This window comes from Prionailurus bengalensis, chromosome A1 (assembly GCF_016509475.1).
Source record: "Prionailurus bengalensis isolate Pbe53 chromosome A1, Fcat_Pben_1.1_paternal_pri, whole genome shotgun sequence".
Lineage (NCBI taxonomy): Eukaryota > Metazoa > Chordata > Mammalia > Carnivora > Felidae > Prionailurus > Prionailurus bengalensis.
The window spans coordinates 111,225,428-111,369,606 of NC_057343.1; positions in this window are offsets into that span (position 1 = coordinate 111,225,428).

Sequence of the window (144,179 nt, forward strand, 5' to 3'; positions counted from 1 at the left end):
GAGCAGATTCAGTAACTGTTCAGAGAGGTGGAATTAAATGGGAAGGAAGGAAACGTAGGAGGTACCACTCAGGCTAGGTCCTGAGAACCACTGGCTGTACTCCAGCCTCCAATAACGGCTTGCTGGAGGACTTGGGCAAGTCACAAATGCCCCTTTGCTTCAGTTTCCTTAGCTAGAAAACAGGGAGCAGACACATTGCTTCAAATGCCCCATGGCTTAGTGCCAGAATTATGAGATCACCATGATTTTTTAAAAATTTTTTTACTGTTTATTTATTTTTGAGAGAGAAAGAGACAGAGCGTGAGTAGGGAGGAGCAGAGAGAGGGAGATAAAGAATCCGAAGCAGGCTTCAGGCTCTGAGCTGTCAGCACAGAGCCTGACGCGGGGCTCAAACCTGTGAACAGTGAGATCACAATCTGAGCAAAAGTCGGACGCTCAACGAACTGAACCACTCATGCGCCCGAGATCACCGTGACTTTAGCATCTCCCATCATGCAAGGCACGCAGGAGGTCTGGAAGCTTGGTGGGTTCAAGGTGCTGGTCCTTGGCAAGTTTCTCTCCCACTGGCCGACTCTCGAGTCCAGGCTTGCCATGGCCCCTGACAGTGATAAACTCCCCTCATGAGCCTAGCCACGAGCCCTGCTCACAGCCAACACTTCTCCAAGTCCAGCCTCTGAGCAGAGGCCAAATAAAGATGGATATTCTCTCTCCCACCGTAAACACAGCCCTCTGTCAATCTCTTGGCACATGAACCGCATCCACTGTTCTAGCACAGAATTCCACAGATGCTTATAAACACTTCCATTACTTCTGAAGTTTTATTTATGGTTTTTGTGAAACCTTTACTCTGAAATTTGCCATTTTAAACACTCCCTGACTAAGATTTATACAGGTTCTTCACACAGAAGCTACCTGTAATGGACAGAGCCAAAATCAATTTATAGGGCCTCAAGAGCAGTTGACAACTCATTTTTTTTAAGAAAGGGTTTTCTCAGGAAAAGGAGAGAAAACATTAAGATCCCAGAAATATCCACTTCCCAAGATGCTGACCACACTGAGGTGCACCCACCTCTCTGCACCTTCTTTAAAAGTAGCTCAATCAAACAGCATGAGACCAGAGTACCCTTCAGACCAGGGATGGAAGCAACCACCCCAGCCTTCCCAGAAGGGGTTCCTGCCCCTCAGTGACCTTGGAATGCTCAGGGACGCACAAGCCATAACTGAACATGCAGATTCAGTGGAAGCCAAGAGCGAGAACGTGGCAAGGGTAGTGGGGAGTCAGCCATCTTGCAAATTTATTCAATGTTCTAAATTCCCATCTAAAGCATTAGGAAATTTCCCAGTTGCAGGATATAAGGAACCAACACACCATTTGTTGGCACTGGGGTGACTTTATAGGAAATTGGGCCCTGGATTGTGGTTACCCTGTGGTTATTAGCCAAAATGCCTACTCAACCAATCTAGTCTATTGGGAAAAGAAATCAAAACTGACCTCCTATACTACAGGAGTTCCAGAAAAGTGAAGTATGTTTGCCTTGTGGTGGGAACTTCTTGATAGCTTTCTTCTCCCATCTATAGTAAAATCTGTCAAAGCTTTTCTTACTCCTAAAATAGTTTCCCCAAACAGTATGTCACTTTGACTTTTTTTTTTTTAACCCAATATTCTGGAAGGTAAAAGGAAGCAGATGTGGTACCTCTAGGGTTCTGGCTCAGGGACACACCTTCCCCCCTACGCACACACAATATTTCTACAGGGCGAGGTTTTGGATCCCCTGATGTTTCCACCCTTCTGCTTAGACTATGTGCCCAGAAACCTGGGCTGATCTTTCTGTAATCCTGAACTCCTGGGCCACTGAAGAGTAACATGGCTTCTCTGGACACAGAGATGGAATCCATAAGCAGGGTCTTTTATAGCCTTTAAGAGAAGAAAATGAAATTATTTCATCTTTGGACTTTTCAATTCTAGTGGAATGACTTTTTTCTTTTCTCAACAGTGAAAATGTTATAAAAGTATCTTTTTTGTTTTTTGTTTGCATCTCTCCCCCACATGCTGGTATTTTCAAATGGAAAAAAAACTACACCAATTTTTATACCAAAAAAATGCTTAAAAGATTTTTAAAAAATTAAATAAAATCCCCATCTGAAAGGAGCATCACCCATATTTTTTCAGGCCTTGTCAAATAAATTAGGCAATCTCTTCCTTTGAAGATCAGTGGTGTAGAGATGACTTTGAACTCTTAATATCAGGCATTAGCAAGATAATGTTAGGTTTTATTAAGAATGAAAAGAATTTACCAATTTTCTTCCAACAATTCTCTCTAGACTCCACAAGGAAGCTAATCAGCAGATAATTGTTCAATAAGTCTTCCGGCCCATTCAAATCCACTGAATTGTTTAGTGGGGGTGGGAGGAAGAAGTCCTTTAAGAAACCAGTTACCACACTGCTAGGCCCTGCAGCCTGGTAAGAAGCACACAGCTCTGGAAAAAGCCAGACTACCAAAGGGTCTGGGTGTATTTGCCTGTTCAGGCCATAACACAGCACCACGGACTGGGAGGCAGCAGACACTTACTTCTCACGGTTCTGGAGGCTGGGAAGCCCAAAATCAAGCTTCTAGCCAACTGAGTCTCTGGTGAGAGGTCTCCTCCAGGCTTACAGATGGCCTCCTCCTCATGAGGTCCTTTTCTCAGTGCGTGAACACAGAGAAAGAGCACGAACCTGAGCTTTCTGGCATCGCTTTGTGTAAGGACACTAACCATATCAGACAGGGACCCATCCTAATTACCTCATCTAACCTTAGTTATTTTCTTGGTTTGCCATAGTGGACGTTAGGGCTTCAACATATGAATTTCAGGGGTACACATTCAGTTCATAATACTGGGTTTGCCACAACTTGGCTCTCCCCTCCAGGAAATCCATCCTCCAGGCCCCTTTTTAAACTCCCACCATGTGGTCTAAACCTTCTCTATACTCATTTCCTGGTCTCCACCTCTCCACCTCCTCTCCCCAGTACATTGTTCAGGAGCCCCCCAGGTTCCAGATGCATCTTCCTAGCTAGCCCACAGCTTTGAGTCCCTTCTCTGTTCAAAAACCACAGTGGGGGAAAAAAATACCTCAGTAGATTGCCCACCAAGCACAGAATTAGGTCTATAATTTAGAGGGCCAATAAGTACAATGATTAAAAAAATAACTTGGAATCAGACAGATCTACATGTAAATTCTAGCTCTGACTTTTTAAAAAAAAAATTTTATGTTTATTTTTGAGAGAAAAACAGAGTGCGGGTGGGAGAAAGGGAGAGAGAGAGAGGGAGACACAGAATCTGAAGTGGGATCCAGACTCTGAGCTGTCAACACAGAGCCCGATGTAGGGCTTGAACTCACAGACCGTGAGATCATGACCTGAGCCAAAGTCAGACACTCAACTGACTGAGCCACCCAGGTACCCGTAGCTCTGACCTTTAGGAGCTGTGTGATCTTGAGTCATTTACTTAACCCTTCTGATCCTCAGGTTCCTCTTCACTAAATGGGGAAAATAATAGCTGCTATTTCATCAGGTTGTGGTGGAGACAAAGACAGGGATGCTGGGAAGTGCTTAACTGAATGTGTGGCTCTTAAAACTAAATAACATGGTAGCCTCTCTCCATAATCCCATCTCATCTCATGGTCTCATCCCATCTCATGGCTTTAACACCATCTAAAAGCCAACAGCCTCTAAATTCATGTCTCTAGCCCCACCCTCTTTCCAGAACTCTAGATGAGGAAAGCCAGCTACCCCACACACACATATCCCCATGCAGATGCAAGACAGGCATCTCCAGCCCATCAAATCAGCTCTGATCCAACTCCAGTGTGCTCCACCCAAAGCCTGGCCAGGCCCAGCTGCTGAGGCTGAAGCCCGGGCAGATCTTAGACTCCCCCATCTCACACACTCACATTCAGTCTGTTAAGAAATCTATGTCCCAAATGGAACCACTTCTCACCACTTCCACGACACCACTGTAGCCCAGGCCGCCATCACCTCTCACCTAGAGGCCACAGCAGCCTCCCAGCTGGCCTCTCTGCCTCCACCCTTGCACCCCAAAAGGTCAGGTTTTCACACATCACACAGAATAATGCCTTTAAAACAGAAGCTACAGTGGTGCCCGGGTGGCTCAGCTGGTTGAGCGTCCAACTTTGGCTCAGGTCATGATTTCAGGGTGTGAGCTCGAGCCCCACATCAGGCTGTGTGCTGACAGCTCAGAGCCTGGAGCCTGCTTCGGATTCTGTGTCTCCCTCTCTCTCTCTGCTCCTCCCTGGATCTCTCTCTCTCTCTCTCTCTCTCTCTCTCTCTCTCTCTCAAAAATAAACATTAAAAAAAAAAAGAAGGTACATCATCTCTCTCTTCCAGTCAAAATCCCCCAGAGGCTCCCCACATCCCTGAGGGTGAAGTCCAAACCCTATGCTGACCTTCAAGGCCCCCAGGGGCTCTCTGGCCTTCCCTGCTACCACTGCCTCCTTGTTCACCCTGCTACAGCCACACCGGCCTCTGCTGCTCCTTGAGTACACCAGGCACACTCCTGTATCAGACTCTCACACACTTGCTATTCCCTCTGCCTGAAAGGCTCTTCGCCCAAATATGCATCTAGATCATTCCTTGCATCCTTCTCCAGCTGCTAAAATGTCACCCTGTCAAAGAGGCCTACCCTGCTATCCTGGTCAAAACTGCAGTCTCTGCCCAAACATACATGTATACCCCTGATGCTCCCATCCCCCTACCTGGTGCTGCTCATTCTTTTCCCCTTATACTTACTTAGGTCTTCCTAACATGCTGCGTATATTATTTATGTGTTATGTTTACTTGTGTGCTATATTCTCCTGCTACAATATAAACTCACAAGAGAGTGATATTTACCTGTTTATAGCTGCATACCCAGCCCCTAGCAAAGTGTTCAGCACATAGTAGTCATTCAGTAAATATGTGTCAGAGAAGTGAAGGCTCATCCATTGATTCACATACCTCTTCAACAAATACCCTCTTGAGCATCTGCAAATGCTCAGGGTGTCACCTCTTCCAGCCACTTTCCCAGGACCCCCCTCCACAAAACCTCTTAACAAATAGCCCTTGTCTCTCTGTATACACACCTGTTTTGGGCAGACCATTCCCTGAAGACTTGACCATCCCCTCTTCTCCTATGGAAATGAAGTGTGCCCTCTAAAGGCCAGCCCACCTGCCAGGCCCCCATGGAGACTATGCATCCTACGTAGGAGTGCCTACCCTTGACTTTCCGCATACCTTTCTTCCACCCATTTTCCCATCCTCCTGAGTACTGTCACAGGTGTGGTCTGTCCCATATTCCTGCTAATCTGGGAGATCTTCAGGGTTCAGAGCCATGTTTGTTCCCCTCAGTCTTGCCCACTGTGCCAGGCACACCTCAGCTGTTCCAGAAAAAATTTAAGAGTGAACTAGTATCCATCTGCATCAGACTGTAAATTAAAAAGTCAAAAGTAAACCCTAGTTTTGGAGAGTCAGCTAATTTGGCCCCTTGAGACAAGAGTGACATGAAATGATATAATTACCTTCCTCCTGCCTGGCTCACAGCCCCGTCAACGGCCCCAGAAGGAATATGCTGCCCGTCCTCGAGATGCAACTCTATGATGCAGCCAAGTGCAGCCTCTCACCTGAGGCAGCTGTTGTGCGCCCCTCCCCTCCCTCAGCCCCCCTTTGCGGGGGCACACAAAGACTGCTCCTCCAAAGTCCTGGAAAGAAGCCCAAACAGGACTCTGTGCACTTAGGAAAATAAAAATGATACACACGGCACAAACATGAGGGTATACATGGTCCCACACACCAGTCTGACTAGATTTTATCCTTGAAGTAATGACTTATGTTGTTCAGTTTTTTGCTCCAGGGAAGGAATGGGGCAACCTCATGCCTATGATCAAACATATCCACCAGCCCTGCTCGTTCTGTGGGAAACCAACTGACACACCACTCATGACACCCCAGAGCTCATGAGTCTCCAAAGGTCCTCATCCCTGCATGTCTGTGTTCATGTGGGAATCCACATACAACAAAATCTGTGTTTCCAACACTCCGTCTGACTCTTGTCCCACCTCACCCCCACCCAGCAACAGACTGACAGCACCAAGGAGAGGAGAGGAAGGCAAGGCCTATGCTTTAACCACATTTCCACTCCTTTTGCTCATCTTCCCAGAGGAGAATACAGTGGAAGTCATGGAAAGTCGAAGGAGCAGGATTATGTTAAATTAGATGTCCCTCCCCAAGTCAGCAGTGATCCCATGGCCCAAAGCAGCAATCCAAGTTTTATTTGCTCATAAACATTAATGGGACCAAATCTCAGGGAAAGGAACAAGAGAAAGCAAATGCCAGAGAGCAAGCAGCACACCATAAAACATGGGTGCAGGGCAGGATGGGGAAGGTCAGGGCTTGGGGGAAAGGGACCCCAAATTCTCCTGCCACAGAGAGACTGCCTTTGCCCACCTAGGGGAATGGATCCAGTAGCTATTCTAATGCCTGAGAATTCTATCAACACTTTTCTTGAGGAGGAAGAAAACACTTAAAGTAAGAAATGTGTTCTTAGTGGCCCAATCTCTGCCAAAAAGCAGGGACAACAGAGCACACCCCCCACCTTGACCAGTGTCTTCTTCATCCGAGACCACCTGACACCTGGGCAGGGACCCCCATCTAGACATCTGTCCTACTGCAAAACTGAAAGACCCCAATCCCAGCTCTGTTTTATCAGTAACAGCCCACATGATTTTAGGAAAACTCATCCAACCTCGGGCTCCGTTCTGTCATTGCTAACACAGAGCACATCTCCTCTGACTATTGGGGTCCTGGGGGTCATGTGATTGATGAGAGTGTGCTATAATCCAAGCCAGGCCCTGTGCTAAACATGTCATATGCATGCACTCATTTGATCCTTTCAATAGCCCTGTGAGACAGATATTACAAGCCCATTTTACAGACTGAGAACCTGGAGCTCAGACAGCCTAAGCTCCTGGATCAAGGTCTCGCAGCTGGAACAGACAGAGCCAGAACTAGAACCTAGATCTGTGCCAAGAGTCTGTGCTTTTTAAGCCATACATGATGGGACCTGATCCCATGCTAGGTCAAGCTCAGGCCCAGTGCACAGCAGTTGCTTAAGCAAAGCCTGTTCAATTGAATTGGGGCTACCTTCCTCAGACTCACATCTCCCTGCAGTAGCCCTTTGGAGGCCTCTTTGCCAGAGTGAGTTAGAAGCAGCCCCAGGTCTGTTCTTCTTCCTCTGATAGGGAGGGGAGCCATGGGAGAGTGGAAGCTATTTCTGATCCCTCCAGCTCTGCATTCAGATTTTAACTGAGAGAGGGGAAGAGCATATTTTCTTTTCCAATTTCTTCTCTCATTTGAATATTGGATTTCCACATGTGGATTTGTAGAAGCCTGGTTCCCCAGAGGAATTCCTAGAGAAGCCATCTGCCTGTGTGCTTCTGAGACTCCTTGGCAAAGGGAAATGTAGGATGTTAATCAATCATCCGAGGGGGAGCTGCTCACCCCTTCCCTGGGAGATGGGCATGCACGTGCCCTTGAATATGGAGAGGCTGCATCACCAGAGAGGCACAGATTCGGGCTCTGCAGACGCTCTGGCCATTCCAGGGTCACCTCTGACTTGGGTCAGGTCAGGTCTGCCCAGGCCAGGAGCCAGGGCAGTGGAGAAGCAGGACAGAGGGCCAAGCAAAGTCTTGAAGAGGCTGGCACTTTGTATTACAAATGCTATGTCCTGCCAGGAGCAGACCCCATCCCTGACACAGTCAGGGTTGCAGACATAACACTGTGAGGACACCCAAAATAAGTCAAGTCATAGAGCTATCCCCAGAAGGTCAGCACACAAATGTAGCACCACAATGACCCTTACATGTAGCTGCCCCATCCCTGTGGGCAGGAAAGCCAGGTCTGTGTGAGCCACTGCAGGTGACAATTGGGTGAGCCTTCTAGGTACAGCCCTCCCTTCCAGGATAGCCACTGGATTCAATTCATCTCATTGGGAATAGAGGCAGCATTGGTAACAAACCAATGTAAACAGACAAACCAGCTTCCAAATGGAATGCTGGAGCCCCAGAGAGCATCTGGACTAACATGTGGTCTTATCAGTGGAGAAACCCAATCTCTGAGAGAGACAACTACTTCTCAGGGACACACTATAAGCCTCCCAGGCCAGGACTCCATCCCAGCACTCAGGAGAACCATGTCCACTCAGGCTCCAGGTCAGTGGCACCCATGTTGCATGGCCATCAGGGGGAAGATGGGAGAAGACGGCCACCCCTGAACCATTCCTGACCCCTCTGGTGGAAGCCCCAACCTCTGAAGTGGTTCCTTCTTCCTCTATGTCCCTCTGCTCCTCTCTCCAAGCTTCAGGGATTTCTGTCACATGTTCAGGCTGCCCCTGGTGCCTTGACTAAAAGGTTTTCAAAATGAGAAGAATTTCCTTAAATATTTCATTGCTATATGCAAAACAAGGCAGTCAGAACAGCCTGGGGCCTGGGCTGCTGCAGTAGGGAGAGGAGATTGGACAGATGGAGTGTTTCTGCTCACGTCCTGTTCTCTGCGGAGCTTTCTGGGCTGAGGTGAGCCTCATCTGGCCATGAAGGTGAACATACACACTGGCCATTGGGCCAGCTGCTCTGGATGAACCAGGAAGCAACTGGCCTGCAAGCTGCAGCTGAGTTGTGCTGCCTGAACAGATGCGTCTGTGCCCTGGCTCTCGCAGGACCGTCACAAGCTCAGGGGAAGCCACTGCAGGCCCGATGATAAATGCCCTGCCTAACTTCCACCATGGGAGAGGAAATTCAGAGCTTGGGAGTTCAAAGTGTAGTTAGCAGGAGAGGAGGGAGTAATCAAGCCCTCCAAGATGCATATGTTGGGGGAGGAGACTGGCATAGGGTTTTCATAGGCTTTCTGTAACAAAAGGGATCTGTGGTCAAATATGTTTGGGAAACACTAGGTGGAAGAAAGTTTAACAGGGGCACATGGGTGGCTCAGTTGCATAAGCACCTGACTCTTGATTTTGGTTCAGGCCACGATCTCATGGGATTGTGAGTTCAAGCCCTGCATCAGGCTCTGTGCTGACAGTGCAGAGCCTGCTTGAGATTCTCTCTCCCTCTCTCTCTGCCTCTCCCCACTTGTGCATGTGCTCTCTTTCTCTCTCTCAAAATCAATAAATAAACATTTTTTTTAAAAAGTGGGGCGCACCCGGGTGGCTCAGTCGGTTGAGCGTCCGACTTCGGCTCAGGTCATGATCTTGCAATCTGTGAACTCAAGCCCCGTGTTGGGCTCTGTGTTGACAGCTCAGAGCCTGGAGTCTGCTTTGGATTCTGTGTCTCCCTCTCTCTCTGCCCCTCCCCTGCTCATGCTCTCTCTCTCTCTCTCTCTCTCTCTCTCTGTCAAAAATAAATAAACATTAAAAAATTTTTAAAAGAAAGAAAGGTTAACAGATTTCTTTTACAGAAGGACTTCCCAGATCCCGTGATACACTGATGGTCACTAAGAATGTCCAAGACGGGAGCAGAGAATATGTCATTTCCCAGTATCATTCAGATGGCCACAGGCAGCTTTGAAAGAGCATCTCCCAAGACTTACACCCAACAGGACCCTCTGAATGGAGTGAAATGGTATCTAGAGGAAGTTCAGGAGAGAGATACAAACATTCACAGGAGCCAAGTCTCTGTGAGGTCTTGGGAAACAGGCCCCCTTTTCTATGAGGCTTAAATTCCCTACCCAGAATGACCACCAGTGAGTAAGGAAAATGCAGTACCCAAGCTAGTATTCACATGGACAGGTGGTTTGGGAATGTAGATATGTCATGGCGGGAGGGGAGTCTCCTGGAGTACTCTGGGAATCACGGCGGCTCCCAAGCACTTAAGACGCTGACACCCCCTGAGACCCTCCAGACCCTGCCCCATGCACCCCCTTTTCTCCCTGCTCTCCTCCACCCCTGCTTACCAGTGATTCTCCACCCCAACCACTTTCCAAATTGTCCCTGACACAGCTGTCTCTCAGATAAGCACAAAAGTGTGTTTTGTAACCACAGAGAAACAAATCCGTGCTATCAGATTAACAAACAAAACCAAGAAGCTTCAAAATGAACAGTGCCCATCCCTAACTCTACTGAAGACCAGACCGTGTTGAGTCCAGGACTTCTCATCCTCCTCATGGCCCCTCTTCCTCTTAGTCCTTCTTAGGGGTCACTCTCAACCATGTCTGTCCCCAGGGTGGCAGCAGCTCATGTCCATCTCCCCTGGCTATATCTGAGCTCCTTCTCTCTGATCCAGAGGTCCACCTCAGGGCGGCATTTCCTCCCCCAGATATACCCTCAGGTCAAACAGTCCACAAACACCCAGCAAAGCTCTGGAACCCAGCATACAGAAGCCCAAACATTCCACACTTTTCCCTATCCCTTGCTCCTCACCCAAGGACCACATGGCCCAAAAGCACTTCCTTCATGTGGAGACCCCACAACACCTATAGCCAAATCAACACAGCCCCCCATCTAACCTAACCAGGCCCCACTCACCCTCAGATGCAGGCTTGCTCCCACACAGCTGCTCGGCCTGGTTTCTCCCTGTGGGCTGCTGTGCCCCTTCACAGGCTTCCCCTCAACAGGCTGAAAAGAAGTAAAAATAACATTTTGATTCATGCGCTTTGAGAATCCAAAAAAGTGTTTTCTAGAGGTTCAGAATGTCATCATCTTTGAAATTCAGCTAACCCAGCTGCCTCATTTCCCAGGGGAGCTGGGAGAGAGAGCTGAGGGAAGCCAGTTCTGAGAGGACGTGTCTGCCCAGGAAAGTGTCTAAAAATACCAGATTTCATTATTGTGAACACATGAACCCTTCTCGTGTATGTGGTTCCTGGACATGGCTTTAGGTCAGCTCAACAATGAGACATTGAGAGAGAGAAAACTTACAAACCTGCATTTACAAGAGGACCACAAAACAAAAACTATAAACACAGGGGCACATATCAGGTCTCCCCTCCATTCCTGGTCAACCACCCTCACTAAAGCCTGTGATGGCTGTACCCAGTCCTACCAGGGAAGGTCCCGGGATGATTGAGATCCCAGGAAGCCTCTTGTCCCTCCAGATCAATGGGCTCCTACAGCCCCATGCTCTGCAAAAGTGGCACCCTTCACACAGACCACGTAACTGTCTGGTTCCTGTCTGTCTCCCCCCACTCAAGGGCATGGACCTTAGCCATTGTATCCTCAGCCTAGAGGCCTAGAGTGGATGGTTGGACAGATGGACAGGCAGAAAGGAGAGGGAGAAAGGAAGAAAGGGAGAGAGGGAGGAAGAGGATGTAGGTGGCTGTGGCCTCACCTGACCCACTGGTCCCCCTTCCCCTCAGAACGGAGCTAGGACTAAATGACCACAAGTCTTGTGACACTGTGACTTACACAGACCACTGTGGGCACCAGCCTCACAGTTCCAACACCTAGGAGCCAACACTGGGTCCTTTGGCGTCTTCACAAAGTCTGGGTTTGAGCTGTCTCTGAGGATCTCTCTAGTCTGAAACTCTAGAAATTGGCTGCAGTATCCAATGCCACTCAAGCTATCTTCAGCAGAGAAGAACTCATGAGGTCTCTAAAGCACTCCACTGTGCTCCATGGTGGGGGCTCAAGGAGATTCCAGGCCTGAAAGCCAGTGTCCATAGGCACCGCTTCTCTGTACCTCTCTAGAGCTCCTAGCAGGGGAGCAGCTCTGTCTTCCCAGAAGCCTGCCCAGGTGGCTGCAATGCCACCCTGAGCACAAGGCTCTGAGGCAGGTCCTGGGATCCCACTGGGACCCGGAGACACCTGGTCCCCTGCTGGAGGTAGTTGTGTGCTTATAGGCAAACTCTGAATGATCTCTCAATCCCATGGGGTTCTGCTGGGCAGTCCTCTCCTGGCCAGCTTGTCTAGCTTTCCTGATGTTGACAACCATAGAAAAGCCAAGCACGTGCACGAACACACATACACACACACACACACACACACACACACACACACACAAACACATCCTGCCTGTGTTTGCTGGTGCAGCCCCATGTGGGAGTAACAAGGCCCCGGACAGAGACAAGATGCATGCCAAGTACCAGCAACCTCACAGCATCTTGACCCCTTGGCAAGGAGAAAAGCATCCAGTGAGGTTCTGTGGAGTTCACCCACACCCCTATGGCCTTCTCTCTCAGCACATACCACAGCCTGCTAGTGGAAAACCAGAGGTACGCACTGGAGAGCAGCAGTAGGGTGACTGACATGTGGCAGTCATACAGAGGTCATGGGCCCCCAGATGTCAGCGAAGGCTATTAGGAGCCAGGAAGATTGGGGAAAAGGAGTCCGCAAAATGGGTTCACTTTGGAGAGGATGGTGTTGAGAAGTGGTCATTCCAAATGGGGTAACAGTGGCAGCAAGGGTGGGGCAGGAGTATGCACAGGGAGTGCAGAGAGCTGGAGGAGCCACCCTGTGGGCCTGGCACCCTGGTGTGAGCGACTTGGGGCCTCCCGCTTCCTCCTCCCACTGCCCATTGCACCTGCACGCTCCACAGCGGACATTTCCTCCTCCCTCCCCCCACCACACACACAAAATATTTCCCTTTCTCAAAATGACTACTTTGCAGCACTTTCTTGAGGGGCTTTTAGTGGCTTTTGAAATATAAGCCTGGAGCTGCAAACGCCACCTCGCCAATTTGCCAGAACACTCCACCTCCCCAGAAATTTCTTCGAAAATGACTTCTTCCACCACAAACAGAGCAATGGGCCTTTTAATCCACAATTATAACAAGTTTTAAAAGTCACTTTTAAAAGGCTGTCACGATGAGCCTACTCAGCTATTTTCTCTCTTCCCGAGGGACTACCTGGTGGTGGCAGGAAGTAGGCGCCGGAGGGAGGTGGGTGGGTGGGAGCAGCCTTCATCCATCACCCAGCGACAGGCCCCTGGTGCCTGGGGGGTCCTCAGAGTGCACATCTGCAGCCTGGGCAGCGCTGGCATGATTTATCACAGGCAGGTTGTCGCCTTTGCCCAGTCGGGTTTACCCGTTTGCTGACTGCTTCTCCTCTCACTGACCTCCAAACGCTTCACCTCCTGGGGACCCAGTCCTGGTCTCCCCCAACTCCACACACAGGTGCCGATGGCTTCCCTCACCATCTCTGGGCCAAGAGCTCCCATGCTTGTGTCTCTAGGCCCAGATCCATTTACCCAGCTGCTTCCCTGGCATCTCTTCAAACACGAAATGTCCAAGATACAACACGTGCACCTGTGGGTATTTCCTCCAGAGAAGCTTCCTCCCAGCCTTATGCACCTCAGTGAATGGCACCGCCATCACCGGGCTGCAGCCTTGTAATCACCCTTGTTCTCCTTCTCCTTACCACCACACCCCTCCAACTCCATCCATGAGGCCAGCAGCTTTACCTCCAAACCACATCCTGCCTACTCACCCAGCCCCTTCCAGGCAGCAGCTCCTATTTCCCTACACAGACCCCTGGCATCAAACACACTCTCCCCGTCCCCACCCCTTTCCCCTCATCAAGATCCAAAACTCAGCCACCCTTCAGCTCTCAGCTCAAGTCTCCTTCTCAAAGAAGCCCCCCTGCCCCATGAGCAAGTCAGTCCTGAATGGTCTGAACACCCCATGCTGCCCCTTTGGAGCACATATCCAAGAGCCACTGAGTGATGCACTCACCAATGGGGTGATGGTGTTGTTTTCATTGACTATCTGACCTCTCTGCTGGTCTTTGAGGCCAGGACTGGTTTGTTTGCTTTGAGGCTGATCCCAGGGCCTTTCTTACAATAGGTTCTCAGTAAATATTGATAAAGTAAATGCATAATTTTGCAAATCTTAAGTAGGAAGTTGCCAGGAGCCAAGGAATCAGGAAGAAAGGAAAAAGGAGACAGAAAATTTGGATCCTTCCTGAACAGGGTACATTTCACCATAAAACCCATGCAGCTGAGAAGTCTAGTTCTCCTCAAACACAAGATCCTGGGAGAGGCCAAATATGGCATTTAAAAATAAGTTTATGGCAAATGCAACATAACTGGGGGCAGCAAGAAGCTTTGTAATGCTCCAGGGAAATGTCTAGCTGCTCCCATCTCAGTTACAACTGCTGGACACTGGTCAGCCTTCACAGAGCTGAGGGAGGACATGGCTGGATGCCTGGGTACATATGAGATGAAGCTGACCAAGATGAGGGCTCTCACATGTCATTTCTTCTCAGCCTTGGGTCACCATGATCCTAGCCCAAGCCTCTTCCTGTTCTTTTGGGCTCCGGAAATAGGCTGCTCTTGCTGCAACTTCGATTCCTTTGGGGAACCATCCATCCTGCTCTCCATACAGTTCTGTGGGGCTATCCATCGTAGTGCCCCAGTCTCAGCCTCTGGCCACAGCGGTGTGCCAAGCTGAAAAAATTACAGTACCTCATCTCCTCAAACATAGTGATTGGTCCATGTGGACACTTGACCCAGCAAGGGCAATCATTTCCATGCTTAGATACTCATATATGGAGAGGAGGCTTGCTTTCCACTGATTGGCCAAGCTAGGATTGTGTGAGCCTGGAGCTGCTAGCAGCCATCTTCCCCAACTGTGTCAAAGAAGCCCACCTGCACTAAGAGAAAATGAGATCCAGACTCGAATGAACATCAGAGTGAGCAGGGGCAAGAGAAGGAGAAACTGAGAGAAAGGGCATTATTTACATTGCTAGATCCAGCTTTGCCTGAAGGCAGCCACTCCTGAATTTCTCAGCTACATGAATTAGTATACATCCTTTTTGGCTCCAGTGGGTTTGCCTGTTATTTATAATTGGGAGCCCAGATAAATATACCCCTTATGGTCAGGAGCTTCCAAGAATGACCCCTGTGTCTGTGCATAAACTTCTTCTTCCAACTCTATGCCGAGTGTCTAAGATTACAGTCTGAGTGTGAGACCTGGCCATGCCACAGTAATACAGAAGAAGAAAAATCTCAGTTGTGTCCAGTGCCTACACCTCAACACAATCTCCAGAGATACACTTCCCCCATAGGCCTTGTGTTTGTACGCTCAGGACTCAGGAAGGTCTGAACACAAGAGCTACAGTGTCCATCTCCCAGGTTCGGGAGCACTTTCTGGAGTTCAAGCTGCCCTCTCCTTCTAAATGGGGATAAATTCATTGGAAGTACACTACTCACTCCTTCTCAGAGATGGGCAGAAACATGTTTTCCCTGGGTAGAATAGAAATGTCCCTCTCAGGAGCATCTGGGTAGCTCAGTGGGTCAAGCATTTGACTCTTGTTTTCAGCTCAGGTCATGAGCTCACGGTTTGTGGGATCAAGCTCCACATTGAGCTCTGCACTGACAGAGCGGAGCCTGTTTGGGATTCTCTGTCTCTCCACCCCCCGCGCCCCTCCCCCACTTGCTCTTATTCTCAAAATAAATAAATAAATAAACACTTAAGAAAAATAAATACCCCTCTGAGAGGTGCCCCCACCCATTCCATCCTCCACAAGTTATACAGCCTAATGGAATTTGCTGGGATCCCCCAAACAATATTGATAACTCCTCTTTTATCTTGTTCTAAAAAGCTGTCAAACTCATCATGTCTGCCCCACAAAAATAATTTATTTTTTGAGTCATGTAAGAAAAAACTGAAGTTGAAATGCTGTGAGGGTAGAGGCTTTTGTATTGGTGTCAGGCGTCTGTGAAATCTAATGGAGTCATTCTTTGACAACATTATCTATGTTTGGCTAATTTGGTGAAGCAGACAATGTCCTCTATTGAGCAGGAAAAATAGAATGCACAGTCCTAGAAAAGCAGAGAGTTGTCCCATCATGGATAATTTCCTTCCACTATTCATCTGGCAGATAGGCACTCAATTATAGAGACGTTCACAGGTAAATTTCCATTCATTCTTTTATCACCTCCACACATTCATTTTATCAATGAAATAGTCATTTTTAAAATAGCTTGAAGCAGAGATGCATGTCAGTCAACAAAAGGACAGCCTTCCTTATCACAGTATATTTTACCCTGATTGTTTAGTCTTCTACCCCTCAGAAAGCTCTGTGACTAATTCACCCTCTTGGTCCCTTCTTGCTAACTTTTTTCCTATTAATGCAGCCTGGGCTGGCTCTCTGATGAGCCACAGCAGTAAACCTTTCATGAGCTGCACGTTCAGGGGTCCGGTCCCAGGGCTGAGGCTAGCCGGAAGGGATAGAATGTGCCCCTCACCCTTAGGAAAATAATCAGATCAGAGGCAGGCAGCCCAAGCAACAGGAGCGCAAAACCCACAGATGGTCTTCCAAGGGTGGCCATGCAGGACAGGGACTGGTGGCCTGATGGCAGCAGGCAGACATGGCTCACTGCCTAGAGGCATGGGCACCTCAAAGTCCCACAACCATAAAGAGAACTTCTCACAGAGCTGCTCCTGCCAGAGTCATCCCAGAGTATTTACTAAGCTCTTCCTTGGTACAAACTCTGGTACTAGGTACTGAAGGTGCAAGCATGCATCAGCCAAGACCCTAGCCTCCAAGAAGGTGTCATACAGGAAGAAAACAAGGTGAGGGAACATCACCTCTGCTACGAACTCAGGGTAAAACTGAAAGCTCCAACCACGGAAGGTGTTTCTTCCAGGATGAAATACAACTGAAAAGATCTATGCCAAGAAGCTGGTTCTGGAAACACCTGTCAAGCTCAGTTACCAGCAGCACATAGTAACACCCCAGGGTCAGAACAAGTCTCGGACATCAAGTGTCAGGGAAGACAAGTGTGATGGTTAAATTGATGTGACTTGACTAGGCCACAGTACCCAGATATTTGGTCAAACACTATTCTAGATGTTTCTGTGACTGTACCTTTCAGAGGACACTAACATTTAAATCAGGGGGCCATAGGGGGCACCTGGCTGGCTCAAAAGGTAGAGCATGTGACTCTTGATCTGGGGGTCAAGCTCCACACTGGGTGCAGAGATTACTTAAAAGTAAAATCTTTAGGAGCACCTGAGTGGCTCAGTTGATTGAGTATCCAACTTTGGCTCAGATTATGATCTCACAGTTCATGATTTCAAGCCCCACAAGGGGCTCTCTGCTGTCAACAGAGGGATCCTCTGTTCCCCCCCCCTCTCTCTGCACCTCCCCCACTTGCACTCTCTTCTCAAAAATAAAAATAAATAAAAAATAAATAAATAAAATCTTTTTTAAAAAATCAATCACTCAGGGGACTTTGAGTAAAACAGATTACTCTCCATGATGTGGTGGGCCTTATCCAATCAGCTGAAGACCTGACAGAAAAAGACTGAGCTCCCCTGAGAAGAGGCAATTCTGTCAGCAGTAGCTGGTGGACTCGACTGTACTGTCTACTCTTCCCTGGGTCTCCAGCCTGCCAGCCCACCCTGCAGATTTTGGACTTGCTATCCCCCACCATCATGTGAACCAATTCCTTAAAATAAACATCTAGAGAGTTGAGCTCTCTCCTTGAATACAAAATTTCATTGAAAGAGCTCCTTGAATAAATAAAATCTGTCTTATCATCCATAAATACATAAGAATAAATATATATACTTTTTATATATAATATATTATAATTTTTATTTTTCATTGCAAAACTGGTTTATTTCCATGTACAACAAGGAGGATTAGAGTACCAGATGAAAAGGAAGGCAGCCTTCCGGCAAACGGAGAAGATCAAGATTCTTAAGTCACTGGCTTTGGGACCTACTACAATCGAAGACTGCTGTGTTGCTTAGAGATGTTAAGCCTCTTTACCTGATGCTGTAGCAGGCTTTTTGAACAAGCCTTCCTGCTGGGCCAACTTATCTAATTCCTTCTGATAGCCAGGCTGATATTCCAGATAGCCTAAATTCCTCTTGTATTTATCCAGTAACTTTCTCAGGAAGAACATATTCTGTGTTATTCTGTGTGCGTGTATACATATACATGTATATATATGCATATATATGCATATATATACATATATATACATATATATGCATATATGCACATATATATGTGTGTGTATATATATATGTGTGTGTATATATATATATACACATATATATACATATATATGTGTGTGTGTGTGTGTATATATATATATATATATATATATATATATATTTCTGTTTCTCTGGAGAACCCTGACCAATATATCAAGTGGCAGAACTCCACACATTCTGTGGCATGTGTGGAACCGCCTACCCTACCCACTTTAGGACATGCAGGAGATTCAGAGCTCACTCAGAAAGTGCTGAGGTTTTGGGTCACCTAGGTGTCTCAGTCAGTTCAGTGTCCAACTCTTGATTTCAGCTCAGGTCATGATCTCACAGTTGTGTGCTTCAGGCTCTGTGCTGGGAATGGAGTCTGCTTGAGATTCTCTCTCTCTCTCCCTCTGCCCTTCTCCCCTGCTTGCAGTCTCTCTCTCTCTCTCTCTCTCCCTCCCTCCCTCCCTCCCTCCCTCTCTAAAATAAAACTTAAAGAAAGTGCTGAGGTTTCAAACATGAGGGAACAGAGAGTGGAAGCTGCCCGTGAAACCAACACTCAAGAAGAACAGGTGCTCCATGGTTTCAGAGGCCTCCACAACAGCTACATCCTCCTGTCACCTCCAACTAGGGACTATGGGCAGGATCTGGACCACTGAGTAGCTTCATTCTCAGGCCTCAGAGCTGCTTGGAGAAAAAGGAAATGGAATTATCTTGAGCCGAAAGCTTGGGTACCTGGAAGGCATATAGCTTGCCTTCGACCCCAAATTAGAAGAAATACCTAGTGAGGAAAGCACAGGTGCCCACCTGCAGAGCACCAGCCTTCTCACCTCCTCCTCTCTTGTGACCTAGAGAGAAACTGGCCCCTGGGTGCTGCTAGGCTGGCCACACCAGTTATGCCATCACCAGTTATGCCACCATCACCAGTTATGCCACCCACAGCTGGGGAGGCACGGGGGGAAATGTTTATTTTCCCTAGGCAGGACTCAGAACAACCTGGATGAAGGAAGGCATCTACTGGGCATAAATGGAAAGACAAGTACCCCAGGTGGTCCTCCAGGCAGCTGTAACCTGAAGGAGCCCAGTCCTTATAGAAGCCATCTGGGTGGGGGCAGACACCCACGCTCAAGGCTGAGAGGCCTTTTGAAGGTTCTCCAGGAAACATTTCAGGTGTAAGCTGTCAATCACACTCTCACTTCATGAATATGTATAAGTTCCATGGATATTCATGAGCATTCCATCAACCTAGCATCAAAAACAGGATTCCTTTTGTTGTTAAACAGCCTCTTAACATCAAGCAGCGTGGTGGGTCAGGAGAGGAGGCTGGCAAGAATGTGCACAACTCCTCTCTCTGTTCCTTGGTCTCCCAACAAGAAGATGGGGGCTAATATTTATTATTACAGCTAAAATGCACCATGCCTTCTGGGGGAGGCTGCTGTGTTCCAAATGCAAGCATGACCCACGAGTGCCACTCACCTCCCCACTTGCCTCCCCCTCCTGTATAGATGGAGACTGTGTTCAAATTGCACTTCTGTAAATAGAATTCTACTTCAGAGAGTTGTTCTTAAAACATTCTTTTATGACTGGCTTGTATGGGGTCAAGAGGGCTCCTCACACTTTAAATGGAGGACAATCGCAATAATCAAAGAGGATGTTCTGCAAACAGAAGCTTAACCGAACAAGGCAATGTTCAAAATTTACAGAAGCTGGTCATGCTGCTTCTCTCCCTTGGAAGTGTGTTCCCTCTCTTTCCACTGGCTGACTGTCACCTCTGAAAGCCAGTGAGAATGCTCTGTAGCCAGGAAAGAGCTATAGATCCCTGGTCAGTTGAAGCAACACAGTGGAAACCAGAGGCCTTCAGTAAATAGGTGAAGAGGGAAAGAGGACCACAGGGCTGCCTCTTGATGCTTCCAGGGACACAGTGTCATGTCCTCTCATGGCAAAATCCAGACAAAACTAAGGGAGGCATACTCATACAGTGAGACAGCATCTGCTCACGTATAAGCCCATCTTGTCCCTCGATGGTAAGATGGTGTCTTTTTGTCATGCTCCAGATGGCACCTTCTGGGAGAAATGTTGCAGTCTCCACCCTGAATTCTGCTCACCCCCAGCTCCACCCACAGACTTCCTGCACTCAGCTTCTTCAAATACTGCATTCACACCTCTGATTTCCCCACCCCCGCTTCTCCACCCACCAGACATTATGAACTCCTTGAAAGTAGGGGTTTCCCCACCACACAGCCTCAAATATATCCTTGCCAGTTACACATTGAACTTCATTTTTAAGACATAAAATATGAAATCCTCAACTGAGATTTTATTTTTTAACACAATCAAATATTTAACTCTTGTGTCAGATTTTAAACTTCTATAAATCTTTCCACTCCAAACTGGAACACAAGATTCTGCCATCTTTAAGGCTTAGCACATTTCCTGTAACACACCATGCAGCTTTCCTAAATAGCCAGGGTGCTGAGGGCACATGGGACCCACAGGACGAAATTCAGGGAAGATGGACAGAAGGAAGGAGCACCTCCAGGACAGAACAGGCTCAAGTGGACTGAAGTCACATCGCTTGGTCTGGGATACACGTGGTGAAGTACAGTCTCCAGTCCTGATAATCCAAGCCAGTTAACTGCTACCAGACATGACTCTTATCATCTTGGCCTCAAAGCCATCCAGGCTTGAGGGCCAGTGTGGGGCTGGGAACCAAGGAGAACACCTGCAGCTGGAAGACCAGATGTTAAGAGACCTCAGTGTAAACTTTGCAGTATTAAAAAAAATAAAATAAAAAACTAAAGAGAAAAGTTAAGCATGCTATGTTGGCTGGTATCCTTCAGAGTGACTTTGAAAGCCTGATGGTGAAACAGAGCCTTCTGGAATTTTTTTCCCTTATGCCTCCTCCAAAATCATTGAAAGAAGATGTCAAGGAAAAAGCTGGATTGGACTCAGCTGTCCTCTCTGTGCTTGTGCACTGGGGGGAAAAGACAGAGAGCCCGGAGCCTCAGGACAACTCAAACTTCACCAAAGGCAAGTCTGCCCTTCACTCCTTAGCCTCCCCCCATCCCATGCACATGAAACCTAACAGAACCTGGAAAATGGAATGGAAAAAGTGAATTCAGTGAAACCACCAGAATTATTTGGTCTGCAGGAGGCATAGTAACTTGGCTCTCAGTCTGCTGGTCAAGAGCATTCGTTTAGAATGGGTGGCATCAGTGCAAGTACAAAGATCGGAGGCAAGAAAGACCATTTCTTAGCAGAATGTAAAGCAGCCTGGGAGGGTAATGTGGGCGCTGCTGTCAGTGTTGGGGGATGAGGGGAGGGAGGGCAGGAGTGTTTCTTGCTAACCACAGGTGCTGTTTGGTGGGTTCTAACAACCCCTCCTGGGTCTGCATTCTGCTTTCAGTAGAATTTGTCTGAACAAGATCTGGGGTTTCACAAGCTCAGAGTAGCAATGCCCACCCCTAAGTCAGGGTGACCCCAAAACACTTTTATTTTTAAAAATACTATAAAAAATAAATCCCAAACTACCGTATAGCCAGATGAGACCCAATTGTAGCCCAGGAAAAGATGGGAGAAGGAGCCTGAGAACTCTACTCCCCGTGGACATTCTGTGACAGTTAAGAGCTAAGCACGGAAAGCATTACCCTCTTCTCTCCCTTCCTTCCCATATGGAGCTGCCTGCAACATGGAAGGTAGGGCTCACTGCTATGTATAAGGGTCTTCCCAGGCCTGACAGTCCAGACCTAGAGGGCACCACTGGTTTCCACTCATAGACATTAATTGAGCACCTGTTACTTGCCAAACCCAGTGCTAGGGTCTGGGCATACCATGATGCACACAGGCTGGGGTGCCCCCATGGCAGTCTGGCTGGAATGGTGATAGAGACATTCTATAAATAATTACACGAAAAATCTCAATACACTCACAGTTGTGACAGGTGCTATAAAGGGTGCCATGTGTGGTCACTTTCCCTCCACAGAGCCAATTCTTGAGAGCAAAGAGAGCATGGGAATCACACCTCAGGACTTCGTCTATACAGAGCTGACCGTGCAGGGCTTCTGGTTTCCAAGGATCTGAATCCTGGAACCACCTGACACCTGAAGCCATCATTCTCTCCCACAGAGGACACCTGGCGGTTGGTCCAGAACTTCAAGGCTAATCAGATCCTGTGGCCAACCTGGAACAACCTGTTTGATGCCTTGTCTCCAGCCCTACAGATCTCTCCTAGACACGATGGCTACAATACTTGCATTTCAAAAATTCTCTTACCTTTCCCCTTGCCCCATGCCAGATTAATCAGCCTCAAATACCACCTTTATGTCATCATTCCACTCCTCAAAAGTGCTACAGTATTTCTACACAGGTACCAACCTATCCAGCCATATTTCCCTTACACACCCACATAAAACCACTACTTTTGGAAAAAAAGATGTTAATGAGCTCTGATATAGGCACTTACCAACTTGTCTCATTTACCTAAATTAGACCTCTTCATAAGTCCCTTTTCTCCTCATCCCTCCTACCCACACATCCACACACCCACCCACACACACCCACACACACACACCCACACACACACGCCATGTTGACTCCTGCCTCTAATTTTGGTTTCCTACCTACGAGGCCCTCTCCAATTTTTTTTTTAATTTTTTGAATGTTTATTTATTTTTGAGAGAGAGAACATGGGCAGGGGAGAGGCAGAGAGAGAGAGGGAGACACAGAATGCAGATCAGGCTCCAGACTCTGAGCTGTCAGCACAGAGCCTGACATAGGGCTTGAACTCACAAACCATGAGATCATGACATGAGCTGAAGTTGGATGCTTAACGGACTAAGCCACCCAGGTGCCCCGAGGCCCTTTCCAATCTTAAACCTCCCTGCCCTTCAAGGCTTATTCAGGGCTTGCCTCTTCCATGAAGCTTTCCTATACTGGTCTCAAAAAGGGAGACCTGGCTGAAATCCTATCCTGAACAAAAGCTGTTTCCACAGCATCTGAAGAGCACCCTGGGATGCAGAGACCGTAAGAGAGCTGCCTGTGGCATCCCCACAGCCATGGCCTCTTCTCCGCCCAAGAATAAGGCCTCCCTAGGAACTCCTCAAACACACAAAATAAAGGGCCAGAACCTGAGAGCTCATACCTGGAGACAACATGACAGAGGCTTTGGCTTCTGCACCTTTAATCAAATTTGCCTTCCTTTGTGCTTGTACCTCTTCCCCTGCTCCACCTCTATGTGCTCCACCAGACCCTGGGGATCCTGGCCAGATCTGTGCCTTTAAATGCAGGTACCCATGGCACCGTGTTCCACATCACAGGCCCAGAACTTCCCCTGAGCTCTACCCAGGGTCACAGACCCAAGATCCTCCTCAGCATGTCCACAAAGAACATCTAAAACAATCTTTATCTTGACATGTCTGAAAGTGCATTCCTGATCCTCTCAATTCCCACCTTTTGCAAAACTCATCCCTTCTGAGGCTCCTCTACTTCAGTAGAGATAGAGAAGGATGCCACCATCCATCTAAACAGTGGCTCAGGAAAAAAATCTAAGCATCAGCCATGATGTCTCTCTTTCCCTCACCTTCCATAGCCAAACAATTGGCTGCTCCGGGCAGCTCTACGTCCAAAATAACTCTTGAATCCAACCCACCTCCTTCCACCTCCACCGCATCATTTGGTTCACTCACTAGCATGTCTTGCCTGGAAACACCTCCTCCACTGTTCTTCGTTCTTCCAAGCATGTCTATCGTCCATCCTCAAAAAAGGAGCAAGAGTGATGGTCTCAACACCCTACCTGAAATCCTCCAGAGGCTCCCAGAGTCTCTTACACTAAACCCCGAATGACTTCATGTGGCCACAGGCCCTATGCAATCTGTCCCTGATACTTCTTCAGCCTCAGTTTCTATCACACCGCTCCTGGTTAGTCTCCCAGTCCTGAAACACACCAAGCTAGGTCAAGTCTTGGGGTCTTTTCACTAGCTGATTCTTCTGCCAAGAGCATTCAGCCTTCACATCTCCATGTGATGGGCTCCTTCTTGTCATTCAGATCTCAACTTGGAAGACACACTCTCAGATCACCCAACTTAAAATAGCTCTCCACATCCCCCTCCATAATTTTTTACTCAATGTCCATGTTTTATCCTACCTCCAGGCAGCTATAACTCCCTAAAGGCATCTTATTCATTTACTTAGGTACTTGGCTTATTATCTGGTCTCACCACTGGAGTATAAGTTCCAAGAGGGCTGAAGCTTATCCACTATGTTCACCGCTGCATCCCAGCGCCCAACACAGTAACTTGCACTTAGCAGGAGCTTAATAGAGGTCTTTTGGTATTTTCTGGACTCTGTGGCATGATCACAAGGCTGGGTCCTGCAAGGTAATACCTCTGGTCTGAACAAAGGGAAAGCACAAGCTGGGCTGGGGCTTCCAGAAAAAAATTGATGGGCGATGCTTCCCCATGGGCCATCTCATCAACCTTCTGGGCACTGGCCTTCCAGGAAGAGCAGACTCTTCATGAGCAAAGGAGAGGCCAAATCATCTAGGGAGAATCTCAACCACAGAGCCATCCCCACCTCTGGGAGAAGTCATCAGCCTCCTGTCCGACAGGTAGACAGCTCACTTCCACACTATCCAAGAGGAACATAATACAAGCCCAAATGGAGCCAAAGAGGTAAGTGAATTGTCCAGTGGCCATATTTTAAAAAGGAAAAAAGAAAAATGTGAAATTTTAATAATGTAGCTTATGTAACCTAATCTATCAAATTATTATCATTTGAATCAATATGAAAAATTAATCGGCTATTTCACATATTTTCTTTCTATCAAGTCTTCAAACTCAAGTATATATTTTACACTTACAGAACATCTCAATTTGGACTAGCCAAATCTCAAGTGCCATTGTATTGGACAGTGTAGGTCTAGAATAACCTAGCTTCACCTGCAGTAGACTGAGAAAAGCATTATGTCAAATCTGGAATGCATTTTGTTCTCATGTGTCGAATCTTTTAACATGATGGTTTTCCTGCATTAGATTAAAACATAGAGTCTGCATTGATTTTTCTTTTCCCTCAATTTCTGTGACAGACCCTTTGCAGCGCCTTGACTTTTCTGCATGTATAGGAGTCACCCCATGTCTGCCAAAAAACAGAAGCAGCATTTCCCCTATGACATTGTTGTTATCAGGCTCCTGTATTCCCGGCTCCAGGCCCACCAAGAGACTATCACAGTTTATTAACTGACTTTAATAGGGATCTGTTTCTAATAGCAGAATTAATGAGTCCTATAAACCAGTTGCAAAGGGAGAGAACAATTCCAAAGAGAGAAGAGGCTTATTTGGAAATCTCAGGGTATTCCAGAATCGCACACCTTCACATTAACAGTTCCTATCCCTGGATCATCAAAATCTCCTACAACAAGCTTTTTGTCCTGGGGTAAACACCCAACAACAGAGAGTGTGAAACTAGGGGGTGTCACCAGCAAGGACAGAGACAGCCTGCTGAAGTGAGGACATACAACCTGGACACTAATATTCCTCATGTCTGTCTCTTAGAGTGAGCCCAGTGGGAGAAGAGAAAGAAATTCAACTGGATTTAATACAGTAAGTGTTTCGTGAGGCCGGCTGGGTCTTAGTACAAGGCTCAGGGACAGAAAGGAGCAAGTGGGAGCACAGACAAGATGTGCATTCTCCCCTTGGAGATCGTAAGGAAGCCACACTTGATTTTAACATTTTTTTAAATACAATTTACTGTCAGGTTAGCTAACATACAGTATATATGATGTGCTCGTGGCTTCAGGAGTAGATTTAGGAGTAGATTCATTGCTTATATACAACACCCAGGGCTCATCCCAACAAGTGCCCTCTCCAATGCCCATCACCCATTTTCCCCTCTCCACTGCCCCCCAACATCAACCCTCAGTTTGTTCTCTGTATTTAAAAGTCTCTTATGGTTTGCCTCCCTCTCTGTTTGAAAATATTTTTCCCCTTCCCTTCCCCCATGGTCTTCTGTTAAGTTTCTCAAATTCCACATATGAGTGAAAACATATTGTATCTATCTTTCTCTGACTGACTTATTTCACTTAGCATAATACTCTCCAGTTCCATCCATGTTGTTGCAAATGGAAAGACTTCATTCCTTCTCATTGCCAAGTAGTATTCCATTGTATATGTAAACCACATATTCTTTATCCATTCATCAGATGATGGACATTTAGGCTCTTTCCATAATTTGACTATTGTTGAGAGCACTGCTATAAACATTGGGGTACATGTGCCCCTATGAATCAGCATTCTTATATCCTTCAGATAAATTCCTAGTAGTGCTACTGCTGAGTCATAGGGTAATTCTATTATTAATTTTTTGAGGACTTCTACACTGTTTTCTAGAGCAGCTATGCCAGTTTGCATTCCCACCAACAGTGCAGGAGGGCTCCCCTTTCTCCACATCCTCACCAATATCTGTTTTTGCCTGAGTTATTCATTTTAGCCACTCTGAACAGTGTGAGGTGATATTTCAATGTAGTTTTGATTTGTATTTCCCTGATGATGAGCGATGTTGAGCATCTTTTCATGTGTCTATTGGCCATGTGATGTTTTCTTTAGGGAACTGTATATTCATATCTTCTGCCCATTTCTTCACTGGATTATTTGTTTTTTGGGTGTGGAGTTTGGTAACTTTTTATAAATTTTGGATACTAACCCTTTATCCAATACGTCATTTGCAAATATCTTCTACTAGTCCGTCGGTTGCCTTTAAGTTTTGTTGATTGTTTCTTTTGCTGTGCAGAAGATTTTATCTTGATGAGGTCCCAATAGTTTATTTTTCCTTTTGTTTCCCTTGCCTCCGGAGACATGGTGAGTAAAAAGTTGCTGCAGCTGAGGTCAAAGAGGTTGTTGCCTCTTTTCTCATCTAGGGTTTTCATGGTTTCCTGTCTCACATTTAGGTCTTTCATCCATTTTGAATTTATTTTTGTGTATGATGTGAGAAAGTGGTCCAGTTTCATTCTTCTGCATGTTGCTGTCCAGTTCTCCCAGCACCATTTGCTAAAGAGACTCTCTTTCTTCCATTGGATATTCTTACCTGCTTTGTCAGAGATTAGTTGGCCATACATTTTGTGGGTCCAATTCTGAGTTCTCTATTCTATTCCATTGGTCCATGTGTCTGTTTTTGTGCCAATACCATACTGTCTTGATGATTACAGCTTTGTAATAGAGGCTAAAGTCCATAACTGTGATGTCTCCCACTTAGGTTTTCTTTTTCAATATTATATTAGCTATTCAAGGTCTTTTGTGGTTCCATACAAATTTTAGGATTGTTTGTTCTAGCTCTGAGAAGAATGCCAGTGCAATTTTGATTGGGATTGCATTGAATGTATAGATTGCTGTGTGTAGTATTGACATTTTAACAGCATTTGTTCTTCCAATCCATGAGCATGGAATGTTTTTCCATGTCTTTGTGTCTTCTTCAATATCATTCCTAAGTTTTCTATAGTTTTCAGCATACAAATCTTTTACATCTTTGATTAGATTTATTCCTAGGTATATATTCTTATGGTTCTTGGTGCAATTGTAAATGGGATCAATTTCTCGATTTCTCTTTCTGTTGCTTCATTATTGGTGTATAGAAATGCAACTGATTTTTGTACATTGATTTTATATCCTGCATCTTTGCTGAATTCATGTATCAGTTCTAGAAGCTTTTTGGTGGAGGCTTTTGGGTTTTCCATGTAAAGTATCATGCCATCTGCAAAAAGTGAAAGTTTCACTTCTTCTTTGCCAATTTGGATGCATTTTATTTCATTCTGTTGTCTGACTGCTGAGGCCAAGACTTCCAACACTATGTTAAACAACAGTGGTAAGAATGGACATCCCTGTCACGTTCCTGATCTCAGGGGGAAAGCTCTCAGTTTTCCCCTATTGAGGATGATATTAGCTGTGGGTATGTTCCTTCTATCACAACTTTCTTAAAAGTTTGTATTAAGAAAGGATGCTGTATTTTGTCAAATGCTTTTTCTGCATTGAGTGACAGGATCATATGGTTCTTATCCTTTCTTCTATTAATGTGATGTATCACATTGATTGATTTGTCAATATTGAATCATCCCTGCAGCCCGGGAATGAATCTCATTTGATCATGGTGAATAATTCTTTTTATATACTTGTTGAGAATTTTTGTATCCATGTTCATCAGGGATATTGGTCTGTAATTCTCCTTTTTAGTGGGGTCTTTGGTTTGGGAATCAAGGTAATGCTCACTTCATAGAATGAGTCCAGAAGGTTTCCTTCCGTTTCTATGTTTTGGAACAGTTTGAGAGGAATAGGTATTAACTCTGCTTTAGATGTCTGGTAGAATTCCCCTGGGAAGCCATCTGGCCCAGGACTCTTATATGTTGGGAGACTTTTGATAACTGATTCAACTTCTTCACTGGTTACAGGTCTGTTCAAATTTTCTATTTCTTCCCATTTGAGTTTTGGTAGTGTGTGGATGTCTAGCAATTTGTCCATTTCTTTCAGGTTGTCCAGTTTGTTGGCATATAATTTTTCACAGTATTCTCTAATAATTGCTTATATTTCTGTGGTGTTGGTTGTGATCTCTCCTCTTTCATTCATGATTTTATCTATTTGCATTCTCTCTACTTTCTTTTTAAGTCTGGCTATGAATTTTGTTCATTCTTTCAAAATCCCAGCTCCTAGATTCATTGATCTGGGGTTTTTTTTTAATTCTCTGTTGTTTATTTCTGCTCTAATCTTTATTATTTCTCTTTTTCTTCTTTGGGCTTTCTTTGCTGTTCTGCTTCTAGTTCCTTTAGGTATGAGGTTAGGTTTTGTATTTTAGATTTTTCTTATTTCTTGAGATAGGCCTGAATTGCAATGCATTTTCCTGTTAGAACTGCCTTTGCCACATCCAAAAGGGTTTGGACTGTCGTGTTTTCATTTTCATTTGCTTCCATATATTTTTTAATTTCTTCTCTAAGTGCCTGGTTGACCCATTCATTCTTTAGTAGGATGTTCTTTAACATCCCTGCATTTAGAGGCTTTCTAAATTTTTTCTTGTGGTTGATTTCAAGTTTCATAGCATTGTGATCTGAAAATATGCATGGTATGATCTCAATTCTTTTATATTTATTGAGGGCTGTTTTGTGATCCAGTATGTGATCTATCTTGGAGAATGGTCCATGTGCACTCGAGAAGAACGTGTATTCTACTGCTTTTGAATGAAAAGTTCTGAATATATCTGTCAAATCCATCTGGTCCAGTGTATCAATGGCCATTCAAGGTCATTGTTTCTTTACTGATTTTCTGTCTAGATAATCTGTCCATTTCTGTAAGTGGAGTATTAAAGTCCCCTGCAATTACCATATTCTTATCAATATGATTGCTTATATTTGTGATTAAGTGATTTATATATTTAGGTGTTTCAAGTTGGGGGCATAAACATTTACAATTGTTAACTTTTTCTTGATGGATAGACCCCATTGATTATGATATAATGCCCTTCTTAATCTCTTGATACAGCCTTTAGTTTAAAATCTAGTTTGTCTGATATGTATGGCTACTTCAGCTTTCATTTGACTTCCAATAGAATGACAGATGGTTCTCCAACCCCTCACTTTCAATCTGAAGGTGTCCTTAAGTCTAAAATGAGTCTCTTGTAGATAGCATATAGATGGATCTTTTTTATCCATTCTGATACTCTATGTCTTTTGATTGGAGCATTTAGTCCATTTACATTCAGAGTGATTACTGAAAGATAATAGATTTAGTGTCATTGTGTTATTTGTAGGTTTCATGCTTGTGTTAATGTCTCTGGTTCTTTGTAGTCTTTGCAGCATTCCACTCACAGAGTCCCCCTTAGGATCTCTTGCAGGGCTGGTTTAGTGGTCATGAACTTCTTCAGTTTTTGTCTGGAAAAGCCCTTATCTCTCCTTCTATTCTGAATGACAGCCTTGCTGAACAAAGGATTTTTGGATGCATATTTTTTCCTATTCAGCACATTGAATATTTCCTGCAACTCCCTTCTGGGCTGCCAAATTTCAGTGGACAAGTCTTCTACTACCCTTATGTGTCTACCCTTGTAGGTTAAGGCCCCTGTGTCCCTAGCTGCTTTCATAATTCTCTCTTTATCTTAGTATTTTGCCAGTTTCACTACAATATGCCGCTATGAAGACCTATTCTGACTGAATCTGAAGGGACTTCTCTGTGCCTCCTGGATTTTTATTCCTGCTTCCTTCCCCAGATTAGGGAAATTCCCAGCTATAATTTGTTCTAGTAAACCTTTTGTCCCTTTCTCTCTCTTCTTCTTCTTCTTCTTCTTCTGGAACTCCTATAATATGGGTATTATTATGTTTCATTGAATCACTTAGTTCTCTAATTCTCCCCCTCGTAGTCTAGTATTTTCTTATCTCTCTTTTTCTTGTCTTCATCATTTTCCATAATTTTATCTTCTATTTCACCTATTCTCCCCTCTGCTTCCTCCTTCCTTCCTGTCACTGCATCTAGTTTACTTTGCACCCCATTTACAACATTTCTTAATTTGTCGTGACTATTTCTTAGTTCTTTGATCTCTAGCAATAGATTCTCTGCTGTCTTCTATGCTTTTTTCAAGCCCAGCTATTAATCTTATGACTATTATTCTAAATTCTTGATCAGATATATTGTTTATATCTATTTTGAGCAGTTCTCTATCTGTCATTTCTTCCTGGAATTTCTTTTGAGGAAAATCTTCTGTTTCATCATTTTGGCTAGTTTTCTGTCCTTTACATGTTTTAATAGCTTGTTATGTGTCCTGCACCTGTGAGCACTACTATATTAAAAAGGGTCATATCTTGTCCAGGGCCTAGTCCTTCAGGAGGTATTTTTGGAGTGTGTTGCATGCTCTCTGTTGTTGCAACTCTGGTTGTTTTATCTCCCCATTTGTAGTGGTGGTTTGGACCTTCCACCAGGTATGCTTTGATTTGTTCATTGAAATAACCATGGAAAAAATTTAAAAAGGGGGTTGTGGTGGTGGTGGAAGGAGATTCATCCCATACAAAAAGAGAAATTACAGGGGCAGGGGAAAAGAAAAGAAAAAGAAAAAGAAATTGACCAGGCAGAGAATCAAAGAAACTATATGGCTTAATCCAGAGACAGAGAGTAAAATAAAGAGAAGGACATACAGAAGAGGTACAAAAAGAACAGACTTAAATGTCTGCTAAACAAACCAACAAACAGAATAGAGAAGGGAAGAAATAAGAGGAAGAAAAGAAAGAAAAAAATTATATATATATATGTACATATATACACATATATACATATATATATATGTACATATATACATATATATATGGACCGATATCTGACAGTGCCTTGGAACTGGTGGCTATGCTGGTCTGGAGGTGGGGTTGTCTGGTCTGTTCAGTGTCAATCTTGCTCCAGGAGGTAGCAGTTACCAGGCATGGAGAGGCGTGGTTTGGTGTAGGGGGGACCCGCCTCCACTACGGCCTGTTTTCCATTCCCTGAAGCTCCAACTTGTTGGTGATGGGGTGAAAAATGGCGACATCCCAGTCTCTTCTCCCCAGACTGAATGTCCCAGACCACTCTGTTCAGGCCATCCTCACAGTGCCGTGGGGGCGTGAGCAGGCCATTTTGTCCCACTCCACAGTCTCCCGTGCCTTCCAGGTGCTTGGCTGGGATTCAAACCCTGATGTCTTAAAGGATCCTCTCCACATGCCCCACCACGGTAGTGCCACTCTGCCCAGCTGACAAAGGGCCTCTGGCTGGCAGGCACCCGCAAGGACTTTTGTCCTTGGAGGGACTATATACCTTCTTCCCACAACACTCAAGGTAGGAGACTGCTCTCTTTTACTACACCTCTGAGCTCACTACCAAGCCCAGGGCCAGCTCCTCCTCCCCTCACCCCCAGGCATGTGTACAGGATGGCAGGCCCCAGTCCAGAAAAAGCCCCACAACCTTGGATCTTGTTAGAGATTGGTTCTTTCTCCGTTTTTTCAGTTCCCTGGTCCATGGTCTGGAGAGGTTTTTCTCTTGTCCAAATACAGTCCTACATTTCCATAGCCTCTCTTTCTCTTCCTTTTGTCTCTCCAAAGAAGGGGATCCCTCCCCTCAATGCCTATGCCACCCATTTTCTCTCTCTCAATTCACAATCATGCACCTATGGCCTGCCAAGCTGTTGCCGTGGGCCCCTGGAGATGTCTCTGTCACTCTGTAGCCCGGATTCCCAGAATTTCAGTCTTCTGGCCTCAATACTGCTGTGTTTGAGGGAAAAGGGAACTTCAGGCCCCTCTACTTCTCCACCATGTTGACTCCTCCCTCCAAGCCACACCTGATTAAGAAAGCAAAATCTTCCAAAGTTTGGCATAAAGAACATGTCCCTCTTTTGGAAGCCAAATTGCACAGGAGTTGGGAGTGGAGGAAATAATGGATTAACAGATCTTTATTCCATGCCAGGGACCCTCTCACACTGAGGATGATACCAGCCAGCTCAGGGATATATCAGTTTAGAAAGGGGATAGTGAAACTAAACAAAGTATGGCCACAGACTTGCCTCTTTCTTACTTTTCTTTGTGATGTTCTGGCGAGAGGACACTCAGATAACTTGGAGGACCAGAAAATTAAACTTTCCATCATAAAAAAATTAGGGCCAGAAGGAGCTCAGACAGGGAAAAGTAGAGGTAGGGGAAAGCAGTAGCCAAAGTAAGAAGGTCAACAGCAGAGGTCAGGGAGGTCAGCAAGCAGGAGGGAGGGGGGCACGTTCACCATCAGTGTCATTTTGAAACATAAAATGCTAAGAGAAAGTTTCAAATTACCTGGAAAACTGTATACAGTACCTCAGTGATGAGGAATAATGAGAGTTTAGTAAAGCAAGTTCTGAACCGTACCTAAGGGCTCACTTTTTCTTAAATTTCACTCCTATTTATCTCCCATTGTACTTCACAGATGCATGTGAGAACATGGCTAGTTCCAGGTGCTCTCAATTCCAGGTTCCCATCAGAACCAAGACCAGGGCCTCACCCAGACCGCCTGAATCAGAATCTCAAGGCAAAAGGCCTGGATATCCATATGTAGCTCCAACGTGCAGCCAGGGTTGAAAACCACTGCTCACAGAGACTAACATAAGATTGGTGGCTGAAGGGGACGGACAGAAAAGGGTCTAGCAAGTCAGGCACAGTATAACCGTGGGCTCCTCCTGACTGAATCATGTAGAGGAGATTCTTGAACTACTCTTTGCTAAATCCTACATTCCAAGAGAATTAGCAATCAAAAGCTTCATGATTAAATCGTTTCAATGGGAAGGTGCCCATTTCCCATTTCCTAACTCAGGACTTGAAGCCTGGAGGACATCTGCTACCTTATTCATGTTTGAGAAGCAGCCCAAGACATTCACTTTGGCTAACAAAATCTGGAGGGTTCTGGACTATTTCAGTGGCTTATGGGAGAAATGGAACAGAATACTTGAAAAAAGACTATTCCCCAAAATGCAGATTGCAGCATAGTTGTAAGGCTGATTGGCCAACTCATGTGGACATCAGAATTAGCTGGCAATCTGACTTGAAAACATACACTCACAGGCCCTGCCTCCAGGTTTACTAAAACAGAATGTTTAGGGGTGAAGTCTAGAAATTGTATTTTTAAACGTTTTCCCAGGCATTTCTGGCACAAAGCCAGATTAGGAAATCGTTGGTCTGTGCTGCTTCCTACCCACAAGCAGAGAAAGACTAGCGATTATCTCACAGAGCAATATCCTGAAAACCCCTTCTTTCTGGAAAGAGTACCCAGAATTGTATCCTAGGCACCAAGGGGAAACCCACACCCCTATAAGAGCCAGTCATGCAATCCCAAGCATCACAGAAGCCAACAGAGACTCCAGCCTGACATTTGCAAAGACCTGGAAAATCATGTCAGGCAAAACCTAATGAAGTATTTGTTACACAATATAGAAGAAGCAGCAAGGAGGGAAGTCAATAGGTGTCTGAACACCCAGGAAAAGTTCCCAAGAGCCTTAAAGAATATTAGGATATGCATTCATGGGGAGTGCATAGCCAGCAAGGTGGATGGTGTGGCGAAGGCTGGGGGCACAGATGTACCCCAAGAACTGGCCTGTCCAAGGGAGAGGTGTTTTCCAGGCAGGTGCGTCCCCATGGGGACAGCAGGTAGTAGGGGAGGACCTTGCACTCTGGGCCTCCAGAGCTCTTCTGAACACACGGTCCCTGCTCCAGCTCTCCAGGACCACCCTGGAGAAAGACAGAGCCTAACAGGGTGTAGTCAGGTGGGGCCACATTACTGCTTAGGATGCAAATCGTCTCAACTCTGCTGATTCAGATTCTTGCAAGGTTTGCCAAGTCTCTGACTGTTCATCATGACCCCCCTCCCTGAGATAAAAAGCCCAGGAAAAGCCATTTACAAAGGGGATGCTGACCCAGCACTCCAGGGAGGCTGAGGGATGGCCCATTGATTGGCTCCCTGGCCCTGCAATTCTCAGATAACCCCAGGGTGGGGCCAGTTCCCCCCCAGGGTCGGGGGGGGGGGTGCAGGGGGAGGGGGGTTCCTGAGCAAGCAAGTGCTAGGAAATCTGGCCATTGAGCAGCAGATAAAATATTCCAGCCCTCCAAACCCCATGGGTGTCATTCTGAGCAGAAAATAACATTATAGGCTGATGTTAGGTCATTGGATAATTAGGTAAAATGAATGACTAAGTAGACTTTAAAAGCCAGCTACCAGCGATGCCCTAGGCTGAGTCACTGACCCATCCTCACTTATCCGAGCCCTGGAGATTTAGAGAAGAGGCCATAGCACTTATGGTGACCTCCTCCTAGAGTGGCCCCTGGGAGGGCCTGGCCCTTGGTGCTTAGCTGTAGTTCTAAGCTAAACTTGGAGAGGACATTAAGACTGCTCCAGCAGGGGCGCCTGGGTGGTTCAGTTGGTTGCACATCAGACTCTTGATTTCAGTTCAGGTCATTATCTCGTGGTTCGTGAGATAGAATTCCACACTGGGCTCTGCACTGACAGTGCAGAGCCAGCGTGGGAATCTCTCTCTGCCCCTACCCCACCCGTGTGCTCACTCTCTCTCTCTCTCAAAAAAAGTAAACTTTAAAAAAATAAAAATAAAAAGATTGCTCCAGTCTCTTTCCACAAGGCCCTCCAGGCCCCACACAGCTCCCTGCTGCCCACGAATACCCGGGCCCAAGCCTACGCCTCACATGCCTTTTCCAGCAGCACACTCCCTGGGCCAACCTGGGGAAGTAACAAACACTTCTAGAAACATACCCTCTTGTGTGACTGTCCACTCCCACAACATGTGGTGCTTTTACTTCTATTGTTCTCTCATTAAATGTTCCCAGTGGGGTCTGTTATCATCTCCATTCTACACAGGCACATGTGGAGGCTCAAGTCACACCGTGAGGAAGGGGTGGAGCCTCGATATTTGAACCTTGCCCTGTCTGATTCCAAGACCATGCTCTTGTCATAATTAATGGGGGTTCCACTGTATCCATCAGAGTCCAGTTAGGGATGGAGAAACCATGGCAGGTCCTTCACACAGAGATTTAACACAGCAAATCACTCACACGGGTGCTGGGACAGCAAGAAGGAGAAGGTAAGGTGACCCGGAGATCAGGAAATGCAAGGAGCCAATACCTTCCCAGGGGCTGGGGTCACAAAGAGAGGAGATGATGTTACCCGGAGCAGAGAGGAGGGGCTTCAGCCCTGAAAGCTGGGAGCAGGGAGGAAGACCACCAGCACAGGAGCTGCCCAACCCCAGAGACACCACTGGAAGAAGAAGGGAGTGAGGAAACCCTGGGCTTCCCTAGCCTTCCTGCCTCCTGGGCCTCCTATACACAGAATCCAACAAGAAGTCACCAGCACAGAAGCCTGGGAAACACAGTCCATGGACTCAGGGTCCAGAAATACATACAGATGGAGGGCCGAGCTGAGAGACAAAAGTGGAGAAGCAGCAGAGTTCTATGGCACCCAGCATCGTACCGAGTGTTTTCTATACCGGCCATCATATTCGTTCCAGCAACCCTGTGCTGGTGGCATCATTACTGTCCTATTTGAGAGATATGGAAAATGAAACTTGAGGGGCCACATAACATGCTCAAGGTCATCCAGGAGAATTCATATTCCAACCCACATCTGCCATGCTCCTAACCCCGGGTACACCCAGAACCAGGTGTAGACATGGCAACCTTGCCCTAGGAGCTGCGACCCAAGGACCTCACGACGTGTGGCCTACTGGAACGGGTCACCATCCCCACGGTGCCACCCACTCACTCCTTCAGGGACAGTGAGTGCGGGGCTGACTCACACCTCACCATCCACAGCAGCAGCCAGAGCCAACCAGGGGCAATGGCATTAGTAGCACTCACCCTGCCAGAACCCGCAGCAAGTCCGTATGGGGCTGCTGGCCAGGGAAGCAGCTTTGCAGCAGAGCCCAGCCCCAGGCCAGTGTCTGAAGGCCCAGGGCTCTTCCACTCTGGGTCCGTCCCAATTTCATTGATTGGCTCCCAGGCCCTGCAATTCTCAGATAACCCCAGCGTGGGGCCAGTAACCCAGTAGCTCTGCATACAGCAGATCCGGCTCCAGAAGAGGGGAGCCAGCTATGTCCCTGGGGAATGCAACATGGCTAATTCCTCTGAAACCTCCATTAACTTTACTACGTCTCTGTAAGTGCTTCATTGTAAATAATGATTCCGCACCTCTGAAACACACTGCTGGAATCTCCCAGCGAACATAAAATTAAATTCCGCTCCCATGGCCCACTAGTGAAGCGTACTGTGCGAGCTACATCATCATCGTCCAGGACACAGAGGCCCGCAAATGTGTTCTATCAATTCCAGGGCAGGCTTGAGCGTCATCTGCCTTACAAAACAGGTCAGTGCACCCTGCCCCTTCTTGGTGCCCCACACCAAACTCCCTCTCTCTCCACACTCCTTTTCTGGAAGGAGGAATTAGACCTCATTTGTTGGTACAAAGAGTTCCCCACTCATCTCCGAGGCGGAGTCGGCTTAGAGCCCCCTACCCAGCCCTCCCCTTGCAAAAAATTCCAAGAAAAAGATGTTTCTGAAAACAAAACACACACACACACACACACACACACACACACACACACACACACAATTTCCAGGAAGATCAACAGGACTTCTTGAAGTAAGCAGGTGTGTCCAGCCCTCCACCCACATGCCCACCCCTCACACACAGCTTCCTAGATCCTGTCCCAATGTTTCATTCCCTACCTGCAGCTTCCCTGTCTCACGTACTCAGTGAACACCTCCCTTAACTTTGAGGAGAGACACCATAGTTCAGCTAAAATAAGAACTGCCTGGAACAAGAGACTGAAGTCAACTTCTCTTTGAAAAGAAACACGCACGCACAGTCTCCCACCAGCTGGGAAGGCACAAAAATGGCTTGTGGGTGCAAGGCCGCTGGGGAGACACCTTTGCCCTGGACCGTTTATAGGCAACAGGTTCTAGTGATGCCCAGAGCTCTCTGCTGGAACCCTCCTTCTTCACTCTGCTCGGCAGGGGCTGAGAAGCACAAGGTATCACTGCTGAGCTGGCAGGACCCTCTGTTTGGCCTTCTGGAATGCCCTCTTCCCCTCTCCACAGGCTGAAGAGCAGCCTTGAGAGGCCCCTGGATCCGCAGACTTTAATGGACATGTCTGTGTCTTTGGGCTCCTTACTTGCGAAACTCATGGCAGTGCTCAAATTGCAGACAGGTTTAGGTGATCCAAGAAATTCATGGCACATCCAAAGATCAAGATGAAACTAGGCTGCCCACACACATTATTCTAGATGAGACGCCCTGTTTCCAACATCAAGTTGCCACCTCAGATTGAGGGGGGAAAAAAGGGTCTGTTTTTCAAAAACTAAAAGCCTAAATAAAGCCTTGAGCAGGAAGTATATTCAGGCTGGGGGACCCAATATTAACTTCCCCTGGCCAGCACCTTCTTGATCATCAACTGACAGTGTGACAGCCACACTTCCTGCACTTGGAGCGGGGACTGCATTTAATCCCCAGAGCAGCCTGAGCAGGCATTCAGCTCCACTTTCAGATGAGGTAAAGTCGACTGGTGTGCATGGTGACTCACACATGGTCACACAACTATCGGAAATGGCAGAAGTAAGACTCAAACTCCATTCTTCTTGCTCCAAAACCTCTGCCCAGCCCGCAGGAGCTCCTATTCTGCAGGAGCCTGAGGTCAGCATGCTGGCAGTTGCTAAGTCATATCTACTCCAGGGTGGCTTCCCACTGAGCATCCCCTCCCCCACAGAGCCGCCCCAGGGAGAACCCAGCTGTCACACCGCATTGCTCTGCTTTCATTTCCACTTCCCTTGTGACCTCAGCCTCACCAAGATGTTCCCTCAAATTAGATCCCAGAAGGAACTTCAAGGCAAATTCTTTCTTTTGTGATGTTTATGGAACTTGTCATTGTTTATGCTATTATAGTGCCATCAGATGCTGCTGAACATTCCTCCTGGTTATGCTGGAAGCTGGTTTTCTTCCCCCTCAGGCAGGAAGCACCCTCAGGACACTATCTTGGTTGTCTGCTGCTGGTGTTACCTCCTCACCTCCTACCCTACTTAATGGCTATTTGTTTCCTGTGGAACACAACCGACTGGTCTTTCAGCATCAACCATTCCCAGGGTCGGATGTTTACGTTACAGAGTCTGTCAGCCTCCGTGCAACAGAGAAGACAGAGAGTGACTTTGCAGGGACAACCATATGCCAGAGGTCCCCAACTCCACAACACTCCACCAAACCAAAAAGCACACACAGCTCGAGCTTTTATGAGTTGAGTATTCAGGCTTCACAGTTGACTTTTCCAGGCAACTGAAAAGCAAGCATTTCACCAATCTTGGGGTCATCCCTGAGCTGGGGATGAAGGAGAAACCGAGTCACATAATATCTCCTTGCTCACCAGGGACTTCTCAACTTGTTAGAGAGAAAAACACATATAAACTATTACAGAACAAGGCAAGGTGTATTACAAATAAATAGCATATCCTAACAAAAAAGTTCTATGTTCCGAGAAGGCATTAATTGGTAAAGTTTCAGATCTGCAAGGAAGTTGGAAGAGAAGCCACTCTTCTATTTGAAAGCTATCTGTTCCGAAAACTTGTTTTAAGGCTTTCCTCTAAAACTTGAATACCAACTATGTTACAGGCTGTTGTCAAACTTTGGAGAATCCACGAGGAAGGGGGCAAAGAAAGAAAAAAGGTGTGAAAATACTAATTAAAGGGAAAAAGCCTCTCTTAAAAGAACTTTCTTCTGTGGGGCGCCTGGGTAGCTCAGTCAGTTAAGCGTCCAACTTCCGCTCAGGTCATGATCTTGCGGTTCATGAGTCCGAGCCCTGCATCAGGCTCTGGGCTGACAGCTCAGAGCCTGGAGCCTGTTTCAGATTCTGTGTCTCCCCTTCTCTCTCTCTACCCTCCCCCGCTTGCACTCTGTCTGTCTCTCCCAAAAATAAATTAAAACAAAATCTTTTTAAGGAACTTTCTTCTGAGTAGGAACAGAATTTCCTGAGGGATGCCTGATGACATTCTGACTTTTCACAAAAAGGTTATAATCTCTTTTTCATCTGGTCCTTGCCAAGCCTCAGCTGGAAAGAGACCCTGCCTAGGACACAGGGACACCAAGGGACAGAATGAGAGCTTCACTCTCCAAGGCTGTGACAAAGGACAGTGGACAGGGATATTAGCACCGTGAGTTTCCATATGTGATAGCATATATGAAAGCCAGGCTCTAAAGAAGGAAAAGCAAACCAACTGTCCATGCAAATGTGAGCTCCCTCTGCCATGAGGCAGAAGGGTCCCTGGGAAGTGGCCACCCAGCAAGGGAATCCATTCCCAGCCCTGTCTGCATCCAGAACTGGCCATGTGACTAATTCTCAAAAACAGACTAAGAAAACATGAGCATTCTTCCCTTGTAGGTAAGAAGGAGGTGTGCATTCTCCACTCTCTCTTCTTGCCAGCTAGACACCAAAAACAACATGGCCCTCAGGAACAGAGGAGTCCAGATGAGCAGAATCTGGGGCCTTGAACACCATGGGGAAAAGCTACCTGCTAACGAAGAACATCAACAACAACAAAGCTTCTATTGAAGTAAAACCACTGAGATCTGGAAGTTGATTTTTCACAGCAGCTAGTGTTGCCACAACAAATACAAGACTACAGTGAGTTGTTCTACCAAGTCCAATATAACCAAGCAGAGATTTATAATAGCTGAAGATGTGCAAGGAGGTACTGAAGCATTTCTATTTCTACAAAATTTTGCCCAGATTGTATAGCATACTTTTATGTAAAACAGCCAGCACTTGTTATAATTTTTTCAACAACAACAAATATTTAATTACTATTATTTTCTTAATGTAATTTATTTTTGAGAGGGGGGAGAAACAGAGTGTGAGTGGGGGAGGGGCAGAGAGACAGAGACAGAATCTGAAGCAGGCTCCAGGCTCTGAGCTGTTAGCACAGAGCCCGACACGAGACTCAAATTCACGAACCGTGAGATCATGACCTGAGCTGAAGTCAGAGGCTTAACCAACTGAGCCACCCAGGCACCGCACTGTTTATTTATTATTTGTAAGCAAATCATTCTAGTAGATTTAAGCAGAAAAGAAATGTCTCTAAAGAACACTGACTAGACAATGATGATCAATGGATGCTAAAATATTCAAAAAATTAGAGAACTGGATAGTCAGAGGGTGCAAAATTAGTGTCCAAAGATTACCTGCTGTTGTAAGGAGTAAAGTCCAATTTTGTGATGAAGGATTCAGGCTGCCACAACTGAATCCACCAATCATACCAGTAGCCATAAAAGTAGGGACACAAACACCGTGACACAGCATCACTACCAAATATTCTTACCAAAACAGTTAAACCTGAATCTAACCTAGTCTCTTCATCAATTTTTTTTCCTTTATAGGAGGGGCCAGGGACAGTGGAACAAGCAGAGACACCACCACCAGGAAATAATCAGATGAATCTAGAACGTGAGACCTTCTACAGGACAGCCGAGCTGGTTTCTTCAGGAAAACAAGTCGGTGACATGACATGATTCTACTGTGAAAGAGACCTCTGAAACAGAAAACTATATGCACAGTGTGGACCCTGGGTGGATCCAGACTTAAACTCAACTATAAAAAGGCATCTTGAGACAATCAGGGGAATATAGACTGGATACTAAGTGAGATTGAAGAATTACTGTTAATCATGCTAAGTAAGATGAAAACTGTGAGGTTATGTAAAAAAAAAAAAGTCTTTACTTTTTATAAATTCATGCTGAAGTATTAGGAATGAGATATTCTTAAAATTCTTTAGGCAGAAAGAGATAAAAAAGCGGGGGGGGGGGTGATAGAAAAAAAGGGGGAGTGGTGGACAAAGTTTAAATAATTGTTGAATCTGCAGTGCCGAGGTGGCTCAGTCGGTTAAGCATCTGACTTCGGCTTAGGTCATGATCTCGTGGTTCGAGGGTTTGAGCTCCGCATCAGGCTCTGTGCTAACAGCTCAGAGCCTGGAGCCTGCTCTTTCTTCTGTGTCTCCCTCTCTCTCTGCCTCTCTTTCTCTCTCAAAAATAAATAAACATTTAAAAATTAGTATTGCTTAAAAAAAAAAATAATTGTTGAATCTGCCCAGTGAGTATGTAGGGGCTCAGGTTTATTATGTGATTTTCTTTTCTCTAACATTTGTTATGGTTAACATTTAAAAAAAATTTTTTTTCAGTTTATTTATTTATTTTAAGAGAGAAACAAAGAGAGCAAGTGTGGAAGGGGCAGAGAGAAAGGGAGAGAGAGAATCCCAAGCAGCCTCCCCACTGTCAGTGAAGAGCCCAACGCAGGGCTCAAACTCACAAACTGTGAGATCATGACCTAAGCCAAACCAAGAGTCGGGCTCATAATGGACTGAGCCACCCAGGCGCCCCCGGTTAACATTTTTTATAATAAAGAATGCTAAATCGCTCCCACAGTCCCGGAGAAGGCCAGAGAACCAGCCTGGGAGGCACACTACCAGGAACAGATCTTCACATCTGCTCCAGAACTAGGCCCCAAAATTCATCACTGGTGCCCCAGGGCCAGGCTCAAACACCTGGCTGGAGCCCAATACAAGGCATTGCCACAATTAGGACCACTGCCCATGGTCATGGCTGGTGCTGTCACCAGGATAGAGTCCAGATGGTCTCTTCCTGCACCCTGGTCGCCGGGGAAGCCAGAAAGTAAGTACCGGGCATCTTCAACTGTATAGAGTAAGAGAGGCTCTGCCTTAAAATGTGGAAATGCCCCTAAGAATAAGGAGGCGCACAAACTGGAAAGCCAAAAAGAATAACAAATGACCATAATACAGATGTGAATGAAAACACCTGAGTGACCTTCTGTGCCCGTACCTGTGGCTCCATTCTTGGTACTAACAGGAAGGGACTCTCCCTGCTGCAAAATCCATGCTCCTATTCTGCGTACCACCACTCACATCCCAGGAGGCGCTCAGACAGTAAGCACAGTGCTAAGGCGAACAAAGCGTCTCTGCCATGGAGGCTTATATTTACAACTTAGAAACACCAACGACGGAAAGAAGCTTCCTAGAAGTGAGCCATCAAGGCCAGGGAAGATCTGAGCTGAACTTAGTTGGGGCATGGAGGCCGGGGCGGGGGTGGGGGGGGTGGGTGTGGAAAGGAGATGAAAAGTGAAGAGAATAAGGAGAAGACATAGCTCAGGTGACGCTTGTCCTAGTTTCCTGGGACCACCCAACTTATACCCATTGTCCCAGCATAATTATTAACAATGTCCCCTTTCATTATCAAAACAGCCCTGGTTTGAACAATAAATACTATGGGCCACCATGAAATAGTGGGAGCAAAATTTTGGGGGCAGGAACTAGCAGAAGGGTGAGGGCATGGTGGGAGCACTATGAAGAGCCAGCCCAGCAGGCAACTGAGCGCATCCGGGGAAAGAGGAGAGGGAGCTGTGAAGGAAGTGCAGGACTGCATCAAAGGGGGCCTGGAAGCCATGGAGGAGATCCTGCTTCTTCCCCGGGGGCAGTGAGGAGCCACTGATGATTCTGGAGTGAGACAACTACAGGCCACGTAGTCACACAGGATGGGGAGTGAGACAATGGCAGCAAGGAGACCAGCCAGAAATCCAGGTACAGGAGCATGTGTGCAGGGGGAGGAGTACAAAAGGCAGGGTGTCAGCTGCCAAGGACCTTACAGGAGTCTGAAGGGTACGTTGAGAAGGGATGAGTGAAGGCCAGTGACCGTGAGGGCCACCCATGCAGATTTCTGAATCAAACCTGCCGCCCTGCTTGAGTGATGGGGATGACTTTCCTCCCAGACTTTGCGCTAACACAAAGAAAGAGAAAAGCTGATGTGACAAAACACGAAGAATTATGTCTTTGATGTATGAACACTCCTTGCCCCTTCAGACCCTTATAAACAAGAGTTCACTCCACACTCCCCGGATGTGTCCAAGGTGCACCTCTTCAATAACAAGAGGTCTCTGAAGGTAGATTTCCTCTCACAATTGAGGGACTATTTCCATTTTGCGGGGCTGAGAGATGCTTCCGATTAATTGTTAATTTAGCCTTTTGAGACCTCAATTTATATGCAGCATTGACCAGTGTCTGCAAACAATCTGAGCAAAGGAAGGAAGAGGTCCTTAGGAAATTAATGTAATAGTTTCAGCTCATTACTAGAAGAGCTTATTCTTAGAGCCCAGGAATTTCATTCATTCGTTCAAAACCGCTCTAAAATCCAATTAAAATCGGAGGTCACAAACAGCAGCGGTGTTTATTTCCTCATTACTGAGAGGTGAGAGCGGACTTCAAAACTGCAGAAGCCTAAGGAGGTGAGAGGGAAGATGCATGAAATAACACAGGTCCGCCATGAAGCAGGGGAGCTGCTCCGAGGACCACCACGAAAACACAGATCTGTCTGGGGAAGGCATTGTTTCAAAAAGAATATGGATCCCATCTTTAAGAAACAGTTTTCTATTCCTTCAGCTTATATTAATACCCTTTCTTGGGACCTACAAACTTTAACTCCATCTAAAAGGAAGCAAAAAAAAGAAAAGAAAAAGCAAATAATTAACCTCACAGAGAAAGGCCAAATGGTCTGCGCCATTGGGAGAATTACTGGGGACCAGGTCCTTAGGCATCAGACCTGCATCCCAGCAGGGCTGAGAACGGCATGCAGAGAGGCAGTGTGGTGTCACAAACAGAATACCCACCCCTGCACTCCCCTCTGCCAAGCTGGAAGCCAAGAGGGTCCTGCTTGGCAAGGAGCCCATGGGACACTCAGGCCAATCCACTCCCCTCTCTGAGTCTCGAGTCTGTCTGCTTTAACATCAGGAGGCTGATCTTATCACTGGGTGGTTTTCTGAAAGGTGAGCATTCCCCTCTGGGACTGGGGTGGGGACTGAAATCCTCCCGTTCCCTCAGAGGGCAGTCTGCCCCTGGGGAGGGGAAACTGTAGGCCCACTGCCAAGCAGCACCCCCCACCCTTTTATTTTTTGTCTTATTTACTGAATTTCCTCGCAAGGCTTCATTTTTTAATGGTTGTGCTGCTAGACAGATGTTTGAAAGCCACTTCTAGAGTTTGGTGGTGAATATTTAAATACATTTTCTCAGCATTAAACAAGAAGTGATCCATGGCTCAGCTCCATCAGGGAAGTCAAAGAGTCAAGGCATAGAAGACCCTGTGCCTTTCTCTGACAAGCAGGAGGTAACGGCTTGCACACCAGCCCCTCACCAAGATGCTCACTGCCAAACTAGCCAAGCCCAGCTTCTCATGTCCAACGCATGCAGACACTGGAGGCCAGGGAGAGGCAGACCTGGGCACCTGCAAGGGATAAACCAGGACACTTCCTGCCAGACTACAGAGTGCTTTCACCTGTCACGGTTACAGCAGTAGGTGAGTCCAGGAGTACCACCAAAGACAAAACCCCAACTTCAAGGGGGCACTGAGTATCTGACAACAGAGGATCAGCCCTCCCGTCATCCCCAGAATCACTCATCACAACTACAGGGTCGGAGTGTGGGGTGGCAGACACGGAGCAGCCTGGCACACTGATCCCATCTCCTCGTTTCACGGACAGAGAGGATGAGGGCACACAAGGACTCAGGGGCTCTCAAACCAGACCTCAGCCCTCCCGCCTCTCCGGCTCTTCTGCTGCTTTGGAGGACACATGCTCCAGAAGCCACCAGCTCGCTCGCTGTTCAAGGCTACATAGTGAAGAAACAAGCCCAGATCATCCTTTGCTTAAAACATCCCAAGGCTGAGATGAAGGTCTCACAGGTGGTACCACCCTTTGGTCTAGAATCACGAATTCATCTCAAAGCCCTTCTCAAGATGGTCCTTGCATAAATTTCACCTTAGCACAAAATGGATTCTCATTTTAATTCTTCCTGCCACCACAGCCATTTACGACTGCATTGACCTTTGCTTCTAGGTTAATTATAAATAGTTTTGTCTATTGGAGAAATTGAACTGAATTAGCTTAGTTTTAATCTCTCATCAATAATTCAAATGACCATTTCTCACAAATGAAAAAGAAAACTGTCCAGGATGGATGGGGCAGACCCCCCCACACACACACACTCCCAGAGAGGCTTCACCAGGCAGCAGAAGGGGCAGATTCTCTGCAAGCATGTCCGCAGTCTCACTCAGAGGCCCCATGCTTGATTTCCCTTGGTCTGGACTGGACCAGGGCCAAGGAGCACGGAGGATGTCCCAGGCCGGTCCGGCCCTGTCTGACAGCCCATTAGCCCCAGCTGTCGGAGACATCTGCCTGCTCTGATTACCATCAGAGATGAGGAGAGGCGACAGCCCCCAGCATCCCGCTGTCTCCCCCTGCACTGAACTGTCATCAAGTGATTGTGCTTCCACTTCGAGGCACTCAGAAGCCATCCCTAGCTGCTATTTATAACCTCCCTGTGAGGTCACCTGCCAGTGAAGCTTGAGGGGGAGTGGGCCACTCTGGGGCAAAAGGCCCAAAACAGCACCAACTTCCTGCTGCTGCCTCCAGGCAAGAAATAAGCAACCTCGGAGCTGAGCAAAATCCACTCATAAAACATAGATGCAACATCAGGTCAGCTTTCGCTGTGTTCTGGGGCTGGGGACTCCAGGGGACAGGAGAAGGACACTGAAACTATGGAAGTTTGTGACATCATGGATGTCCTCAGAGGCCTGGAGGCATGTCTCCACACCCAGGCCACACCGTGGACAGGACTGCCCCGAAATCCAAAAAAGATGCCTCTTGGATTGCAAAGGAGGAGTTGAAAATCCCTAGCTTCTAAGACGAACCGAGCCATTCTGCACCAGTGTCCTGGGACTGCCATAAGAAATCAGCACAAACTGAGTGGGTTCCAACCACAGAAATGTAGCCTCTCTCAGTGCTGGGCCCCAGCAGTCTGCAATCTGGCAGGGCCATACTCCTCCAGGGGGCTCTAAGGGACAATCTGTTCCTTGCCCCTTCCAGCTTCTGGTGGTTCCATGTTCCTTGACTTGGGGCCACATCACTCCTGTCTCTGCCTCAGTGGTCACACTGCCTCATCCTGTCCTGTCTGTGTCTTCTCTTCTTTGTCCCAACTCTCCCTCTGCCTTTCTCTTAGAAGGACACTTGTCATTGGCATTAGGGCTCACCAGGATAACACAGGATACTCACCCCATCTCAGGATCTTTAACTTAACTACATCTGTGGGGTGCCTGGGTGGCTCGGTCGGTTGAGCGTCCAACCTTGGCTCAGGTCATGATCTCACGGTTTGTGAGTTAAAGCCCCATGTCGGGCTCTGTGCTGACAGCTCAGAGCCTGGAGCCTCTTCAGATTCTGTGTCTCCCTCTCTCTCTGCCCCTCCCCTGCTCATGCTCTGTCTCTGTCTCAAAAATAAATAAAACATTAAAAAAATTTTTTTAACTTAACTACATCTGCAAAGACACTTTTTCCAAATAAGATCACATTGATAGGCTCCAGGTATGTGGACATAACTTTTGGAGGACGACCCACACAATACATTACACACCAACAAGAGAATGCCATTGGGATCACAATGCTCTGGGTTTGAATCCCACCTCTGCTACTAACTGAATAACTAAAATTCAATCCTTTCTTAGGATATCACCAACACCCAGTTTGATTCCAATAAAGGGCCCAGCAGGGCTGTGATCTGAGAACAGACCTGATCCTCCTTCTCTCTCACCACAGAAGGTCCAACTACAGGCTCAGTGACAGTCCCACCCCAGGCCCAGATGGGGATGAGAGCTTCATGTGCCTTGCAAGATGGCCTGCACTGGACCCATTTGCTTCCCCCATTCTGAGGTCCCAGCATTCTATCTGTCACCTCTCATGACACCTCGTCTTCCTGGGCTTCAGAAACTGGCTGCCTGCCCACATGTTTCTGCCTCAGTGCCCCCAGCAACACCAATAGGTCTCCATCCCAGCTTTGTTTGCTTTTAATTACTAAGCCAACTAAACAAGCCCCCAGTGCAGCCATGTGCACACACACCTGGCTGCCTCTGACAGGTAATGAATCGCTCAGCCACGTTCAAGGGCAGGCCTTCCTGACGGCAGGGGGACAATCGACTGAACAAAGTCAGGGTGAGCTTGGAGGTCAAAGAATATTGAACAGGGAGTGTGGTGCCCCACCCGGCAAGCGCCTGTCTCCCTCACGCTGTCCCTGAGCTCAGCTGATATTGACATATGTATAGTCTCGGAACTATGTGTTTCTGACAAGGAGGATTGATTTCTCTAGGAAAATGGAAGGTGGACACTGAGCAAATACTCTCTTATATATCAGCAGAAAGACAGAGATTCTTTAACATCACTTGTGAGTGGATTGTAAAAGAAAAGGCAAGTTTTTCCTAAAGCCAGGAGGAAGATATATGAGTCTATAGACTCCTCTAGCATCATTTTCTACCCTGAGATGAAAAGGCCCACAGAACCATGGGTTTCTTCCACACCACACCACCCCAGATTCTGAACCCTGCATGCAAGGCTGGTCACACACCTCCCTGGGGTCATCCTCAAGCAGGAGAAGGTCATCTTCAATGATCCAGGGGTGATAAAGGGCGGAGCAGAATGTACAGACACAACTGGGGGCCCTGCGGGGCTCAAGGATCAGGATTCAACACAAAGCCTTAGAGATCAGCCACACAGGGACACATCAATGTCCACCCCAGCACCCTTGGCAAGGAAGAGCTACCAAAAGGCTCAGAACAGCTTCAGAAGCCATCAAGGGAAGCCAGAGGGTACTCAGTCTCAAACCCTGTCTCATTTGGATCCCCCCATAGGCAGAGAGTATTAGGTATTGGTGACACATAGTCAGCTTTTAGTCACCCTGCTGTATGTTAACTGGAACAGATGCCCAAGAAGAGGGTAATGGCCAAGAAGAAGGCAGGCTTTGTGTGAACTGACAGGTCAGGCAGCTTCCTGGGGAACCAAAGACACCATGGCTGTGAGGATAAAAGGCAAACATACTTTTGATCCCATTCTTGTAACAATTTTAAGTACATATGTAGAAGTATAGATTAACACTCACACACGCAGGCACACATGCTTGGAAGCACCTCTAGAAGGCTGCCCACGGAAGCCTTAGTATTTCATCCTCAGGGCTGGGATGTGGGATTTGTTCTTCACTGGGCTTTGTCTCTCTATTTATATACGGTACATAATATTTTCTATAATGTACATCATATTATTTTTATAACATGGAAAAGTGCTATTTTTTAAACTGTACAAATGCAAAGAATTGGCAATTTTAATAATTCTCATCTCCCTGCATCTACTCTGTAAGAAAGAAGTGTTGGTAACAGCCTGTGCCTAATTAGATTATAGGGAAAACTCAGCCACCATGCATGGGTACCACAATCCTCCCAGACCAGGGTGGGGGCACTGGACTCGCAGTTCTCCCCCCTGCAAACACTGGAGCCCTAGTGATGCTGTTTATCCCATTTAAGAATAACCAAAAGAACCAAATAGATTTCACAAATCACTTAAGTCTTTATAGTTTTCTCCTCGAGGATACTCGTGCAGACTTCCAGCAAAGATGACGCAAAATAACAAGACAGATGTAGTAACTAATACAAAGTGCTTGGTTCACTAAACAAAGAGCTTTTGATGTAGTAACTCAATTTATGTTAGCGTAATAAGATCTGAGCAGGCTAAGAGGAGCCATATACAAGGGGCAGGCAGGCCTGACACCAAAGGGAGAGCGGAGGGCAGTGAGGCTTCTCAAGTCCACTCCCCTCCCAAACCACCCACCTGAGACCTCAGAAAGGTGCTATCTCCTTAGGTGAGACTCAGAGGGAGTTTTTCACTTTGCTCCAGGAAAAGACTCGAACATTCTTTGGTTGTTTCTGATACCAAAGACCAAAAATCCTTCCTCTGAGTGCTGCCCTAACTCATTCATTTAATCAGTACCTACTGTGTACTGAGCACCTACTGTGTGGCCAAGGTGAGTCCTCCAAGGGGGAGGACTCTGACACAGTGGCCAATGCTCAGGAGTTCACAAGCTGAGGGATACTTTCCTGGTGCTGTCAAAGGAGTTGGGTCTGGGGTCTGGGGGCTCCACTCTCCCTGCTGACCCTGGAGTAATAGGAAGGAGCCCAAACTGCTGCTTCCCAAAGGCCCAGCCTGGGGAATGACAGAAGAACCTGATGACTGCTCTTTGTACAAAGTCTGGTCTTCCCTAAGAGGCCATTTCCAGAGCTCCGCTGCTAGGCCAAAGAAAGGCGGCTTTTCCAGAGACTCTGCCCTGGAGTCTGCTGCAGGGCAGGGGTGGGGAGCCGTCATCTTTCCTCCCCCTTCACAGCCATGGTCCCTCTGCCACTGGGCCTGTGGGTCCAGCAAAGCTCCCAGAGAGGCCTTGGACAAGACTCCTACCCATTATGAGGGGCAGAGTTCCCAATGTCATAACCCAAGCGGCCTGGATGGAGACAAGGGATTGACCCAGATCTGCCCTCAGACACCCTCCAAAGAATTTCCTGACATGACCCCCAAAAGGGGGTTCCAGTGGTAAGATCAACAAGCGTGTGTCCACTTCTGTGGGACAGATGGGCTGATGAGACTATCACAGCAACTGATAGCATTCCCTTGTGCTCAGGCCTGCATGCCCAAGTTGAGGTCAAGGCTCAGGGGTAGGGGGTGGGGAGCTGGAGCAGCATGGTGATGAGCTAATCCTCAACTCAGCAGGCTTCTTGACCATGAATCAGGAGGATGGGTCAGAGTCAGTCTCAGATGAGCTGACCAAATGCCACTCTGCTCCCCAGGGTGCCCACTCGGCAGGAACAGAAGCAGCTGCCAGGGGCCTGGGCTGGGAACGCTGCCACATGGAGGAAGTGGAGGGCCACCACTAGCCACCGAATGGACAGGGCCTTAGGAAAGGGACCCTGCCATCTGATCTCACACTCCCCCTCTGTCCCCACTCAGACTTGACAGGGAGGGAGGGGAGCACAGAAGCCCAAAGCACTTTCCCACCAAGCCTAGGATGGGATTCCCACAAGCATAAGGGAGACCATCAGACGGAATGTCATCCACACTTCGCTGAGGAGGAAACTGAGGCTCAGCCAGGGCCAGACTCGAAAGGGTCAGAGCAAGCACCTAACGCTGACCTCCTGCCTCCAGTCCCAGGGCTCCCGCCTCTGTGTTGCTCTGCCACCTCTGTGAGAGTCCTCCTCAGTTAGGTGAACATCTGGGATCCTGAGGCATGGCAGAATCACTGTTGGTCTGGCCCTGGAACTTGCTCAAGGACTCTCCTCTCTACTCCCATCCACTCATTCAGAAACTGGGCCTGGTAACTGTTCCACACCCTGTCCCTCACTGTGTGGGGCCCTGGCAAAACAGATCACTGCTCTGAGCCTTAGTTTCCCCATCTATAAAGTGACCTGCTAGACTAAATGTCATCTGAGGGCATCTCCAGGGGCATCTGGGAGGTATAAGGACCAGGCAGAGTGCTGAAAGGCACGGAGCTGGGATCTCAAAGGAGAGTACTTATTTCTTCCTCTGAGCTATAAGAGATACCAAATGGGAAACATGGCTCCCATCTCAAAGATCCCACACTCTTGCTGGGAAGATGAGATAGCCCGTGAGCCAAGATTGTCCACGACAAAGGGTGGAATAATTCTCCGAGTGCTTCCTGGAAGTGGTAGCAAGAGAACCAGGCCCCATGAAAGGAAAGAGGTGTGTCTGGATGGACCAGTGGGCAGGAATCACAGACAGAAGGACATCAGCAAAGACCTGGAGAGAGCAAAGAGCAGCATGGGTCCAGGGCCACTGGAATCTGTGCACGTGGAGACCTGCCCTGTGCCACTAACTCAAGGAAGAACAGGGCCCCCACACTTTGAAGTTACCAAATTCCTTTTAATGACTCTTAAGTGCTTCCTTACAACTTTCTATAAATCTACCAGCTCATTCCTGTCCCAGAACTCCACACGCAACCTCATTAGGAGGCAGTAAGTGGTGGGAAATATTGATACTTCTGGCTAATAGTGTTATTAATACCATTACCATTCATATCACCTCGTAAACAACTCTTATAGGACATTTAGCATGGCTAAGTCCAAATGAAGATAATACTATTGCTAATTATATCTCTATAAACTTATTTTATGGCAGGGAATAAGGGCTCTTATATCCTCTGATTACTCAGTTGCCAGAACCATAAGGAAGTAGGCAAGACTTCATGAAGACGTGCCCTCTGGGGATGATTCATTACGAATAATTGTGGTTTGCAAAAGCACAAGAGCTTTCAGATTTTTAAAAAGAAAGGAATTGTAATTTGTAGGAGAGAGGACAGGGAGGAAACATCTTCAGCAAGCCATTAATGAGTGAGGCCGACTCAGTGGCCTCAGTTGTTCTGGAACCGCCTAGGCAGGGAGCTCAGTCTTGCTCTCTGTTGTGTCTGAGGGACAGAAAGTGGCCTGGGTAGGGCATGCCTAAGCCACTTGTTTGTGGTGTAAATACATAAGTGTCAGTGAACACAGAGTTCCAGGGAGAAAATGTGTCTGCATCTCATGGCAAGTAAGAAGGTGTCTAAATCCAGCAGCTCTGAGATCACTTTTTTAAATTACATTTCTCGTTTACTTAATAGTTTACTTAGCATTGATAGACTTATCTGAAGCAGGTGGAGGGGCTTATTCTGTCTCAGGAAGTAGGGCCTGCCTGGATAGTTCCCCTCCTGCGTTGTTTGGGAAACAGCATTCCCGGATAAGGGTCCAAACCGCTTACTCTAAAGGAGTCTGTGAATAAGAAAATAGATGCTTTTCTTTTTCCCTTTCTAGCTGAGCTCAGACAATTTACAGTATTAAATGTCCCCTTGTACTCCGGAGAACTGGAATTGATTTTTTTCTTAAAAGTGCTCATTGGGTTGCTTATAAATTTCTCTAGCTGTTGTTATCAAGCTGTAAAGTGCAGTTATGAGAATAATCACAGATCGATTGCAGTGATTCTGAGGGAGGGCAGGGTCTGCACGAACATAGGCAATTTGGGCTTTTGACAGACATTTATAGTAAATTATCTTTAGTTCAGATTCAATTAATTAAGAATTGGCGAGTTCTCAGCACGATGCCAGGGAGAAGGTTACGTTCCCTCTGTCTGTGGGGTAGTTGTTAGTACTATTGACCAAATATTTCCAGAGTACCCCCTTATGTTCATTTTTTCCTCTCTTTCAAAGTTAGGCAAGACCAAGGGATTTCTTTTGGCTAATGAAATGTGAAGGTGAGTATCATGTATTAGTTTCTGGTAGGTGCTTTTAAACAAGGGTTAGCAAACTTCTCCCACAAAATGCCCAATAGTATATATCTCACGCTTTGTGGATCGTATGATAAATATCACAACTACTCAACTCTGCTGTCGTAACAGGAAAGCAGGCATAGATAATATGTAATCAAATGGGTATGCCTATGTTCCAATAAAGTTTTATTCATGGACAATGAAATTTGAATTTCACATAATTTTGGGGTGTCATGAAATATGATTCTTCTTTTGATTTTTTTTAACCATTTGAAAATATAAAAATATAAAAAATATTCCCACATTGCAGAATGTACAAAAACAGGCAACAGGTCAGATGTGACCCAAAGGTCCTAGTTGGCCAACCCCTGGCAACCCCCAGTGATCTGGGGACCTGGGTGACTCAGTAGGTTAAGCATCAGACTCTTAATTTCAGCTCAGGTCATGATCTCACGGTTCTGTCAGCGCAGAGTCTGCTTGGGATTCTCTCTCCCCTCTCTTTCTCTGCCCCTCCTCACCTCAAAATAAACAAACTTTTTTTTTTTTAATCAGTGGTTTGCTGCACCTCCTGCCCTTGCCAAGATGAACACAGAAACATGTGTGGAGATAGAGCCTCCATCAGCCCAGGCCCATGAGTGCCTATGATCAGTGTCCACTGGACACGTAGAGCAAACAAGAAATATACCTTGTTGTTTAAGCCGTTGATATTGTTGGCTATTTGTTACTGCAGCAAACCTAGCCTATCCTTTCTGAAACTGTGTACAAAGGATGTTTCTAAATGAATTAGAGAAACAGACAAAAGTGCAATATTAAAGTATTATTAAGAAAAATTATTTTTCAAAAATACTTTAAACATACTTTATACTACCTATTTTCATTAAAATCACAAATTATACATAAATTATTTTAATCTGTTCATTAAAGCAAACCCCAAATATTCTGAAACTTGACAACATCTTCTAAGTCTAATTAGAATCACAATGAATTTTTAGGGTCACTTACTTTTCAAGGAGATTGACATTCAAACTAGACTTTCTCCTATTGTGTCCTATTCAATGAGATTGACAGTTAGGGAATCTTAGCCTCATACCCGGTATTTCCATCTATAGCCCAAGTGACAGGTGGCAAATAGCAGATGTTTCCAGACAGAATGAATCATTCCAAGCATCACATTTTAATAACACATGATTGAGAAAGAAAGAGGCACATAGAAGTAGAGAAGTATGCCATGTGACTTTGGGCAATGCTCCTTTTCCTCTCTGGGTCTTAATCTTCCCATCTATAAAGCCAGGAGATGAAAAAAGGTCCTCCATGAGCTCTTTCAATTCAGATATTCTAAAACCAGATATAATTTGAAACCCAGACAATTTAGAACAAACCCTTTTGGATCTAACAAACAAAAAAGAAAAGAACTTTGAACACAATTCAATCTAGACTTTTGATAAAAGCCTTCACTTAAAGAGGTCAGTCATGTCCCTATACTGAGCTCACAGAATTGGCCTAGAATGTCCAGGAAATTAACAAAAAAAGAATACAAACAAACAATGCACATATAAGAAAATGTTCAACATCACTAGAGATCAAAATATACCTATGTAAAGATCAAGATTCCATATTCCATCTACTAACTTTGTAAAGACTCATAAGGAAAACCATGACCCATATTGGGAAGAATAAGGAGTAAAGAGGCCCCGTGCTAATAGGGATGTAAGTTATCGTGACTGTTCTAAAAGGCAATGTGGCAATATAAATTGAAAAACACAAATGTGGGCATGCCCTTTGACCAAACAATTAAACTGCAAGAATTTTTTTCTAGAAAAAAACTAGATAAGCACCACAAGATATAGATGACCCAACTGATTAATGCAGCATTGTTTCCAACAGCAAAAAAAAAGAAAAAGAAAAAAAGAAATATTAGAAATAAGTAAATGACCAAAAGTGAGGAAATGTAAATATAACATAGCACATTGATACAATGGAATACTATTCTGCTATTAAAAGTAAGGCTGCCATGCATAATGAGCCTAGTTTTGTTTGGGACAGGGAAAAAAAGGGGAAAATTATATATGTACATGAAAAAAAACACTGGAAATTTTCACAAAAAAATAGAAGTAGTAATCTCTAGAGATGTCAATTTTCTTAATTATCCTTTATTTGTGGGCACCTGGCTGGTTCAGTCAGTAGAGCATGCCACTCTTGATCTCAAGGTCGCGATTTCAAGCCCCTTATTGTGCATGGAGCCTACTTTAAAAAAAAATAAAAATAAAAAAAATAAGACCAATGTTTCCTGTGCTGTAAAAAGCTCTGTACTGATGTGAAGAATAATAATAGTAACAATAGGTGCAGAACATTGAAAGTTACTGTGTCAAGCGCTGTGCTAAGCATTTAGCATTGACCGTCTCATTTAAATAAAAAATTATCTTTTTTTCTGTATTTTCCATATTATTATAGAATAAGAAAAAAACATTAAACGGTACTAAAAATTAAAAAGTATAATCTATATTTGTTGACTTTAAAAGGTATTTTTGATATATTTAAAAAAAATTTTTAAAGTAAACCACCAAATAATATGTAGTTAGAGCCTGTTTTGGAAAATAGGGAAAGACTGGAATGAAATACCATAAAAATTACCTCTGGGGGAAGGATTATGAGTGATTCTTTTTCTTTTGACTTGTCATTTTTTCTGATTTTTCTATATTGAACATAAATTATTTATGTAAAAATACAAAACAACTTGTAAAAAACAAAAAAGTGAATTGAGAAGGATCCAGGTGGTTCAGGCAGGTTTGCTCTTACTACCAAATAAAAGTCACCTAGACTAGCTCCTGACCTTCTGAAAAGAAATAAACACCTCAACATTACATAGCATTGCTGCCTGCAAGAACACACTGCCTGGATCCCAGGACTCCATGATGACCAGGGACACACCTTTAACACATATGATATTCATACTACAATGTAATATAAATATCCAATGTGAAGGTATCTGGAGGTGGGATCTTACAGAGGTAATTAGGTTTAGATGAGGTCATGGGGAGTGGAGCCCCCGTGATATAATTAGTGTCTTTATACAAACAGGAAACAAAACACCAGGACTCCCTTTCTTTCCACAGTGTTTGAACACAGCAAGAAGGTAGCCATCTGCAAGATAGGAAGAGAGTCCTAACCAGAAACCAAATCTATCAGCACCTTGATCTTTGACTTCCCAGCCACCAGAACTATGAAAAAAATATGTCTGTTGTTTAAGCCTCACAGTTTATGGTATTTTGTTCTAGCATCCCAGGTTGACTAACACAGAGGTAATTTTCTTTCACCATGAATAACATCATTCACTGCCTTCAAGTTTCCATCCTCTCCTTGGAAACCAGTATCATGCTCAGTGTTGCTCTGTGAAGGTCCTTTTTCCCTCTGAATGCTTCACTTCTCACGTCCAACAGTTTCCAAAAGATTCCCTTTTCACTTCCAACAGTTTCACTGCAATACACCTAAGTGTATGCCTTTCAATTTATTGTACCTAGGGTTCATAATGCTTCTTGAGTCTGTGGCTGGATGTTTCTGTCAGTTTGGAGAAATTCTTGTCCATTATCTTTCCAAATACTACTTCTACTCCCTGCTCTCCTCTTTCTGGGACTCCATGACAAATGTCAGACCATTTCATTATATCCCATGTCTGTTATGCTCTTTTCTGTATTTTCTATCATTTTTTCCTATCCTTCAAATGAGAAATTTTCTACCCATAATTCTTCCAGTGTGCCAATCTGCTCTTCCACTATATCTAATATGCAGTTAAATCTCTCTCTTAAAGTCTCAGTTATTGGTTTCACAATTCCCAAATTGCCATGTGACTATTTTACAGTTTCCAATTCTTGGGAGGAATTCTCTCTGTTGCCATTAAATTCTTGAACATATTAATGACAGTTGGTTAAAGTCCATGTCCGATCATTTCAGTTGCCAGACTCCCTTCAAGTCTATTTTATCATATATTTTTCTTGGCTTTTAGTCAGCTCTTGTCTTGTATACACCTAGTTATTTTTTTTAAGTTTATCTATTTTGAGAGAGGGAGAGATAAAGCATGTGTGCATGTGCCAGTGGAGGAGGGGCAGAGAGAAAGGGAGAGACAGAATCCCAAGCAGGCTCCACGCTGTCAGTGCAGAGCCCAACTCAAGGCTCAAATCCATGTACCATGAGATCATGCCCTGGGGCCGAGATCGAGTTGGACGCTTAACCGACTGAGCCACCCAGGTTCCCCTACACCTAGTTATTTTTTAGTAAATTCCAGATAGTGTAGAGATAATATGAGTTTCCAGATCATGTTGCCTTGCTGAAAAGGAAATTCATTTTTGTTTCTGATAACAGACACAGTAGGGACAGATAACCTTACCCCAGTCAGTGGCTGAGCTGATTTAAAGGCAGGCTTCAGCTGGTCTGAGGGCTGACATTTTTTAGGTTCACCTTTACTATTATTCAGGAACTACAGCTCAAAGTTTGGGGATTTTACCAGGGCTCTTCCTACTTGGCGGGACCTGAACTGCAAATTTTCCCTCAGAGACCCTGAAAATTCTAAAAGCTATGCTCAACTTCTCAGCTATTCAGCAGCCACTTTCTGCTCCACCCCTCGGCATCTGAGTTCACAATTAACCTGAGGGTAAAAGTAGCACCAAAGGTCTGGCTCTCCTTTTGGAGTTTCCCTTCTTTCAAGAATACTGGCTCCCTTGAGCCAAGACTTTGTTGTTGTGCTAGCTTTCCAAAGCCTTCAACAGGTTGCATTAATTTTGTGGAGCTGTATTCTAGTAATTATGACTGCGTAACAAATTCCCCCAAAATTCAGTGGCTTCAAATAAAGAACAAGCACTTATTATCTCTCACAGTGACTATGGTCAGGAATTCAGAAACAGTTCAGCTGGGCGATTCTGGCCTGCCCATATAAGGCTGCAGTGATATGGTGTCTTTGGCTAGGCTCCTTCACTCACATGCCTGGTACCTAGTCTGGAAAGACTGAAATAGCCAGGCATTTGGCTCCTCAGGCATCTCTCACTCCATGTAGTCTCTCCGTGTTACTGCTACAACATGGAGGCTTCAGGTTAGTTAGACTTCTAAGTCACACCAGGGCTCCCATGGCAAGAGAGAAAAGGAGAGGCAGTGGAAGCTTTTATGACGTAGTGTCAGAAGTCACACAGCTTCACTTATACCACATTCTCTTCATCCAGACTATTACAAAGGTCCATCCATGTTCAAGGGAAAGAAACATAAAACCCACCTCTCAGTGCAGGAGTGTCAATGCCATGTGGTAAGAAGATATAACATGCGTGGGCATGCAGTGTGGAATAGATGTTGATATGGCCATCTGGAAAATATAATCTACCACAGCTTCTCTACTTGTTGTTGATAGCAGGTTGGTCCAAAAGAAACTAGAATATCATTTCCAAACATAGTAATTCCTTCTCTATTAACTTGGAGTTGTCTTTAATTAAGGTAGGACTGCCATGACTATGTTTTGGTGAAGGACATCTCTGGTTTGGGAGTTCTTCCTTTAGTTCAGATAAACCCACCTTCCAGTAGGCACCACTTATCAGATCAGTATTGGGCAAATCTTCTCAGAGACCCAGTGAGAGTTCAGGCACCATTTTCGCCAAGGCTTTGGCCACTCTAACTGACACAACCTGACTCTCTTGCTACTCTCCTGACTCAGACTCACTCCTATGACTGGTTTCTCCAACCCAACATAGTAAAGAAAATCCAAACTGCTTCTCCATGATCTTGTCTATCCTTGCTTTATTCCCTCAGCTCAGTACTTCCCACAGACTGTCCTGTAAAAACTCTGATCCCACATGATGTGAATTCTGTTAAAAAATATATATATACAGAGAACTGTACATATTATTTCTCCCCTCTTCCAGATTCTTAATGCATATTAACATACAGCCTCTGAAAAGTGCTGCAGCAAAGGTATTTGTTTAATTTTTTTTTCATCCTTGTCTTGTGAATTTATTTAATCATGGAAAATGGATTTGGGGGAAGTTATTCTTTTATTAGCAGGATGCCAATTAACACCCCATAAACATTATATAGAACATATCAACATCGTATAGAACATCCACAGACTTCTGATTCCATCTCTGCTCTTGTGGGACTGTGGAACCAAGCTATTTATAATAAAATATTCTGTCTCAAATTGCCTAGTGGGAGCGAGGTCATGGCTGATCACTCTTTTGCTCAGTGGGATGCATTTCTGGGTGTTTGGAAGCAAAAAGATGGGCCGTGTACCATTTTCCAAATTAGGCTGATGAATGCATCAACCTTTTCCACCTGCCAGTAACACAACAAGAAGTTTTTAAAAGGCTTGTGTTTAGTGTTTGCCAATACACATGGGGCCATTAGCCAGTTGGCAGGCTTTGTGCAAGCTTCTTTTCTGCCAGCTTGTAGGGAGCTGCCCACTCCCTAGCTGAGAGCCACGATCAATGCCCCTTCAGTGCTCAAGGACTGCAGGGGTGAGGGGTGGAGGAGCAAATGGGTTTGATGAGGGAGTGAGAAGCAAGGAGAAAGGGACAAAGCCTTCCTTCTAACCTCTGCTGGGAAGAGTTCTCCCACTCGAAGCCTCATTCCAGGCAGCGCTGCCTATCTGTTCTCCCAATCTCTTGATAATTTAGATGTGCTTCCCATTGAGAGCTGAGTTGTTTAATAAAGCAAAGACAATCGACTCTTCCTCAGTGTTATAATAGCCTCTCTGTGTGTTTACTTGAGAACAAATGCTGTTATAATTTCTTCAGGGAATCAATATCTTCCAGCGCATATGCACTGCCCTATTGGAGGTTCAGATTGTGTAAGGAGAGAAGGGGAAATTTATTGCCTTGTAAATGCTGGCAGAAGGTGGGAGGTTTAGTGAGAGCTGTAATTAAAGTTTTGCTGATAATAAAAAATGGAGGCAATAAACAATCACACAGATTTTCCAGTCCTCAGCGCTAGAATGGCTAAACCATCACGGGGTTCTGGACACTTGCTAGTCTCCGCCTCTGAAAGTGAAGGTCGATGGGGCCCCAGAGGCTGCCAGCTCCTGGACCCTTGAGATGCCCTCCACATGCTCACAGGCCCGGCAAGCCACAGTCACTCACTTTTCGTTCTGCTCTCTTCAACTTCAGGGCAGCAGGCAGCAGGCCAACCTTTGTTTTATGGACTACTTCCAAGGCTGGCTATTCAAGCCCGAACACTGCCAGGCTGGCAGTCTACGCAGGATTTGAGATCAGGACACACAACCTGGAGGCAAGGATGTGAACTCCAAAAATAACTGAAGTGTAAAGGTAAGTGAATCATTTCCTATCAACCATCCTGAAAGGGCCCCTCTCTCCAGAAACCCTGCTCACGTTCCCCAGAAGAGCACATGAGGATTTCCCCAAAATGACTGCTTATCTCTCCGTTCTCAACTGAGCACTGGCTGTGCAGTTTTGTGTATGCTCTGGGTTAGACAGAGGCAGGGGAACTGCATGGTTGGGGGGGCCATGGGGGAACAGAGACCTCCTAGTACCCACAGGAGGCTAAGCTAATGCTGTCTATGTCCACAAGGTTCCACTGACCTCCTGCCACTGGGCTGAGGTCTGCACTGCCTTTTCCAAGCAGGATACAATCACAGTCACCTCTCCCCAAAATCTCTGGTCAAAAGCATGTCAGGATACAGAGGAATAAGGAAGGCAGTTTCTCGGGCTCATAGTGATGGAGACATCATCGAGGCTTCCTTGGTAATGGGCACCAAATAAGATCAAATGGCCAGAGGAAAACCAGAAAATATCTGCACTCACAAGTACAAGCACAAGCACAACCCCTCCTCCCAGGCTGAGTCCCCAAAGAGGAGGAACTTTGTCTATAACCTCTGTCTCCATCCCCTCAATAAATACTCACTGAGCCCCTGCTACCTGTCACACATGGTATCACCAACCCCAGAACCACACACTTGCAGAAAGAACAAACAAGTTAGCAAATTAACCTCAATATCAGCCAGGAGGTTCCCCTGAGAATACAAGAGTCTGAATCCTTCTAGAAGTAACAATATTCTGCAGAATAAGCACCTACTATGTGCCAGACAGTATACAAAGTCCTTTACAGATGTTCATTTTCTCTTTTGGTCCTTATAACCAGCTCCTGGGAGGTAGAGGTGGTAGTCGTCTCTGGGAGCTGAGGGCAGTAAGACTCGAAGAAATCAATGCCTCTGGGGTCAATGTCACCCAGGAAGCACAGTGCAGGGTCGGGTATAAACCCATGGCACTTATGCTCCAAAGCCCATGTTCTTTCTCTCATGCCATGCTCCCTGTCACCGGTGCAACAGGGAGTCTCTCACCTATCCCCACGTGTCTTCTACTTCCCAGGGTCTGCTGTAGTGGGGGCAAGAAGGGGTGGTAGAAGGCACAAAGAGAGGGTCAGATGAGGGTCCCTGAGAAGGCTTGGAAGAAAGAAGGGCTGACCCTTCAGACGAGAGCCACAGAGAAGCAGGGAAGGGAGCAGGACCGGAGCTCAAGAAAAGCAGGTTTGCAGGGCTTATGTGTTCATAGGAAACAGACCTGGCTGGACTACAGCTCCTGGAAGCTCTATACTTTTGTCTCCTGTCTAGTGTTGTGTCCTCTAGCCCTCCTCTCCAGCATTCCAAAGCCTAAGAACTCACTGGGGGCTTCAGTGCAGTCACCTTCCCAGAATGCATGCTCCCCCGCTGGAGTGGCCACAGCCCAAACTCTTCCATCCCAGGGACTAGGGCTCCGCCAGCCAGTACCAGGCACACCTATCCTTTCCAAGGCTGAGCCATTGGCAGCAGACTCAGCTAAGCACAGAGGGACAGAGCACAGGGTGAGGCACAAAGTCTGGCTGTCTCCAGCTGCACAGCCCTCTGCTGGGTGCACCTGTTCTGATGCCCTCCCTGCAATCCTTCTCTTCAGATGCCTCAGAACTTGCCCTGACCTCATGTTGCTCATCTCCAAATGGGTGAGGCACTCTCCCTGTCTTGTGTGGGCTGCTCAGGATCTGCCCACAGGTAGCTACAGGCTGGGTCCTGCCTGCACACCTGCGGGCCCAGGAGGAAGTCCCAAGAAAGTGCCCACATTTGCAACCTCCCAGCCCCGTGGCTCCTCCAAAGAATCCAGTGGACCTAGATAAGGGTTCCAGAGCTGAGGCTATGGTGGAGTGGGGACCCTGGGCTGCTGATTATCCAATAAAATTACTGGCAAGCATTAAATCTATTCTCAGTTAACCCAGTGTCTTTAATAATAAAAAAGATTTTGCACTGGGGATAAATACCATGTCTCATTTCCTCACTCTCACTGGTCTCCTGTCACTGTGCACTTATTAATACGATGGCTAATATATGACTCCCAATCAGCCACTAAAATGCTGCTGTTATTCCTACTAATTCGACAATAAAATGTGGCTGTACCAGGCCATAAAAAGTGGGTCGCCATGTGACCGGGCCCTCTATGGGAAGTGATCCATGAGGCCCAAGGGTCTAGAACTGGCCACCAAACCAAGCCACCATGGCCACAATGCAAACCATACCCAAGCCACAGCCCCTGTAGGCCCTAACTGCCAAGGGCCCAGATGCCACCCTCAACCCAGACACAGCATTCCTGCTATATTTGTTTCCTACTGCTGCATAACAAATGAATGACCACAAACTTAGCAGCTGAAACAACACCCATTAACTACCTCACAGTTCTGTAGGTCAGAAGTCCAGGCACGGATCTGATAAATTCTCTGCTCAGGGCCTCACAAGGCCAAGATCAAGATGGCACTTGAACTTTAGGACTGAGTTCCCCATTTTCTTCCTGGCTATCAACCAGGGGTCACACGCAGGAGTTGGCCTCAGGTCCTAGCCACCTGGCCCTCCCCACCTTAGGGCAGCTTACTCCTTCAAAGCCAGTAGAAGACCCTCTCTCCAGCATGCTCCTCCGGGGAATCACACAATGTAACACAATCACTGGAGTGCCATCCATCATATTTACAAGTCCTACTAACACTCAAGGGGAGAGAGTTATACAGCATGTGTACACAGCGGGTGCACTCTCAGGGCCACCTTGGAATGCCCTCATCACACCTCCGTGTGAAAACTATCTACTTTGTGTATAAACAGAGGATCCAACCCCACACCCCTTCTCTCACACGCCCTGGAGGGTCTGCTGGCTCTTCCCTAGACCAAGCCTCCAGTCCTGGCCAAGCAGAGAAGTGGGTCAGGAAGCAGCTGGCTTGGGCACTGAGGTATGTGCCAGGGAGGGAAGAACAGGAGAGCAGCCCCTCAGGGGTTAGCACAGCATGGAAGAAGTATTTTCAAAAGCTGAGGGGCAGTGATTCATACCGAAGCAAAAGGATGCCTTTCCTCAAACCTTTTTTTTCAGCTTCTCCTCAAAAGCTCCCGTCCCTTTATTCTAACCTCCCCCAATTACCAGGAAAAAGCAAACCCCACTACCCAGTGAGTTACTACCTGACCCTGGTTCTGGACACTCAGGAGCAGCTAGGAGGGAGGGAACACCACATCGGAAGTGGGCCAGTAGGTGATGGGAACATGCAGATGCCCAGGGCTCCCCTCTAGAACTCAGTGGACTCAGCATGGGATCTGCCTCGGTGAAGCTCCCAGCCCAGAGCTACTGCCCAGGGGCCCTGGGGTATAAGTCACCAGGGCCCCCAGCTGCTTTCAAGGCCCAGAGGGGAATTCAACAAACTGGCTTTTGGTGTTAAGGGTACCATCTACATGGAAATAGACCCATCAGAATTAAGCCACACAGCTGTGAATGAGTTGCCTCCCCTACCAGACAACACCCACTCTCCTGCCAGCTGCCTTCCAGGGCCCACGTGGTGCCTCTCAGCCCCCACCCCCACCCCACCAGTATTCTCCACTCCACCAAGCTCCCTCCCAAGCCTTTGCTCTCAGGGTACTCTCAGCCAGGAACACCCCTCCTCTTTCTCTTCTTATCTTATCTCTGCTTATCTTCTTACTTATCCTTCCACTTATCCTCTCATCCTGGGTTTGTGGGAAGCATCTGCAAATTCCTTGACACCCCCCATAGAGAAGTGGGGTCACATTCCCCTCCCTCTGAACATGAGCTGGTCTCAGTGACTCACTCCTAGTGAAACAGTCCAGCAGAAGTGACACTGAATTGCTCCCAAGGCTAAGTCAGAAAAGACAATGCAGCTTGGCCTGACTCCCTGGGGCCACCCTTCTCCCCACTCAGCTGACATGCATGGGGAAGCCCTGGTTACATGGAGAGGCTACCACAGCCCCTGCTGAGGTCCTTGCCAGCAGCCAGCCTCTGTCACCAGACATGTGAGTGAGGAAGCCTGCAGGGATGAACTCTGTCCCAGCCACCAACCAACTGCAACCACACAAGAGTCCCTGAACAAGAGCCCACAAATGAGCCCGGTCTAACCCCCAGCCCCCTGAACCAGGAGAAATGATAATAGTAAATGACTGTGGTTTGACAGCATGGGGTGTAGGTGGTTGGTTATTGGTAACCAGAACAGGGCTCAAGTAGACTTCCAGTAACACCTCTTTCTCTCCTTCACGCTCACCCCTTGGCTGGGTTGCCCACCTTCCTCTGTGCTCCTAGAGTGTTCTGCATAGCACAGTAGTTAAGAGTACAGCCTCAGGAATCACACGCTTGAGATCAACATCCTGCTCCATCACCTACTGGCTGTGTGACCTTGGGCAAGTTTCTTTTATTCTCTGAACCTCAGTTTCCTCATCTATAAAACATAAAGGATAACTAAACAGCCTTGCCCTGCATGCCCATGAGGCCAGTGGCTGCTGACCCCGTGGACCCAACAGTTACAAGGTAAGGCCATGTCCCTGGCAAAGGCAGGAGGGAGGCTAACAAGGCCCTTCCAGCTGAAGGATGCCAGGTCATGGCATTCAGGGGAAGGCTGTCCCTCCCCACAGAAGGGAGACAGAATGGGGTCTTTGACACCAGGCCCTAAATGACAGACCAAGCCACCTTGAAATAATAGTCACCAGCATATGGTCAAGCTCCGTGTAGACACATAAAAAGCAAGATGAATTATTTATGCCTGGGCTGAGGAAATAGGCTTGAGTCTCACCATATTTCTCTTTCCATTATATGCTCATCTTATAGAAATCATCAGTGGGAACAAGACCTGAGCAGTGAGAAGAAAATGTATATTTCCTCCAGACTTGAATTCTCATCTACTAGTCATGGCAGTTGTCAGTGGCCACGTCCACCAGATAGGAGTCTGCCTGGGTATCCCACACTGGCTAGGGAACCCAAATTTAGAATGGGATCCTCACCCCAGAGGTCACCACACCCAGTGCCAGCCTCTGTGCAACCTACTTCACACCCCAATATTAGGGTCATTATCTGTGTCATTACCACACTCCTGTCCAGCAGGACTGGCCTTCTCTCAAGACCCTTTCCTTCCCTCCATCCACTACACCACAGGGCCTAGAGGCATGACCAGCCCCCTTCAAAATTCAGTCCAACTGCAGCCACAAAACATTAAGCAAACTTGCTGTATGCAGTGGGAGTCCCAACTGGAAACCTCAGCTCTTCTATTTGCCAACAACATAACCTGAAACAAGCTATTTCACTTCCCTGCAAAACAGAAAACTGGAGAGAATCTTCAAGCAAGAATGCCCAGCTCCCTGGTGTGGGGCCAGAGCCTTCCACAGGGCTCCAACAGGGGCATCTCTATACTCACACGGAGTGTCCGGGGGCCCGGCAGGAGAGCAGAGGCTCTACCCCCACTCCAAAACCACCAAGAAGGATCTGGCCCTATCAGGGAAGGGCTTTTTGCTGTCATTGTGAATCGAGCAAATGTCAGTAGATAAAATTAGTGCTGCCCACCCATCCCAATCTCTCAGAGAGCTATTCTGAGGTGCTTGCTGTAGGGTTCATCTTCAAGTCCTTTGCTCTGACTTTTTCCAGTGCTTCAAGAGCAGAGTCACCAGAGAGGCAGACCTTAGTGGGTATTCTGGATACTGAATCTCTGAGGTTCGGTAGGGATTTGGGGGAGGGGGACTTTGCAGAATGCAGGGGCACAACAGGGGCACAAGATCTGAAATACCATCCGATGCTGGCAAAGCACTAAATGGCACATATACTATCAGTTACCCACATTTGAAGATGACAAAACTGAGGGAGGAGAAGAAGAAACAGGCAAAGCCAAGCTATGTGACCTGACAGTATAACCCAGTGAATCCCTAAGCCAGGTCCTGGACTTTCCAATACCTGGTCCTATGATGCTGCCACAATAAGAGACACCATGAGCCGACCACTCACCCCTGGCTTCCCCTCTGGGCACTAAAGGGCAGTGCCTGGCCCAGGCACACACAGAGCTCAAGGGCCTGGCCTTCCCAGGGGGCAGTGAACCCACTACCAGGGCCCCAGTGGCTTCCAGACACCAGGCCAAGGCCATCTGTCTTGTCTCAGTCATACTCCACAGAGCCCAGGCAAGGGGTCCTCACAGTCTCCACATTCCTGAGAAGGTCGCCAGAAAAGACATCTTCCAAACCCCAGCCAGGAATCAAGCACCCCCAGACACTGGAAGGGGCCACTGTGAGGTCAAACAAAAGCAAGAAGAGCCTTTCGCACGAGGGGAAAGGGAAGCTAGTTCTGATGACCATGCCATCTCCCCCCAAATCCTGGCTACAGACCTGAGACCTGTCATCACAGCCCAAATGATCCCCCAATGAGGATCCCCACAGGAAAGACCATTTGAGGTCCCTGGTGGCCCCCCTACCTCACCTCTTGGTTGAGTCCTCCTTGCTGGGGGATAACTACTGTTTGTTTCCAAACTATTCTGTCCAGTAATTAGTTGCAAGGGTCTAAGGATAAGGACCACCCTCAGTCTCCCCTCCGCAGCCTGAGACAACCCCATCACTCCAAGCAGACTCTGATGCCAGCAGCCCCTCGCCATCACCTACACAGTCCTTTGAGCTGCATGGGTTTGGGCACATTCCCGCCTTACAAAGTAGGCCCATGGCAGACTTTATGCCCCATGCTTCACTGCTGGAGGAGACAAGCATCATCAGGACAACCTCTATTCATCCTTTAGAGCTCAATTTACATACCGCCTCCTCCAGGAAGCCCTCCCCAGTTTGGCCAGGTGCCTCTCCTCTGAACTCCCCCAACATCCCATGTTTCCCATATCCTAGGACTTACCACCCCACCAAGCTGGGGAGTGACTTGGCATCTCCATGTGGCCTGTAACTGGCACAGTGGGTGCTCCACAAAGTGTGGCTCCTGAAATGAGTGAGGTTCTTAACAAATCCAGCCAACCAGATGGCCTGGGGCACTCACATGCACAACCGATCACAGACTCCGTAAACATACCCTCCTGAGTCATTACCACAAAGATCCTGCTGAGAGCTTCTTTGAAGTTCAGAGAAATGCTAGGCCCAGTTCTTCAGGCCTTGATGGGGGCCAAGAGGCAGAGACAGACCCCCTGCTGGTGCCATTGCCTTACCCTCCCTACATGCCCAAGAAACCTACCTTTTATGAGGAAAACAAGCCAACAAAGACAGCAGCTGCCTCCCTAGACAGCCAGACCCCCAGAGAGTTTAAATGGAATTAAAATAATCTCACTTTGTTGCCCTAACCACAGATAGACAGTCAGAAGAGAGCAGCCCGCTAACTGCTTCTTTGAAGAGGCAAAGACTCTTGTACCCAAAAGCTATTTGTCCTCCATAAATGGGATTTCAGAAACAGAGCTGAAAGGGGAGACGATGGCCTCAAGAGCCTAAGCTTGTATTATACATTAGACAGATATTTAAAAATAAATAGCGATTAAAAGGAAAGCCACGAACGACGGCAGAGAGCTCCAGACCCTCCAAGGCCTTCATGCAAATGTCTCGCTGCTCTCTCAGCATTGGGAATCTGGGCCAAACTGTACTCACTTCTCTGATTTTTAAAAACCGTTGCCACCCGGCTGCTTTGAGAGTCTATGCGGGGTTCCAGGTGATATGGGTGTATCTGAGGAGGGGAGGCCTCTGAGCAGGTCCCGGGCCCCAGCACACTCTCCCAGAGGCCCATGCACATGCTCACGGCTGCCAGGCTCAGGACCAGGCAGGGGGTTCCCCCTCTGCCAGCCATCCTCCCGCTAGGGCTAGGGCAGTGCTCCCTTCCACAACACTCATCACACCCCCTGTGGAGGCCTGTCTCCTCACCAGGTTGTGACTTCTGGAGGTCAGTCAGGGGGTCAGGAAGCCCTGCCCCATGCTGGGTAAGCTGTCAGTAAACTTTCCTGATGGGCCTTCACCCTGAGAAACATAGAGCCCAAGGCAACAGATATCTGAGTTAGCAAGCTTGTTAGTTACTGTTGCTATTATTATTGTTATGGTAGTTCTCATTGTGAGCATTAACGTCAGTGGTGGCTGGAATCCCAGCTCTCAGCTGAAGACTTCAACCTCTGTGAATACCTCCACCCCCAGTCCAGTCCCCCATCCCCAGCAAAAGTCCTATATTCGTCTTTTCCCAGGTGCTCTTTTTCAGAAAAATGGGCTCAGAGCCTTTTTTCCTTTGTTTTTTCTTATGTTTATTTATTTATTTTGAGAGAAAGAGAGCAAGCAGGGCAGAGAGAGAGGGAGAGAGAAAATCTCAAGGAGGCTCCACGCTGCCAGCACAGAGCCTCATGTGGGGCTCCAACTCACCAACCATGAGATCATGACCGGTACTGAAATTAAGAGTCGGCACTTAACTGAGCCACCCAGGCATCCCCTTAGAGCCTTTTTTTTCCTTAAGTGAAGTCCATACTTGACTCAGATTTTATTGGTTTTCATCCAATGTCCTTCTCCTACTCTGGAATCACATCTAGATATCACATTACAGCTAGTCCTTTCCTTAGTCTCTTGGCTGTGAGCTTCTCTGACTTTCCTGGTTATTAGCAGCCTTGAGCCTTGACTGTTTTGAGGGGTAGTGGTCAGGAATTTTGCAGGATGGATGCCATACTACTGGAATATATCTGATGTTTTTCTCATGTTTAGACTGAGGTGATGGAGCTTAGGGAGGGAAAGTGCCCTTCACATATCCAGGGTACACACCATCAACCTGATTTATAACCAGTGATGTCACCATGGTCACCTGGCTGATATAGTGTTTTTCAGGTGTCTCTAGATCTCTCCAATGAAATCCTCCTTGCTCCCTAAAAGACCGTGTCAAAAGTCACCTCCTCCTAGAAGCCTCCCCAGATTACATGCACACACTGAGTTCCTCTCAGTAATTAGCATGCCTCCAAGTATTCCAAGTGTCCATGAATCTGCCTCCTCATTTTCACTGAAGGCTCTGTGGGACTGTGACCTGATGCCCAGTGGCATCTAGTCCATAATAAAAAGAAGGAAAAAAACCCACTTATTTAGTGCTTACTGAGTGCCAGCTCCACACCTAGCACCCCACGGGGTTCTCTGGCCATAACCCAATAAGGGAGTATCTCTTGCGACTGCCATTTTGCAGGTGAAGAAGGGCTCAGAAACTACACCACCAAGCAACTGGCAGAGTTGGGATCCTGCTGCTTGACTCTGCAGTCTGTCCCTTTATTCCTCAGCTCTAGCCCCACCATGTGAGTGTCCCAGGACTTTCAGTGTGCCCCAACACCTGGTCAAGCACCAGCTGCTACAGTGAAGATGGAAACATCAGGTGACCTGAGTGGAGGTCTGAGATCTTCAACAACAGCACCAAAGGCATGACACTGGCCCGGCCTGAGCTGGGCCCAGCTCAGTCCCACTGCCAGCCCTAGCAAGTGTGGGCCATACCACCAGCCTGCCCTCCACCCCACGAGGCCTCTGTAACCACCAAACCTACCATTTTTGATGTCCAGAGACAGGGAGGCACAGCTGTGCACCCAACATGCTGCATCAGCAAGGAGCCAAATGATGTATGTGGAGCTGGAACATCTCCCCATAAATTTTGTTTTATTAAATTTTAAACTTTAATAAAACAATGACACATTTCAAGTGCCAGCCCTGGGCTCCCCCATCCCCACCACCCCACCATCCTCAGGTTCACCAAGAACCCTCTCTCTGGCAGGGTCTTTAGAGCACCAAACGTTTTCTTGGGATGTTGACATCTGACACTCAGGGCCCTGAACAGGGGAAGCAGAAGACAAGGGCCAGAGAAGGGGTGGATGGCTTTAGCAGTTCCAGGCCTGGACCCAGGGAGATATGCAGGCAACCAATCAAGAGGTTTCTTGTCCTCCAAGACAAGAGAGGAGCCTGCAGTGAGGCTCCAGTCGCTCAGGGTCCAGAGTTAACAGTGGAGTTAAGGACTGAGGCCCCTAGGCCCCAAGCTAAGACTCCAGACAATAGAGTCAGGGCACTAGGGACATATGTGGCTGATTTACCACTGGCCATGCCATCCATGGTGATGCTCAGGGCACTCATTCTCCAAGAAGCTTCCAAGGTACTTCTCTCAGCCCACACCCTCTCACTTCACTGCCAGCCCCAGACCCAGCGGGCAGTCTATCAAATGAGCTATATCTTGGAGCTATCTCTAATCAAGGCACTCACAAACTCACAAGCCTCCCAAGGGTCCCCTCTTCCTTGGTCTGATGACAAATCTCCTTACAATGGTACTCAAGGCTCCCTATCATCCTTCCAGGGTACCCATCAGATGACCCAACTTTATCTCTGCCCTTCACTCCCCTGCTCCAGCACTGAATCTCTCCCTGCTCCTGCACCCCCTACCACATCCAAGGGTTCTCCCTTGCTAGCCCCGCAATGTGGAACACCTTCTGAAGATGACCCTGTCAGATCCTACAGAATCCAGGAGAAGGGCTTCCTCAACCTTCAAACCTTCCCTGACTCCAAGTTCCTGTATGTCACAGAAGCTCCCTCCTGAGACCCTCCTCACCTTCTGCTGGGAGCCTGCTTAGTCCTGGACATCTTTGCTAAGAGCCACTCCTAGCCATTAGGGACAGTCTCCTCATCTGTGTAACAAGGATGCCCAGGTGGTACAATGCACCAGGAACAAGTGACAGGGGTGGGGAGACAGGTCCCAGGGAGCAAAGGTCAGCTTTCATGAGCAGGGCCTGAAGTCAGATGACAGCGACAGGACCCTTGTCTCCACCAGCCACAACAGAATAGCAGACCCTTCCTCCTGAGCCCCTCCTCCCCATCTTCCTTCACGTCCAAATAAAAGGCAACAAAGTAATTGAAGACCCCAAACCCACTTGGTAGAGATGATCCAAGCTTTACTTCTAACTTTGCCACATTCAATTGGGCTGTGGTCTGGGGAGATGTCACATGAGTAACACCAGCTCTTTGCAGCAAAAGGAGGGAGTGGAGGAGTCTCCACTCAGGAAGGGAAGAGCAACCTCCCAGTTCCCCTCCCACACGCAGTGCTGGCCTCAAGAACCCCTCACCCTACTGCCCAAACCCACCTCTCCCCACTCCCTGGATTGCGCAGCTTCTGAAATAGGACTTCTGCAGAAATGCTGTGGGAGGAACACTACAAAGCAAACCTGTGACCACAAGTGCAATCTCAGCACACTGCCCCATATGCCCCGGCCCCTGGCCAACGCTTTAGCTGAAACCCCTGCAGGCTTCTGCTAAGGGAAACCCCAATTCTCCACACCCCTCGAGGAAAAGTGTTTCCTTCAAATGAAGAAAAGTTTTCTCTACTGTTTCCTGCACCAAAGGGCGGGAATGCTGAGCATTGAGGAGAGGTCTCCGGCAAATGGTTTAATTCCTTTGAAGACAAAAGCCCACCAAACTGTCTCTTTCATAATTGAAAGTAATGAACTTTAATAAAATAAATAGCACTGCCCCTACAGCAGCAGATGAGATGTCACAGAAACTCATTTGAGTGCTGTCTTTCAAGGTTCCTTCCACAGGGCATTGCGATGCGTGAGAGCCCAAGCGAAGGAGAGGTTAATAGCCCTGATTCCCTCCTGATCAGCCTCATCTGGAAGAGGAGTCTGGGCTCAGACACCTGCCGGCCCGCCACAGTGTTCCCCAGGATCTCTGCAGCCCTAATGAGGGCTGGCCTCCATGCTCCCCCCATCAGCACACACACACATGTGCATACGCACACATATACACACACACACGCACACATGTATACGCACTCACGGCAGGCCTAAGAGTTTGTTGCACTGGCTGCAGAGCCCCTCCCTACCAGCACTTTCTCTGAGCCAGTCAGGGTCCTTCGATCCACTGACAGGAGGTCCATGGCCCTCTCTCAGCCTTAGAATGCCGTGGCTGGCCCCTGACCTCCCGGGAATTTCAAGAAGAAAAATTCATAAATTCACTCCTTCAATCCTGACCTGCATCTCAGTCTAAGAACCCAAGGAGACATCACATCAGCAAAACTAAAAAAGAACCTTCCAGCATCTTCTGCCCAAGTCGACTACTCCTCCTGACTTCCCTTGTCTTCTTTTCAGTGTTTTTATTACAAAAGTAATGGATGCTCATTATGGAAAATTCAGAAAATATAGATAAGCAATAAGAAGAAAATGAAAATATCTCATCACATCAACACTCAGAAATTACATTAACATTTTGGTTTATAGCCTTCCACACATTTTTCTGTGCATAGAAAGAATGGTATTGTCTTTTAGGGTGTATTCCCCAAGCAAAACTAGAATCAGATGTCTTCCTACTACAGTGTGTTGTTGCTCACACAGACTCTGAATCTCTGCCTCCCCTCACCCCAAAACTGACTCTGGAGACTCACTGAAATCGTGGCAGCCATCCCTTTCTCTTCACTGTCATGGCCGTGTCCAGGCCTCCATGCCTGTACTTTCACGAGCCTCCTCACCAGTCCTACCCTCCAAGCCCAGAGGGACAGGGACTTGAAGAAATTCACCGTCTACATTGTAACTTTATGTAAGCAGAGTTCACAGCCAACATCAGTGGATGAGTCAGCCCAGGAACCGGTCAGTTAAGGTACATCCCAACAACGGAGTGCTATGGGGCTTTGAGGGAGTCATGCCATGGATAAGTGTTTAGGACATGCAGAAATGCTTAAAGAGCAGAATATGAAACAATATTTATAGTAAAACTGCAACTTTACTAAATGTTATGTTTATGAATACACACATAATCCCATAACAATGAGGTGACCCACACCAGTAAGTTAATACTAAATTCTCGGTAATTGTAGACGTCCTATTGCTTTCCTGGGTTTTCCAACACATTCACATATTGAAGATTTTTCACTTTGGGTAAGTCCTATTTTAAGAACTCTAAAAGCTTTGAAAGGATTTATAAGGGCCTGGAGATGCCTCTTGGATTCTATCATGTGTCAGTATCACCTGGAGGGCTTGTTAAGACAGACTCCTGGGTCCCAGACTCAAGAAACCCCAGAGTTTCTGATTCAGAAGGTATAATGTGGAAAGGCTGAAAAGTAATGCTGTTACTGGTCCAGGGACCATACCTTGAGAAGTACTGGCCTAGAAGTTCCCAACGGCTGGCATGAAGGAAGAAGGCACCAAGGCTTCAGTGTGCTAAGTCAATGAGGAAGAAGTCTCCTCCCTAGTGAAGTCCCCTCCCTCTCTTCTAGATCCTTCTAGCTGTGACCTTCCAGGGATCCCTGAGCTTCGTCCCTCTTTCACCCGTCCCCGCAAAAGGAAGGGGGAAGGAGGCACATGAGATGTATAATAAATACCACTTCGCAGACTTGTATCCTCTCCCTTGAGAGAATGATCCCTCCAAGGCCCATTAACCCCTAGACATTGCCCCCTCCTCCCACTGTGCTGAGGTGCCCACAGAGATAGTGTCAGAGAGACAAAGGTCTGGTAGACCAAGCTGCCAAGGGGCAAGCTTCTGAGGCTGCAGGAAAACCTCACACAGAGAGCCCACCAAACAGAAACATATGCCCCCCCCCCCCAATCACAGAAAAACCCTTCATCCTGCAGCCCCATGTTGCTGGGACGCCCTTCTCTCTTTGAGTCTGTCTTTTCATTCTTCATTCATTCATTCATTCATTCATGCAAAAACGCATCCACCTTGCACTCGGCTCCCCACTCCTTCCAGCAGGACAAACAGACAATAAACCAAACACAGCAGTGCCCAGTGGTCCATGCTAGGTCTGAGGTGTACTTGAGGGCCATGGGCACCACCCCAAGGAGAGACCTCTAGTCTCTCCTTCAAGGTCTAAAGGTGGCGGGAGTGCTTAAAGACACAGGAAGGAGTATTTAAACACACGGACTTCATAAAAGCACGACAGCTTGATGGTTAAGAACATGGGCTCTGAGCTCACCCAGAGCTGGATTCCAATTCTAGCTCTAGTTCTTACTAGCTGAACATCTCTGGAGTTCAGTTATCCCATCTGTAAAGTGGGTGTGGTAGGCAGTTTCTAAGATGGTTTTCAATGCTCTCCACCTCCTGTTTTCACGCCCCTGTGTGATCCCCTCTCCTTGAGTGTGGCTGAATCTAGCTTCTCAAGAATAGAATATGGTGGAAATGATAGAATGTCACTTCTAAGACTAAGTGATAGAAGGACTATGGCTTCCTTCTTGAGTTCTTTCTCTTCTCTCTCTCTCCCCCTGCCCCACTTCCTTCCCTCTCCCACCCTCCCATTCTCTCAAGCTGCCATGCTGTAAGCAGCCCTGTGGAGAAGGAACTGAAGCCTCCAGCCCACAACAGAGAGCCTGGAGGCTGCCAGCCACCATGTGAATGAGCTGGGAAGTGGCCCCACTGCCAGCCAAGCCCTGAGACGACCCCAGCAGACACCTTGACGGCAGGTAACAGCAGTTTCATGAGAGATCCTGAGCCAGAACAACCAAGCTAAGCTTTTCCCAGAATCCTGATTCACAAAAAATATGAGACAATAAATGTTTGGGCTTTTTAATTGTACTTTGTTAGGCAGCAATGGATAATTAACATGGTGTGGATAGCAGTAGCCTTGACACCATGGGCTTGACACGAGCACTAAAAAGGCTAATGTAAGAAGAGCTTTTTATTTTTTGATGTTTATTTATTTTTGAGAGAGAGAGAATGCAAGCGGTGGAGGGAGCAGAGAGAGGGGTACAGAGGATCCAAAGTGGGCTCCTCATTGACAGTAGAAAGCCCGATGTGGGTTTGAACTCATGAATGGTGAGATCGTGACCTTAGCCAAAGTTGAACATTTAACCAACTGAGCCATCCAGGTGCACCCAAGTAGAGCTCTTAATATAATACAGAGCATGGCACATAATAAGTGCCTACAGATATTACTAACTACCATTATAATAACGAATACCTGCTTCCAACAGGTGCCCCCACAAGAATGGGTCCGGTGGTGTTATTTTAGACACATAGCAAGCTGCCCAGAGATTCAAAGGTGCGTGTATCAGTTTCCAATTGCTGCTGTAACAAATTACCATAAATTTAGTGGCTTAAAACAGCACAAATTACCTTACATTTCAGAAAGTCAGAAGTCCAAAATGAATCATACAAGACTAAAAGCAAAGTGTCAGCACAACTGTGTTCCTTCCAGAGACCCTAGAGAATGATTTCTTGCTTATTCCAGCTTCTGGAGGATGTACACATTCCTTGGATCACAGTAGCATCACCCCAAACTCTGCCTCTGTTATCACACCTCCTTCTCAGACTCTTTTTTTTTTTAATTTTTTTTCAACATTTATTTATTTTTGCGACAGAGAGAGACAGAGCATGAACGGGGGAGGGTCAGAGAGAGAGGGAGACACAGAATCGGAAACAGGCTCCAGGCTCCGAGCCATCAGCCCAAGAGCCCGATGCGGGGCTCGAACTCATGGACCGCGAGATCGTGACCTGGCTGAAGTCGGACGCTTAACCGACTGCGCCACCCAGGCGCCCCTCCTTGTCAGACTCTTAAAGTCCTGCTCTCTCTTAAAGGACCTTCGTGATTTCCTTGGGCTCACCCAGATAATCCATGCTGACCTCCCCAACTCAGGGCCAGCTTCACTACTCCTGCAAAGTCCCTTGCCAGGTAACAGAACGTGGTCACAGGCTCCGGGGATTAGAATAAGGACATCTTGGGGAGGGGCATGCTTCAGCCTACTACATGGTTGTTCCCGCTTGTTCTTGGAGTCTCCCCGTCTCCAGGCAAAGCATCTCGCATCCCGGCAGCTGTTGCTCCCACTAAGGGCTCCACCACCCCCTCCTCTCAATGCCTTCCATGTCGCCATCACCTGACTCTTTGAAAATCAGGTTGAGATGGAAAATCGTGACACCGTATTCCTGCAGGACTGAATTTAATAAGTGAAAACTTTGGTCCTCACACATTTCACAACACTTCAGGAAAACAAACAATATTTCCTCCCCTCCCCTGCTAACACCGTTATCAGCATGAAAACTCCTGCCTTCCATTCCAGTTGCTGCAAAGTTGCTCACATGAGAAAAGGTGAATTATTCAGTGCAGCGTTTAAGTGGCATTTAATATTTGATCAATTAGTATTCTTTGATCCGTGTCCTAACAGTAGGATGTCCCTGGCTCTGTAGCTTGCTCTTTCGAGGTGTGTGTGTGGGTGTGTGTGTCTGTGTGTCTTTGTGTGCATGTGCACGCACACACAGGGGGCAAAGAGGCTCACACACATGACCCACATCTAAAACACATCAGAAATACAAGCAGCCTGTGCAGCAGGAAGAGGGGGAAGCAGGGGTGAGACGTACAAGAGGTCACAAGTTAGCCAAACGGACATCGCCCTGTGAACCCCCTGCCAGCTAGGCGCCCACGGGACTACAGGTGCCCCTGATCATCTTCTATCACAGTCACCCCCAAGTGACTCTGGGCAGCCCATGCCTAGCACACAGCACAGAAGCAACATATGTTCAAAGCAACACAGGATCCAAACTTGGGGGCTTCAGTGGAACCTCCCCTTCCAGATCCCCTGCAGGATCTGGACCTTGCCCTCCACCTCCAGCCAAGCAGGGAGTGTGGAAGAGTTTAAGACGGTGAGTAAGTGCTCTTTGTCCTCAAAGGGGAGTTAATTAATCACCCTCACATGCACGTTCTTCCACTTTGCCAATTTATCACTGGCAGAAACTGAACTCTGAGATTTTTTAATTTTGGAGTGGAAATACTGCAAACGAAGAAATGCTGGCCCCTGACCCATGAGGGAGAATCCTGGACACAACACAGACACATACCTACACACGCAGAAACACGCATATGTATATACACATGCACACACACCTATACACACTTGAGGCATCTCTCCAGCCAAGCACAGCCCATGGTGGGAGCTGAGGGCTGCTACCTGGCCTGCACCTGCAGCTTCCCTTCAAGGCTCCTGGGTGGGGAGAGAGGAATACTGGGAAGGGTGGGGCTCTGACCAGATGCAGCTTGAGGCCCAATCATATGGCAGCCCCTCCCCCTCCCCTAATTTCTGAATACTGCAGGCCAGGTGTGCTGCTTAAAAAAGCCAGGAGCAGTACTTTCACACCAGAATGAGACTTAAAGTTTCCGCACCTCTCCCACTGTGGTTTTCATGGCTCCCTTCAGCTGTCCCAAACTGTGAATGAACAGAGGCTTTTGTTGGTTGAGTTTTATTAACCACAATCATCAGCTACCTCCTGCATCCATCATTGATTGAGATAAATGACACTATTTTTTCTTCACACACACAAAAAATCTACGCCTAATGAAGTCTCTTTCATGCCACCGTCTTAGCAGTAAAGATAAATGAGAAACAATTTCTGAGTATCCATTATTTTAAATTACAGATATCAACCCTGATGCTGTTTTCCGGGTTTATTGAATTTTCATAGATGATCATCAGCTTCTACATTCTACACGTGTCACAGAAACCCGAACCCAAAGAGGTTGTATGGGCTCCTTTGAAAGCCTCAAGGGGAAGTGTCCCATTCCCCAGCCTCCCCAAGAACCCTTCCAGAAAGTTCCAATCTCTCTTGGCCAGACCCGGACAGACAAGGGGAGGGAGAAGAGAAATTGGCAGAAGGAAAGTGAGAGAATAGGAGGAGAGGGAACACCAACAGGAGCTCATGGCCACATGACTGCTTTCCTCAGCTGAACTGGGAGCCCCCCAGCTCCCTGGCACAGAAGCGTGTTCCGTCTATGAGTACAATAAAAAGATGGATGGGTGAATGGGCTAGGAAGGTCATTCTGAAGATTGCTATTTTTAGGGAGAGAGGAGGACAAAGGCTGAGCTCCGGACATCAGAGGGCTTGTGTGTGATATGTGAGGAAGCCCAGGCTGGGAGGCTGGCCATGGCCAGAATTTGTGCATCCTTCTAAGTGTGATCAGAGTCTGCTGGTGGATTTTAGTAGAGTGACCATAAAGGGATAATACCCACAAAGGTATAAACTGAATGGAAGATAAACAGCATCACAATTTGAGAAGTTAGAAACCAGATAGTGACTGACCAGAGAAAACCAGGTCTAAGCCAGCGACAGGAAAAGGCTTAGAGCAACGCATTTGCACCTCCTCAATCCCACATGGGCCCTGGAGTCAGAGGCCTCAGGCCCCTCTGACACTAGGGTTGCAGGGGGCATTCAAAAATTCAAAATAGAAATACTACTTGAAAATCTATATAAAAAGCATCAGAGGGTCCCTGAGTGGCTCAGTCAGCTAAGGGTCCTACTTTAGCTCAGGTCATGATCTCACAAACCATGAGTTAGAGCCCTGCATTGGGCTCTAGGCTGATAGCTCGGAGCCTGGAGCCTGCTTCAGATTCTGTGTCCTCTTTCTCTCTCTCTCTCCGCCCCTCCCGCGCTCACACTCTGTCTCTCTCTCAAAAATAAATATTAAAAAAAAAAGCATTGGGGCGCCTGGGTGGCTCAGTCGGTTGAGCGTCCGACTTCGGCTCAGGTCATGATCTTGCGGTTCATGAGTTCAAGCCCCGCATCAGGCTCTGTGCCTGGACTCTGCTCTTCCCTGCTTCACCCCAGGAACATGAGAAAGGAAGACCTCAAAAACAACTTATGCCCACTTTCCTGCCCCCTTCCCTCCCCTATAGCCATGAGCCCTCGGAGCCCAGCTAATCATGGCAGCCCCCCCATTAAGCGCCATCCCTCCCCATCATGTGTTCCAGGGCACAGCCCTCCAACAAGTCTGAGCACCTAGATCCTGGCAGGTGCCATAGAAGGATGTGGAAGCTATGCCCCAAAGCTCAGCCCTTGGGATCCAAGGGGACTTTTGGGGGCCTGCAGTGTCTATCCCTACCCCGTAAGTTAACCACGATGCCCTCCCTCCCCTCCACACCCTCTCTGGGCCCTGGGGGAAGAGGAAGGGTGGCAGAGACTTGGAGAAATCCACAGCACCCAGAGCCCAGGGTCAAAGTCACAGTGTAGGGACCTCACAGAGCTAGGTGATTCCCTCCAACTCAGTGTCTGTGTATGGATGGAGAAACGGAGGCCAAGACAGACAACAGGGCTTGCATACATTTACAACACACCAAGTTCAATCAGTCATTCATTTAGCCACCAAGCGTTTATTGATCTCCTACTGACTCCTGTTTGTCAAGTCCTAAACTAGACTGTGATGATATAGGGCTGGGGAGAAAAAATATATGCCCTCAAACAGCCCCAGTGTTACCATAGGAGAGGAGAATGTCAAGCAGCTGCAAGCCACACAGAACCTCCAGAGAACTTGTGTTTCTGCACTGTGCACTCACACTTTGTGCCAGGACCCCTGCCCTGCCCCCACTACCTGCACAGCACCGCTGCTGGCTGTGTCACCCCCAAATTGTCACAATTTATCCCCTCCCACCTCATTCATTCATACCCCAAGCATCATCGCAGACCCCAGGCAAGACCTGGAGCTAAAGAGACAAAAACATGTTAGGGCCGCCTTGGTGGCTCAGTCTGTTAAGCATCAGACATCAGCTCAGGTCATGATCTCACAGCCCATGAGTTCAGCCCGGTTTAGGGCTCTATGCTGACAGCTCAGAGCCTGGAGCCTGCTTTGGATTCTGTGTATCCCTCTCTCTCTGCTCCTCCCCTGCTTATTCTCTCTCTCTCTCTCTCTCTCTCTCTCTCTCTCTCTCTCTCTCTCTCAAAAATAAACGTCGAAAAATTAAAAAAAAAATGATAGTCCCAAACCCCAGAGACCCAACCATCATGCAGTGTCCCCACAGGGGACAGGGTGAGCTCTGGGTCCAGAAGGAACCATCAGAACTCCTCTGCTCTGGAGAGCCAGCCTGACCAAGCCAGTGGGGGTCTGGGAAAGTCAGAGCAGCCACTTGGGGTGAGGGGAGGAGAGAGGAGTGACCAGAACCAGAACCAGAAGGGCCTTGAGTGGGGAGTTTGCGATGCTGTCACTCAGACAAAAACTGGCTGTTCCCAGTTTTGTTCTCATGCTCCAAAGCTGATTAGTGACCATTACTCTCTCCCGCTTTACCAACTCCCTTGCTCCACTGGAGCTCCTTCCCCATTCCCTTGCTTGGTAAAAGGTGGTTATTTTTCTTTGTTCTTTCCCTGAGCAATCATCCCATCCTGGATGCTTCCCTGACTTCAGCACCAGGAGGTAAGTTACGTGTGGTGGCACTGAAGAGAGGCAGGGCGTTCAGCCTCATATTTGTAAGCAAAGAACAGAGCTGGATCATTGATTTCCCACCCCTGCCCTCAGAACACTTCACACTGCACACAGGGTGGGCTGGCAGGGTCTGGAGCCTGCTTGCGGCCTGAAGGGCCCTTTCTCAGGGCCTACCCCTGACCAGCCCTGTAGTTCTGGGCATCCAGAACATCTTCTGCAGCAGACTCCAGAGTGTTTGCAGAGCCTGAGGGAGAACACTCATGCAGATACAGTGGCGCAGCGTAGAGTTACCTGGGCCAAGAGGCGGCCAGATCCTACGCTCCACCCAGAGAGCCAGAGCTCCTTCCCCGACCAACCAAGGGGCGTGATGCCCCACAAGCAGCCCCTGGCCCTGCAGGAGACTGACATTAGACCACCACGTATTGTTCCTCCTTCCAGAATAAGGTTTGGGGTCCCGGTCATGGTCTGCAAGCCTGCAAGGCCAGGCAGCCTCAGGCTGGAGCCCTTTGTCCCCCAAGCAGTTCTTAGGCCCGCCCAGGAAGCCAAGAGGGGGGTAGCTGCATCCTCGGGGGTCTCTGTTGCTCCAGCCTCAGGATGCCACCCCATCTAAGCACATCTTACTTAGGTCCCCAAGCAGAAAAGCAGAGGAGAAGCGCATACAGACACATCACTCTGGCATCCAGGCCCTCGTGATAGGGCCCCAAAGGCAATGCCCCCACTCCTGCAGCCCAGGCATCCAACAGCCTGGGTACCCCTGACATGGCTGCATTTTCCACCGCCAAGTCTTTAGCACTTGCTGCTGCACTCCCCTAGCACACCTTTCCCCTCCTATTTATCAACCCTCTGCCTACCTGAAGCATGAAGTGGCTCAGCTCCAGCCCCCACCCGTGGTTCATGAAGGCCTCAGGACCCTTCAGCTCACCAAGATCAGGACTCACTGTGGCCCAGGCTCTGCACTTCACCAGGGGACTCAGAAATGGACAGCTAAGCCTCCTATGTGAACCGCAACACCCCACGTGGTGATTCTGTTTCCTCACTGGACTGTGAGCCCCTGGGGGCAGGCCTCCGCCCGACCAGCACACCTGCAGAGGAGGCACGCTCTGCAGGTAAAACGTGTTCACAGAACCACTATCAGCTGGCACTGCAGTCTGCGGAGACATTCCTCATTTCATCCCCCACTCTGCAGGTGGAGAACGGCCCTTTCAGAATTGGAAAGGGGTCTGTGCACAGAGAAAAGCCCTAAGTGCTCATCCAAGGACAAAAAGAATGGAAAATGGGTCTTGGGCTAGGTGCACCTGGGGTTTGGAAGCCTGGCAACGTGTCAAGCCTGCCCTGCCCTGCCCTGCCCCTTGGCCTACATACACCCCTTGCCTCATGCCTGCTTCAATTCTTGCTTATGCCCTTGCCCTCCCCAGAAACCTTTCCCTGCCTCACCACCAGCATCCTCGGGCCAAGGACATCTCCTCCTCCTCTGTCCTGCCCTCAGATGAGCCTGAACCTGGGTTCCTTCCTGCCCCTGGCTTTAAGAGGTGGCCCCAGGCACACAGAAAAGGGCTTTCTGGGCCCCTGAGTGGTATCTAGTCTAGCCACGCCACTCTGCCCATTTCTCCTGTAGTTTCAACACTTGGGTCATCCAGAAATGCGAAGGCTCTGAGGTGTACCAAGCACCACACTGGTACTGAGGCAACAGCAGGAACTGGCAATGCAGTGGCCAGTCCAGGGAGGAATATGGCCATTGAGCAGGACCAGGCCAAATGGCTTGCTTAGAGCCATCCTCACTCTGTCTGTCCTGCGGAAGGAGACGCCACTTCTACCCCCACAGACTCCGCCAGCTCCCCCAGCTTCCCCTACGTGCAAGAGAAGATGCCCCAGGACACAGCAGGCCACAGTCCCACCCCCAGCCGCAGGCCCCCTCACAAACCTGGGCTCTGGCAACTGTGTGTGTGCAGGGCCTCTGTTTTCAAGAATTTCTTTCAACTTTGCAAAATAATGACATCTCTAACATAAAAAATAGAGAGCCCTTCGGCTGCAATCTGCTATTATATTTTTACTAGGACCCTCTGTTGAGCCAGAGTATAATCTGTAAGGTAATATAAGTGCTAATAATATTTTCCAGAGAAGCATTTCTCACTGTTACAAACACAAACTGCTATTAGGGGTATATTTGTTAGCATTGATGAGACAAAGATTACCGGGCTTCTGCAACAAGATGAGAACAGGTTGATTTTTTTCCCCCTCTAAGCTGTTCAGCTTCTGGGGCAAAAAAAAATTAACATAATGGGCTGAAAGTTCTACACAATTCCAAGTTAGCCTTAAAAATTCCTTTGCGATTCCTCTCCCGTTAAAGACTTTAAATACCTTTATTCTCTTTTAATAGAGCAATTCATCAATGTATTCCTCTAAAAGGTAAGTAATACAGATAGATTAGTCAGGGGGATGTGTTACACAAAGAGGAATGCTCCCTTCAGAATTAACATGCTAATACCATACCTGGCACTTAGTAGGGGCTTCATAAATGGACATTTTCTGAATTGATTGATTGCAATTCCCTAACAGTTATGATATAAGACTTTTCAATATTAACTCCAAGAGTTAAAAAGTTAAAAATGCTTAATCATCATTTTCTGTTTAATTTTAAAGTTGGGTGAATTCTGAAGCTCTCGCGAATGCCTTTCCTCCCAGACATTGATCGCAGACTTTGACAGAGCGCCACCTACTGCCCGAGCCCCACCACCTCGGCTCACCAGTTCCCATACCACCTAGAAGCACCTCAAGGAAACCCAGAAAAGGTGCGTTTCATCCTCAAGCACTCAGCCAGACTTCATCATGTCCCTACTATGTGTGTGGAAGATCCTAGGGAGACAGACCAGCTAGAACATATCCTTGCTCTGAGGTGTTCAGTTACAGGAAAAATGACCAGAGAGGCAGCACTAAACGGGGTAACAGCACCCCAGGAAGGGTCACAGGAGCCCTGCAGCCACCCCCCACCAAAAGCCCTTCCGATAAGGTGACTCTCCCTCATCCACTTGGACACCTTCACACACACCCAGTACAGTCACCAGGTCTCTCAGGGTCCTGACCTCTGCCAGGACAGTGCTGATGGCTGGTCACTCAGGTCTTGGGAACTGTCCATTGAAGCAGCACCATGAGGGAAACTCACAAGAAGCACACAGAAGCTTCAGCAAATTTTCAACTCAGGGCTGTGCTCTACATGACACGCAGGTTGTATACTCGTGTCTGCAGAGACACAATTAAGCCATTGATCCTCGTGCAAAATGGGCATTGATAAATCAATATGGAGCTGATGGTGTAGATAAACAGTGCACGTCATCGGAAGGCACAGCATGTGTAAGTGATTCAATGCAGATTGGTATCAAGGGAAATTTTGCCTCAATGTGGCCGAAAAGCCAAATACTGTCAGGATATGTAGCAGCAGCTTTTGCACTAATTTATCGCTGTTCTCTGATTCATTCAACAAGCATAGATCGAGCACCTTTTTTGAGGTTCTGGCTGAGCCTGGGGACATGGACAATTGAGCTCAAGACCCAAGGCCACAGCTGCTAGAATATTCTTTCCTGCCTTCTGGGAGACAGGAGACCTGTCCTCTGCTGAATAGCCTAGGCTTTGGGCTAGGCACATGATATACATACTTCTCAACCTCCCTATAGCCACTATAGTAGAAGTTCCCAGCCCAGGTTTACAACTGAGAAAACTGAGGCTCAGAGAGGCTCTTTGAACCCAGGGCTGCCAATTCTAAAGCCTAGATGCTTCTCTGACCTGGCTTATGCAATCAATATATTGGATCTGATCAGAGATCAGGCTATTTCCACAACCACAGAGCATCTCCCTACCCCAGGCAGCCAAGCAGCTTTGAGCACATGAGAATGAGGATTCCTAGAAGCAGCCTTGCCTGACCTTGGAGGCACAGGTATGAGGCCAAGCTCTCTAGCAGGAGGGTGCACCAGGAAAATGGCCCCACACACTGCTGGATGCTACCAATAGCATTGGCAGCATCTCCCTTGCTAACAGAACCCAGTATCATCCAGACACCCATACAGTATGAAGGCTGGCCCCTGTCCCAGCCCCACCACAGGATGTTAATCTGGATTAACCTTAAACCAATTAGTCATTTCATTCCTTTTGCTGACAACCAGTTTAGGAAGAGGCACATTACAAAGTTCTGATCAAGGAGACATTGCTCAGGAGAACAAATGTGCCAGAGAAGCTCCCGGGAATGATTTCTTAGCTCTTAAATAGAGACACAGGACCATTTTTCACCTATTTGATGGGCAAGAATCCAAAAAGCTGAGAACATACTCGGTTGCTGTATGAGAAACAGGCCCTTTGTACACGGCTGGTGGGATAAACTGGTATAAACCCCAGGAAGGGCAATTGGCAACATCTGTCAGGGTCACAAATACATATGCCTTTTGCCCCAGCAGCTCTAATTCTGGGAATTTATCCTGGAGGAAAACTAACAAATTTGTAGAAGGTATTATAATAGCAAATATGGAAACCACTGAAATGTCTATCAAGAGATGACTGGTTCAACAAATTAGATTACATGCATATAACACAATATGACACAGCTATAAAATATTAAGGATGTACCTTGTATACCAAAATATTTCACTAGGTGGAAAAAAAAGCAGTATCCAAAAATTTTTAGGGTACACTACCATTTGGGAAAAAAAATGGACGTGAGGTAGATAAAACCACACATTCATATTCGCTTTAATATGCCTCATTATATAAAAAGATTCTGGAAGAGGGAGCCTAGCTGGTAGAGCTCAGTCAGTAGAGCACAAGACTCTGGATTTGGGGGTTGTTAGCTTGAGTCCCACATTGGATGTAAAGATTACTTTAAAAGAATCTTTTTGGGGCACCTGAGTGGCTCAGTCTATTAAGTGTCCAACTCTTGATTTTGGCTTGTGTTGTGATCTGTAAGATCAAGATCCGTGTTGGGCCCTGTGTTGAGCGTGGAGCCTGCTTAGGATTCTCCCTCTGTCTCTCTCTCTCTCTCTCTCTCTCTCTCTCTCTCTGCTCCCCTCCCCTACTCATGCATGCTCTCTCTCTAAAAAAAAAAAAAAAAAAAAAAAAAAGGATAAATAAATAAAATCTTTTTTTAAAAAGATTCTGGAAGAATAAACAAGAAAGTCCTGTTAGTAAGTAGATAGGAGTAATAGAGAGACTTTTTATTGTATACCTTTTAAGTGTTTTAGATTTGCCAGGTTGTGTAACATATATTCAAACAATCTGCTATAATCTGAATGCTTGTGTTTCCCCAAAATTCCTGTGATGGAATCCTAACCCGTAAGGTGATGGTATTTGGGCAGTGGGACTTTGGGGAGATAATTAGATCATAAGGACAGAGCCCAGGATTAGTGCCCTTATAAAAGAGTCCCTGCCTAGCCAAGTGAGACTCACTTCAGCCAAGTGAGGAAACAGTGAAAAGACAGCCACCTATGAACCAGAAAACCCTCACCAAATACAGAATCTTCTGGTGCCATGATTCCAGACACACCAGCCTCCAGAACTGTGAGGAATACCTGCTTGCTGTTTCTAAGCTGCCCTCCTCCCAGGGTATGGTATTTTGTTACAGCAGCTTGCACAGACTAGAAAATGATTACGCATTTTTTAAAAAGAGAATAAAACAATGAAAGGATGCTTTCTGCCTGCACACATTGTTATACAAGGACATGAAGGACGGGTGGATACACAGCAGCCATTTTGTGACCAGGAGAGCCAGTAGTGTGGATGGGGGGGTGGGGAATAGAAAGAATATGTGCCCTCAGTAACACTGTTACCAAACCTGGAGCTGCCCCACCTCAGACAGTCTCATTAAATGAGATGAATCCCTTTACTGTGTAAGCCATTGGAGCTGGGTTTTCTGTTACTAACATACAACAGCATGCCGCAAGGAAATAGTAACAGCCATTCTTGTGAGGACACATAACAGATGAGCTGTGCCTCTACTCATGCTTCCATTATAGAGAAGAAATGAGATCTTCAGGGTAAATAGAGAGGACTAAACATAGACCTTTATCTCTGCCTCCTACCCCTCAAAAAACTCCTCTAAAGTAGCAGTGAAGGTCTAAAGTGACAGAAACCCACCAGGACAAAGAAAAGAGAAGATGACGAATGACAAATATAATAACAACAGTTTGGAAGCTGGAAAGCAGATGCCAACTGGCTTTGCAGATGAGAGAAAACTGAAACATAAGCCTGAGTTTGGGTGAACAAGCCCATTCAGAACCTGGAAAAAGCCCCGGACTTGCAGCAGCAGCAAATACCTCTGAGGCATAGATAGGGCTAAACACAGGAGGACTCATGGAAAGTCTAGATGAGAACTAGGAATCCTACTCACACCTCCTAACAAGATGACCACCCTCCCCAAAGATGGCAGGTCAACTCTCTGGAGATTTGAGCTCAAAGAGGTTCTGGACCAAAGGATGGCAGACAGAGCTGAGCACAGGAGTGAAGGACCGTATTAAAAACAGAGGGAATAAGGCTAAGTCTGTACACTGAATGGTAAAGACTTGTGCCACCTTCTCTCACTAAACTTCTGGAAAGTTCTCAGCCAAACCTATGCTCTTCCTCCAGGCAGGGAAGAGAAGGATTTCTCTCTTGAGAAAATGACCACCCCAAGAGAAAAGAACTAAAGATACTGATACCAGGGAATCCCATATGAAAATAGCCAAGTCTACCCACCCTGTCACCCTGTACGGAGTCTCACTCATCATCAAGCCTCAACCAAGCACAAGTTTCTTCCAGCAGGCACCTGGTGCCTCTCTCTTAGATATGTGTGGAGAGCCAGAGAGCACCAGACATTGGAGAAAAGTCTCTAACTGAAAGTCACATGACAGCAAACAGGAAATAAAAGAATTCCAAAGAAAATACAGAGATGGCAGGAAAGAGAAGAAAAAATATATAATGTATGTATTTTAATACCCACAGAAAAATTAGAAGTTACTGCATTTCATAAAATAAGAACAAGGGGACTATAAAGTGAGCATTTGGGAAAAAAGTCTTCGAAATTAAAAATGATAGCAGAAATTTTTTTCACCAGTGGAATATTTGAAAAAGTAGAAAAAAAATCTCCATTTAAAATAGAGGGACGCCTGGGTGGCTCAGTCGGTTGAGTGTCCGACTTCGGCTCAGGTCATGATCTTGCCGTTTGTGAGTTTGAGCCCCTCGTCGGGCTCTGTGTTGACAGCTCAGAACCTGAAGCCTGCTTTAGATTCTGTGTCTCCCTCTCGCTATGCTTCTCCTCTGCTTACACCCTGTCTCTTTCTCAAGAATAAATATGAAAATTTTTTTTTAAAAATAGAAAAAAAAGGGGCTCCTGGCTGGCTCATCAGTGAGGCATGCAACACTTGACCCTTGAGGTTGTGGGTTTGAGCCCTACAATGGGTTTTAAGATTACTTAAAAATTTTAAACAGTCTTCAGGGACATGTGAGTGGCTTAGTCCATTGAGTGTCCAACTCTTGATTTTGTCTCAGGTCATGATCCCAGGATCATGGGATCGAGCCCTGCATCGGGTTCCACACTGAGCATGGAGACTGCTTAAGATTCTCCCTCCCTCTGCCCCTCTCTCCTGCTCATGCACATACACACATACACACATAATATATATATATATATATATATATATATGTTTATATATAATATTTTTAAACCTTCAACAAATAGAAAAAAAGTAGAAAATAAGAAAGATAAGAAAATTCAAGAATTACTCTAACGAGCTTATCCTTCAACTAATAGAAGTTACTAAAAAAGAAAATAAAGGTAACAGAGAAGATGCAGTTATCAAACACTAACACAAGATATTGCTCCAGAACTGAAAGAAATGTGTTCCAAGAGTTAACAGATCCTCCGAGTGTATGGTACCATGAATTAACCTTTGAAAGTCAATTTAAAACTTTTTCATTTTTTAAACCATTCCAAGGAATATCACCATGAAATGTAGAACAAAGAACTGGAGAGAAATCCTAAAATCTTCCAAAGTAAATAAACAGGTCACATACAAACCCCAGGATCTGAAACATGTCTGATGTCTCAACAACAATGGAAGCCAGGAGACAATAGAACAATGCTGTCAAACTCTGAAGGGAAATGATTTCCAATCCAGAGTCAGCCACTGTATCAGTCAAATGTGAGGCTACAATAAAGACATTTTCAGATAAGCAACGTCTTCAAAAACTTACCTCCTAGTCACCCTTTCTCAGGCAGTTACTGAAGACAAGAAGAGAAAATTCCAACAAAGAGGAAGAAGTGGGATCCAGGGTGCAGGGGATGCTATAGAAACAGGAGATAGGTAAGAATCTGGGTGCTACATACAGAGAACTGTCTGGACAAGACCTGCAGGCCAGAGGTTCACAAGGGCTGTGTGAAAAATACACAGATTGGGGCGCCTGGGTGGTGCAATCTGTTAAGCCCCCAGCTTCGGCTCAGTTCATGATCTCATGGTTCCCAAATTCAAGCCCCGCGTTGGGCTCTGTGCTGACAGCTCAGAGCCTGGAGCCTCCTTCAGATTCTGTGTTTCTGTCTCTCTCTGCCCCTCCCCTGCTCACACTCACTTGCTCTCTTTCTCTCTGTCTCTCTCAAAAATAAGAAAATAAGTAAATAACCTAAAAAAAAAAGAAAAATACACAAATAAATAAAACAAGTCCATCACTGGATAGGTTGGAAATATTCAGAGATGTTCATTTCTGTCACAGAGCTGGGAAATCATTTGTAATTGGTTCATATAAGCAAAACAAAGAAAAATGGAGGCAATCATTCTGAGAAAATTTGAAATGGTACAAGAAACAATAATCGTCATACTACATATGGTTCTCTGTGAATAACAGCTACATAGTGATAATAATGTAAACATTGAATACTGACTTAACCCAAAATTAAGACTTAACATTCTCAGAGGGGCAGGAGAAGGGGAAGCTGGGGGCAGGGGTGGGGGCAGAGGGTAGCAGGAGAGGGTGCTGTGTACATTATAAAATTACAAATCCCCCCCTTCCACAAAAGAAAATCAAAGGATCATATCTAAAATTTTTTACAAAACCAAGAAATTGCAGTTAAGTCAACTAGTATAGAAATATGGAGAAAATACATGAAATAGAAGAAAAACTCAGTTAAACACTGAAAGCTGTTGGTTCCCCAGGAGCTGGGTGCAGAGAACAGGGGGGCAGGGCACTACCATCATTCTCTGTAAGCCCAGTGCCTCTATTTGGGTTCTGAAACTTGCACTCCAAACCGGGACTTAAAAAGTTTAAAAAGCCAAAAAACAGAAATTGTCTGCTGATCTCCTGGCATCAAAGCTGGTCTGTACCCACTTCCAGGGGAGTCTGTGCACCACCCGAGGACCCAGCATCTGACCCGGGGAGCTTACGATCCAGCCAAGACAAAAGAGCAGAAAAGACAGCAGGTTGTTTTCAGTGTTACACTGTTACCAGCAGTGCTGTGGGGACATCACTAGACATGCCTCCTTGCTGACGTATGCCCACGTGTCTCTAGATTAGAGACATAGAAGCTAGGTGGCCAAGACCAAAGGGCACCAGTTTAAATTTTCACAGACACTGCCAAATTGTCCTCTGAGAGGGCTGCCTAGGGTATGCTGTCAACAGCAGTAGGAAAGTCTCCCTCACTCTGCTGACACTTAATGGCAGCAATCCTTCTCATGTTTGCCAAACTGCCAGGTGACAAAGCTATATCTCCTTTTCTAAACTTACATCTTCATAATTACTAGTTGTTTTATTCTGTTCAGGCTGCTATAACAGAATTACCCCAGACTGTGTGGCTTACCAACAACAGACATTTATTTATCTCTCAGATTTAGAGGCTGGAAGTCCAAGATCGAGGTGCTCACAGATTTGGTGTCTGGTGAGGGTCCGCTTCCTGGTTGATAGACAGCTGACCTAGGTCATCACATGGTGAAAGGCCAAGGGAGCTCTCTGAGTCTCATGTATAAGGGCACTAATCTCATTCACGTGAGGTCCCCACCCTTGTGGGCCCAAAGGCCCCACCTCCTAACGCTATCACCTTAGAGACTAGGTTTCAACATTTAAATTTTGGGGAGACAAACATTCAGTCTATGGCACTGGAATATATTCAAATATAAATAAACTTAGGAATACACTGCAACATTTAAAAAGTAAGGTGTTGGCATGTGTTGGCATGAAAATATCTCCAAGATGTATTGTTCAGTGGTGGAAGCAATTTGCAAACAATAAATACCAAATGATACTATTTTTTTTTAATTTTTAACTGTTTATTTATTTATTTTGGAGAGAGAAAGAGAGAGAGCACACAAGCAGGGGAGAGGCAGAGAGAGAGAGGGAGACACAGGATCCAAAGCAGGCTCTGAACTGTCAGTACAGAGCCTGACACAGGCTCGAACTCACCAGCTGGGAGATCATGACTTGAGCCAAAGTCAGACCCTCAACACCTGAGCCACCCAGGTGCCCCCACATGATACTATTTATGTTCATAAACACACGCACAAAAATTCTGTGTATGTGGGTGTGCCTGGGTGGCTCAGTCGGTTGAGCATCCAACTCTCGATTTTGGCTCAGGTCATGATCCCAGGGCTGTGGGATCAAACCTCATGTTTGATGGTGAGTGTGGAGCCTGCTTAAGATTCTCTTTCTCCCTCTGCCCCTTCCCTGTATGTGCACATGCTCGCTGTCTCTCTCTCTCTCTCTCTCTCTCTCTCTCTCTCTCTCTCTAATAAAAAAGAAAAAAAATTCTGTGTATGTGTAAATTCATGAGAATGGTTTGAAAGAAAACATACCCAAGAGTGACTGTGGTGGGAAAGTATCCTCAGGACTTCTTTCTCCATAAGCACAGCAGACAAATACGAAGGCTCTGGACCAGGCAACCAGGTGCTAAGCCCAGCTATGTAGCCCTCCATTTTCTCTTCTGTAAACTGGGGATAATACTTACCTCATAGGGTCACATAAAGATTACGTGTCACATACACATGTATACAAACACACCCACACACATCTGAATTCAGTGCTGTGTTCACTGTTGTCATCCGTAATGTTTGCTTGCTTAACAAGAAATCAATGTATATTTCATGTATTCATTGTTTAACTTCTTCTTTAAAGAAGGAAATGGGGTGGCGGGAGAGTAAAGCCAAGGTGGGGCAAAGGTAACAAAGCGCTTATGCAAAACGAGAGCCAGGGCACACAGGAGCAACCCCAGGAAGACCTCGCCTGGCATGGCCACCATCACCAGATGCCAGAGAGGTCCAAGGTGAAAGGCACAGCACCCTGGAGCTGGGGCCCAGAGCCCGGCCCTACCACCTACCAGCTCACCTGCGCCTCCCCCTCCGAGCCTCAGTTTCCACACCTGTACTGTGTGGGGGTAGGGAAGCAGAGGGAAAGGAACCAGACTTAGAAGAGGGGGCAGCCCCAGCTCCTCTCAGGCTGCATCCCCACTGGTTCAGGTCCAAGAGCCCTGTCGCCTGAACATGGGGGTCCAGGATGCCCAGTCCGGAGACGGCTGGGGACCCGGGTCCTGCCATCCCAGGCCCTCCCTGAGCCTACCCCTCGTGACTACGTCCCCTCCTACTGCCATCAGGAGGCCCTGAGGCCCCGTCATCCCCCAGCCCAGACAGGGCCCCCTGTCTCCCACCAGGGCTGGGCTTTCCTTCCCAAACGTGGAGAGATGCAAGGCATCTGTTTCAACAGGCCCACATATTCACAACAGTGCTCCTCTGCGGAGTCCCAGCCAGGCCTGAGCCCTCACGGGAGCTCCCCCTCTGCCCACATTGCTCAAGGGCCACATCTGGAGCCTGGGCCAATGGGGCAACTGCCACACTCTGACCAGATATCCCCGCTTCTCCCCACCCACTCTCTGAGAACCAGGCTTCCGGTCCTGGCCACGGCTGGAGCTGCATTGCAGAGCCCACAGGTGCCCACTCACAGACTCCCTTTCTTTAAAACACTCCACACAAAGGCGCTTTTTATCTGGTTCAAAAACATGCTTTAAAAGCTTTAAAAGTCTTTGCAGTGGTTTCCCATGTTCTAGTCTCTTTCAGATGATAATAGTTTTAATTATAACAATCATTATAACATAATACCTTCAATTTAGGCAATCAGCTCCATTCAGAATATTCAAATGGCGGAATGGTGACTGGCCAAACCAGGATTTCCTGGCACTTGGTTTCAGAAAGAAATTCCCTGGGGCCAGCAGGTGCTTGCTGCGACCTAGGGCAGGAGACCCACTCCTTGGCAGGTTGTCAGACTTCCCAAGGGCAGGCCCAGAGGGAGCCCACAGGGATTCTGGCATAGGAATCCCCAAGCCTCCCCAGAAGAAACTCTGCAGCTCTAGAGACTTACCGTGGCTCCCTATTGCCCAGAGAGTAAGGCTCCAATTCATCAGTCCTCTCCTATACAACTCCAGGCTCATCCTGCACATAATCCCTGTAAATGCCACCTTTACCTGCCCATGTACTTTTCCCACACACAAGACACAACTGCCACCATCTATCAGGCACCGACCCTGCACCAGGCACCATGTTAGCCCTAGGTGACCAGTCATTCCAGTTTGTCCAAGACTGTCCCCATTATTGTAGCTCTAAAAATCCATTCAACCCAGCACAGGAATGAACTCAATAAATGCCAACTGAGGTTCATGAAAATCTGCTGGGAGTCCCAAGGCTGGAGGAATAAGAAAGCTTCATTGACTCATTCCACAAATATTCCCTGAGTGCCTACCACATGCCAGACCCTGTTCTACGTGCTAGGAGCTTGTCAGGGAATGAAACCAGGAATCCCTGCACTCACGGGCCTCATAGTGAGTGGAAGGAAAAAGTCCTGCCAGTAGCTAGGATTTGGACAAAGAATATAGGTTGCTCTATGTCAAGAACAGCCCGTGGTGGCTTGAAAATTGTGCCTGTCTGTGTCCTTGGTCGTGGAACAGAAGAGAGGGCTGGCGTTGGGAACATCCCTCAGCCCAGCAACAGCCTCAGAGCAGCAGCCCCTTAGAACAGTAGTGGAGCCAAAGGGTGGGTGTGGGGGGTCTTTAGGAACCCCTAAGTAAGCTCCATCATTGCCCCTACTTTTGATGAGCCACTTGACCATGTTTCCCTTGATGTGAAGCGCCACACAAATACAGCTAGTCTCTGTCCTGCTCCTCCACAGACCCCTGCCCCTAAGCCTCTCCATCTGCACAGGAACTCCAGAGCCTACAGGTGGGGACAGCGGCCCCACAACTTAGTGGGCAGAATGAGGGGTCTGGACTTGGTCCAGAGGGCTGCCATCTGAACTTGACTCATTGGAACCCCATGAGAATCTAACACAAGTAGGATGTTTCCCCAGAGCTAGGCCTCTGCTCTGCTGGGGCTTTCAGGATCACTGTCCTGAGAGTCCCAGAGTCCAGCTCAAAAACTGCCTCCTCCAGGAAGCACTCCCAGACTTCTATCTTCTTACACCTGGAGAGTTCACTTCCTCTCACCTCTTATACTGTGTAAGAGTATATACATCTCTATACACATATAAAGGTACAGATATATCTCTCTTTTTTCTAAGTATGTTGTACATTCTCAGCTTTCCACCCACTCTGGTCACTGCCTCACACCCTGGCCTGGTCACTGAGCTTGACAAAAGTATGTACTAACAGAAATCTCCCCACCAAAGAGCCCACTTTAAGGCAGAATGAGATGCTTCCACAATCCCCATCTCCACCTGAGTTTCAGTGCATGGCAGCCAGCAAGATGTGCATTGTAGTCTTTTTAATTGTTTTAATTACATTTTTTAACTTCTTTTTAAATTATTTTTCAGAGAGAGACAGAAACAGAGACACAGTACTAGTGGGGGAGAGGCAGAATCTGAAACAGGCTCCAGGCTCTGAGCTGTCAGCACAGGGCGCGAGGCGGGGCTCGAACTTGTGAACTGCCAGATCATGACCTGAGCCCATGTCAGATGCTTAACTGACTGAGTCACCTAGGTGCCCCAGCTTTTCATTTTTAACATGAAAGACCCTTCCTTCTATGATACAAATAGAATCGTTTCCCTCTAAGAGGCAGGAGTCCTCGGACTCAAAAACCAGAGATTAATGGTAACCAATGTGTTTCTTTCAAATAAGCCATAGCCAGCCACAGTTCCCTCGCAGATAAATGTGCATGCCGGTGCCTAACGTGTTCACAGACTGTCCTGTATCAGAAGGCATCACACACACACCCCTTCCAGAGCTGACTGGCCTCTCACCCTCCTGCCACACTAGTGCTGTGCCACCTTGAGCGTGATGTATCCCGGCTCTCCCCTCCCTTTTCAAAGTCTAGAAATAGACTCTGTCCAAGCTGACAGATGCCTGTTCTGCACCCAGTCTGCCCTTGACTTAGATGCTCTACCCATGAACCAAATGCCAACTCACCAAAATGACTTGCCATCCAGGGAAGGAAGAACCTTACCTCCTTCCTGTGGAATTATTTATTTAGGGAAAGACTGATTCTTGAACTCCCCTGCTTAAACCCCTGACTTCATGTGGATAAGAACTACCAGCTCACCAGTCTCAGAGGCCTTGTCATTGACCTTCCCCCAGCTGGCCAGCTCTCTCAGCCTCATCCAGGGATGCTAGTAGCTCCCGGAAGGCTCCAAGCTCTTCCCTTTCCCAGGGCTTTCCAACACTCTGGTTTTCTACCTGGCCAGCTCACTTTTCAGGGCCAGTTTAAAACGGGTTTCCTCTGAGAAGTCTTCCCTACCTCCTGTGTAATCCAAATGTACTCTCTCTCTTTTAAGAAGCAATAAATACAGTGCTTAGCAGCAGGGAATTTGGAGTCCGAATTCCTGGTTCAAATCCCAGGTCTGCCGCTGACTAGCTTTGTGACTGTGGGCAAGTTACTTAACCTTTCTGTGCCTCCACTTCCTCATCTGTAAAATGGAGCTAATTCACAGAATTGGGGGGCTAATAAGAGGATGTCATCCACCTAAAGTGCTTGGAACCATGTGAATCACGTAGTAAATAATCAGTGTCAGCTGTTACTATTATTGCCATCATCCTATACCTCCCATGGCCTTTGCTTTGCCTCCCTAGCCCTTCTTGCAGTTGGTAGCTGCATGTCTGCTTGGTGGTGATTTGCTGGCTGCTTAGAGTCCGCTCCGTAAGAGCAACCTCAAAGCCTGGCACGGTGCCTGGCATGCATAGGCACTCAGTAATTAACACTTGATTAAAGAATAATCATTGCTGGCTCTTTCTGCCTTGAGGTGGGAGGGGCTCTCAGAGGAGGGAGGTGGTCAGGATAGATGTGGCATGACTCACGGAGGCTGCCACCAGGACCGGGACCAAGGTGGACCCCCCAGGAAACCAGGGGGCCTACCTGGGGAACAGCTGGTGAAGAGCCAGAGCTCACAGTCAGGCTTCCCAGCCCCAAGGCTCAGCTCCGCCTCGGACCCCCGTGTGGCCTTGGACAGGGCTTCTTAAACTCTCTTTGTCAAACTCCAGTGGGAAACCTTCCACAACAAGTGAAGGTGGTAACCCCAAAGGGACGAGCAAAGCAAGCCCCCGCTCCCCGTTCCTGCTGGCCTGAGCTGGCTCCTGACTGGACCCTGCATCTGCATTGCCATCTGTAGAGTATGTAAATCCACACAATTAATATTCTCATAATCTTACTGCAGCCATTTTTCTTCACGAATGTTTGGTCTCCAAGAACGCTGCATGTTCTGGAGGCACATTTACATTTCATTATCTCTAAAAGCTTAACTACCGTAACTAATGCTAGATTAATAAGTAGCCCCATCGAACAACTACTTTAAGCAACACCGCTTACACAGTCTCGCTGGTGGTGGAAAAGAGTGCTTTCAAACAGAGGCTATGGCTAAGAAGGGGTCAGTCGAGTTAAGTAGGCCTAATTTCTGTATCTCCCACGAGAGACTCTACATATCATTCTACAGGAGCAATTCAATCTCAGCCGAAGTCATCCGTTTCCCAGGCCCCTGTAAGCCCGGGACTGGAACAAGAAGCCGGTTAGATCCTTGTGGGCCACGTGGAGTGTTCCCCATCCCCACACCCAACAGGGCCCTGCCTGGGCTCTGAGCAGGACACCTGACTAGACAACACTAAGTTAGTATGCATTTCCCACTGGAAGCCTCATGTACAGCCTTGATGAAAAAGAAAACAAGCAGCCCAGTTTAGAGACATCAACATCAGACTCTGGCTGGAGGCCATGGGGCCACCTCCCAAGAGACGGCGCATGAGGCATGCCCTGACAGCAGCCACAGGTTCCAGGCTCTCTCTCTGGGCCTTCACTAGCTCTCAGAGCCCCCGGGAAGCACGTGATGTGTAAATCCCAGCCGTTTGCCTTTGGGGAAGTGGATATGATTATCACATTTTTGCAACACAGGCGAGATCACAGTTTCCCAGGGAACTATTGATGCAGGTGAAGTGTATGTTCCAGAAATTCCCTTCCCACAGTTTTCATCCCACCTCACTCTTCTCGAGGTGCCCCAACATGTCTGCTCAAGCTATTGTCTAGCCTTCAGCTATTGTGATGTCTCTTCAATGCAGCGTCCAGCGTTCATAAAAGGCCCTTCTCCCGCAAGGGTCTGCTCTTCTCTGAGAACTTGATCATGGAGTAATGCACAGGCGCCTTCACCTGAGGGGCTGGGCTGTCCCCTGATGACCCTCTAAGCTAAGTTCTCCTGCCCAGTAGGCTCCAGGCCCTTCCTGGGCTCTGGAAAACAGCAATGGTGCCCAGGATGACTGAGTGTTCAGGGGCACCTATAGTCTGCAAGCTCTGGGGGCATTCCCCATCTCTCTGGCAAGTTGGAAAAAGCAAGACAGGCCACAGCACCTATGGAATCTTGCCCAAGTTCCATGAGGTGGCCTCTTCACCCCTGCCATCAGGAATTGTCCTGGGTCCTTTGTATATAGCTTAGAAGTCAACCTCAAGTTCTCCAGGAAGCTGACACATCTACTCACTAAGATCCTCCTTCCAGGTGACCCACCAAAAGCCTCCATTTCCCAGGAAGGGGCTACGAGTCTTAGCCACTTCATAGGGAGTGAGAATTTGCCATCATGCAAGCTGACAGCTAGCTAACAGAGCCTAAGACTGACGGTCACATGGACAGGCAGGGTGCAGCCAGAGGAAGCAGGAGGTCCCATCCTTTCCCCTCTCCCTGGTGACCCTTGTAGAACTCCTGAGCTCGGCAGCCGGCCCGGCCAGCTAGATTCCCTCCACAGCCGCTCAGCCAGAAACAGGGAGGTTAATAAAACACACCACGAGGGTCCCCCGAGGGACAGCTCTTGGCCGCCTCTGAAGTTTACAAAAGCAGCGTTTCTGATGCCTCAAAGGCTGCCTGCCACGGCTCCCTGTGAATTATTACACTGCAGGTTTCCAGGACATTCTGTCTGCAATGCCTTGGGAATTAGAGTAATTGTATTTTATCTGTTTGCCAAGAGTTTTCAGTAAACTCCTTTAATGTACTTTAAAACTCACAGCCCCAAATAGCAATGCATGCCTCCTAGCTTATGCACCAGGCACTGAATAAACACAGGGTGATGTATGGAGCTGGAGAGGACACTATTCATATATTTACACCCTTTACCAAAACACACATTCATCTTAATGACATTACTTACCACACAGCCCCACAAAAGGAGCACTGTGAAGGTCACAGACACAGGCCTTCCTCCGAGATGGTCCCCTCAGCTCACATAAGGCCCTCAAGGTAGTCTCTGTCCCAAGGGTTCCCCAACATAGGCAGCCGGGTCCCCCTGCCCTATCACTGGGAGCCAAAAACAAGGACAGGAGCAGCATCACTCCTCTCCTCCTTGTCCCCACAACCCGGCCCATGCAGCTTGCAGTCACCTCATGCTACCCCCACACAGACTCCGGCAATGGGCTGCCCCCAAATCAACTCCACTGTGTCCTTCAGCCAGGACAAGGGGGAGGAGCAACCAGAGGGGGAGGAGAGGAGGAGGAGGAGGAGCCTGATGAAGAGGAAGGTGAAGGTGGCTGGAGTTGAGGGAGGGGGAGGGTGGCATGGTGGAGCAGGAGGTGCTGCGGTGGGGTCTGGGGCACAGGGGACGGCTGTGCCAGCTCACAGTTCTTTACTGGAAGCTGGGTGCTGCAAAATATGAGAAGGATCCAGAATTAGAAAAGATCTGAAAAGCGAAAAGGGCTCCTGGATGGACCTAATAACCGTATGCAAAGATAAACTCCCAAATTATGAAGAAAAGATTAAGACATTCTTTGAGCAGCATTTGCACCTGGATGATGAGATCCACTACCTGTTGGACCAGGTGGCAGTGGGTACTATGAAGTGAGAGATAAAGAGGACAAGTGGGTCCACATTTTCATAAAAAAGGAAACATAATAACTCTTCCTGCAGGGATTTATCACCGCTTCACCCTGGAGGAAAGAACCACACGAAGGCCATGCGGCTATCTGTGGGAGAATGGGTGTGGACAGCGTGTTGAGGCTCGGGGGCGGTGGGGGGGTGCAATATGTGGAATTCTGGGTGCAGACAGTGTAGCAGCTGTCCCAGAGCCTAGCTCACCCTTCACCCTTGTGAATGTCCTGAACATGATCACAGCAGAGAACCTGTCCTCTCTCCTTTGCTTCGATATGGTAGACTTGGGGCCACGTGAGCTTTCCTTTGCCCGATTATTTGATCAGAGTATGTTTTAATGAAGTGAACTTTATTATAAAAATGATTTTTAGGGGCACTTGGGTGGCTCAGTCGGCTGAGTGTCGAAGTCTTGGTTTCGGCTCAGGTCATGATCCTAGGGTCGTGGGACAGAGCCCCTGCATCTGGCTCTGCGCTGAGCATGGAGCCTACTTAAGATTTTCTCTCTCTCTCTCTCTCTCTCTCTCTCTCTCTCTCTCTCTCTGTCCCTCTCCTCAACTCTCACATGTTCTCTCTCTAAAATTAAAACAAAAAAGGTTTTTATAGGAAAGCAACGGTGGGAATGTGAACAAACCACATTCATTTTACCTACTTCAAGATCAGCAGTCGGTGGCCCTGTGTCTCCACACACATTCAACTTTAACTTGAGTGAGAGCATCTCCCCAAATTTAAGGGCTAAAATGCCCCATCCAGACCTGGTTCTTTGACTGGAAGCAGATGTCAGTTGGTGCCATGCCTGCCTTAAAAGAAGGTGTCATAGTAGATGACAGGACTGGCCACACAGAAGATACTTCCCTTCCAAAACTAAGTGGGGAGTCCTGTTGGGTGTGAGCTCTCATATCAGCAGGGTAGTACTCAGGGTTGTTTACCCCATTTGCTTATTCAAAATAAAGTAGGTGCCCTAATTAAAAACACACACACACACACACACACATTCAGAAGCCTTTAATCTGACCCAGAGTAAAAACAACATCCTTACAAAGGCCATGATGTGGGCCTTCTCTGCTCTCTGACCTCACCTCCCCCTGCTCTCCTCCATGCTCCCTGGCCTCCTGCTGCTCTTCACACACACCAGGTGCACTTCTGCCCCAGGACCTTTGAATGTGCAGTTCCCGCTGCCTCTCAGGCTATCCACAGACTTCTGTGAGGTTGCTTCTCTCCCACCATCCCTTCAGGTCTCTGAGCGGTGTTAATCATTACAAAGAGTCCCCATGCTTCTCCACATACAGATGTAAGCATTTCCTCTGAGCACTCCCCTTCTCTCTCCCTATTTCATTTTGCTTCTCAATGGTTGCTAAGGACTGAATGTTTGTGTCTCTCCACAAATTCATCTGTTGAAACCTAACCCTCAATGTGATGGCATTAGGAGGTGGGGCCTTTAGGATGTAATTAGGTCTTGAGGGTGGACCTTTCATGAATGGGATTAGTGTTCTTTTAGAAAAGGTCCCAAGGGCGCCTGGGTGGCTCAGTCAGTGGAGTGCTGGACTCTTGATCTTGGCTCCGGTCACGATCTCACAGTTGGTGAGTTCGAGCCCTGCATCAGGCCCCATGCTGACAGTGCAGAGCCTGTTTGGAATCCTCTGTCACCCTCTCTCTCTACTCCTCTCCCACTCGTGTGCACTTTATCTCTCTCTCTCTCTAAATAAATAAATACACTTTAAAAAAACAATACGTAAAAATATAAATAAAAGAGGCCCCAGGGTGCTACCTCGACCCTCCCATCCCATGAGGTTATAGTGAGAAGCTGGCCAGTCATCAAAAGACACTGAATCAGTTGGTGCCTTAACCTTGCCAGCCTCCAGAATGGTGAGAGAGAAATTCCTATGTTTAAAAGCACCCAGTCTATGGTATTTTGTTACACCAGCCTAAGACAATATTCATCACTACCAATAAACGTTTATGGTCTCTTTCTAGGCACCTTCTCCCTAACTAAAAAGTAAAATCCATAAAAGCAGGGATTTTGTCTATTTTTTGTTGTTGTTTTTTTTACTGCTCTATTTATTCCCAGATTTTAGAGCAGGGCCTCACATGCAGCCAGTGCTTTGAAGTATTTGTTGAAGAGTGAATGACCTTGCTCCTGGTCTCACAGAGAAACAGTATTGTGGGAGAGAAGAGAGCCATGTGAGAGCAGCTCTCTGTTCACAGGGCCACACCCCCAGCAAGGCTGTCTCTGAACCCTTTCCAGCCTGTGTGAGGAACCACTGGAGGCCCCGGACCCGGCTCCGTGGCCACACCCGCCCTGCCCTGAGCATGGTCGTCTGGAGAGGAAACAGCGTGTGCAAAGGACTAGCCCCAACATTCACCCCACCACCAGCTGTCTCGGTCCCCTGGGAAAGGCAACTAGGGAATATGGGTTATCTGCCCTTCCAGATGCTGAGACCATTCCCATCTCATCTGCTGCCCCTCCCACATGCCCACCTAGCACAGGCCTTAGACTTACACTGTCCAATAGGGAATCACTAGCCACATGTTTGGCTACTGAGCCAATATTGGTAACTAGACCATATTTATGTGTAGACATAAAATACATGGAAGGGGCGCCTGGGTGACTCAGTCAGTTAAGCGTCCGACTTCGGCTCAGGTCATGATCTCATGGCTCATCAGTTCGAGCCCCACATCGGGCTCTGTGCTAACAGGTCGGAGCCTGGAGCCTTCTTCGGATTTTGTGTCTCCCTCTCTCTCTGCCCCTCCCCTGCTAGTGCTTTCTCTGTTTCTGTCTCTGTCTCTCTCTCTCTCAAAAATAAAAAAAAAAAACATTAAAAAAATTTTTAAGAAATAAAAAAAATACATGGGAGATTTCAAAGGCTTTGTACAAAGGAAGCAGACTATCACATTAACAGTTTTGTATATTACAGATTGAAATGATAGCATTTTGGATAGATTGGGTTAAATAAAATGTATTATTCAAATTACTGTTACCTGTTCCTTTCTACCTTTTTTAATGTGACTACGAGAAATGTTTAAATTACCTACATGGCTCACTATTAGATCTGTGTAGGGCAGTGCTGATCTGGAGGAAAAAATCATCTGAGAAGCAGTTCTGACCAGAAGCAGGGAAACCTTTACTCCCCAGCTCCAAACTCCTTGCTTATTCCTGTGCATCTGAGCAAGCAAGAGGGCTGTGGCCTCCTCCGGAGCCAGGAAGTGTGGACTCCAGTCTGTGCTGATGGAGCTCAGTCCCTGGGGGCCTGGGCCTTGGACACTGACCACAGGGGTCCTCCATGCGTGCTTCATGTGGGACCCCCTCCGCCAGGTGTGGTCTTCATGCTCAAAGGGCCCCAAACATCATCATGCCCTTGAGTGAGCCTCAAGTGAAATGGACCCAAGCTGGAAGGAGAAGTGGCTTCGACGAGAAGCCTTGCCTCTTCACACAGGGATCTCTGTCCCAGGTGGAACAGTGAAGACGTGGAACCCACCCAACACGGGCATCCCACAAGGATGATTTCTGACCGTGTCCCCAGCCCTCGGCACACACCAGGGGTGTGGCTGTTTGAGGACGTGGCCTGAGGTGTAGGCTGGAGCATCTGGAGATGTGGCACTTGGTTTTTAAAAATAAGATGAGACCCACATTTCTGGCACTAATGACTCTCCGATCCTATCACCCTTAAAAATATCCCACAAAGACGGCTGTTGTCACTGCATTTTTAGCGCATTCTGACTACTTCCAAGACTGCAAACATTCCAGGACGTGCTGGGGTGTAGACTGCAGATGTGTGAGTCTGTGGAGGAAGCAGCAGAGGTGGGACCTCCTGGTGCAGGCAGGCTCAGGGGCTGCACGTGCTGCTGTGGAGGGTGGGTAGCAAGACAGGGCTGCCCAGCTCAGACCTCTTAGGTGATCTTTCCTAGGGAGCTCAGTGACCAGCCATCAGCCTCCTCCAAATCCACCTCTCACCTCCCCGCATTCACAGAGGCTAGAGGTCTCCTAGACACACAGTAAGGCAGACACTGAACGCATCTGAGAGTTCCAAAGCCCTGGGTGTCTCACTCAGGATGAAGAGTTTGATGAGGGGAGATCAAAATGCCAAAGTTCAAGTTGATCATGTTTTGGTCCCCTGGGAGATTCAGAGAGGTCAAAAGAGAATAACAAGAATTGAGAAACTGACACAAACAGCCCAGCATTAAATCACAGGAATTCCTTTTCATTCCCCATGAGTTTCTAAGCTTTCCAAAGCTTTCCCAAAGTTTCAGAGCTGTCAGGGACACCGTCTCTCCCGAGTGTGGATTATCTGAAATAACATTTAACTTGCATTCTGGTTTCTGTGTCTCTCTGGCCCTTATCAGTGTCTGGCGATTCAGAGAAGGGAAACTTACATGGGTGTTCACCAGCTATAAAAAATGGCAATGGATATCCTGGGTGTATCCCAAAGGCACCCTCTGTGTCTACAGTGGTAGCATCAGTGACTGTTCTGGATAATCTGTGGCAAGAGTCTTAGGCCATGGTCCAGGGGGCTGAGCTAGGGGAGACGGCTTGAAGAGGGGCCAGGGAAGACATACACCCACACCTGCCCTCTGGAACTGTGTGTAGACATATACTCTGGAGGCCAGACTACAGGCAGATTGAACCCCTTCCCGGCCTTTGGACTCCTCTTTGGTCTCTGAGGATGGCAGGAACTGGGGTTCAAGTGCTGATGGAGTATGGGGTGCTCACAGAGGGACAAGCCTGAAGGGGTAGTGTCACTGAGCCAGGCCCCACCTCTGGCCTACTGGCCTTTCACTCGCCAGGCCACTGACCTTGAGAGCCAGATGAACTTGATGGACATCCTCTTCCCTCTGAGTAGGTCTGGCTGGTGTGGAGAAGGGACTCAAAGAATACAAGCTCAGGGTCAGAGCACAGAACCATCAATTTGGTGACTTATTTCTGAGCTGCTCACCCTTCTCCCATGCTGCTCGGTTTATGGGCTCTTAGGGGCACCCCCTCATGTCCCATGAAGATCAGGATAAATATTTTTGGCTAAGTTCAAAATTCCAGTCCAGAGAAGGCCAGGCAAGGACTTGCACCCACGGCTTCTATTAATAGAGCATATTTCAGAAAAGGCCTCTTAAATTGTGAAGGCTCCAGGGTAGAAGCTGTAGGGGTGATGGATGCACTCACTCTTATGGCTGGACAGGAGCTGGAAATCAAAGTGAGGGCTGAGTATGCAGTGCTGGGTTCGTAGAAGAGTACCTTTCTGTCCAGGCCCCTGTCACTGGCAGCCACGAGCTGCTCAGACCATGCCAGCTGAATTGAACAGTCCTGAAGGGCAGTGACATGTGGGGCCCTCTCTCTCGTGTCAGAGCCACAGCTTCTTCAAGGCAGGGGTGTGAGAGACATGAGATCATGAGGCAATGTTCTCCAAAGACGCCTTGTCTCCTCAGGGGCCTTCCTTGCTCCAGAGGAGCCGGATTTTTCAGGGGATTCCAAGCCATGATGACAGGGGAGACTTGGGAGATCCCATTTACTGTAGAGGTGAGAACAGAGGATGATATGAACCCTGAGCCCTGAGGGCAGAGACCATGGATCAGACAGGAGTAGACTTTAGACGTAAAGATGCTAGAAAGAAGAATGCAAGCTCCCCACTGCACTAAGTCCACCTCAGCCAAGTTAGTTCTGATCCACTAGACAGGAGCAAGGATGTCACCTGTTAAGCCTCTAGCTACAAGAAAACAATGCTTCTCTAAATATCCTCAAAGATCCCAAGCCCTTCCTTTTCTCTTCCCTTTTCTTGCCCCTCTTCCTTTCTCCTGCCCTCCTGTTTTTTCATCCTGCTTTTCTCCACTGCTCATGCTCTCTTTACTGGCAGTGGCAGAGTATTCCATCCCTGTTTGAGTTCTAACACGAAATGCAGATGAGCTGACCTCTCTCTACTTAAAGAAGAGCCACCACTGGCAGAATTTCCTTGGATTGTGAGGTCTGGGAGGGCAAAGCTAGGAACTCAGGGTCATCTCCAAGTCCCTACTGCCAATCCTGTGTGTGCACATAATACCTTCTGGGTAAGCCATCCTTGAGAAAGTTCATGAATAATTCTAAAGCAAAATAAACATGCAGTTCTACCAAAAGAAAGATTAACAAAACCCTTACCAAACCCTAACCCTAAATACTAAATGCTAAAATATTGCCCTAATATTTACTGTCTATGAAAAAAAAAACAAGTTACATTATAGCAGAGAAAGTAGATTTGGTAGCAAAGAATTTTATGAAATACACAAGGTTACAATAGTATTTTTTTTCAATGAATCAACAATGGTGACCCAACACAAACATAGGGCTCACAAAGGCCACAAAATAGATGCAAGAAAGATGCACAGAAATACCCCCTGACTGTACATTCTGCACCCCCCCAAGTGACAGATCAAGAAGGCGAATAAACTAAAGACCATAGAAACATGACCTGCGTGGTCCAGTAGCTGACACGTTGAAGGAATGCATCTGTATTAGGTTCCTGTGGCTGCTATAACAAATTGAGTGGCTACAGCAGAAATTTATTCCCTCATGGTTCTGAAAGCCACAGGCCACAAGCAAGGTGTCAGCAGGGCCATGCTCCCTCGGACACTCTGGGTAGAACCCATCCTTTTCTCTTCCTAGCCTCTGATGGGGCTGTCAGTCCTCCGTGTTCTTGGCTCACAGCTGGATCTCTCCCATCTCTGCCCCGATCATCGTAGGCGCTCTCCCTGTGTGTCTGTGCTCACATCTCCCCTCTTCTCATAAGGCTATCAGTCATCCTGAATGGGGCCCACACTAATGACTTCATCTTTGCTTGATTATATCAACAAAGGCTTTATTTCCAAGTACTGTTATAATTCCCACACACCAGGGTTAGGAATTCAACATATTTGGAGGGACGGGTCGGCAGGGGAGGGGAGGGTCAGGGTAGAGGACACAATTCAAGCCCTGAGAGAACTCAGTGACAAAGAAGATGCATTTTCTTTGCAAGTATGCCAGTGGCATTAGGTGCTGTACTCTGGGCTTTTTGGAGATATACATCCATACCATCTATTTATTCATATAAATAAAACTGGTATTCTCCCAAGATCCTACAAATGTCTTTCATATTATTGGTTGCATCTCATGCTCTATTTCTGGTTTTATTTGTTTACATATTTCTGCTTTCTTTGATCAGTTTATGACTAATGGCTTTGCAGATTTTCTCAAAGGCCTAATTATTGGTTCTGTCCATCAATACTCATTTCTCCTGCCTTGTTTATCCAGAGTTATTATTGCTTGCTTTCCGAATTTTCTCAGCCTCTTTCTTACATCCTGAAAATCTTTAATCTGGAGATGCAACTCGCTGTGTCTGTGGTTTTTGTTTTTCTTTTTAATCTTTCCTGGTGACACAGGGATTTAGAATTGGGCAGCTTTTCTAAATGTCTTATTTTGGCAACATCCCGTAAGTTTTGATAGTTTGTGCTTTTTTTTTAATTATTCCAATTTTTTCTGGGTTTTCTTCTTGATTTAGGCATCCCTTAAGACAACTTTTTTAAATCTCATTTGGTGGAATACCCCGAGATTACTTTTCATGTATTTCTAACCCCCTTGTGCTATGGTTGGGAATGTGGTCGATGGAATTTCACCCACAGCCCAGCATGCTCTAGGGAAAATGGCACAGTTTGGGGTGCATGGGTACGAGTGTTGGCTGAACATGTGTGTGACCATGGACCTGCCTTACCTCTCGGGCCAGGTGCCCTCACATGTAAACCATGTAGACTTGGCCTGACTCCTGAGCCAGTCTGGGGATAACTTTGCTTTCCAAAAAGTACCAGCCCAAAAAATTAAATATGATTGCCAAGCAAGCTAAACCCTTAGGTCCAAAGGGAGAACCCTTCCTAACGCAAAGCAAAAATTCTTAAAATCTTTTTTTTTCTACCTTTCACTCTGTCTGCACGCTGCCTACCTGCAGCCGGGTCCACCCCTAAATATTCTCCCATCCAGGTCCTGCAGGCCCCTGATCTCCTCTGCCTCTCCTCCTGACACCAGTCTTTCTGCTTTCAACTTGCAGTTCTCTGGCAGGGAAAAGCTCCCTATTGGCCTTACCATACAAAGGCTGAGTCCTCCAGCCAGGGAGGACTCACCAGGGAGCAGGGTGAGATTAAGAGGATTTGTACGCTTTCATCCCTGTCACACCTGTGAAAAGGACACCTGCTCTCCCCATCTGAAGCTAGTGGCTGGGTGCAAATCTGTCAGTTAACAATGGAGGCCTGGAGACCTCCCTCTGAGTGCCACACAGACAAGGATGTGGAATGGCTTGGCTCCCTACCCATCTCCAGTGACTTCCAGGAGACTAAGCCACCTGCTTCAGAACACCCAATCCAACTCCAAAAGTGACGCCCCCTGCTGTCTGATCCAGGCCCAAGCCTCCTGAGATCTTCCCCACTCTGCCCTCACCAGCTACTAGGGGAGGTCCTGCTGCTTGGAGCACTCTGCCTTTGGCCAGTTCTGACACACATCCTTCAAACTGCAGCTCAATAGGTAGAGATTTGAGCACATACCAAGTGCCAGGCACTGTGCTAAACGCCTGACACATATTTTTTCATTAAATCACTCCAGAAACCAGAGGAGATAGATATTATTACCTCCATTTCATAGAAGACGACACCAAGGCTCAGAAAGTTTAATCCACTGGTCCATAGTCCCTCACCTTGAAGAACTGGGGCTTAAATCCAGAGCCACCTAAGCTCAAAGCCCCCTCTCTCAAACACCCATTCTTCTGGCCTAGACATCACTGGTTCTAGAAGTTTTCTCTGTCCCCTCCCCTCTGCTCCTTCACCAACCACCCTACCTGGGTCTGCACCTTCTCTGTCTCCCACAGTCTTCTGACATACTGTATGGTAATTGCTTGTTTGCCTCTCTGCCCTTGCCACTCAACAAGGAGCTTTTTGAGGGCAAGAAATGGATTTGGGATGTTAGGTGCTCTATTCCCAACACCTAGCAAAGGGCTTAAAACCCATTAAGATCTTAATAAATATTAGTTAGATTCATGGATGGATGGATGGATGGATGGGTGTATGGATGCTAAGTGCTGGGACGTGGAGATTGACAAGTACACTTGTCCTTGGGGAAGGCTCAGCATAGAGGAGGGATTCACTGACTGTCAGTGACTACAGCATGTGACAACTGGTAGCACCAGTCTGCCAGTGGCTGGTTCATGGGGCCCATGCTCAGTGAACTCCCCTCAGACAAAAGCAGTCAAAGGTAGAAACGAAGATCTGTCAAAGTTCATCAAGCCAAGTGTGCAGGGAACTTCCTTCCTCCATTTGTATCTTATAAGATTCAGAACAGTCTCTAAACTGGGATGTACATTTAGCACGTGCTCTAAACCTGAGAAAAAGAAGTAGCTAGAGTCACTACCTTCCGCCTGGTTCATTTCATACACTGTCAAGTGGGATTACATTTGGCTGAGGGCAAGTGGGCCAGTGAAAGCACTCATACCCATGCCACAGCAGCAGCATGGAGTCGAGAAATACATTCATGCCCAGGGTGCCGTGGCTGGTGGGGGCAGACAAGCAGAGGCTAGGGAGGTTGGAGGGCTGTAAAGCTATTTTGGGTCCTGATGATGATTTCCAGAAAAAGGAATTCAGGCTTTGTTCCATAAGCAACAGGGTAACACTGATGTTGCTAGAACAGGGGGTGGGATGTTTAAAGCTGTGCCTTAGAATTGGCACCTCTGGATGGTGATGGGTGCACGAGATGCCTGAGTGGGGTGGGGGGAGCCTCTCAGGACGTGGGCATATCAAGGGCTCTAGGTCACAAGGAAGCCACTCTTTCCACCTGGAGGGTCAGGTGCCCACAGCATGCTAAGAGTCAAGAACTGAATTCCCAGGGAGCTGCTCCACTCCCGGCCAAGTCTGTAGAAGCCCAGAGATATTTGTGGGAACTAGGTAGAGGGTGGGGGGCAAGGAGGATGGTGGAATGGACTGAAAATTACAAGCTGTGAGAGAAGTTTTCTGCCTAGTTACACTTTACCAATTTGGATCTCCAACACTAATTTGAATATTAATCATTTTGAAAAAATATACACAGGCAAATATTTTTCCTTTTAAACACCTGTCACCAAGATCTTGATAAATGGCTTGCTCAGCAGCCCTGCAAGCATCCAGAATCTCAGCCGAGCTTTCCCCCTTTTCTGCAAAGCCACGCATACCCCTCCTTCCTGGGCTGGTCTGCTCTCCTGACTCTGTCCTGGAGCCTCCTAAAAGAGAGGACACCCCAGGACATCTTCCATCGGCCCCAGTTTGTCCAGCACCGGGCACCTCAGTAGACGATCTAAATTAGCTAAATTCGCCTAGGACCTCTAAGGATACAGAGACTCCACACCCCTGGGGGCATCTGAGCTGAGAACAAGCTGAGGCAAAGATTGGAGTCAACAAGAAGGTTCTGGACTCCCAGGCTCTGGGTTGTGGGACACACGACGCTGACCTGCAGCCACAGGAGGAGTCTTGAGAGGGGCAGCCTCGTGCACATCCCATTCCCATGGCTGGCCGCCAGGTGAAACTCTGCCGTTTGGGCAGCAGAGAAGCACCTCGAAACTAATGATGATCATAAGAAAAGGTACAAGGATGAGGGGAGTAGTGGTAGTTGATGCTTACTGAGCACCCATATATGCCAGGCACTGTGCTGACTGTTATCAGGGCGTTATCTCTTAGAACAAATGCCCAGTGTGCAGAGATGAGTGCCATCCACTTTACAGAAAAGGAAGCCTAGAGAAGCCACAGCTCTTGTCCACTGGTGACACTAGGACTGACCCAAGAGCCTGTGTCATAAACTTCTGGGCCATGCTGCCCTTGACCATTTCCCCTCCCCTCACTGTCCTTGGCACTCAGCGTGGTCCCCACAGCCCCGGCCCCGGTCCTGTCTCCTGTCCCTCCTGGCTGCTGCCCCTGAAGCCTCCTTCCTCACCTCCCCCAAGGGAACCCCAGACCTCCATCTACCCTCAGCCAGCTGCCCTGACCACAACTGACCTCACCCCTCCCCTGCCCGCACCCAGGCCCAGGCCGAGCTGTTCCCCACCCTCTCACTCCAGCTGCACTTCAGCAGGAACCCAGCAAGTGGCCCAGGTTCCCCCAACAGCATTGAGGGACTTGTCATTCTTTCATCAGGCATCCAATGAGCCCCTGCTCTTGCCAACATCGTGCCAGACTCATGCCAGACACAAGCAGAAGTGCCACCAGGCCACACCTTCTCTCTCTCTCTCTCTCTCTCTCTCTCTCTCTCTCTCTCTCTTTCTCTCTCTCTCTTCCTTTTTTTCATTTTTTATTTATTTTTTTTTATTATTATTATTATTTTTGCCTCTAATGCTCAGGCCGCTCCCTGATAGGGGCTATGGCATCTTACTCTTCTGAGAATCTCAGACAGAAGGTTACACCAGAGCCAGCTCGGTCCCCAGGGCCAGAAGCTTTGCTGCTTCTGGCACAGATGACCAATTGTCCCACCCAGGGGTGTTCCTGAGAATGGCATCCCAAGGATGCAAGGACAGAGTCAGAGACAGGTCCTGGCCCGTGGCCAGTGATCGCTCCATAAACAGGGAACTGGGTAGGTTCTCAAACCCCAGAATGGGTTTTGGGGAGAAGGCTAGAATTGCCTTTTCTTGGGTATTTGAGGAGGGACACGGAGATGTCCTTGTCCTGAAGGAGGCAGGTACACAGTAACCTTTATATCCCTGCAGCCCTCTGTAGTCTGCAAAGTTTTTGCACACCCATTACTTCGTTTCAGTCTCTGACAAAAATTCAGTGGGCTAAGGCATCCTAGGAAGAGTGTGCTCACTTTACAGATAAAGAAACTGAGGCTCAGAGAAGGGAAGCAAATTCCCAAATATAACACATTTAAGAAGGGGATGGAACCAGGTCACTCCTCTTAGCTGAATTAAAAAAAAAAAATCAAGTAGATTTCTATCTGGGCCCACCTTCCTGAACGATGAGGCTGGGGGAATTTTTCTGTCTGATTACCTGCTGCTTCACACATGCAAGATGGACACTGTTGTGCATTTCTGAGCTGGAAAAGGACAGGGCTGTACCACCCAGGGCTTATTAAGCAACCACACACATCTCCAACCAAACGGGGGTGGAGGGGACAGATGGCCATCTGTGACTGACCCATTCTCACTGAGCAGCAACCAAGCTCCTCTGTGACAAATTACAATGCCTATTATCCCCTCATCCCCGGGGCAGACCTGGCCTCTTGAAGCCCAGTTCTGAGTGTTACACTGGTCTGGGCTAGACCCCCTGCTGCATGGCCAGCACCTCCTCTCCATGCCCCATGGGATGGAGAAACTAATTTATTCAGATGTGTGACAGCTAACAGGCTTATCTAACTACAGTAAAATAATTTTCTGAATTATTCATGTGATATTTGAAATCATGATTGTAGGAACAAATTAGCTACCCAAAAACTGGAAATGAAGTCTGCCTCATTAATAATGCATTGGGCAGAGCAGACTGGAGGGCAGAAGCACAGAGGTCTGAGCATCCAGATGGGAGAACCCCGTTCCCTGGGGCCCTTGTGGGATGGGCAGTGCACTGGCGAGGACTGCCAGAAGTCTGCACCAATACATGCCTGTGTTTCCTCTTTGGGGAAGGGTATGCTCCAGCCTCCAGGGTCCCTGCTTCTCTTCAGGTGTCCCCAAGTCTTGCCTTCCACATTGGGCCAGGACCATTCTATCTGCCCCTCTGACCCTTCAGTCCCATCTGGGTCATGAACCAACAGAACGAGGAAGCCCAGACACTGGCTTCTGCTCCTCAGAGCTGGAGAGGGTCTGGTTGTGGGGCCATCACATTCACTGTTAGGCGATACGGTCCTCCTCTTGTCCAGGGAAGTGTGTGTGGGGCCAGAGACTACATATGACTCCAAAAGTCACTCCACCTCTCAGGTGAGATCTTGAAGCGGTTCTGCTAGAGAAGAGCCACTCCACCACCTGTCTCATTCTGTGACTTTGATAACGGGAGACACAGAGGGAAGAGAGAAAGTACCTCCCTGACTGTGTTAGATCGGCTTCTCCGGATGAACAACAGAGGACATGGGTACAGGCGCGCAGTGCATTAGGGTTTCACAGCTCGGCCAGGAAGGGACGAGAAAATGAGCTAGTCAAGCAGCCTCTCTGGCCTGTTTCTCTTTTGCCAAATAGGATTATAGTACCTATATATCATAGTACCCTATAAAACCATAGTGTCCTATGGCATATAGGATCCTGTTAGAGGGAAGTAAATGACAGCCCAATTGGGGAAGCTCTTTGCAAAGTATAAATTTAACATGATAAAACCAATGTTATGCAATTCATTTATTTACCTAATTATAATCTAACTGTTCCTGAAAGGGAACACTAGTATCAGTAATGATCTCTTTAATGCCCCCTAACGCCAGGGTTTGGCCCTTCTAGATCTACAAACCCCTTCTGGTTCCCATCCTAGGTTTTCCAGGGGTCCTGCAAGGGCAGAATTCAGGAGGGCTTCTCCCTCCGGGGAGGCTGCCTGGCTAAGGGCGGTATGGAAGGCTGGGTGTTTCCACAAACAGGCTGCGTGCAGCCTTGGAAATGACAAGAGGGGTGGTGAGGCCAGTCCCAGCGCGGATAGGCTGTAGGATGCCTCAGAACGCGCACCACAGTGAGGTCCCTCCCCAACTAAGCACTGCGTGCTGCGGTTACGGCGTGGAATGAGAGGAGGCATCTATGCCGGACTGACAGCTGGCCTTGCAGACGGACACGTGGGTTCTTTGTGTGGCCTTGGGCGACTTCATCTTATCGCAGTCCCCCACCCACAATGTACAGGACCACCTCCAGAGGGTTCTGCCACATGGCAACACCAAGGAGCCAAGCACCTTCCTCCTGGAGCCATGTCAGGCCAGCCCTGGCACAGAGAGCACACTGGCCACGGCCTGGACAACAGAGCTATGTGACCACATGCTGATGTGCAGGCAGCTAGATCAACCAGGAGGCAGCAGGCAGAAAAAAATTCAAATTCTCAGGTCCAACTTCTAAACATGCCACATAGGAGGGCATCCCTACTCCCAAAGTGAGCACTCTCCTCACGGTTTTGTGGTTTGGCCAGGAAAACAAAGATCTTCCTTTTTTTAATGAACATCAAGAGTATATTAGAAATTCACAGGAGGAACAGAGACAATCCTGGGCATTTGCCCCCACTTTTGCCAACCTCAACCAAACAGGCGATTCCAAGCTACATGGTGGCCTCAGAGAAGCTACATAACCCTTGAGAACTCAAGAAGGTTACTAAAAAAATGAACTGTTCTTTTCTTTTTTAATGTTTATTTTTTAGAGACAGAATGTGAGAGGGGGAGGGGCAGAAAGAGAGAGGAAGACACAGAATCCAAAGCAGGCTCCAGGCTAGAGCTGTCAGCACAGAGCCCAGTGTGGGGCTCGAAGCCACAAACCACAAGATCATGATCTGAGCTGAAGTCAGAAGCTCAACTGACTGAGTCACCCAGGTGCCCCCAAAAATGAACTATTCTTGAATTCAGCCCAGCAAGAATGCTGCACACCCACAACGTGTCTCAGGCTGCTGGACGCAGGGGTACTGAAGGAGCAGGGTCAGAAGACACGGCCCTGGGCACAGGTCCTTACACAGAGGGTGGGAGCCACACACAGCTATGGTTAGGTGGCCCCATGCAGGACCTCGGCTGACCTACCATGCTCTGATCCATAGCCCGTTTCTTGGTTCTTATCCCCAACCTGGCTCATTCCTCCTCATCTTTAAGCTTGGTATCTTCATCACTTCCTCCGAGGAGCCATCCCTGTCTTCAGTGACTAGGGCAAACCTCCCCACGCCATGCCATGTGTGTGCCTCCCTTTCCCCCCATGGACCCCTGTCATGTCTGTGTGTTTGTGTGTGTGTGTATGTGTGTGTGTGTGTGTGTGTGTGTACCTATCCATCTCTCTGTCTATATAGGTTGATGAAGATATTTAACACTTGTTGAAAGAATGTGTAAAGAACAGATGGTTCTGTGTGTCCACGGGCTCTGGACCCAGGGGAGGCTCTGAGGCAGGAGGTCTCTCACAGTAGACCATAGATACTAGAGTAATGGGAACAAGGACAACAGAGCCCCAACCTACAGGGACCTTGGCACCAGGCACAGTGAAGGGAAGAGATCAAATGCCTGGAAGTCTTCATTCCTCACTCCAGGGGACCACCACCCTGGTGGCAGAGACAGGAAGGACACCCAAGAACCCTCCTGGTCAGATGCCCAAAGGACCTGTGCTCTTTGGGTCCACCTTGCTGTGTGGACCCAAAACTGGGCCTGCTGTGGCATTAAGCCAAAAAACACCACACTGGTTAGGGGCTTCTAGCTTTAGGAAGAGCCATGAGCCAGAGACCATGGGGTTATCAGGAATTTCAAAACACAATGAGGGCCTAGATGTTGCCCCCATCAATTTAGTGTCAGTCCACGTGGTATAAGTAGGTCACTCACTCCCTGGTGCCGAGGTGCTGTATATTTTTGTAACTAGGTTTGAACACCATCAGGTGATGAGCTTATAACATTGTTGTCCCCTAGGGCATGGCCTCAATTTATGAGCCTTATTTTTAACTGGAGGAGAACGGTGCTGGATCAAATGCCACTGATATGTTAAGATCCCCCGGGAGGATCAGTATACAGCACACGATAAACAGATAAAGGCTCAAGGTGGATGGCCTGGCCACGGAAGGCAGGGCGGTGCCTAATGAGCCATATTAATTGGCTACCTGGGCATCCTAGGGGCAGGGTGTCCACAGCCTTTCTGTGGGGCATGCCCAGCTATGACCTACCTTCACTTCCTCTTCCTGCTTCCTCCTCCCTTCTGTTTGTCTGGGCACCTTTACTTGCTCCCCTGACAACTCTGACAGGCAGGCTGGGTTCATCAGGTACTGGAGCCATGAGGGTACAAGGCCTCACCTGCGTCCACCTGCATATATTCAGGGCAGGAGCCCAGCCCAACCCCGGCCTTTACCACTCAGGGCCCCTGATCCTGCCAAGGCACCAGGCCCACAGCCAGGGGCTCACCCAGCCTGAGAGACACCCCAGGAAGCATCAGGAAGACACACGAGCTGAGACTGCAGCTGGCCCCCACATAACCAAGCCAGGCCTTATGGTAGAGAACCGTACGCTCACCAAAACTTGTGTTCCACCCCAACTGAGCCTTCTGCTGAATGGCATTTCTCAACTGCCCCTGTGGTTAGATGTGGCCACGCATTTGAGTCCTGACCAAAAGACAGTGGGCACAAGTGACATGTCCCCTTACAAGCCTGGGAGAATCACCCTGCTGCTTTCCCTTCTGCCTACAGTGGTGATGGCCACTTCGTGACTGTGGATCAGTAAAGTCAACTGAGTCACGACGTGGAGGGAGCCTGGGTCCCTGAATCACTGAGTCAGCTACCTGACCAGGTTACCCCTAATGGACTGGGCATGAGTAAGAAATCAACTTTAAGGCATTACTCATTTAACACACTGACATGTCAAGGATGTTCTGTCTCGGTAGGAAGTGTTTGCCCTGAGCAATCCCAGGTACCCCCAAGGGCTATGACCAATACTTTCTGGCCCCCTCTTCCAGCTCCACAGGCTCCAGAGGCAGGTGCAGAGTGACAGTTACAAGATCAGGGATCTAATGAGGAGCAAACAGCAGCCCCTCAAAAAAGGAAATGGAGACCTGGTAGACTCAGTCCTGGCCAGAATTTTCCATGGGCAGACACACCTGGGCTCCAGGTGGGGCCTGCCAGGCCTCACACACATCTCACCACAGTGGAAGGCAGGAGGGTGTGGTGGGAGAAACACTGCCCTCAGGACCCCGACTCCCACCGTGGGCTCTGCATGCTCCCTGGTCGCAGATCCCTCACCTACAAAAAGAGAAGCACTAACACCTGCTAAAGATGCTGCCAGGTGAGCTCACTAATAGGCCAAAGGTGAGACTGCTTTGAAAAGTAAGTGAGGTACTTTGGCTTTTTCTACAAGGCCAACTTCCGCCTGGAGAACTGGACTGCACTGTGCCCCCCACCCTTGGCCGGAGTAGACTCACTGCAAGTGATGGCCATTGTGAAAATGAAATGAGTCCAAGCAGTCCTCACAGAAACCACAGCAGCCTGGGACGCTTCTGGGCTGGAAGAGAGAAGCGGGAGCTCCAGAGGGCAGTGCTGGCTGTGGATCCCAGGTCCAGCCACAAAGGGAGAACAAGGGCTTGGGGGTGGGTCGGGAATGAAATCAGGTGCCATGTGTAAAGTGCTTTGCACACCATAAGCCTTACTAAAAGTTGGAGGATATTCTTTGAGGGAAGAGGGGGAGTTCTGGGGGCTCTGGCTGAGCTGTGGAAGCCCCTGAGCCTCTGCATTCTTCCACCTGCCAAGCCCCAGGGCCGAGCACCCAGACTAAACCTGGCAGAGAGGATGGCCACCCAGCCTCTGACTGCCCAGCTTTGAGCAGTCGTGCCCGCGCAGGGAAGCATCCTCACCTTAGGCCACCAGCTCTGGGCTCCGCGAGGCTCCAAACCTCCAAGAACAGTCCAGCCATGTGTAGCCAGGCAGATGGACTAGGAAGCCTGTTCTCAGGGTAGGCCAGGGGACCGCAAGGTGAGACACTGTCGTGAGAGCTCCAAACAGCTTCACAGGCCGGAGCAGCCAGGAATACCAGGCATAAGCCAGCTGGAAGGTTGCAAAGCCCAGGTCTAAGCTTGGGGCAGGCGCAGCACATACAGGCAGGACCCAGAGCACTTCCGCCTGCCCCTGCCAGCTGGCCATGGCCTCCAGCAATACACTAACCGGAGGGAGGCCAGGCCCACAAGAGATGCATAAGATTATCTTCAGAATGCCGTGTGGAGATGCCCTGCAGGGACCACCTGCTCCCTGGCCACCCTCTCAGTAAGCCCCAGCATGGGCTCCTCTGGGGCTCAGGAGCCCAGCCCAGAACCTCACTGCAGCTTCTCCTTTGTCCCAGGGCTCTCCTTAGGTCTGTGGACCTAAGAAGGCACCCTCCTCCCTGCCTTGAGCCTTCTGCTCCTCATACTCTCTTCCCCCACCTTAGTTCATTCAGGAAATATTTGATGGAGCCCACATTCAAGGGCCAGTAGATAACAGCCCCCTCATCTGAGTGAACCCTGAACCAATTGATACAGGAGATACTAAAGCGAGGGAGAGACCAAAAGGTCACCTTTATTTCTAAACAGGCTGAATTGGGGACCATGACTTATATCTGATGGCAAGTGGCTCTCTGAAACTCCACCTCAAAATTGGTAGGCTCTCCCAGCCTGTCAGGTGGGGACACAACCACAGGACTGAGAGAAGACAGGAGCACATGCTGTCTGGGGGCACAATGCCTCCCAGGACCAAGAGAATGGAGAGGAGCAGGGCATACACACCCCCTTCCTCTCCTGAATCTGTCAGCCAGGAGCAGGGGCTGGGACAAGGGGTCAGAGGCTAGGGAGGGGGGAGGAGGGGGGGCAACCACTGGTATGAAGAAGTGGTGTTTTCCCCCCAACAGCATGGCGACAGAAAACATTAGCTAGGGGAACAAGGTGCAGGAGAGGAGTGGTTAGGAGCACAGGTTTTTGGAGTCAGACCTGGCTCTGACTTTTGTCCCCACAACTTACTAGCTGTGTGACACTCAGTAAAGTTCTTGGCCTCTCTGAGCCTCCATTTGCTTCTCCATAAAATGGGAATAGTGACATACCTACCTTGGGGGGAGATGGGCACAATAAATGAGATCATCCAGATCAAGCACTCAGCCCAATGCCCGGCACCTGATGGTGGTGGCCATCACAGTGCCTGCAAAACCTATCCTAGCCTTTCCCTCAAAGCCTCACGATCCCCACCAGGCAGGTGTTCCACAGAACAGCAAGCCACAGGAGTGGGGCTGGGCTGCAGGGCCAGCAGAGAGGGCTCTGACAGTGGGTATGCTCTGGGGAAGCAGGGTAGGAGGAAGCATTTGGGAGGAAGTGACATTCCAACTGGGCCTTGAAGGATGGACAGGAGCCGGAGGAGCGGGGTTGGGGCAGTGGTGCCAGAGGTGACAGGGAGAGGGGGAATGGGAGGGAATTCCAGGCTGCTGAACAGCATGTGCGAGGTGAGGGGGGTTGGGGGACAGGCAGCGGGAATGGTGTAAAAGGACCAGGAAGCATTTGGCAAATGGCAGGTATGTGTTGGGTGGGATGGAATAACCAATGGAAAAAAAGACCAAAAAGGCAGTTTGGGCTCAGCTTGAGAGGGTGCAGTCTAGTGTTCTGAAAACCAGGGGGACTAAGATGGGTTTGAGGCAACAGGCAGAGACATTCCATGGCATTCCAGAGGCATGCCAAGTACTCACTGAGTTAAGTACAGGGACACAGTGAACACACAGATAAAACCCCTGCTTCGTGGCGCCTACACTCTAGTGGGACAGATGACAATAAGCAAGATATGTTAGTTATACATGAAAAAAAAGGCAAAGCAGGGAAATGGAACGGGGAGTGTGTGGGAGGGGTACAATTTAAACTAGGGCATGCATGGAAGGGTTTGCTAAAAGCCTGGCATCTGAATAAGGACATAACCAAATTTGTGTGCTCAGAATGGGATGGGGGTGACACATGGAGACTGGAGGGGAAGGGAGAGAGACTGCAGCCTGGAGTCACGGTCAGGCTCACTCTGGCAGGGTGGAGTAGACCTATGCCCTCCTCTCTCTTGGTCACACACACACCCTGAGCTGAGCTGGGAGGGTTAATTCCAGCAGGGCCTAGAATTGGCCTGAGCCACCTTACTGAAATAAGAGGTGTACCTACACAGTGCTGACCCCGTGATCAGTGCAGAAAACACTGATTAATGGCGTTGCTTTGCAACCATGGGTCAGAGGAGTTTCAGGGCACTATGTACCAGCTTGACGGCATCATTTATTGATAACAACAAGATTAATGATTTGCAGTTGGTCTCAATGAGCTCCCCTCCCCCCCCCACCTCTGTCAAAGCCTCTACCATTAGGCCCGTACCACAGCAAGAAATATGCCTGCGTGACCAGCAGGGCCTAAGAAGCCATGGCCAAGGCTCCATTCCAGACTTCCCAGTTCTGAAGTGTTCTGTGCACACGTTGAAGATTCTTGGTCCAAGAGATAAAGTGCATCCAGAATGACCTTTCACAAAGAGGATAATTGGAGCTCAGGCCTGGACTCTCCAGACGGTAGTGCCTGGTGCCGTGAGGCAGCCTTTGGCAGTGATACATTTCCTTTTGATAATGCCATTTCTGTGTTGCACCCTTGCCCCTCAATAAACCATAGATCCCTGTGGGTCCTTTGAGTCTTTAGCAATGGAACTCGTTCTGACTGCCACATGAGTGCTCCCCCTGGTGCTCCTGCTGTTTCAAGGTGGTGCGCAGGGTTTCTTGGCCGTTCTAAATTGGATCTTAGAAGCAGGTCACCACTGCCACCGCTTTCAAATGTCTCACTCTGGGGCACCTGGGTGGTTCAGTCAATTAAGCGTCTGCCTTTGGCTCAGGTCATGATCTCACGGTTTGTGGGTTCAAGCCCCACATTGGGCTCTCAGCTGTCAGCACAGAACCCATTTTGAATCCTCTGTCTCCCTCTCTCTCTGCCTCTCTCTCTCTCTCTCTCTCTCTCTCAAAAAAACAAATAAACGTTAAAAAAAATTTAAGGGGCCCCCGGGTGGCTCATCGGTTGAGTGTCCAACTTTGGCTTGGGTCATGATATCACAGTTCATGGGTTCAAGACCCTTGTCGGGCTCTGTGCTGACAGCTAGCTCAGAGCCTGGAATCTGTCTTCAGATTCTGTGTCTCCCTCTCTCTCTGTCCCTCCCCTGCTCACGCTGTCTATCTCTCAAAAATAAACAAAACATTTTAAAAAATTAAAAATTAAAATTTTGATGTCTCACTCTGTACTCCAAAACCAGTCCCTGCTGGTGGGAAGGGGCTCAAAATTTGGAAATGTTTCCACTTCATTTAAAAAAAAAAAAGTTTTTCTGAATTAAACTTGCAGTCATGAAAACTTGAATTTAAAATCAGATTTTCTAACTGGGGGCACCTGTATGGCTCAGTCTGTTGGGCATCTGACTCTTGATGTCAGCTTGGGTCACGGTTTCATGGTCATGGGACTGAGAGCTGAGTCGGGCTCCATGCTGGGTGTGGAACCCGTTTGGGATTCTCTCTCTCCCTCTCTCTCTGCCCCTTCACCACTTGTGCTATCTTTCTCTAAAATAAAATAAATAAACTTTAAAATCAGATTTTCTAACTGAATTGAAGGCTATGCAATTAAGCAAATGAGTGACTAATGAAATGATTATAAAGCACTTTGTAGAAATGTTATGTAAATGCAAGCAGAGAATAACAAAATGTGATGACAGTCGCATAGCTCTGGCTTCTGATTTGGGAGAGCACAGTTCTGAGACTTCCTGCAGGGACACCGGGGCAACAGTATTCAAAAACACTTCATTGTCTTGACAGCTCTGAAGCCAGGCCCCCTTTGGGAGAAGTTAGGTATCCCAAGTGCGGGGCGGGGGGGGGGGGGGTCTGGGATTTGTCTGTAAGCTTAGGTGCCCATTGCATCCCATTTGGCAGGCAATTGGGGCGGCCTCAGGCAGGGCAGCTAGATGGAATTCTGCAGTATGTCAGAAAATGGTCCCTCACAGACCCCCTTACCCAGCAAAGCAACCTGTGACCACATGGATTTATAACTTCTTTGGAGGCTCAAGAACATCTGCACTTACACCTCAGCCGAGGGGGAGCAAGGACTCTGTTGTCCATGTCCTAGTTGGTCCATATTCATTCAGATACGGCTAAGGCCCATGGGGTCACAGAGCATACAGCCTTCTGGAACTGGAACTTCCTGTGAGCAGCTGTCCAGAACAGCACAGCTGCTCACAGCTGTTCCCGGTTCCTCTAAGCAGACGTGGAGAGCCCAGGAGGGACTGTCTGACCTAGAGCCAGCCGAGCACCTTGAAGGGGCCACTTCTGGGGAAAGGTGGGGGAACCGGCAGGCCTCGTGAGAAAGGCTGAGGATCAATGTCCCTGCCCACCCTGCTTGTTTCCAAGTGCAAGGTCACATAACTTCATTTCACGTTCCCCTTGCCGCTAGGATGCCTGACATCTCCATTCTCTGAAGTGGGCTGGGACTCCATCTCCACCACAAAAGACGGTCCTCTCCTCTTCGGTGGCAGTGTCCACGCACTATGCAGCCATAGAGTCAGTGCAGAAGCAACTCGTGGGCTCCCCCATCTTATCTCCTTCTGCTCCAGAATTTTCTGTGCTTGAGGGTATCTGGGAGCAAGCAGCCATTTCATAGACTAACGATCAAGCCAAGCATCAACTGTTCTTTCTAGACTGTAGTCACAATTTGTCTATAAATAAAATGTAAATTTTAATTAAGTTTGCTTTCCAAGTGGAGAAAAGCACCCAGAGTCAAACAGCATGGATGGAACCCAATGCTTCTTCACAAAGTCTCTTGGATAACATGGAGCTCCCTTCCTTAGGAAGTGTCCACTCCGAGGGGGCCCTGGCCTTGCTCTTGGAGCCTTCGTAGATCTGAGTGGGCATGAAAATGGAGAAGGTCTTTGGCGAGGCTGAGGAAGAGATAAGGAGGGTAACAGATGCTGCAGAGGCCATGCTTGGCTGCAGGCTGCAGAGATCTTCATCCCGATTGGAACAGTAATTGCTTCATTGGGTCATCGCTTTGAAAAATAATGTGGCAGGGGGAGTAAAGGCAACTGGCTGTGAATTCCAAGCAGGGGCACTCAGAACTGCTCTTCAGAGAGAGGAGTGAGGGCCTTCTAGAGCCAGAGGCCATTTGCCTCAGCAGGAGCACACTCCAAGAAGGAGTCTCCTCTCCTGATCTGGAATCGGAAGCTACATGTGGCCCCGGGCCAGGCACCTGCTGCTGCTGGCCTGCCAAGCTTCCCTGTAGGGAAGGAGGCTAAATCCGTCCTAAGTCTGGGAACACTGGATCAAGGCTGGCTGGTACCCAGTCCCTCTCTGGCTGGGCTTTGGCTTCAACCCTCGAAGAAGAGTCCTGGACTCTTTTGGGGGGACCTCTGCCCCACACTCAGCCTCAGACCTGCTTGGTGACCTTTACTGGGAAGCTCAGTTTCTTATGCTTTGCTGGAGGTAACCCTGGTCACGCTGACTCGCCCTTGCTAGGATTCCCGGGTGTGGCTAATTAACGATGTAAAGCACTTAGAGACATAACTGCTCTGTGACTGAAGCCCATAAATTACCAGGCATGCAGCCCTGGGTGTTATGAGGCTTCACTTGTGCTTGTTCTCAGTAATAAACAATTATCTTCTCAGACCCACAGCCAAATTCCACATCCAAACATCTTCCCCCACAAGGCTGGAGGAGTCATTGACCCTGGCTTCTGGGCTTTTCATAAGGTCATGGGAAACAACAAAATGCAGTGCTTGATCTTTGATTGGTCACTAGTCTGAAGAATGTTTGGGGAATATGAATATAGACAAGGTATTAGATCAGGGGACTGTTAATTTTGTTAGGCAAAATAATGGCCAAGATGGTTAATCTTATGTGTCCAGTTGACTGGGCCATGGGGTGCTCAGACATTTGCTCAAATCTTATTCTGAGTGTGTCTTTGAGAGTTTTTTGGATGAGACTAACACCTGAATAGAGTAAAGCAAATTACCCTCTCTCACATGGGTGGGCCTTGTCTGATCAGTTGAAGGAATGAATAGACTAAAAAGGCTGACACACACACACACACACACACACACCGCTAATAAGGGGTAATGCTTCCTGTCTGACTGGAACATTGGACTGGAACATTGGAACAGGGGAGAAGGAAACATTGGTTCCTTCTTGGTCTTGAGCCTGCTGGCTTTCAGACTGGAACTATACCATCAGCTCTCCTGAGTCTCCAGCTTGCCAACTGCAACTCTTGAGATTCTCAGTCTCCATAACTGCATGATCCACTTCCTTACGATAAATCTCCTTCTGTGCATCTACATACATTCTGTTGGTTCTGTTTCTCTGGAGAACCTTAACTAACACAATGGCATTATGGTTATATATGAGTATCTCCTTAGTTTTTGGAGGTGCAAATTGAAATCGTTATGGGTGAAATGTAGGGATATCTGTAATTTTTTTTTAAACACTTCAGAAATAAAGAGAAGATGCAACTATGTCAGAATGTAAACAGTAGTTAAAGATAGGTGGTAGGCCTAAGGGTGTCTGTTATACTAGTACTATATACACTATACTATATATGTTCATTATACTATTCCCTCTACTTTTCTGTATATGTATTTCTATAATGTAAAGTTTCAAAATAAATAAGCAATCCATGGCGATTTCTGCAACCGGCTCGGCAAGGGCACAATTCTCCCTCATAAGCAAAAGACTGAGGGAAATGAGCAAGTCTCTAAGAAAGCCAAGCCTGGCAGGGGCCAGAACAAAATCCATCAAGCATTAGGAATAGAGGTGGTCTCTCTGGCAGGAGGGTTTTGGGGGTGCTTACGGGGACTGGGGAGCTAAATGGGCTGTTCGTTACACTTCTTGTTGGTAGTTATATGTTGTCTCTGTGCTCACTTCTTCAGAATCTACTCTTGCCCAAGACTATGACCTCCATGCTGGCAAAGCCCTATCTGTCCTAGGCAACACTGTGTCCACAAGGCCCTGGGCAGACCTTGGCCTGTCCCACGTGTTCAGAGACTGAACGCATGAGTGAATGAACACTGCCCATGGGACAGTGAGCAACTGTCTGCACCATGAGGCTGCCCAAGGGGAGAAGTATCCCCTACATGTGTGTCCACTCTGCCTGGAACTAAATTTTATTTCCAACCTGAACGTCCTATGTTTGCTCTTTAATTCAATATTTACTGTGTTCCACCAAGGGACCTCAAGAGGCCTGTAATTTTCCTTCTCCAATAAAGCAAACTCTTAACTTGTCTTAAATGACCTCATTTGCTTCACAGTGGTCCCATCCAGGTGCCCCACACATTCCTCCACTTCTGTGCCCCCTCAGAATCAGTGGCCTGATGTTGTACCCCTCCATGTCTTCAGAGAAAATACAGGGGATTTCCCTGGCATTAACTAAGGGGCGAGGGTGAGCAAGCATGTCTGGAGCTCCTCCAGGGGCCCCTGCTGCTTCCAGGTCTCCTCCAGGAGACATTAGACCCGACCATGAGCTGCTCATCTGCTTTCTCATCCCCTAGAAAGCAAATGTTGGAACATTGATATGTTTGGGAATCATTTTTTACTTTAATTAGAAAACTCAGATTCAAACAACATCAAACATTAACGAGACTTGCAGTGGGGCTGTTTACAAAGAAACTTATTTAATTAAAGAGTGGCTGAGCCCTCTCTGCACCACCTGGCTGTTGTCCCCAACCCCTCTGGGCTGGTCAGTGAGGAAACCACACCGCAACCACGTTGAACAGGGCCAGCCTCCAGACCATCCCCTGCCGATGGCTTTGCCACTGGGCCAGGGACTTAAAAGCCTCTTTCCACCCTGACAATGGACTTTCTTTGCTGTCCATTTATCCTCATATTGATTTTGCTATAAACCCACACGGCACTCCCCTCCCAGGCCAGATGGAGAAACCTCCATTGATTATATTGGAAGAAGGTTTGTTGTAAAAAAAAAAAAGCGAAATGTCTAAAACATTGAAATGAAGTAAGGGTCCATAAATCACCCAGGGTAATGCTGCAAATGAACAGGGCTTCTTAAACACCCGGAAAATACGACACCGTAAAGTAGTTCTGACAAGAAATCACAGCCCCTCTCTCTCTGTAGCTGCTGTTTGAAAAGCACCATCAATAATGGTCACTGCTGTTTGGTAAGCAAAAGAGGGAAGTTGTGTCAGCCTCCTTTAGAAAGTTCCCTCAAAGTCACTTTGTCCCAATGGCAGCGTGGTGTTTTTCACGCAGTAAATACATCCCAATTATGAGCATGTCATGTTAGCTTTTACAGTTCACTAATCACAAACTTTTTTGTATGTCATTGCCAACCAGCATCTTTTTCTAATCGGAATTTATGGTTCTGTTTGGCCGTTAGTGGAGATCAGGCGGGTCATAGCAGTGTCACTATTTCAGAGCTGGGCACAAGGTCATTTCCCCCTGACCTCCTCTAGTCTAAAGGCCCATGTTCTGCATACCCTAGGGGTGGGGGGGTGGGAGGCTTCTGCAGAAAACACTCCTCTGGAGTTCCCTCATGCCCATGGCCCGGACCACAAGGCCGGACACAGGTGCCCCGACCTGGTTCAGTTTGGAAGACCCACCTTCTCAAAAGCCCCAAAACACTCAGGGGGCGAAAACACTCAGCAGAGCCTGAGGTCACACACGACTCTACCTGAAATTAACCCTGACTCTTCTCAGAGAAACATGGCGCTCACAAGAGCCATCCCTCCCCTGAGTCAGACCAGACGATCACCGGAATGGGTTGGCTACAAGCCCGCCTTCTCAACCGTTTGGGGCTTAGCACCACACCCTCCGGCAGACCCCCTCACCACATTAGATCAGGTGCACCGAGCCACCGAGCCCCACCACACCAGCTTTCCATCAGACGCCTTCTAGCCCTCCGGCTCCCACCTAGCTTTGCTGTGGGACCCCAAACCTGCGCCATGGGGGCTGCTACCAGTGGCTCCAGATCAGCACATTGGCATCACCTTAGTTTTGTCCCCTAGGCCACAACCCTTCTGTGTTGCCTCTCCATTTATGTGGCCCTGCGCGCACAGACCAGGGAATCAGAGATGCAGTCAGCCACTCGGCCTTCTGCACTGGGGGGGCTGTCGGGCTGGGCTGTCAGCTACCTGATAGAGGCGGCCCCTCAGATGCCTGGATGCAGGGCCCAGAGCAGGCCGTCCCTCTATTTGGGGGTACTCTGTCAGCCATTCTGCTGGCCATGGCAAACACCATAGAGCCACAGCCACAGCACCAGCCACCAGGATCATGGGGGCAGAGCTGAGTCAAGACCTTAGAGGATCTGAGCAGTGATTTCAGGTAAAAACAATACTACAGTGGAAACATACGGAGGTCTGACACCATTGTGATTTCCTCTATGTTAACTACCTTGATGCTTTTTCAGGCAAATTTTGTTTTCTTGGTGCCAGTGTGACCTTCCTGGGCCTGCCTTCACAAAACACCCAAACTGGGTAGCTTAAAATGACAGAAATTTCTTCTCTCACAGTCCTGGAATCCAGACGTCCAAAATCAAGTTGTTCACAGGGCCAGACTTCCTCTGAAAGCTCTAGGAGAGAATTCCTTGTCCCTTCCAGCTTCTGGTGACTCTAGGCACTCCTTGGATTGCAGCTGCAGGCACTAATCTCTGGATAACCATAGATTCTGGTAACATCTTTACATGGCCTTCTCCTCAGTGTCTGTACCTGCCTTCTCTCTCATAAGGATCCAAATCATTGGATTTAGGACCTGGGTAGTCCTGGGTAGACCTGGGTAGATGCTCTCCTCATAAGAACTTCAACTTAATTATATCTACAAAGATCCTTTTTTCCAAAAAGGTCATATTCACAGGTCTGATAATATGAATATGGAAATATCTTCTGGGGGGCACTGCTCAACCCACTCAGTACCTTGGTTTATGGGTAACCGAGCTCATGCTTAGCATTCTAGTTGGTCATTTGTTACTGCCCAAAGGTCATCTCCATTTGTCACAACTATCATCACCACAGATATCACCTTCAAATAGTGATTTAAGATCTATATTACAGATCTCTCTGAGAGGCCCATTCTATAAGAAATAGGTATATTCTCTATATCCAGCTTGTGAGGAGACCAAAGGGGAAAAAAACTAGGGCTTCTTTGGAAAAGCAGCTAGCTAGTTCTGAGCAAAGAGAGTACAAAGTGAACCTGGAATCTCTTGGACCAGAAAGCAAGGGACTTATCAAAGGCTTAACGGGGTCATGTTTCAAAGACACAAGAACCGGGGTTACTGGGTTGGTGGCTCAGTCAGTTAGGTGGCTGACTCTTGATTTTGGCTCGGTCATGATCGCACAGTCATGGGAATGAAGCACTTGTCAGGCTCTACACTCAACCTGGAGCCTACTTGAGATTCTCTCTCTCCCTGTCTCTGCCCCTCTCCCATGCATGTGCTTGCTCTCTCTCTCGCTCTCTCTCTCTCTCTCAAAATAATATATATAAACATTTTAAAAAAGACACAGAATTTGGGACAAAGTTAGCATCAAAAAGAATAATGATGGGGTGCCTGTCTGGCTCAGTCAGTAGAGCATGCAACTATTGATCTCCTGGTCAGAAGTTTGAGCCCCATGCTGGGCAGAGAGGTTACTGATGAAGAAGAAGAAGGAGAAGAAGGAGAAGAAGGAGAAGGAGAAGAAGAAGAAGAAGAAGAAGAAGAAGAAGAGGAGGAGGAGGAGAAGGAAGAAGAAGAGGAGGAGGGGGGAGAAGGAGGAAAGAGGAAGGAGAAGAAGAATGATAATTGTGGAGATTCTAGTACATTTAATGGGGGAGGCGGTGGGGGGGAATCTATGAGTCCACAGTGATACTCCAAAAAAGAGGGCCAGGCAAGGAAGAAAGGAGAGAAAAAAAGAAAAATCTCTCATAAGAGAATCCCAACTGATAAATGTAGAAGAGACGACAGAACTAGAAATGTTAGGTCAGTTAAGAATCATGAAAACTGGGGCGCCTGGGTGGCGCAGTCGGTTAAGCGTCCGACTTCAGCCAGGTCACAATCTCGCGGTCTGTGAGTTCGAGCCCCATGTCAGGCTCTGGGCTGATGGCTCAGAGCCTGGAGCCTGTTTCCGATTCTGTGTCTCCCTCTCTCTCTGCCCCTCCCCCGTTCATCCTCTGTCTCTCTCTGTCCCAAAAATAAAATAAACGTTGAAAAAAAAAATTTTAAGAATCATGAAAACTAGCGGAAATAAGCCTATCATGGGGAAAAGGGTATCACTCAACCTCAGCGTGTGGTGGGTCCTGAGCCCTTCAGGAGGGAGAACAGTGAGTTCGCAGTGGAGTGATGGGGCAACCTCCAAACTAACCAGGAGGCTGGCTGCACTTCCACAAGAGAAGTCCAACCAGGCACCAGCCCCCTGCCTGTGGGCAGTGGGAGGCACCTACATGGTTAGTGTTCCTGACAGAGCTGTCTGGCTTGAATCTAACCACAAGGAAGGAGTTGGACAAATTCGGATTGTGAGACCTTACACAGACCACCATTCTAGACTCTGCAAAGAGCCGACTTTCTGCCTGCCCTCAACTGAGGAGCACTACAGCAATTTTGCAGCCTCAATGCCCAGTGAGACTCTGAATTAGATCTGTGCTCTTGAGAATCCTATGCATCGAGGAGTCAAGTGTCACAAATGTCCCAGCCCATTTCTGGACGATTTGGTAAAAGTAAATGGTGTCTGTATATAAAGGGAGAAAAGTGGAGTGGGTAAGGCAACCGATTAACAGGAGAACACAGTTCTTCCAACTTTTCTATGGGGTTAACATCTTCCAAAAAAAAAAAGGAAGAAATGTTTTAAAAGAAAAGAAAGCACGGGACCACCTGGTTCAAACCCATTAGATATGTGGTTTACATGTTGTATGACTTTGAGCAACTTCCTTTGCATCCTTTGCCCTCTGCACGATGGAATGACCTGGTTTCAATCTCCTTACCTCTTCGAGAAGATTAGAGGCTAAGGACTATGAAGAATTCATAGGGCTATTAATATTAGCAAGACAACCACACAGAACCAGAAAGTCAGGGGGGACCAGCCCTCCAGTTGCCCATGGCGGGACAAGTCCATGAGGGCTGGACTGACTGGAGAAGGTGCTCTGGAGGAATAGGGATGGGCACTACCAGCACTGAGGAGAGGGATCCCAGGGGAGGGATTTCCAGCAGCCACTGCCCCTGTCTGACCAACCTGTGAACTTGGTGTGAGTGACAAGGGAGATGCATGTATTCCACTAAAGCCAAGGCTATACTGGGAAAAAGTGAATGAACGGGGGGGGGGGGGGGGGGGGGGGGGTGGAATCTATCTGGAACCAGTAACTGGAGCAAGAGTAAGGCCCAGGGTAAGGGCTTCATCAGAGGTGGGGTCCAAACAGGTCTGTAACCAGAGCTGGGGCTCATCCTGGGGTCGGGTGCAGGCAGGAGCCAGTCAGTGGTTAGACCTGGGACCCAGGTATGGTCTGGAACAGTACTAAGTGACAGGCCCACAGCAGGGATGCACTTGCAGCTTTAACCTCCCTGCACAGCACTGGGTCCTAGCGGGCAGAGCTGTGACTCAGCAGCCCCTGGCTCGCTCCAGCACTTCCTACAGGGCCACAAAACTGCTTCAGGACTGACAGGTTTTCCTTACCAGGTCTAGATGCTTAGGCAACTCATTCAGGGGCTAGAAGTATTGGTTATCTCTGGTCTTCAATGCAAAGAAGTTATTCTTTGCAGCACGGTTTTCCTTAAAAAGGCACAAAGCACAAGTCCTATTCTGGACCAGGAGAGAAGGTATGGGGGGAGGGGGGGGGTGGTTGGAACTGGAGCACTTACAGGAGTTCCCCCACTGCCCACCCTGTCCTCTCCTCCCAGGGCCGCCTCACCTCATCTTGGGCTTTTCTCCTCCTCTGCCCTCTTGGGCACAGGCTCTCCTCTACCTGTGGGGCATAGAGACAGCCATCTGTCCCTCTTGAGCCTCTGAGAGGCCCAGGTGCAGACTGTGTGAGGTCTGGGTCAGGAGTGACACTAGGTACAAGAGTGGGATGTGGCTGTCCTCAGGTGCAGTTTTTTCTGCCTCTTTTAATACTATCTCAGGGCTTAAGACTGGTTCTGCCTCATTCAGCCCTCAGGGCATGCAGAGCTCTTGAGTTTGGTAATTACTGCAATCTTCCCAGCCTCAGACGAAGGGAGCTGTTGCTACGTGAAATGGGCTCTGGATGGTGATCATTTGTGACTTGTATTAATATTTACAACAATAACATTTTTCATGGGTAGAGTTTTGGGGGGGTTTTGTCACTGCAGGAAATGAAATGCAAATTAACAACTGTAAAGATTATAACATAATGAAATAGGACATAAATGATGAAGAACTAATGAATTAAGTAGCTTCAAAGCATGGAGGGAAAATGTCCCTCAAAAGCAAACGTGTGGACACAGCAAGAGATTGCCAGTATGGGGAGGGGGCTGCAAGGGCCCAGGCCTGGACTGGGCCCTCTGGGCCTTCCCAGGGGCTGGTCCCTTTCAACCCTTGCTCTGACTCAGTGGCTTTCCACAGTCCACCCACGTGCTGCAGACAAAACAGAAACAAAACAAAACAGAAAACAAAAAAACAAAAAACAAAAACAGGAGTTCTCCTTGACTCCATCTCCCCCCCAACCCTTCAGGTCAATATGCCATGACTCCAAGATTTCTACTTCTCTTGAACCCATCACTCTGCCTATTCCTGAGTTTAGGAGCTCACCGGCCTGGGAGCCTCAGCTTCTCAAGTTCACCTCTGTCACAGCCCTTGGGGCGGAAACTACTGGTATGGTCCTGTCATCTGCTTCTCTAAAAATAAATAAGTAAATAAAGCAAATAATAATAAAAATAATAAACATTATAAAGTGAATAAAAAAATAAAGAATAATGCATTTTAAAAATAATTTTTAAAAGCCAATAATGAGGGGCACCTGGGTGGCGCAGTCGGTTAAGCGTCCGACTTCAGCCAGGTCACGATCTCGCGGTCCGTGAGTTTGAGCCCCGCGTCATGCTCTGGGCTGATGGCTCAGAGCCTGGAGCCTGTTTCCAATTCTGTGTCTCCCTCTCTCTCTGCCCCTCCCCCGTTCATGCTCTGTCTCTCTCTGTCCCAAAAATAAATAAACGTTGAAAAAAAAAATTAAAAAAAAAAAAAGCCAATAATGAACCACCAAACAAACAAAAAATCCTCCTCAATCATTCTCCATGACTTTCTCTTCATTCTCCCTTTGCTCAGTCCCAAATAAAGGTTGACTACTGTAATATGTCCCTGTGGAAAGAGGAGCAATGCCACACGGGAAAGGGGTTCAACTTGGGGGAGGGGGAGCCTCAAAATAGGGGGGGAGGGTGAGGTGGTTTTCCACATGAATGATATCAGAATAGGGGCACACCTCACTGCTTTGGTCAGAAGTCTTTGGTTGCAAATGACAGAAATCCAGTTCAAACTGACTTCAGCAAAACTGGGAAACTATAACTCCAGGATTTTCTATCAGATGATGTCTATCAGAACTGTGTTTCCTTCTTTGTCTGTGATTTTGATTCTGCGCTGGCTATTCACTCCAGTGGCTAAAACGGCTACCAACAACTCCAGTCAGATCCCCCAACTAAGCACCATGAAGTGGAAGAAAGCTTTGTATTCCTTAGGATTCCAATAAAAGCCATGAATATACTCTATTTAGACTCACGTGGGTCATGTGCCTGAACCGAGCACTGTTGCCCGAGGAATGAAAAACACAACTCTTAGCTTCCAGCAAGCACATCCTCCTGGTTTTCTCCCCCTTCTCCCCCACTGTTTTTTTCTTTAATGTTTATTTATTTTTGACAGAGAGAGAGACAGAGCATGAGCGGGTGGAGGGGAAGAGAGAGAGGGAAACACAGAATCCGAAGCAGGCTCCAGGCCCTGAGATGTCAGCACAGAGCCCGACGCGAGGCTCGAACCCACAGACCATAGGATCATGACCTGAGATGAAGTCATACGCTCAACTGACTGAGCCACCCAGGCGCCCCCTCCCCCGCTGTTTAATACTGACCAGCTCAGGATACTCACAAGCTCTGGGCATCTTCTCTTTGGCGACAATCACCCACTTGTGGTATCTTCTAGTCTCATGACCTTCAAAGCCCTCCCTGTGCTGACCTTCTCCACTGTATGTCTCCAGCCCAGGCTCACCCCTGAGCTCTGGGATCACTTGCCAGCCTCACTTGGATTTCAAATGGATGCTGAAAACCTTAATTGCCCAGATGGAAATCCTGTCTTTTTGCCGCAAGCCTGTTCTTCCTACATCCATCTACCTCTCAGGTAGTGGAAATCCATCCTTCCATTTGCTTATGCCAAAAACATCCTCACTTCCTTTCTCTCATTCCACATCCAAATGGTCGGCAAATATTTCAAATTCTGACTCCTTCAACTACCTCTCGCTGGTCCAAGCCTCCCGCTGCCATCTCTCACCTGGACTGCACTACAGCAGCCTCCCAATATGCCTCCCTGCTTCCACATTTGTCCCCTACTGCCCACTCTCAGCAGAGTGCTCCTGTCAAACACAGTGAGGTATCATCACTTGTCTGCTCAGAGCCCCCCAGCACCTTCCCATCTCCCCCTGAGTAAAACCAAAATCCTCCCCCATCCCCACCTCCAAATCCTTTCTCCCTCACCTCCACTCACTGCAGGTGCCAGGCCATTCTTCAAAAGCACCCACGTGCTGCTGCCCCAGGGACATTGCACCTCCTGTGCCCTCTGTCAGTTGCTCTCCACCAGACTTCTGCAGGGCTCTTCTCTCGCTTCCTGCAAGTCTTCACTCAAATGTCCCCTTCTCTGACTGTCATCACAATTCAGTTCCCTCTTCATTACACCCCATTCACCCTGCTCACCTTTATTTTTCTCCCAACCATCCCTACTCTTCTAACACAGTCGATGTTTCACTTACTGATTTTGTTTATTGTCTTTCTTCCTCCACAAGAATGCTTACCCCAAAGAGGCAAGGACGTTTGCCTATTTTCTTCACTGCTGTATCCCCAGCCCCTAAAGAGCAAGTGCCACGTAGTAGGTGCTCAGCAGGCATTTGCTGAGATGGCCAGGCCAGGGCTAATGCACTCTGGGAGGTGAAATTGGAGGTGGGGGGGGAACCATGCAGACTGAGAATGGAGGGGAGGAGGTTCCCCGAGGCAGGCCTGCTCTGAACCAGACACAGAGTGTGCCCCCATCATCAGAGTGGACAATCCCCCATTCCCACCCTCGAGGTGCCTCTCCCCATCCTGGCGCTCCTTGGAATTCTCTGTGGCTTGCAATTCCCTGACCAAGACCCACGGGTGCAAGGCAAGGAGTTTGGAGTTTGGGGCTAGAAAACGTGGCCTGTGTGACCTGGAAGAGATAGACCTCTTCCATCTGCCAGCTGCACTTTCCTGTCACCTCAGATGGCTCACACTACTGTCCCAGAATGCCACAGACTCAGAGACTTAATCAGCAGACACTTCTCACAGCTCTGGAGGCTAAAAGTCTGAGATCAGTCTGCCAGCATGGTCAGGGTCTCATGGGGGCTGTCCTCCTGGTTTACAGATGAATCCTTCTCACTGTGTCCTCACCTGGTAGACAGAGGAAGCTGTGTTGTCTCTTTCTCTTCTTACAAGGGCACTGATCTTATTGTGGGGCCCCACTCTCTGGGCCTCATCTAAACCTAATTACCTCCCAAAGGCCCCACCTCCAAATACTATCACATTGCAGGGTCAGGGCTTCAATATGCGAGTTTGGGGGAAACACGGACTTCCAGTCCATAACACCCCAAACCGAAAACACCAAACAGAGGTAAAGATGCTTTGAAAACGCTAATGTTCCATGCTCACAAGGATGGCAGCAATGATGCACTCACTGTTGACTTGCATCAGGCCGGGGCCTGTGCTGGCTCCCACCCAGTCCCTGACACTCTCTTGGTGTGTTTTCAGTGGCTCATCTCTAACCTTAGCAGCCTGTTTATAATCATTTGGCCCTAGGACTCTCCACTGGCCTTCCCTGGCCCCTCAGTCTGGCTCTGCTGTCCAGCCAAGCACTCCACAATGCAGCCCGCAGCCCACAAGGCCCAGGTCTGGACATATGCTTGGAGACAGAGTGACGTTGTTTCAATGTTGAAGCAGATGCTACTGTGGCCCAGGGAGCCCCACTCAGGCCATAAATCCCGGCCCGATGGCGTCCCCCTCTCTCAGAGGCCAGAGAAGTCTCACGCGGGGAACTGCAGAGCTGCGTGGGTGGGTGCTGGGCTGCGCAGATTGCCCCCCAGCGCCTCCTCACCCTGCAGCCTGAGCAGATGAGCCCTTACAAACACAGACTCCATTTTCATACAAATGTCTGTGGTCGTGGCAAATACACGACAGGGAGACAGAAATATGACATGAAAGCCAAGTCAATCCTGCGGAAGATGCCTCCTGGTGTTCTGGGGGCTTCAGAGAGCCGTGTTAGCCACCTGTCAGAAATGGTGTGGGAACCAGATGGAGCTCTTTGGAGAAGCATCAAACAAGTTCGAGATGAATCTGCATGGAGAGGGTAGTGCGATCCGGCCCAGGGAGCCGCAGGTTGGCGTAGGCAGTGCTATCCAGGAGAAGCAAATAATTAACTACAGACTGCTCCACTGGACTCCAGGAAGGCAGCTGCCACGAAGGGAGTGGGCTCTTTCTCTCACTGCCCAGGATCCCAGCTATGCCTGAGACACCCGCCTTCCTGGGGAGCAGGAAGATCACCAAGTCCAAGAGCCTGGGAGGACTGGCCTCGTCTGGGGCTCTAACCATGAGGTTTCTGCCCTGTGCCCTCCTCCCCTTCACGAGATCGTCTGAAAATGGCAAATAATAGCATTTCTTGTGAGGAAGAAACCAAAGAATTGACAGCGTGCAAGGTATCTGCTGCAGAATGTTTATTTATTACTAGAAATGAAAGGAAAGAGGAGGGAGCCAGGGAAGTTTCTAAGGCCCAAAATCATAGGGCAACACAGCGCTCAAAGAGGTTAAATGGGCCCCTTAGGGCAGGACTTGTCAGAGATTCTGACAGATAAATGTGACACATTCTCTTATATTCTCTATGAGACAGACCAGAGTTTGCTGACCCACAAAGCTTTGGGAGGACTCAAAGTTCTTAGAACAGATTTCAGAAAATGCTGAAGGAGCCAACTGTTTTCTTTTTCAATGTCAAAGTCAATAGCACTGTTTTAACACTCCTCACTGATCCAGGCTACCAGACCCAGCCTCCAGCGGAGAGATCCGGCTCCCTGTCCCAGTCCTGCCCAGGCCTGTGTCCTCATCGTTCTGTCGTTTCACTGCACACAGCCTCAGTTTCCCCATCAGTGACATGGTGATCATAACACCCTCTTTACCCACATTGCACCTATGAAAGTGCTTTGAAGAAGTTAAAGGCACTCTAAGTATATGGTATTGATGATTGTTCTTATTCAGAGAAAAGGGTTTGTGTCCTCCCTGTTGCCTTCCGCATGGATTTGAGCTCACAGTTAGTATGCATCTCTGTAAAGCAACAATCTTTTTCTAAGTTATTGGCTCGATAAATATTTCCTGATCGCCTATATGTGCCAGGCATGTTCTAGGCACTGGAGACACAGCCTGCCTTCCTGGGACATACAGTTCAGAGTAGCTGGACACAATAAAAACCCTGCATATAAGCAAATGGTGGGTCAGTGCCAATAAGGTCCAAAATCTAAAGGGGATGAAGGATATTCAAACGCTGACAAATCACAAAAGAAGGAAGAGGAAGATGAGAACTTTACCCTGATCCACATCATCTGAGTTGTGGGCTGGCTTCAGAAAGGGGAAAGTTCTGCCCCCACTGTGTTATGCTTTAACGCTCACTCTGGCCTAAGCTGGGCTTGACCCAGGGTTCTTCCCCATTGGTACAAATATCCAGGGATTCCCTCCCTGGCCAGCAGTTCCCAGAGAAAGAAAAGAATAGGAGAATCAGGTAGTTCCCCCATTCAACTATGATGATGAATTAACTATTTTAACTTTCTGGTGAAAAGAGACAAAGATGGGGAAGGGGGGCAGTAGAGAGTGATATAGAGTCCCTTGTACTGATAAACAAACTTAAAATTCTTTTTCTATGATTTTTTTAAAGTTTATTTTTATTTAGGGGCACCTGGGTGGCTCAGTCAGTTGAGTGTCTGACTTCAGCTCAGGTCAGGATCTCACAGTCTGTGAGTTCAAGCCCCACGTCAGGCTCTGTGCTGACAGCTCAGAGCCTGGAGCCTGCTTCAGATTCTGTGCCACCCTCTCCTTCTGCCCCTCGCCCACTTGTGCTCTGTCTCTCTCTGTCTCTCAAAAATGAATAAAGGTAAAAAAAAATTTTTTTTAGGTTTATTTTTATTCATTTTGAGAGAGATAGAGAGAGCAGGGGGTAGGGGGGAGACAGAGAGGGAGAGGGAGAGAATCCCAAGCAGGCTCCAAGCAGTCAGCACAGAGCCCAATGCGGAGCTCGAACTCACAAACCCTGAGAGCATTACCCAAGCTGAAATAGGGGGTCAGCCACTTAATCAACTGATTCACCCAAACGCCCCAACAAATTTAAAGTTCTAATCAGAAACTTTTTAAGGTGATTTAAAGAAAATTCCTTTATACCCTCAGGTTTGGACATACAAAGTCCAATCTCAGTACTGATCCTGTCACATACAAAAACTCCTCTGCCAGACTAATCCTTGGTCATCAGGTGTGCACCAGCAGGCCCAGTGCACCTTGGAGACTCTGAAGAGATGGGGAGACTCCCAGGAGGGAACAGTAAGATTGCCAAGAGGCTGAGTTCAGGTGCCATGCTCTAAAAACACTTCTCTCCTCTCTTATGGACACCTTTACAGCCTCCAGGAGCAGGAATGCCTCAGAGGGGTCAGCACCCCAATTCACCCTCTGTATTAGTGTCTCAGAGCTGCCATGACAAATGACCGCAAACAAGGTGGCTCAAAACAATAGGAATTTAGGGGCGCCTGGGTGGCTCAGTCAGTTAAGCATCTGGCTTTGACTCAGGTCATGATCTCGGGGTTTCTAAGTTCAAGCCCTGACTCAGGCTCTGTTCTGACACCTCAGAGCTTGGAGCCTGCTTCAGATTCTGTGTCTCCCTCTTTCTCTGCCCTTCCCCAACTCCCTCTCTGTCTCTGTCTCTGTCTCTCTCTCTCTCTCAGAAATAAACTTAAAAAAAAAAAAAAAACAAAAAAAAAACAGGTATTTGTTCTCTCACTCTTCCAGAGGCTGGACATCCAAAGTCAAGGCATTGGCAGGGCCACGCTCCTTCCAGAGTGTCTAGGGCACGATCCTTCCTTGCCTTGCCCTAGCTTCTGGCCATTGCCAGCAATCTGTGGCAGTCATTGGTTCACAGCTACATCACTCCAGCCTCTCCCTCACCACACAGACATCTTCTCCGTGTGTCTTCACGTGGCCTCCTTATCCTCACGTGGTCTTTGGCTTTAGGGCCCACCCTAATCCAGTATTACTTCATCTTAACTAACTATATCTGCAGATTATTTCCAAATAACATCACATTCTGGAGTACCAGGGGTTAGGATTTAACATATCTTTTGGGGATCACAATTCAACCCACAGCACTTCCCATGCACTCTGCTTTTTCTTCATCAGCTTCTTAGGCTTTGATGGGAAGAAAATTCTGGAAAGATGGCCCAGGAGCTTTGCAGGATCCTGGGCTTGGGGAGAGTGCAGGGTGTGTGGTGGCCACTGAGGATGCCCGAAGTATGGATCCCTCTCCTCTGAGCACCTATGGAGGAAGCTGTGGAGGTCTGGGGTGTCCTCTCTTCTGGGAGTGGGTCGGGAAAGATCTCAGCCTCACAAAGCTCCTCTGGCCACAGTGACCCCTTCGCCCAGAGGAACATTGCCAGAGGCTCCGAGCCCAACAGTGAGTCACATGGGTCCCGCACTGGAAAGCGTGACGTTCCTGCTCCAGTAGCATTTTCAAGTTTCCTTCTCACAGCTTCAGATGTGGTAGGTGGAGGTGGACAGCAGTTTTGAGCTACATGAATGCAGAGGAAGTGTCAGGCTCAACAGTCCTGAGTTGGGAGCGTTATGAACACCCACCGGAAAGATGGGGTGTGTGAAACACAGCAGAGAAAATGCAGCAGGAGGGGCCGGATGGGTACGGGAGCCAGCCTGCCGGAGACCATATGATCTGCATTCAGATCGGAGCCCCTCTCTGCACTATGTGGGAGGCAGGGGAAGGGGTGATTTGTTTGTCTTGTTTTTATGTTCCAGCAATGCCATTTACTCACTTTGTGGCCTTGGGCAACTAATCAGCCTCTGTCTGGTGCCTCAGTTTTCTCATCTGTCAACTGGGGGCAAGAAAAGCATCCACCTTAAAAGCTTTTGGGGGAGGCTAGGGAATGCTACCAGAATGGTTTTCCATTCACCCCCAATGTCTGTCTCTTGTCCCTTCTCCCTTCAAGGTCTCCAAAGCTCTTTTCAGGTTAGGCATAGCTAGCTTCCAGTTTAGTGATGGAGAACTAAAAGGAGGTGGGGTGAAGTGGAATGAGGTGAGGTTAGGGCTGCCAGATAAGAGGGATTCCTACTTGCTACACCAGCCCCAAGAAAGGGAAACTTTTGACCACTAAAAAAAAACAAAAAAAAACCACAACGTTGTGGGGAAGATTTCTGGAAATAGGCACATGCCTCTGCCTTTGGACCTCTAGGTCAGGAGATCCCCTTTACTCCCAAGTGGTGGTCTTTGCAGGGTGTCATTTGACAAATCACTTGATTGGCAACATACCTAAAAATTGACATGCTGGGATATTTACTGCAGCATTACTAATAATAGCAAAAAAAATCTGGAAACAACCCAAATAACCTAAAATAGGGGAAGTGGTTATGTGATTACAGATCAACAGAGTAGAATATGGTGCAGTTGTTAACTCAAAGTAAGCAAGCAAAACCCTCCCCATGGATTCCCCATACTGTGACCTGGACATGTCCACATCTAAATGCTCATGAGGTATGGGCTCTTTTGACTTCAGCTCAGGTCATGATCTCACAGCTCGCGGGCTTGAGCCCCATGTCAGACTCTGTGTGACTCAGAGCTTGGAGCCCTGCTTCAAATTCTGTGTCTTTCTGTCTTTGTCTTTCCCCTGTTCACACTGTCTCTCTCTCTCTCTCTCTCTCTCTCTCTCTCTCAAATTAATAAGCATGTTTAAACATTTTTAAAAATATATATATGTGTATGAATGAATATATATATATATATATATACATATATACATATATATATATAAATGCACATCAAGTATGACTGGAGGGAGAGGTACAAGAACAGCAACAATGCTTCCCTCTGGGCAGTGGAGTTCTGGGGAGGATGGTTGTCTTTGTACTTTTCTACAATTTCCAAAGTTTCTAAGACAAATTACTTTTTTTTTTCACAAGCATGCCACTCACCAACATTGATGAGAAACGCAGCATCTGTTCGGTTTAGGGAGGTCTCTTTACTTCCCTAGAGTCATGCCATATTCTTGGGGGGTCCTGCACAGAGCAGAAGGTTCAGGAAGGATCCTAACATCTTCTGTCTTCCCTGATTACTCCAATTTGGCATTTAGAGTGGATATCAGCCAAACCAACCATGCAGCCATTCTCCCTGGGTCCTGTTCTTAGGCGGCACCTAGGCCTGGGGCCCTGGTTTCTGCTACTTGTAAAACCTTCAGGCCAAACCGCCAGCCCCTTCCCAGGTTTAGGAAAAGTTCCCTAAGCTTTTCGGTGAAAGCAAAACAGATTCATGTCCTAAGAAACTGTCCCTGCACTGTGTGTTTTTACACACACTTCAGGAAGGTATAACAAGGACAAGAGACTTTGCAGGGAAGATGCTCCAGTGCTGGAGGAGTTGGGAAAGGCTGGCAGAAGAGTCTTAGCATGAGTTCCGGGAAGACACAAGGGAGTCTGTGCATCCTGCACAGGGCGGAGACAAGCAGCGAGGCATGGGGTGGGCGGTGTGGAGGCTGCTAGGGTGATGGGTGCACTGGGAGGAGCTGACTTATCAGAGTCAACAGCAGCCAAGACAGCAATCCAGATCACAGGGCAGAACCATGGACACATGCAGTGTGTGACCCTGAGGCCACATCTCTCCACCCGGCCCCTGGCCCCCAAAGCCATCCTGTGAGCCTGGATCCAGAGTTGCAGGGCAGAAGGAACAGGGGGGAGAAAGAACACTGTGTGGGGCTTCCTGCCTCCCAGCAGCCTGAACTTGCACTTACTAGGGTCAGTCACCATCCTGATGGCTGAGCTTCTAGCCTTCAGACCCTGGCCCAAGGATACCCCAACATATGTGCTCTCCATTAGGCCAGAAAAATGGGGCAGTCCTCTACTGGGAATAAGTTTGACTTGGTTCAAATACAGCAGGAACAGTCTCAAGAAGTACCCATAGGAACATAACCAGCAAGAGGAGAACTTTCATTTGTCTTCCTAGGTGACCTCCTGGGCCCTGGCAGCTTCCAGAAGCCCCTCCCAAGCTCCCACTGAGCTCCCAGAACACATGGCTATCTGCTCAGTCTTGGCCTGTGTCCTTTGTCCTGCCCTCAAGGCAGGCCTAATCTTACATGCTGCCTGACATGTGAGTAGCAGGTGTCAGTTCCTTGCCAGTCCACTGAATTATTCAAACAAGACAATCACATCTTCCCATGGAAGCAGGAGGCCACCTCATCATCTTGATGCTATAAAGCCTGCCTCTCACAAACCCTGGTTGTGTACTCTGTTCCCACATGCAACCCCCAAGTGGCCCTGTATGGTGTGCTGTGTCTTCCCTCCCCAGGCTTTGTGTCTGTATGACTGACACCTGTCCAGTGTCAGGTGCTGTGGGTTTGGCCAGCATCCTAGGGTGGGAATCCCTCTGTCACCAACAGGGTGAGTAAGAGGCAGTGAAAACTCAAGAGGGAGGCTGGGGGGCTGGATAGAGCTAAACCCAAGAGGTGAGACACCAGGCAACTGTGTGCAAGGCAGGACTGGGTCCAGGGCTCCCATGGCCAAGGCTCTGTCCCTGAGCAAGGCCCTCTGAGCCAGGCTGCCCACAGCCAGTGGGTCTGTCTGGATCACTTCCACTGTTTCTGGGCCTCTGGTAGATGGAAGACCAAAGACATGCCAAGATGGAGCTATAAAACCTCTGGCATGTTTCAAATGCTTACACTTAACAAATTACTGCTTTTAACATTAAAACCTCACTTGGAATAATTCCTCAAGTCTAAATGTGAAGAGGTGATTGTGAATGTGAGGCTTAGGCCAGAGGGCTCCCTGCCCTGGCTCCAGGCAGGGCCCTGCCTCTCCAAGAGCAGGGTTGGGGCCACATGTGCCTGACAGGGCCTGTCCCAGTGACCCCAAGGTCAGGGTGCCCCTCCCCCTCCTCCTTCTCCCCACCACCCACCCTCCTCCTCTCCAACATTGGAGCCCCGTAAGCTGTGGAGACCTGCGGCCCTGGGTGGACCAGCTGTTCCCTGCTGGCTAAACTTCCTTGCCCCTGGGACTTGCTGGGTCGTGGCTTGCCCAGGGGTGCCAGACTTCCAGCTCTCTAGCAGAGGATCTACATCACCATGTCATCACGCTGCCAACATAATCAGCAAAGCCTGGACTCATCAGGCAAGGCTCCGTATGTGAGAACTGAGGCCCATCTTTGCATCTCCTGACACGCCCCAGAGCTTCGCACATCCCCCCTCTGAAGCCTGGATGGCCTACACTGCACAGGTGCCCCTCCCCAGGAGCTCGCCCCCAGACACACACAGCCTGCCTTGCAGGTAGAGGGCGGTCTCCCTGTCCCCTTTGGGACCACATGGATGGCAGACACAATGGCACCAACCATGAGCCGGTGGTGCATCCACTGCCCTCACTGGCCAAGACTTCACCCTGGAGCACCCAGCTCTGTGTCTTCAGAACTTGCTGGCCTCAGTGGGGTCCAGCGGGCCCTTTCCATTCCCTTCAGCTGGACTCATTGGGTGAGGTTGCCAGATGTTTCCAGGGAGGTGGAAAGAGGTCTCAGCTGTGGGGTATGGGTGCTTCTGGTTCTAGAGAAGTGTGAGTTTCACTAGTTATTCTTTCTTCCATTCATTACACACTGACTGCACACCCACCACATGCCAAGCCCTGTGCTAGGAGGGAGGGGTCCCTAGGAGGGATCCAGGGAGGGGCAAGCCACATACAGCCTGCCCTCACAGAGCTCCTGGTCTTGCAAAGGTAGCAAACATTCAGCCAGCAGCACACCAAGGAGTACTTCATAACTACTGCAATCTGAGGCACCAGTGCCTCTCAAGCATGCGCCAGGGGTCCTGCCCTCAGCCAGGGCAGGGGTGCAGTGGTCAGGGAAAGAATTTACGTTGGGATGTGGAGGAAGCAAGAAGACGAGAGGGCTCTGGTCAGGGAGAGGAACACCATGTGGATCCTGGGCTTGTTGCTTGTGAGGTCCCCAAAGAAGCGCCTGTGGCCACAGTGTGGAAAGGACAGTAGTGGGGGGGGGGGGGGGTACTTGAGAACAGGGTGGAGCCAGACCCCCCCAGACCTGAGATGCAACCCACTTCCCAGGACTGAAATGCTCAGCTGGAATCCTCTGGGCAGGTCCCAGGCCTGACCCTGGAAGCTGGCTTCTCCCCAAACAGCCCCATCTGTGGCCTCTGCTATCTCATGGTCTCTGAGAAGAAGCCATTCAAGACAAAGAACCCCAGGGTGTCTCTCTGATCAGAAGAGTGATGGGGTACTAGGTAGGCCTGCTCCTGGTGGGTCCCCACCTCACTCCTTCAGGCCAGTCCTGCTGGAAATGCTCAGGATGGGGGGGGGGGGGGGCAGGGAACCTGAAGGCAGGGCTGACTGGCCACACTTCAGATCCTCTGCCCTCCCTGCACCGCCAGCACCACTAGTCACACCCCAGATGGTACTTACTTACAGCTCTGCCACTGGGTCAGTAAGCTCCGGGGGTGCTATATTTAAGTTTTTTCAACACAGCTATTTAGAAAATGCTGCTTCTCAGGCATGGATTGGAAGGGCAAGGGGAGTTGGGGGGTGCTCCTCCAAAAGTTGAGAGCCTCTAGAGGCCTGGGCTCAGGGCGCAGAGGCTGGAGGAAATGTGGATGTTCGCCAAGGGGCACATGGCCCAAGGACACACAACCGGCAACTGGAGGGGAGGAGGCCCATGTACATGCTGAGGCTGGCCATCACTCACACTTCACTCGGCCTCAAGTCCCCTTCATCCCCTCCCATCTCCCAACTATTCAAACCCCAGTATCCTTCCATGTTTGACTCAGATGCCCGCCCCCCTTCTCCCAAGCTTCTTTTTGTGCCTGCCCCTTCCTCCCCCTGATGCTATCATGGCCCTGCAGCTGGCTTTGCTCCTGGCTTAAAGAAAGGCCTCTGCTCCACAGAGACAAATGGACAGCAGCTTTAGTTTTAATTTTTCTCTCACTCCCACCTGCATACACACTCCCTTGGCTCTCCTTTCCTGTCGCTTAGAGCCCTCTGGGGCAAATCCCTTAACTTTTGGGATGATTTCTCACTGTGAGGATGATCTCATCTTCAGGTAGTAAAAAGTCCTATCGAGTCCAATCTTAATCAGAACTTTAGACAACAGTGTGAATATACTTAACACTACCGCACTTACACTTAAAAATAGTCAAGATGGTAAAGTTCATGTTATATGTATTTCACCACAATTAAAAACAATTTTTTAAAACCTTTACTCTCACAACCAATTTTGACCTTCTCATAACCCCAAGCTCAGGCCTGTGCCCCAGCTCAAGGACCAGCAGGCGGGGCATGTCCTGTAACTACATTCCAGGAGGAAATGGTTATATTAGAGTTCTCCAGAGAAACAGAACCAATAGGAGATATAAATAGAGAGAGAGAAGTTTATCATAAGGAATTGGCTCACATGAGTATAGAGTCTGGCAAGTCCAAAATCTGTAGAGTCGATTTTTCCAGTTCAAAGGTCATCAGGCAGGAGAATTCTTTCACTCAGGGGAAGCCAGGCTTTGTTCCAATCAGTCCTGCAAAGGATTGGATGAGGTCCATCCACATTAGGGACTGCGATCTGCTTTACTCAGTCTGCTGATTCAAATGTTAATCTCACCTAAATGTACCTTCACAGAAACCCAAAGTAATGTTGGACCCAATATCTGGGCACCCATGGCCCAGTTAAGTTGCAACATAAACTTAACCACCCCAGGGGCATCTGGGAGGCTCAGTTGGTGAAGCGTCTGACACTTGATCTTGGCTCAGGTCATGATCTCACAGTTTGTGGGTTCGAGCCCCACATCGGGCTCTGTACTGATGGCACAAAGCCTGCTTGGGATTCCGTCTCCCTCTTTCTGCCCCTCCCCAGCTTGTGCTCACTCGTGCTCTCTCTCTCAAAATAAATAAATAAACTTAAAAAAAAAAAAAAAACTTAACCACCCCAGTGTAAAGAGCAAAGACGCTATATAGGAGCAAGTCAGGAGGCCCAGCCTCCAACCTGCTTCCTGCCCTCACTACTGGCTGACCTCTCCTGACCTCAGTTTCCCATCTCATCAGGTGAGATAAGGCCTACAAATCACTCATCAGCTGTAAAGTGCTCTACAGCTGTGGGCTTTGGTGGTGGTGGTTGTGGTGGTGGTTATGATTACTTTAGCTGCTCTTAGTAAATGACCGGAAGGTTGCCGAGGGCCTTGGCAAGATTCCCACACACAGCTGGAGTGAAGGTGGGGGTGGGATCATTGCCAGATACCTTCCTGGCATGTTGATTTCCAGAGGAGATTTATGGGCCCTGGTAGTCATTATTTCAGGGTGACTTATCCAAAAAAAGTGCCTACGGCCTCATCATAAGCACTTATTCCACAGGAAAGTTGTTTGCAAAACACAACAGACATCAATAATGATGTTCACGGAGTTGTAAATCTTCTAAGCCTGCCTTCCCTTCCTGGGGACTAAAGCACTTGATTTGGTTCTCCAGGAGCTCAGAAGTTTCCAAATAGATAACAGAATCCCAAAGTCCATTAAGCAAGGTAATTTACAATAGTGGCAGGCCAAATTCAGGGAAATACATTAGAGCATTTTCCCATTTGGCTTCTAGGAAAGACATTATTCTAAGCACGCACACAATGAATGCTGTTTGGTGACAACGAGGACATCAGTTAGCTCCCCTAATGAGTTTATTCATCCCCTAAACCACGCAATGCGTTAATTTTGAGTAAAAGTTGTGCCACCAGATAAGATTCTCAAAGCCCTGACATGGACATGTGGGACCTCATTTCTGGCCCATTAATGGCAACACTGGACATTGTAACAAGGCAAAGAGGGGTAAAATGTCAA